Source organism: Monodelphis domestica, chromosome 7 (genome assembly GCF_027887165.1).
Source record: "Monodelphis domestica isolate mMonDom1 chromosome 7, mMonDom1.pri, whole genome shotgun sequence".
Taxonomy (NCBI): Eukaryota; Metazoa; Chordata; class Mammalia; order Didelphimorphia; family Didelphidae; genus Monodelphis; species Monodelphis domestica.
Genome location: NC_077233.1, coordinates 145686312 through 145830085, shown reverse-complemented (window position 1 = coordinate 145830085; position 143774 = coordinate 145686312). Strand labels below are relative to the sequence as shown.

At 43.5% G+C, this 143774-nt stretch overlaps 3 protein-coding genes across 8 annotated transcripts; 1 reads left to right on the top strand and 2 right to left on the bottom strand.

Annotated features, from left to right (window-relative positions):
* Positions 1 to 40661: 40661 nt before the first annotated feature.
* POLR3K (RNA polymerase III subunit K) lies at positions 40662 to 54427 on the bottom strand. The gene is made up of 3 exons (XM_001364687.4): positions 54142 to 54427; positions 49506 to 49593; positions 40662 to 40910 (listed from the first exon to the last, which is right to left on the bottom strand). Exons 1-3 carry the CDS (start codon positions 54250 to 54252, stop codon positions 40783 to 40785), a joined length of 327 nt encoding a protein of 108 aa, XP_001364724.1. The 5' UTR covers positions 54253 to 54427; the 3' UTR covers positions 40662 to 40782.
* Positions 54428 to 54496: 69 nt separating this feature from the next.
* Positions 54497 to 61906, top strand: SNRNP25 (small nuclear ribonucleoprotein U11/U12 subunit 25). 4 transcript variants are annotated; one of them, XR_470305.3, is made up of 7 exons: positions 54497 to 54821; positions 55661 to 55751; positions 56094 to 56199; positions 56765 to 56839; positions 58319 to 58377; positions 58654 to 58710; positions 60807 to 61906. XR_470305.3 is itself a non-coding variant. In XM_007499167.3 (6 exons), exons 1-5 carry the CDS (start codon positions 54624 to 54626, stop codon positions 58374 to 58376), a joined length of 528 nt encoding a protein of 175 aa, XP_007499229.1. In that variant the 5' UTR covers positions 54497 to 54623; the 3' UTR covers position 58377; positions 60807 to 61906. The 4 variants fall into 4 exon arrangements, 2 of the variants coding, with proteins under 2 accessions (XP_007499229.1, XP_001371960.1); XR_470304.3 differs by lacking the exon at positions 60807 to 61906 and adding an exon at positions 59798 to 60291; XM_007499167.3 differs by lacking the exon at positions 58654 to 58710.
* On the bottom strand, positions 60642 to 107841 carry RHBDF1 (rhomboid 5 homolog 1). 3 transcript variants are annotated; one of them, XM_056805771.1, is made up of 19 exons: positions 107827 to 107841; positions 77455 to 77600; positions 77122 to 77252; positions 75612 to 75719; positions 74340 to 74553; positions 72210 to 72416; positions 71915 to 72037; positions 70538 to 70698; positions 69580 to 69837; positions 68568 to 68679; positions 67130 to 67204; positions 66692 to 66853; positions 65286 to 65386; positions 64955 to 65018; positions 63964 to 64058; positions 63642 to 63717; positions 63375 to 63475; positions 62917 to 63070; positions 60642 to 61422 (listed from the first exon to the last, which is right to left on the bottom strand). In XM_056805771.1, exons 2-19 carry the CDS (start codon positions 77572 to 77574, stop codon positions 61003 to 61005), a joined length of 2682 nt encoding a protein of 893 aa, XP_056661749.1. In that variant the 5' UTR covers positions 77575 to 77600; positions 107827 to 107841; the 3' UTR covers positions 60642 to 61002. The 3 variants fall into 3 exon arrangements, with proteins under 3 accessions (XP_056661749.1, XP_056661748.1, XP_001364793.2); XM_056805770.1 differs by lacking the exon at positions 107827 to 107841 and adding an exon at positions 107124 to 107262; XM_001364756.5 differs by lacking the exons at positions 75612 to 75719; positions 107827 to 107841 and adding an exon at positions 107124 to 107262.
* Positions 107842 to 143774: the final 35933 nt, after the last annotated feature.

Here is a 143774-nt window from a genome sequence, read left to right as displayed (position 1 = left end):
AGTCGCCCCCACCCCCACCCCACTTTCCAAAAACTCCGCAGTGCCAGAGAGGAGCCTGGGATTGAAGAGACTGCAAGTAAGCAAGGATCTGAGCAGGAAAAATGCCAGTCCGGGCAGGTGCACTGAGTGAATCCTAGAATCCTGGGGCTAGAAGGACCCAGAAGAGGGCACCTCTTCCATCCATGGAACCTCAGGTAAGGCCTGGTTTCCCCCTTTCCTTAAGAATCTGTAGAAAGGAGGCTCCAAAGCCTCCCTTGATAATGTAATTGTAAGAAGTTTTGATTTTCCAGTGTCTTTCCTATTGCCATTCAAACTAATTCCCTCTTGTCTGATCCTCCACAGACATGGAGAAGAGCGGCTAGTGCTCATCTAGCTGGGTCCCCTCCATAAAGGAAGAACCCTAGAATAGGGCCATGTTCCCTTATGCTACTGACAAGTGTCAGATATAAAATTATATCTAATAATAAAAATATTTTATGAGGCTTATTAAGGATCATTAGGAACCTTTGACTTCTTTTATACACAAGTTATTCATCACTTTCGCTCTCTCTGTTCACCCAGGACAAAGAACTGTATCCTGCTCTAGACTAAATGAACCCAAGTCCTTTAACCTGTCTTTTCCTCTAAAGCCTTCCCCATATCAGATCTGTAGGCTGATTCTGAACAGAGATCCCAGACTTGCTCCTAACTCTAGGTCTTTCTTTGCAAAACTGAAGCTGGACAGGCTGAAGCAACTGGGGGACAAGAAAACTCCTGCCTCCCTAAATTCGAACACAATATATTAAGGCTAAGAGGCTGTAGCATGGAGGCTCCCTCAAGGCAGTGGGTACATGCCCAGCTTCCTTGGATCTCAGCTACCCACTGAGATGCCAAACACATCAATATTTTATTTTATTTTTCTTTCTTTCTTTCTTCTTGAGCCTGGATCTTCTCATCCTAGCCAAGCTGGAAATTCAATGGTCACTTCTTGCCTATCCCCAATGCAGATAATTACCATAGTTTCCCCTGCTCCATTCTTCCATGCTGGGCTGGTTCCTATTTACTCAGACCACCTGGCCCTTCACTCCCAGGGATTTAGCTTTTTAAGAGCATTCTTAGTGGGACACCCAATCAGCTTTAAAACTATTCTCAGGACCCTGAAACACAAGAGGTCCACCAGCCTCAGCTTTCCCTGGTAATAGAGATAACAGGAATACACTGCCATGCTCATCAACCATCACATCCCTTTTACTGAAGAGTAGGAAGGTTTCCTGCCTAAAATACTCAATACACTTCCTCCCATCCTTGTGATCCTGAGGTAAGATAGTACTCACTGTGATGCCTGGGCAGGTACGTGAGGTCCTTCGGATATGTCAGTTCTACTCCAGATACATTGCCATGGCCATTGATGGTGAACTCATCAAATACTGTCAGCACTTTGTCTGGTGGGAGTTCTATCGTGCAGGTATCCATCTGAAGGATACAGTTGTATTTCTCACTTGAGTCCACCTTACTATAAAGTATAAGCATGGAGTGAGTAGACTAGTCAGATGTAAGAGGGTTACTTCCTTACCTACATACAGATACCCCTGGATTCTCTATCCTTCATGTTGGGACCAAGGACTCTTACACTCCCTCCTCTACACCTCCACCAAGCCTATGGGTCCTCAAGATCCACCTCTTCCAGGAAGTGTTCCTGGCTATTCCAGCCTACTCCATTTCATATTCTAGCCTATTCCATCTCTTCTCTGACCTTCAATTGAAAGGGGAATAAAAAACAAATGAAAGAGCAGCTAAATGACTCAGTGGATAGAGAGTCCGACCTAAAGATGAGGGTGTTGGGTTCAAATGTGACCTCAGGCACTTCCTAGTTGTGTGACACTGGGTAAGTCACTTAACCTCACTTGCCTAGTCTTTACCACTCTTCTGCCTTGCAACCAGTACTTAGTGTTGATTTTTAGATGGAAGACAAGGAGTTTTGTTTTTTTTTAATGAGACATGGGGGGCATCTAGGTGGTTCAGTGGATTGAGACCAGGTTGAGAGAGAGAGAGAGAAGAGAGAAGAGAGGAGAGAGAGAGAGGAGAGAGGAGAGAGGAGAGAGGAGAGAGGAGAGAGGAGAGAGGAGAGAGGAGAGAGGAGAGAGGAGAGAGGAGAGAGGAGAGAGGAGAGAGGAGAGAGAGAGAGAGAGAGAGAGAGAGAGAGAGAGAGAGAGAGAGAGAGAGAGAGAGAGAGAGAGAGAGAGAGAGAGAGAGAGAGAGAGAGAGAGAGAGAGAGAGAGAGAGAGAGAGAGAGAGAGAGAGAGAGAGAGAGAGAGAGAGAGAGATACACTCCTACACATTTCTCTTTCCCAGAAATCCTGGCCTAGGGCTAAGCATAAAGTGGGTGCTCAGTAAAGAATTGCTGATTGCTTGATTGGTAGCACTCACTAATCAATCACTCCTAGGGGCTCCAGATTAGGAGCTGTCCTTACTGGCCCTAGGTCTATCCTAGGGTGCTAGGGTCCTTCCATACCCTCCCTAAAACTGATGCCCAGGGTCAGCTAGGTGGCTTAGGGAATAGAGTACCAAGCCAGAAGTTGGAAGGACCTACTTTCAAATCTGACCTCAGGCACTTCCAAGCTGTATGACCCAGGCTCACTTAACTTCGATTGCCTAGCTCTTGCCACTCTTGTGTCTTAGAGTTGTTACTAGGACAGAAGGTAAGGGTTAAAAAAAAAAAAACTGGTGCCCAAGCCAAGAAGTCAGTATGCCCAAAAGTCACGGCCAGGACCCTCCCTCTCCTGTATGCCTGGCTTAGGCCTTACCTGGTGAAGAGGAGCTGATGGACTCTGTCTTGTCTTGACAGGGTGGTATTCCAATTACAATGGATCCTGTTTATGTAATTATTGAGGCAGATCAAGGTTCCAAGTTGCTGAGCTGCAGTAGGGAGGGATCAGGGAGGGTGTTTGGTTTTTGCCTGGTGCCTTACCCCCTCTGGCATTCCTTCATTGGCCTCCTAGGGTAGGAGAAGGTTCTGCCTGGGATTTGCCTATGAGATAGGGGCCCTGGGGAGATGCATGGTGGGAAGCAATTCCTCCCTTCACCCTCAAATCCTGAAGACTACCCAGGCCACAAAGGGCCCAATCCATTTAGAGCCAGTCCATGAAGGAAAGATTCCAGAAGATGCCACAGTTTTCCTATGGAATGGGGGATGGGATAGAAAAGGAAAATAGACTTTAAGGGGTGACCTTTAGCTTCCTAAGGCAGCAGCATAAGATGCAAATTGGATCATTCCCCTCATCCCACCCTCTCTCTCCTCACCTCCTTTTTGCCCTCCACTAAAGGACACCATACAGAACCAGATGAAAAGCTGCACAGAGAAGATTCTCTTCCCAGAGATGCGCATAGTAGGTGGCTCTGAAACACAAAGACAACTGTTTCATTCAACTCAATGAACAAGTTATCTAGAGCTTCCTAAATGCAAGGTACTGTCCCAGGTTTTCTGAGGAATATAAAGATGAATATAAAGAAACAGCCACTGTCCCCAGAAGCTTACAATCTAATAGGAGGAGTAAACATGGGGAAGGATAACAAAAGATAAAATGTGATGGAACAAAGGACATCACTAGACAAACTGACCTAGGAAAATGTGAGGAAGAGACACTTTCAGCAAGGGAGATTAAGGAAGACTTCAAGGAGAAGTTGGCATAGCACTCAGTGGGGGCGGGGGGGGATAGGGATGGGACCCTGCACTCTGTCTCTAAAAGGCTCACCATCACTGGCCTAGTGGTAGGCAAGAAGAGGTAAAAGATGACCTAGAGAAGGGAGAGATTAGAGACAGGTAGATAATTTAGGAAGTGATTATATAATCCAGAAAAGAGATGATGAAAACTGAGATTAGTGTGGTAGCATTGTGAGGGGAGGTGAGCACACAGATGCAAGGAGGTAGAATGAGGAGAACTATTAGGTTGTATGTTGGGAATTTGGGGGGAGGCGGGCATAAGAGAGAGAGAAGTATCATAAATGCTTGAGATTTTGGCCCTAGGTAACTAGAAGGGTGGAGGTATTATCAACATGAAGAGGAAAGTTAGAGGAGACTACCAGTCCATCTTTCCCACACCTGCCCCAGTAGTCTTCCTAATGTCCAACTCTAACCATGTCTCAGGCCTATGCTCAAAAATCTTCATTGGCTCCCTATTGCCTCAAGTTTTTAAATCATTTTCAGTCATGTTCAACACTTCATGACCCTGTTTGAGTTTTTCATGGCAAAGATACTAGAGTAGTTTGCCATTTCCTTTTCTAATTCATTTGAGAGATGAAAAACCTGAGGCAAATGGGGTCAAGTGATTTGCTTGGGTCACATGATTAATAAGTGTCTGAGGCCACATTTGAACTCAAGTCTTCCCGACTGACTCTAGGTTTGGTGCTCCATCCACTGCACCACCTATCTCTTGGGTCAAATGCAAACTCTTCATTCAACTTGGCATTCAAGTCCCCTCATCACCTGGCCTCAATTTTCCACTCCAGCCTCTCTTCACATCACTCCCTTTCATGTTCTCCAGGTTCTAGTCAAATTAGATTGCTAGGCAACCAACCCATGAGTACTTCCAAATGGTTCCCAGCTGTGCCACAGAGAACAACAGAGAGGCACTATGGTGCAATAGGAAGCACACCAGAAAAAGCAGCAGGAGTCCAGGCATGGAGTTCAAATTTTGCTGCTTGACTCACTGTGTGGCGAGGGACCTACTACTTCATCTCTCTAAACTTCAATTTCCTCAACTACAAAATATAAATAATAAACTCTACTCTCTCTATTTCACAGGGCTGTCGTGTGAATTAGATGAGATAATGAACGTAAAGATGCTTTGTAAGCTCCAAAACACCTGATCTATGTGAGCTACCATCATTACTGTGGTTAGATTTCTGAAAGACGGAGAGATAACCAACCAGAACCCACTGAAATTCATCAGCAAATTCTCTTCCTCCAACTCCTCCCCAATGAGTGAGAAGGTGGCTACTTTCCCTCACCACCTAACTCTCATTCAATCAAGCAATGAAACTAAACATGAGCTGTGCTGAGTTCTAGGACTACAAAGTCAAAAGTGTAATCATTCTTCCTGGTCTCCAAGAGATCCTACAAGAAGAGATTTTACATCCTACAGGAAGAGATTTTAGGGATTATCTATTTCAATCCCATCATTTTGCATGTAGAGGAAACTGAGACCCATGAAAAGGAAGCAGCTGGCCAAGTTGATAAAAGAACCAAGACTAGAACCCAATCTACTGATTCTCAAGCTACAGCACTTTCCACTACAGTGCACTGCATCCCCAACCCATTCATTCCTGCAAGGTGGAGACTCCCTGTTCTGAAGGAGCTGCAGAAAAATTCCCTTCACCAGCATGTACACACACACACACACACACACACACACACACACACACATACACACACACACCCTACACACTTCCACATCAACCATGATTATGTGTCTAGAGATGCTGGAGTCACAGCGCATAGTTTATCAGTCTGTAGGGCATAGATTATAGAGGCCAGATTATAGAAGCAAAGGAATAGTTGACTTTCCAAAGAGAAGAAAAGGATGTTAGAAACTGTCTCATTCACATGTTAAACCCAGTGGAATTGTGCATCAGGTATGGGAAGGCGGGGAGGGGAGGGGAGGGAAAGAACATGAGTCTTGTAACCATGGAAAATATTCTAAATCATCTAATTAAAATTTTTTTAAAAATTAAAAAAAGAAACTGTCTCATCCAACACTCTTATTTGATGGAAGAAGAAAGGGAAGTTTAGCTTCCTGTCCTCTCATGCGAGGTGTTATACATTAATCATCATCAAAGCCAAGATAAGCTGAGTGGGCAGCTGGATGGCTCAGGGGATTGAGAGCCAGACCTACAGATGGGAGATCCCAGGTTCAAATCTGGCCTCAGACACTTCCTAGCTGTGTGACCTTAGGCAAGTCACTTAACCCCCATTGCCTAGCCCTTACTGCTCTTCTGCCTTGGAACTGATACACAGTATTGATTCTAAGATGGAAGGAAGGGGTTTTAAATAAAAATTTTAAAAAAGAAAAGTTTCTTGTCAGGATGATTGAACTATCCTATGTTTCAGTGTAAATTCAGGGGCTTCTGGGGTGCCAGGAACCCTGGTTAATCCCTCAACATGCCTCCAGCTTAGGGGTACAGGTGGGGCCCCTCACAAAGGTTATCTGAGGACGGGGACTAGTTCAGGAAGTCCTGAAGGGGTGAGGGTTAGTGGGGGTGAGGATCCGCCGGCTGCTATCAAGGCATCAGACTGTTGGAGATGTTACTGTGATAGCCCTAGAATGCTACTGTAGCTGCTTGACTGTTATATAAGTTTGATGCTGCTCCATGATAAGGTAACAGAGAAGCAAACACACAAAGAGGCGGACTCAGAGCCCTGGCATGAGGACCTGTGATACAGTCCAGGAAGCTCTACAGTTTTGTTTCTGTCCTTACAAACAGAGTAACCTTGAGGGAGTCCTTTTGCCTCTTTCTCAGTTTCCTTCTTTGTAGAACAAGGATTGGGAGAAAATGATCCCTGACATTCCTCCCTGTTCTGACATTCAATGTTCAGGAGTTTCCTCCCAGTTGTAGGGATGTTGCTGATTTGTTTCAGTAGCATTCAATTCCCGTTTAGAGTTTTCTTTTTTTTACACCCTCACCTTCCATCTTAGAATCCATACTATGTATGGACTCCAAAGCAGAAGAGTGGTAAGGGCCAGACAATGAGGGTTAAGTGACTTGCCCAGGGTCACACAGCTGGGAAATAGCTGAGGTTCTATTTGAACTCAAGACCTTCCATCTCTAGGCTTGACTCTCAATCCACTGAGCCACCCAGTCACATCCTTGGGTTTTCTGGAGAAAGACACTGAAGTAGTTTTCCATTTCCTTCTCCATTTCATTTGACAAATAGGAAACTAAGAAAAACGGGATTGACTTACCCAGGGTCACACAACTAATAGGTATCTGAAGCCAATTTTGAACTTGGATTCATTGAACTTCCTGATTCCAAGCCCAGAGCTCTATCCACTGAGACACTTCGCTGCAGGGACATTGCAATTAATAGATAATCTTAGTCTAAAGACAGCATGCCCATTGATCAATCAATCAAATACGCTTTTATTAAAGTCCTGCCATGGGTGAGCACTATGCCAAACATTGGGGATACAAAAGCAAAAATGAAATAACCTCTCCCTTCAAGGATCTTACACTCTACTGGGGAAAACAAGACTTACACAGATCATTAAATACATAATATAGACAAGATGAAAACAAAATTATTTCAGAGGAAAATTAAGAAAATCCTTTTGCATAAGGTACCCCTGAGACAGAGCCTTGAAGGGAGCTAGAGATTCCAGGAGGTGGAGATAAGGAGTTCATTCTGGGCATGAGGCACAGCTTATATAAAGGTATAGAGGTGGGAGATGAAATATAAAGCGTAAGAAATAAGAATATTTGGATGGAACATAGGGTAATTGGAAAGAATATTGTGAAATCACATTACTGGAAACATGGAATCAAATCAGTAAATATTTATTAAGCACCTAATAGGCAGCTGAGTTGCATAGTGGTTAGTGCCAGACCTGCAGTCAGGAAAATGCCTCTTCAGGAGTTCAAATCAAGCCTCAGATAATTTACCAGCTGAATCACCCTGGACAATTCATTTAACCCTGTTTGTCTCAGTTTCCTCATCTGTAAAAGAAGCCAGAGAAGGAAATGGCAAGCCCCTCCAGTATCTTTGCCAAGAAAACTCAAATGGAGTCATGAAGAGTCAAACATGACTGAAAAATGTCTAAACAATCCCCAAAAAGCACCTATTATGTGCAGCTGGATTGTGAAGAGCATTAAATAAGAAACACATGAGTTTGTATTTTATCCTGGAAGCAAGAGTGAGCACTAAAATATTTGGAGCAGGAGAGACATAGGCAGAACAACAGTTTGTGAGGAAGATGGATTAGAGAGGTTGCAGGGATTGAGAGCCAGGCTTAGATACAGGAGGTCCTGCATTCAAATCAGACCCCAGACAGACCCCCCCCCAACTGTGTGACCCTGGGCAAGTCACTTAACCCCCATGGTCTAGCCCTTACTGTTCTTCTGTCTTAGAACCAGTAGTTAGTATTGACTCTAAGATGGAAGTTCGGGTTAAAAAAAAAAGAGGAAGCTATTGTGGAAGTCCAGGTGAGAGATGATGAGAGTATGAGCTGGGGGAACTGGGGTGCGTTGGTTATGTAGCAGGTAGAAGAGGTTGGTTTCTGAGGAAGTAGGAGGGCTGGGTCACTGTGATGGTGGGTGAGCAAGAGATTTAGCTTAAAGAGGGCATGGGGAGGGAAAGTAACCCTCTATGACACTGGAAAAAAGGGAGGTGAGGGCCAGTCAATGAATAGCTAGTAGAATATGGAGAAACAGCAATCACTGTGCTAACTGAGTGGGGACCAAGAGAAAAAAGGAGGGAAGATTGACAGCTTCTGAAAACTCTCTGCAAAACTGCATTATACCCAGAGCAGCCAAGTCTCTCAGGGTATTGAGAACCAGACCCTGAGATGGGAAGTCCTGGGTTCAAATTTGACCTCAGACACTTCCTAGCTGTGTGACCCTGGGCAAGTCACTTAACCCCCATTGCCTTAACCCTTACCACTCTTTTGCCTTGAAACCAATACCCAGTACTGATTCTAAGATGGAAGGTGAGGGGTTCTTTTTTAGACCTAAGACTGGGATGCTGACTAATTGTAATGATTAATCAGTTCCTCTAAAAAGGAAATGAAGTACCTCCTTTTCAGTAGAAAAGTGGGGGCATTATGGGCCTAGAATATTATTGCACTGTCAGATGAGGTCAGGGGGTTTTGCAGAACTCTTTTCCTTTGGTCCAAGAGAGGAATCATTTGTTGCTTTGTTCTGAGTTTTGCTTTGTTTGGGGATGGGGCACATCCAGAAATGACTGTGAGAGAAACAAAAAACTTTATCAAGCTCAGAAAAAAACCCTTAAAAATAGATTATAACAGGCGTCCAGCAGCTGTTATAAAAAGAATTTTCCTTTGTGGGTTTGGGCTCGAGAAGGAGCAAAAAGTCTGAGAAAATGGGTGAAGAACGAAGGAACACAGACAAGTCAGTATTATTGTCAAGGGAAGGTGTGAATCCCTATGACATTCTCCTTGGAAAGATAATTAAAGGAAAATGTGAGAGCTAATGGAACATGTGGAAACAAGAGTTCCTAGATAGAAAATAGGATAAGAGTATCAAGTGTGAGAATGCAAAGTCCAAGAGAGAAGATCACAGGACTGACCCCCTCCCAAATTTATTTCAGTGTGGCTTGGGAGGTGCTCAATGAATACGTAACAAAGCATAGTTAATTCACATTGGATGGGATGGCAATGATGATACCTTTTGGGCCTGTTGACTTCAACCTGTGCTTTTACAAAGGAATTTGACTCTGTGCAAAATGTTAATGAGTTTGCCGTGAACAAAGGCAGCATGGCCAGTCAATGGTCCAAGAGTCCGCCCACCAATATCAGAATTTAACCCTGTGTCTGAAGACACAATATCCATACATCATTTATAGTTCTTAGATGTGAAGATGCTTGGAATGCTACATAGATCATAACAAAAGAGGAAGGGGTTTGCTTAGCATCTTCCCAAGTTTTCTTTCTTTAATCATCTGCTTGAGAAACATCAACAAGCAAGACCATTTCCCTAGACAAAGAAAAACAGAAAGAAGATGGCAGGAGGAAGTTCAGAAAGGAATACAGACAAGCACAACAGTATTGGGACTATGAGGTGAGAATTGATGCATACTTGAAAAAGAAATAGCCAAAGTCTAACAGAGTTTCGTGCTTTCCATAAAATTTTATTTATTAAAAGAAAAGATGCTGTGTAAGCCCTAAAGTATTGGGGGGGGGGGAGAGGTCAAGCAAACCATTGCTCTGACGGAAAGTGTCCAGCATGAGTGACCAGGAGATCTCATTAGAGTCCCTTCCCTACAGTTCTGTAAGTCCAGGCTATGTATAGATTTTTTTACTTGGTTTCACTGTGGTCCTGCCTGGAAGTAGAGGAAGGAAATAGAAAGTTAGTCGAGGTCCCTTCAGGCTCCTGTGCCCATGTCCTCTCAGGACACAACCATGACATGAGTGTTTAGAGAATGGCAACCAGGGTGGCCAAGAGATGCCAGTGGTGAGTAGTCCAAATACACCTTTAAAATGACCAATAACAGAGGCAGCTGGGTGGCTCAAAGGATTGAGAGCCTGACCTGGAGATGAGAGGTCCTGGGTTCAGATCTGACATCAGACGTTTCCTGCCAAGTTCCTTAATCCCCATTGCCCAACCTTTACCACTCTTCTACCTTGGAACCCATACATACTATTGATTCTAAGATGAAAAGTAAAGAGTTAAAAAAAAAAAAGAATTACTGTGGGGGCAGCTGGGTAGCTCAGTGGACAGAGAGCCAGACCTAGAGACAGGAGGTCCTAGGTTCAAACCTGGCCTCAGATACTTCCTAGCTGTGTGTCCCTGGGCAAGTCACTTAACCCCCATTGCCTACCTTTACCACTCTTCTGCCTTGGAACCACACAGTATTGATTCCAAGATGGAAGGTGAGGGTTTAAAAAAAATAATTACCAATAATAATAGGTCACATTTCTATCACATCTTTTGCTTTCCAAAGCAATTTCCTGTGGTGGGTGAAAAATGAAATGACTGAGGAAACAAAGGTTTGAGCTTCTGAGCAGATTGATTTATTAAGCAATGCATGCCAACTGCATGACAAATCAGGACCAGGTCTTCTCAGCTTTGGCACTGGACCCTGAATACAAGGGGAAATAAAGTTTTATGCATTAAAAACAACTAATCAAATAAGACAACTTAATTAAAAGAAAATAATGAACCAGATCACAAAATTGGGTAATTTGATTTCTAATTAGAAGAAAGATTAGGGACTTTCCAAGTGGGAGAGGAAGAATGGAGAGGTGCAATTTACTGAAATCAGAACAAGAGGTGCCCCACGCCCCAAAAGCATCAGTATGCAATCAAAGGAACTCAGAAACAAAAATCAATTGACCAGTACAGAGCCAGTTTTCAGATAAGACTCATAAATTGCTTAAGATGTACAATTACGAGAAAAACTCCTTGTATCAATCTTTGGAACTGAATGGGTTTCTGGTCAGTAGAACCTGAATCCATATCTGGGGATCTCTAAGCAGCAGGTAAAGGGGGTCCAGCTTCCCAGCCATGCAGGAAACAAAGCAACAAGGTTTTTTCACAATTGAATATTTGTTCTCACAATTGAATTTCTCACAAGACAAAAATTGGACTAGTCCAATAATTGAATTAAAAAGGAAATGAGCCAGCTCCATAATTGAGTCACAAGATGGAATCAGTATGATTTACTCAATTCCCACAGAATTCTGCCCAAAAGTGACTAAACTACATACACTTTGGCCCAGCGACCTAACTATTGGGTCTAATCCCTAAAGAGATCAAAGAAAGAAGAAAAGGTCCTAAGTGTACAAAAATACTTAAATTCTTTTTTTCTATAGTGGCAAAAAAAAACACAACCCTGGAAATAAAGAAGGTACCATCAAGTTAGAAACAGTTGAACAAACTATGGCATAAGTATAGAATGGAATACTAGTGTGCCATCAGAAAATGGTAAACGGGATGGATTCAGAGAAACATGAAAAGAATTATAATTAATAAAAGCTGAGTGAAGTGTGTAGAACCAGGAGAATGATTTATACAATACAGTAATACAATAACATTTCAAAGACAAACAACTTCAAAACTTAAGAACTTCGATCAACACAATGGCCAACCACAATTCCATTGGACCAGTGATAAAGTATGTTTGTTTTTGTTTTTGGCTTGGAATCAATACTGTGTATTGGTTCTAAGGCAGAAGAGTGGTAAGGGCTAGGCATTGGGGGTCAAGTGACTTGCCCAGGTCACACAGCTGGGAAGTATCTGAGGCCACATTTGAACCCAGGACCTCCCATCTCTAGACCTGACTCTCAATCCACTGAGCCACCCAGTTGCCACACCAGTGATAAAGTATGCTTCCCACCTGATAACGAATTTGAGTTGCAGAATAAGACATACTTATTTTTAGTTATGGCCAATAGGGAGATTTGTTTTGTCTATACATATTTGTGATGAGTTTTGTTTTTCTTTTCTTTTTTTCCAATGGGAAGAGGAATAGAAGGGAGAGAAAATAAATGCTAGTTTATTTTTTTTTTATTTTTCCCATTTAAAATTTTTTCCAGTTACATGAAGAAATCATTTCTGACAATTGTTCTTTGACATTTTAAAATTTAGACTTTCTTCCTGCCTCCCTGAGGTGGTGAATAGTCTAGTGGAAGATGACATGCTTTGATCTGCACTCAGACTCCAATATTTCCTTCTTTGGCTGTAGATAACATTTTTATCATGACTCCCTTGTGGTTATCTTGGAGACTTGCTTTGCTGATAATGGTTTAGTCCTTCACAATTGATCACTGTCAAATATTTCTGATACTGTATGCATTTTTCTCTTGGTTCTGCTCACTTCATTTTATATCAGTTCATATAAGTCTCTCCAGATTGTTCTGAACTCATCCTCTTCATCATTCCTTGTGGCACAGGAGTACTTCATTGCAACCATGTACCACAATTTGTTCAGCCATTCTCCACCTGAGGGACAGCCCCTCAATTTCCAATTCTTTGCCACCACAAAAAGAGCTCCTAAGAATATTTAGGTACAGGAAGGTCCTTTTCCCTTATCTCTGACCTCTTTGGGATACAGATCCAGTAGGGGTATCGCTGGGTCAAATTGTTAATTTTTTTTTAAAGGAAAAAAAGAAGAGGGAGTATTGACCAAAGCTGATTCCAATCTTCCTTCTTCCCCCAATCTGGTCCTGCTTTGAGGAGCTGTGCTTGGATACTGGTTAGCTGACAGGATATACCAAAACTCGATTCCCTTAGTCCTATACGGGACACTTTCCTTGGTTCTGATGTGTTGACTCAGTCCCACTATTGGGCTTAATAAGCCATGATCATTGTCCTGTTGTTCAGCCATTTTCCAGGCATACCTGTATCTTTGTAATCCCACATGGGATTTTTTGGTAAAGATGCTAGAGTAGTTTGCCATTTCCTCCTCCAGCTCATTTTACAAATGAGGATATTGAGGCCAACAGGGTTAAGTGACTTGCTCAGAGTCCCACAGTTAGTAAGTGTCTGAGACCGGATTTGAACTCTGGAGTCTTTCTGACTCCCAAACCAGCCCTCTATCCACTCCTCCACCTTGACCACTAATTGCTCCTTGAAACCAGGCCAGTGTTTCTTTGCCAGGAAATGCCTCGTTGGTGTCTCCATCCTCTTTTCTCTAGCAATGGCACCCCAGTCCAAGGACGCCAGAAGCTACAGAGACTAGAAAGAAATTCGCGCTGCATGGGCTGTGCTGGAGATGAGGAGCTGCAGACTCTGCCCCAGACACAGCTATGCTAAGTGGCTCCTTCCCCTTTGAGGGGCCTCCAGCTATGCACCAAGTGCCTGCAAGGAGGAGGAGTAGGGAAAGGCTTTCAGTTCCGTGCCCAGAATTCCAGGTGGCTGTCTTTGCCCAGGAAGCTAAGACATGGCCTCTGCCAGAGAGTTTCCCACACGGCAAGCTACAGCAAGGATGAGGCTGAAGGCTGCACAAGACAGCCCCTCAGCCCCTCAGTCCAGGCTACTCCCTGTGCTATTTTGGTACCCAGGACATGCCGGGGACCTCATGTGCAGGGCTGACTTCTCTGGGACTGTGTTGTCACTGCTGCTTGGGGACCCAGCAGCCTTGAGGATGGCTTTTTTTAGCTCTCCTATTTTTGTTATGAACATCAATCACCATCATAACTTTTCTGAATATAAGAGAGGTGTTGTGGTTATAAAGTACTTTACAATCATTTGATCGTCAAGCAACCTGTCACGGGGGTAGACAGGCTAGGTAGCTAGTAAATGAGACTTAGCAAAGATCAAGGCACTAGAGGAGGAGATTTTGTGAGTTTTTTTAAAGAAATACATTTTTATTGATAACTTCTATTTTTACATGACCCCTTTTTCCTAGTGTACCCCTTCCCTGTCCCCTAGAGCCTTCCTTTATAATAAAGAATTAAACCATATAAGAGGGGGCAGCTGGGTGGCACAGTGGACTGAGAGCCAGGTCTAGAAACAGGAGGTCCTGGGTTAAAATTTGGCCTCAGATACTTCCTAGCTGTGTGACTCTGGGCAAGTCATTTAACCCCCATTACCTAGCCCTTAATGCTCTTCTGCCTAGGAACTGATACACAGTACTTATTCAAAGATGGAAGGAAAGAGTTTGAAATAAACTAAAGAATTAAAAAGAAGAAAAGGACACGTTAGCAAAATTAACATATTGAAAAACTTTTAGATCCTACCCAATATTCCTCACCCCTTAAAAGAAGCAAGGGGAAATGCCTTCTCCTGTCTCTTCTTTGAGGTCAAGCTTCGTTTTATAATTTTACAGCATTTTCTTTTGTTGTGAGAATGTTTTACAAAATTTGGTTGGAAAACCTGAAATGTTAAAATACATCATTTTGGGGTGAATAAATTTTGGGGTGAATAAATTGGTTTTCCCAAACATGGCTCCAGGGAATAGATGAGGAAATGTTCCTCCTTCCTTTTGCTGGAGAGGGTGTAGACTATGGGTGTAGAACAAGATAGACAAGCTTTGTTTCTAGGCATCAACTAGCTGATTTAATGTTTTTTCTTAGTTATGAAGGAAGGCTCATGGAGAGAAAAGAGAGATGAAGAGACTATCTGGAAATGACTAGGACATAAAAAACACAAGGTATTATGGACACTTTTTCAAATGTTTTAGTTATAGAAGCAACATGCCTGGGATGGCCCCGATAACCTTTTCAACCACCGAGGGGAAGGAAGGGGAATTGATAATCCTCCTCCTTTAGCTTCACAGAAGGCAGTGACCTTGGACACTTAAGGGTCTGGGCACTCCCCAGAGACTAGACACTGGAGGGTTTCAGTCCTGGGCTGTAGAAAAGGAAAAAGTCAGAAAAAGAGGATTCCAAACAAGAGTTTAAACAGGGCAAGGAGAGCAGAGGGAGAGGGAGAATGAAATATTTGAGATCAGAAATATCACCAGTGGTCCATTAAATGATGCTCAGAAAATGGTGGCTGGAACTTCTTCCCTTTCCTCACCCCCACTCTCCTTCAGACCAGCAGTTGTGCCCACTCTCAATTCCCCAAAGGTAATTGGGGATCCCAAGGGACCTATGGAAAGCTAATTTCCTATGGAAATTTCCTTTACCTAGAGAGGCTAATTTCCCTCGGCTTCATCTTATATCCATTAGGGGCTGCCTGTCAAGTCCTGCCTTCACAGGCCTTCCTGCCCCCACAACCCTGAAAGATGATCTGAGTCATAATGGAAGAAGCTGCTACCTGATTATTAATACAGTCTGTCGCACTCTTGAATTTCTTTCCCAGCTTGCTTTCTAATAGCTAGTATATTTGGTGACTTAGTGCCCCAAGCCTACCACGGGGAAATTTTTCTTAGCAATATTGGAAATTTCGCAGTCATAAATCAAGGGTTTTCTCTCCTGTGTATATACTGTTGGGTTTTTTTTTTAAACCTTACCTTCTGTCTTTGAATTGATATTAGGTATCTGTTCTAAAACAGAAGAGTGGTGAGGGCTAGGCAGTGGGGGTTAGTTAGGTGACTTGCCTAGAATCACACAGATAAGAAATGTCTTTGGATAGATTTCAATATACATACTAGGTTTGGTTTGGTTTTTACTTTTTTCTTTCAGTTACATGTAGAAACAATTTTTTAAACCCTTATCTTCCATCTTACAATCAATATTGGCTCCAAGGCAGAAGAGCAATAAGGAGTAGGCAATGGGGGTTAAGTGACTTGCCCAGGGTCACACAGCTAACAAATGTCTGAGGATAGATTTCTCTGTATATACTAGGTTTAGTTTGGTTTGTTTTTTTCTTTCAGTTAAATGTAGAAACAATTTTTTTGACCCTTAAATTCCATCTTAGAATCAGTACTGTGTATTGGCTCCAAGGCAGAAGAGCAATAGCAATAAGGGGTAGGCCATGGGGGTTAAGTGACTTGCCCAGGGTCACACAGCTAAGAAATGTCTGAGGTCCGATTTGAACCCAGAACCTCCCCTCTCTAGGCCTGATGCTCAATCTACTGAGCCACCCAGCTGCCCCCTTAGAAACAATCTTTTACAGTTGTTTTCTGACATTGTCGGTTTCAGATTTTTGCCCTCCCTCCTTCCCATCCTCTATCCTCTCCGGGCGGGCAATAAATAGCCTGATAAAGACTATCCCAGTCCATGGATCTACTGTTAGCGCCTTCCCTCTGAGATCCTCCTATGGCTCCCGTGCATCCTTGGCATGGACGTCATCGGGTCCATGTCCATTGCGGCCCGTCGTTAGCAGGCGTGGCTGTGGACAGTGAGAGCCCCCTCTGCACTGGAGAACGTCTCTAGGACGGCAGCCCCTCAAGAGCTGGGCCTGGTTTTGTGCCCCCCTTTGCATGCCTAGCACTGCGCCCAGCCCCTAGTAGACGCTCAGTAAAGACGGTGGCCGGGAGGAATCTCGGCTCGCTGTCCCTCTTCACAATGGGGGACATCTATTTGTCTTTCCTCCAGTCCAAGGAGGACTTGGAGCTCTTGGAGAGTTGGAGGAGGGTCTGAGGCTGGCTGGGGGCCCTTTCAAAGACCAGCATCCTCTTCTGAGCCACTGGAACGGCCAGGCTCCCCCCGGAACTTGGGGGTGGGGGCAGACCTGGCTCCGGGCCAAGTGCTTTCTCCCAAGGTCAGCCGGGATGCGCTAGGAATGGCTTCCAGAAAAGAGACTCACCCATCCAGAGGGAACTGCCTGGGCCCATCTCCTCGACTCCCAGCCCTGGGAGCAGATGAGGGCTGTTCCTCCCAAGCAGGGGCTGCCTTATCATTAAACTTATTAAAGCAGCACAGCTCCCCTCTCTCGTTTCAAAGATAATTCCTGGGGCCAATGACACGGGCTGAGCACAACCCACGGCAAGGGGGCCGCCCACATCTGCAACCACAAGAAACTCTGGCTGTGTGTTCGCGAGTGTGGCTCGAGCAAGAACCAAGGGATTCAAAAGCTCATTGCAGACCGGGTGACGGCTGTTTCGCACCTCTCTGAGAATGAGTGAGCTCTATGCGTGGCCAACCGGATGGGACCCAACGGGGCAGAGCGCTAAGAAAGTTGACTGCGGAGCATGGGGGAGGCATAAGTAAATAGAAACCTTTAGAAGGGGGGAATTATAGAAAGTTTTTGAGATCTGGAGGGAGTGTTGGGGATCATTGTTTCACAAAGACTGAGAACTGGTAAAGGGACCTTGGACAGCTGGGTGGTTCAGTGGATAGAACTGCTGGGCCTGGATTGAGGAAGGCTCTTCCTGAGTTCAAATCCAGCCTCAGATACTTACCAGTTCGAGTCATTTATCCCTGTTTGCCTCAGTTTCCTCTTCTGTAAAATGAGCCAGAGAAGGAAATGGCAAACCACTCCAGGATCTTTGCCAAGAAAACCTCAAAAGAGGGGGCAACTGGATGGCTCAGTGGATGGAGAGCCAGGCCTAGAGATGGGAGGCCCTGGGTTCAAATCTGACCCCAGACACTTTCCAGCTGGGTGACCCTGGACAAGTCATTTAATCCCCATTGCCTAGCCCTTACCACTCTTCTGCCTTGGAACCAATACACAGTACTGATTCCAAGATGGAAGCTAAGGGTTTTAATAAAAAAAAAAATTTAAGTTTAAAAAAAAATTTTTAAAAAGAAAACCCCAAAAGAGGTCACAAAGAGACAAAACACTAAAAGAGACATTAAATGAAGGGTTCTTAATCTGGGGACCATGAATTGTTGTTGGTTTGTTTTTTAATGTTATAAACTTATATTTAAAATTACATTCAAGTGGCTGATCACCCAATTGCCAAGTGCCCCACATCTTTTTTTCACATTTTATTTTTTAGCAATATTTTACTCCTTATTTCCAACTAGTATATGTCAGAGAACTAAACTTGGAGTCATGGGATCTGAGCTAGAATTCTAACTAAGCCACACTCAATTCCAATGTGACCTTAAGTAAGTCACTTCCCCTCTGTATGCTCTGCCTGAAAAATGAGGGTCTAGATAATATCTAAGGACTCTTGTAGTTCTAGAACTATGATCTATTATTGCTCTAACAATGGCCATTTCCCCACCTACGTTAAGTCTGAGCTACTATATTTCCAGACAGGAATAGAGAGAAATCAATACCTGAAAATGACCATTCTCCCTTAGTTTTATTAATGACTGAATCCTTGAGAGGGGAAGTAGTCACTTGCTCGTGGCCACTTGGGCAATAAATAGCAGAACAAGGATTCTGAACCAAGCCTTCTGATTCTAATCCCCTCCTTTTTCCCAGAAAAGCACGACCATCCACCCCCTCACTTTACAGATGAGGAAAATTATTTCCTATTGCCTCTAGGAGAGAATACAAACTCCTCCACTTGGCATTTGGAAAGTCTTTCACAGTCTGGCTCCAGACTTCCTTTCTGAGCTTCTCCCACTTTTCTCCCCCTTTACACACAATATATTCCAACCAAACTAAGGTACTTGTTGGTTGCCATTCTGATAGCCTAGTTCTCATCGTCCTGATTTTGCATAGGCAGAATACCAGCCCTAGAATATTCTCCCCATTCACCTCCATCTCTTAGAATCCTTGTGTATGTCCAGTTGTTTTCAATTATGTCCAACTCATGACCCCATTTTGAATTTTCTTGACAAATATCCTGGAGTGATTTGCATTTCCTTCTCCAGCTCATTTTATAGAAGAAGAAACTGAGGCAACTAGAGTTAAGTCACTTGCCCAAGAGCCACATAGCTAGTAAATGTCTGAGGCTGAATTTGAACTCAGGAAACTGAGTCTTCCTGACTCTGAGCCCAGTGCTCTATCCATTTTATCACCTAGCTACCTCTCTAGAATCTTTACCTTCCCTCAAGACTCAGCCCTAAGTGCTACCCCCAAATTATGCATTTCCTCCCATTCTTCCCATTACTTTGTTTTGATTTCTATATGCACCTATCATTTTTCATGGAGAAAATGTAAACTCCTTGGAGTATTTATCTTTATCTTGGTGTACTGGGCAGCTCACCCAGTATCCAGCATATAGTAATCATTTAATAAATTAATGCATGGATGAAAGAATGAATGAATGCTTGAATGGACACAAGGAGAATGCACCCAGGTGGTGCAGTGGATAGAGTGCAATACTTGAAGTCAGAAAGACTCATCATCTTCCTGAGTTCCAATCGGACCTCAAACATTTACTAGTTATGTGTTCCTAGGCAAGTCACTTAACCCTGTTTGCCTCAGTTTCTTCATTTTTCAAATGAGCTGGAGAAGGAAATGACAAATGAATTCAGTGTCTTTATCAAGAAAACTCTAGGGGCAAGGGGCAGATGAGTAGCTCAGTGGATTGAGAGCCAGGCCTAGAGATGAGAGGTGCTAGGTTCAAATCTGGCCTCAGACACTTCCCAGCTGGGTGACGCAAGTCACTTAACCCCTGTTGCCTAGCCCTTACCACTCTTCTGCCTTGGAACCAATACACAGTATTGATTCCAAGATGGAAGGTAAGGGTTTAAAAAAAAAAAAAGAAAACTCTAGGGACATGAATAGGCAATTTTCAGATAAAGAAATCAAAACTACTAATAAGCACATGAAAAAGTGTTCTAAATCTCTTATAATCAGAGAAATGCAAATCAAAACAACTCTGAGGTACTACCTCACACCTAGCAGATTGGCAATGGAAAGTAATGAATGCTGGAGGGGATGTGGCAAAATTGAAACATTAATGCATTGCTGCTGGAGTTGTGAATTGATCCAACCATTCTGGAGGGCAATTTGGAACTATGTCCAAAGGGCACTTAGAGTCTGTCTGCCCTTTGATCCAGCCAAAGCACTGCTGGGTTTGTACCCCAAAGAGATAATAAGGAAAAAGACGTGTACAAGAATATTCATAGCTGTGCTCTTTGTGGTGGCCAAAAATTGGAAAATGAGGGGATGCCCTTCAATTGGGGAATGGCTGAACAAATTGTGGTATATGATGGTGCTGGAAATACTATTGTGCTCAAAGGAATAATGAAGTGGAGGAATTCCATGAGAACTGGAACAACCTCCAGGAATTGATGCAGAGTGAGAGGAGCAGAACCAGGAGAACATTGTACATAGAGACTGATACACTGTGGCACAATTGAATATAATAGACTTGTCTACTAGCAGCAATGCTAGGACATTTCTGAGGGACTTATGAGAAAGAACACTATTCATAGTGTAACAATTAAAATTTAGGGGAAGCTGAGGCAAGTAGAAATTAGTTTCTCTCTGTAAGGAGTATTATTTTTTTAGAGGTTTATTAAAGGTTGAGGATTAAAGAAATTACAGAATAAGAAAACACGTGTCTAGGCCCACAGAGAGGCCTAGACACAACCTCACCTACATTATCAAAAGAGCCACCTCTGCTTGCAAGCAGAAAACAGGGATAAAAAGAGCCCCAAAAGCCTTTGCAATCAGGTTAAATACCCCATCTGTTCTCGGCCCAGGTGAGGTTTTCAGTGAGATTACAAAGCATTCTGGGGAAGTGGAGCAAGGGCTTCTGGGGATTGAAGTCCTGGATTCAAGTCTATTTTACAATAGCCAAAGGAAGAACTGTGGGAGTAGAAACAGAGAAGAAAAACAACTGCTTGATCACATGGGCCAATGGGGATATGATTGGGGATGTAGACTCTAAATGATCACCCCAGTGCAAATATCAAAAATATGGAAATAGAGGTTCAAATCTGGCCTCACACACTTCCCAGCTGTGTGACCCTGGGAAAGTCACTTAACCCCCATTGCCTAGCCCTTACCACTCTTCTGCCTTGGAGCCAATACACAGTAAGGGTTTTTAAAAAAAATTTAAAAAGATGGAAATAGGTCTTGATCAATGACACATGTAAAACCCAGTGGAATTGTGCATCAGTTACAGAAGGGGGAAGGGAGAGGGGAGGGAAAGAAGATGATTTTTGTAACCTTGAGAAAATATTCTAAATTAATTAATTAATTAAAAATTCCCCCAAAAAAAATCTAAAAAGAAAAAAAAATAAATGAGTGAAAAGAAAATTGGAATGAGGAAAAGAAAAAAGAAAACTCTAAATGGTGTCATGAAGAATTAGATCCAATTGAACACCACCACCAAATGCTTCTTGCTTTATATTCCTATTGTTTAGCCCAGTGTCTTTTTTAGTATCAGAATCTTTAAACTAGAGACCGTAGAGTTTATTTAGTCCAACTCCTCATTTTGCAGATGAGGAACTCAGAGCTAGAGACATTAAATGACTGACCCCAATCATAGAGGTAGCTTAGAGCCCTTAGTCAACTGTGGAGAATTTGTATCAGCAATACTGGAAATTCTACAGAATTTTGTTGTAGCTTCCCTCTGAGATGACCTCCCATTGACACTGTATATATTTATTAAGTGGAGCATGTGGGTGTTCAGAGAGAGCTAGCACCTCTGGTGTGAGGACTTGCTGAGCCCTTTTCGGGGCTGCTCATCCACGTTTGGGGCCCACCTGCCACCCAGCTCCCACCCATCCAAACAGTGGCCACATCCCAGTAAGCCATCTTGGCATTTGGATTATTGACTACAAACCCTTTGATAATTACCCCAAGCACGTGAAGACTTCCCAAATGGAAGGGGAGGATGAGAACATTTGTTCCAATGGCCATGAAATCAATAGAAGCAGGTGCTGTGGAGTGCTCAGTGCATGGTCAGACGTCCAATAAACCAAGGCCATCTCCTGCATCTCAAGCCCTCACCAGTCATCTGGGCTTTTGTCTTGCCCCTGGATTTCAATGACTCTGGGAGAGCGAGGGAAGCCTATCGTGGTATGCAACTCTGCCTCACTTAAAAGCAACTTATGGATTGGCCATCCCTGGTGATGTTATTGGTCCTCTTGAAAATGAAAGACCAACCACATTTTGTTATGTACATGGCAGAAGAGTCAGGATTTCAGAGTTGGCCAATTTTAGGTGCTTCATTAATGTTTTCTACGTTGGAATGAAAGCAAATTGCCCCCAGATCAAAAAACTGGTTGACTAGAACCAGAAACTCAGGTCTCCGGACTCCTCATCTGGTGTCCTTTTTGCCATATGCCATTAGGTGGTACAGTGGAATAAAGTGCCAGGCCCATGAGACATTCATAAATGTGTGACCCTGGTCAAGTCACTTAACCCTGTTTACCTCACTTCTTCATCAGTGAGATGAGATGAAGAAGCAAATAGAGAACGATTCTAATATCTTTGCCAAGAAAACCCCAAATGGGATCAGGAAGAGTTGGGTATGATTAAACAACAACAAAATCTAGCTGAGGAGAAGCAGGAACTCAGGTCTCCTGATTCCTAGTGCAGTGCCCTTTCCCACTAAACGACAGCCCACCCCTTAATCCCTTGGGAAACTTTGGTCTCTCCCAAGCTCAGAATGCTACAAAGAAGAATGTCTTCACTTAGCCTTCACTGAAGAGCTTATAGCAATTTCCTCATTAATTAATATAATTATAAGCTTCAGATGCTTAGCCTCTTAATCCTGTGGGGAAGGGGGAGTCGAAACATATTTTAAAACCTCATTAATTTGGATCCCAAGGTGAATTTTCTAACAATTTGAATAAATCAGACATAGGCTGGATTTGGAATTAGTTTGGGTATTGTTTACAGGGAAGAAAGAGACTCCTGGAGAAACGAGTAAAACATTTATCCATTTCCATCTGGAGGAAAATTCAAATTAATATTAAACTGCGATTGCTATGATTATTAAACCATGATTACTTTCAGTAGAAAAAGCTTTTCCAGATTCCCCTTTCAATATTTAAATCTGATTCTGTTTTAAAGAGTCAACTTCAGTCTTTAGAGGAAAGTTCATTCAGTCTTTTGTTTTTGTTTATTTATTTAATTAATTTTGAATATTGTTCCACGGTTACATGATTCATGTTCTTTCCCTCCCCTCCTCCCTTCCTCCTCCCATAGCCAACAAGCAGTTCCACTGGGTTTTTTACATGTATCATTGATCAAGACCTGTTTCCAAGCTGTTGATGTTTGCACCAGGGTGATCATTTAGAGTCTACATCCCCAATCATATCCCTCTCAACCCATGTGATCAAGCATCATTCAGTCTTTAGAGCTGGGATTGTAGAGATCATCTATCCCAGTTCCCTCATTTTGCTGATGAAGAGCCTAAAGTCTAGAACACTTAAATGACTTGCCCAAGGTCATACAGCCAGTTCAACTATGAACAAAATCTAGGTCTTCAGATTTCTGGTCCGTTTCTCTTTCCATTATACCATGTTCACTCTCACTTCAACTTTCAGCCATTTATATGGCTGCTTTGTATGATGAGGTTTATGTTATTTAATAAAAGGTTATTTCCAAGCACTGTCAGAACTATTTTAGCAACATATTTATATGTCAACAATAATATGTTAACAATACATGATTCTTATCTATTCCTTGAAACAGACCCGATAAAAATCTCTATTTTATGAAGTAAGCCAAACCAGAAAAACAATACACACAAATACACAATGGCTACAGCCATGTAAATGGAAAGAAAAAAATTGAAATGATCATTATGTAGTGATAATGGCTAAGTATCTTCCTGAAGACATACTTAAAGTACATCTCCCTCCGTTCTTTTTTTTGTAATCCTTTCCTCCCATCTTAAAATAATTATTGAATATCGGTTCCAAGGCAGAAGGGTGGTGAGGAATAGGCATTTGGAGTTCAGTGACTTACCCTGGATCACACAGCTGGGAAGTGTCTGAGGGCAGATCTGAGGGCAGTCCCATCTCCAGGACTGACTCTCTATCCACTGAGTCACCCAGCTGCCTCACCTCCCTCCATTCTTTGCAGAAATAAGGAACAATTTAAGTATGAAATTATATGTAGAACCCCTTCAGGTGCTCAACTTGGTTTGAATCTCAAGAAAGTTGACTGCATGTCCAGGCTAGTTCAAAGAGGACCTATGGGTATCCTACACACACACATATATACCATGTGTTTCCCAATTATAGGCAACCAGTGACTGGCTGTGATAATACAAATGCCTCAAAGCAAAGGCATTTACTGGACAGCTAGGTAGTGCAGTGGATAGAGTGCCAGGTTTGGAGTCAGGAAGACATGAATTCAAATTCTGATTCAGACACTTGCTAGCTGTGTGATCCTGAGCAAGTCACCTAACCCTGTTTGCCTTTGTTCCTCATCGATCAAATGAGCTAAAGATGGAAATGGCAAAGCATCTTTGTCAAGAAAATGTCAAATGGGGGGCAGCTGGATAGCTCAGTGGATTGAGAGCCAGACCTAGAGAAGAGAGGTCCTGGGTTCAAATCTGGCCTCAGACACTTCCCAGCTGTGTGACCTTGGGCAAGTCACTTAACTCCTATTGCCTAGCCCTTACCACTCTTCTGCCTTAGAACCAATACCCAGAATTGATTCCAAGACAGAAGGGTTTAAAAAAAATGTCAAATGAAAAATGGGACACTAATGCATTGCTGGTGGAATTGTGAATTGATCCAACCATTCTGGAAGGCAATTTAGAACTGTGCGCAAAGGGCTTTAAAAGACTGCCTGCCCTTTGATCCAGCCATACCACTGCTGGGTTTGTATCCCAAAGAGATAATAGGGAAAAATATATGTACAAAAATATTCATAGCTGCACTGTTTGTGGTGGCAAAAAAATTGCAAAATATGGGGATGTCCTTTGACTGGGGAATGGCTGAACAAATTGTGGTATATGTTGGTGATGGAATACTATTGTGCTCAAAGGAATAATGAACTGGAGGAATTCCATGTGAACTGGAACGACCTCCAGGAATTGCTACAGAGTGAAAAGAGCAGAACCAGGAGAACATTGTACACAGAGACTGATACACTGTGGCATAATAGAATGTAATGGACTTCTCTACAAGTAGCAATGCAATGACCCAGGACAATGCAGAGGAACTTCTGAGAAAGAACACTATCCACATCCAGAGGAAGAAGTGTGGGAGTAGAAATGCAGAAGAAAAACAACTGCTTGATCACATGTTTCAATGGGGATTTGATTCAGGATGTTGACTTTGCAAATGAAATAGGTTTTGAACAATGATACATGTAAAACCAAAAAATAAAAATTAAAATGTCACATGGGGTCAGGAAGAGCGGTCATGACTTAACGACAAACAACAAAGGCATTTACTAAGATGGCGATTTTTCAAAATGGACCTTCCAAGATTTGCCCCATAAACCTGAAGCACACTTTCCCACAGATACATACAGCACCAGGGGGAAGAGTAGACTCCAACTCTAAATTCCTTCCCTCCCCAAACTACCTTGTATTCATTTCACATACATCATGAATATATTCATACCTGTACATGTCATCTCTTCTATTAGAATGTAAGTTCCTTAAGAGCAAGAAATACTTCACTGTGTCTTTATGTCCCCAAGGCTTAGGACAATGCCTGGCACATGGGAAAGACTTTATAAATGTTTGCTGATTGGTTTATTTAGAGATTCAGAGAGGGAAGGATCACCTCTGAGAGTTTCATCAAAAGCTACATGGAATAGGTAGCATTTAGGCTGAGACCTAAAGGAAAGGAAGAATTTAAACATTAGGAGGAATCCAATCCAGACTTAGAGGATGCCACGAGATAATAATTTTTATAAAGTATTTTAAGATTTACATAATGCTTTATATAAGTTACATCATTTGATCCTCACCACAACCTTGGGGTTAGATGCTATTATTATCTCTATTTTACAGATAAAGAAACTGAGGCTAGCATAAATTGAGTCAAACTTAATTTCAGGATCACATACCTAATAAATGTCTGAGGCAGAATTTGAACTCAGGTTGTCTTAACTCCAAGTCTAATCCTCTATCTCCTGTGCCACATAGCTGTATGAATGTATTATGTAATAAATAGAATTAATCTATGAGTATAATATGAATATATCAAATGTATTATGTGATATTATTATAGTATAATTAATATCAATATAATATATAAGAATATTGATAAAATTATAAAATCAAAGATGTGTAATTATATTAATATAATTCATATAATAATACTGAACTGTCAGAAATTAGGAAAAAGAACAGTTTCAAAGAGGAAGACTTGGATGGACTAATGGAAATGAAAAGAATTATTTGAACCAATGCAGAAAAAAAGTGAACAAAACTAGAATGATTTATAATATCAATTGTATAAAAATGAACAATTTTGAAAGACTTCAGACCTCTGATCAACCCTGATATCAGAGTCTAATAAAAAAAGACCTAGAGCCACCTTATGACAGGAAAAATGATGGTCTAATATGCAAAATAAGAAATTATTTTTTGAATAGGACTAAGGTAGGAATGTTATTCCTGACTGGGCTTATATGATATGGGAACTTGCTATTTCTTTCTTTTTGGAGGGTGTAAGGAGGAGGGAGGAAGAAAAAATGAGAGAACTGAAAGAGAATTGAAGAACTGAAGAGTGATGAGAATTTAAAAAAAAATTTTAAAGTACAAATATTTGTGCTAGAGCAAGTGATTGCTGCAATGCATCCATAAAGTCAATATTGTAGTTGCTATATCCCCCCTTTTTATTTTAAACCTTTACCTTCCATGTTAGAATCAATACTATGTATCAGTTCCAAGGCAGAAGAGCAGGAAGGGCTAGGCAATGGGGGTTAAGTGACTTGCCCAGGGTCACACAGCTAGGAAGTTTCTGCGGCAAAATTTAAATAAGGCCTCTTATCCCCAGGCCTGGCTCTCAATCCACTGAGCTACCCAGCTTCCCCTGAGCTATAATCCTTTGCATAACATACAGAAGAATGTTAGGATTTCATAATTGTCATTGCCTGCTAAAGAACCTATCAAGGGAAAGCTACAAACTCTTTGAGTCAAATCCCATCATCTTTTCACCGAAGACCATTTCTCAAGGTGATTTCTTTGGGCAATGGTCAAATTATTTAGAGAAAGAGAACTTCATTAGGATTCTTCCCTTTATATTATTTTCCTGCTTGCCTAAGCAATGTATTGCTTGTTCCTGGCAGCTAGGTTGCATAGTGGAGAAAGCTCCAGCCCTGGAGCCAGGAAGACTCATCTTCCTGAGTTCAAATCTGACCTCAGACACTTTCTAGCTGTGTAATCCTGGGCAAGTCATTTATCACTGTTTGCCTTGGTTTCCTCATTTGTCAAATGAGCTAGAGACAGAAATGGCAAAGCATTCCAGTGTCTTTGCTGAGAAAACCCCAAATGGAGTCATGAAGAGTTGGACACAACTGAAGAACAATAAAATATTATTTTTCATCCCTTATAACTTCGGGGAAGATGTTTCTCCTATTGCTTCTTTTATGTAATTAATTTAGCACTCATCAGCAAACATGAACAAAGAGGAAGCTACTTTAATAGTTCCTGTGAGAGATAATGAGAGCCTGATTGAGGTCAGGACTCTCTCAGTGAGGAAGAGGGGGCAGATAGAGACACTGCAGACAATGAAATGGCAAGATCTGGCCCTTGATTAGATAGATGGTATGAATAAGAGTAATGGGTTGAGGATGAAAGTGACAGACAACAAACATGATCATTTCCGGACACAAAGGACAGGGAGGATAAAAGCTATAGCTTGGGTTTTTTAAGTCTATAACAAAATGAACCCAATAGGTCTAATACTGTCCTGCTTATTTTGGGCTCTCTCTGAACTTCTTTGGGCTCTCTTCTGAGCTTTTTATAATTATTTCATTGACTTTCTTTACTTTTCTTTCTTTTTTTTTGGCATTATGATTACTACCTTCTGTTCATCCCATAACTCTCCCTCCCAAAGAAGAACCCCATCATTTTTTTTATAAAACAAATAGGGTTGGGGTAGTTCAGTGGCTCATTGGATAGAGAGCCAAGCCTAGAGGTGGAGGAGCCTGGGTTCAAATCTGAGCTCAGACAATTCTTAGCTGTGTGGCCCTGAGTAAATAATTTAACCCTAATTGCCCAGTCATTATCTCTCTTCTGCCTTGGAACCAATACTTAGTATTGCTTCTAAGACAGAAGGGAAGGGTTTTGTAAGATTAAAATTAATATCCAATAACTCCAAGTATTATATTTTATGTTTTAGTAATAATCATTCGAAGTAAAGGAAAAGTATAGCCTGAGTAAAGAGCAGTTTCCTGGACCTCAAAAGCTGGAAAAGAGAGAGAGGGGCAGGGTTACAGAACCCTTATCTCCAAAACATAAGAAGGTAACATAAGGGGGACAGCTGGGTAGCTCAGTGGATTGAGAGCCAGGCTTAGAGACGGGAGGTCCTGGGTTCAAATCTGACCTCAGACACTTCCCAGCTGTGTGACCCTGGGCAAGTTTCTTAACCCCCACTGCCTAGCCCTTACCACTCTTCTGCCTTGGAACCAATACACAGTAGTGATTCCAAAATGGAAGGTAAAGGTTAAAAAAAAAAAGAACATAACATAAGGATGAAAGTGGGATGCTGGAAAACGAAGTCCTGGGGTACAAAATTCTAATTACACAATTTAAAAAAATAAGTATGGTAAGACAAAATAGATCCACACTGGTCATGTCAAAAACATGGGTTCATTTACCTCTCTGCCAAAAGGTAGGAAATACTGGTCATCATCAGTCTACTAGACTCTTGATTATTCATTATATTTAATCACAGTTGTTAAAACTTTTTCAGAACCAATGGTGTGCTAGAGTTTAACAATCAGCTCTCTAAAAACACACACACACACACACACAGGATATACTTTTAAATTTAATTGGTATTATTAACATTTTCTCCATTACTTTCTTAAGTCTAGATAAACAACAAAACAATCATCCAAATCTTGATTTGGAGTTTGCCAATTTATAGAATGTAAATGTTCACACTGAAAATTTAACAATGTATAAGTAAGTTTCAGCACTGTATTTAAAAAAAATCCCTGTATCAAAGCTATTTTCTTTCATAATAATATAGTCATTGTATTTTTGTTTTTCTTATATCCCTAGCACTTAACAAAATGCTTGGCATATAGTAAGCCCTTAAATGTTTGTTGATTGAATGGTTAATTCCTGATTCTATTTACTTCACTCTGCATCAGTTCTATTTACTTTACTCTGCATCATATAAGACTTCCCAGATATAACATGCTAGGACTGATTCAGAACAATCTGGTAATTCAAGCTTGAAACTGGAACTACTATTATGTCATAAACAAGAAAAACAATCAAAACAGAAAGCATATTCAGCAAGGACACAGAATTGGTTAAATTGGATACAATCTCCCTGCCCCTGTAGGTTGCCTAAGAGAATCTAATTTCAGAAGCTTGAGAGAGAAGAAACAAAAAAAAACATTCCCTGGCATTTGTACTAAGAGCATCAAGAAGCTACATCATTAGCTTAAACCTTTCGTCTTCTGAGTCAATTAAATCTTTGAAGAAGAACTATCCTTAGCCAGAGTGGGACAAGGCCTTGGGATATTGTTCCAACCACATCAGATTTCCATTGTTTCTTACTGTGAAATAATATTGCATTTCCCTCATATGGCATAATTTGCTTAGCTATTCCCCCGATGATGGACATTCTCTTTGTTTCTAGCTCTTTGCTCCAATAAAAAGTTCTGTCACAAATATATTTGTTTATGTGGGTCCTTTCTGTCTCTCTGATCTTTGGGGGATGCAAAACTAGTAATAATCTAACTAGGTCAAAGACTGTGAAGAATTTAGTGACTTTGGGGGTATCGTTTCAAATCATCTCTTCCCATAGCTTTTCCTACAATGGTCAGTTTCCATTTTGTCATCTGTGCATGCGGGGAAAATTCCAAATTGCTTTAATTTTGATTTCTCTTACTAATAAAGAAGTTTTTTCATAAAGCTCTTGATAGCTTGCATTTCTTCTTTTGAGAACTGCCTACTATGTTTTGCATGACAATAAAATTTAAAAATTTTTAAATAAAAATAAATAAATTCTAGGTCCCCCAAAGCCAGGATATTTGAATCCTATAATGGAACAGTAATAAAAGAAAACTTTAACTGAAAAAAAAAACAATAACTGCTTGTTCATGTCCTTTGACTATGTATTTGGAATTGCTCTTGGCATCATATATTTGAATCAATTTTCGATGTATCCATATATTATATGTGTCTGTTACATATGTATATACCCACATATATGCATATACATTCAGGAAAGTTTGCTGCAAAGATATTTTCCCCACAGTTAACTATTTCCTTTCTAATTTCCACAGGATCACAGGAATAGAGCTGAAAGGGTTATTGTTTGTAAAGGTTTTCAATTTAATGCAATTATAATTATCTATTTTGTCTCCTGCAATTGTTCCTATACATTATTTAAGCAAAAACTCTTATCTATTATGTTCCTTCTATGCTCCTCCAATTTATTTATATGATCTTTTGTCTCTTTGATTTGAAATCTTTTTTTCTTTTAAACCATTACCTTCTGTCCTAGTATCAACTGTAGAACAGAAGGGCAAAGGTTAGGTAAATGAGGTTAGGTGACTTGCCCAGGGTCACACATAGGTAGGTTGTTTTTATCTTATTTACCTAATTTGTTCTACTCGCTAATTTAAACATTTTTATGAAACAGTTTTGATTTTTTCCTACCTTATAACATCATTTTATATCTAGTACTGCTTGGCTCCCTTCCTCTACTCTTATCTTTTTTTTTCATTATTTCCTTCGAGAGTCAACATTGTTATTTCTGGAATACATTTTTAAAATTACTTTTTCCAAGTTTTATAAAGTAATCATTTGAAAGTTTGATTGATGTGGTAAATTAATTTGTGTATTATCATGTTTATTATATAGGCATGGCCCAACCATGAGCAATTAATATCCTTACAAATATTTAGCTATCTTTATTTCTATAAAGTGTTTTATAGTTGTATTTATATAATTCCTGTGTGCATCTTGGTAGACAGACTCCCAAATATCTCATTTTTCTATAGTCTCTTCCCACTGGGTTGTTTTTGGTAATATATAGAAAAAGAAAAAAAGCCTGGCCATTTATGTAGATTTATTTTTATCTTCTACTATTTTGCTAGTTATTATTACAATCATTTTGGGGGTTCTCTAATGAGATCATTGAATCATTTCTAAAACTACAATTGATTCCTCGATGTCTATACTTATTCTCTTAATTTTTTTTTGTATTGCTGCTAGTCTAGAAAGATATCAAACAATAGTGGTGACAACAGATATTCTTGCTTTAATATTGATCTTTTGGGAAAGCTCTATCATTTCTCAATAATGTTGGCTCTAGATTTGGGCTAAATACTATTTACCATATAATGAAACTATCCATTTATTCCTACTCTTTAAAAAAAAAAACACCTTACTTTCTGTCTAAGTATCAATTCGAAGATAGAGGAGAGGTTAAGTGATTTGCTCAGGGTCACACAGCTAGAAAGAATCTGAGGTCATATCTGAACTCTGGTCCTCCTGGCTCCAGGCCTGGCATTCTATCATCTGTGCTATCTAGCTGCTCCTATTCCTATTTTTTTTTTTAAGTCTTAACTTCTGTCTTGGAATCAATACTGTATATTGGTTCCAAGGCAGAAGAGTGGTAAGAGCTAGGCAATGGGGGTTAAGTGACTTGCCCAGGGTCACACAGCTGGGAAGTATCTGAGGCCAGATTTGAACCTAGGACCTCCCATCTCTAGGCCTGGCTCTCCATCCTCTGAGCCACCCAGTTGTCACCTCCCATTCCTATTTTTAAAAAAATATTTTTAGTATGTTATATTTTGTTCAAAGCTTTTATTGCATCTTTGGCATAATTATGTGTTTTTGAAATTTTTGTTGCTAATATGTAATGTGTTTATAGTTTTTATAATATTGAAACAAACTTGTATTCCTGGTTTAAGTCCAACCTTATTATAGTGTATGATATTTTTAATATGCTTCTGCAGACTCTTTCCTAAAACTTTATTCAGTATGTCTGCATTGATATTCACCAGAGATGTTGGTGTATAATTATCTTCCTCTCTCCCTCTGACTTAGCTATCATGAATATATCACAAAGAGGCAATTTGGTAGGATGCTTGGGTTCTACTATTTTTACAAAGAATTTATGTTATATTGAAATTATTCTTATTATTTTAAAAATATTATTGATGCATTTTTGTTTGGGCACCAATCACTTCCCAATAAACGCACAAAGAAATCTCAATACAAAGCAGATTCCTGAAAGAATATCCCTTTAACAGTGAGGTACTAAAACTGATGACTGAAATTATCAAGGGTTTCATTGCCTCTCCATATTGATTTTCTTCCTATTTCTATTTTCTTCATTCTGTATCAGTTCATGTATTTTCCCATGGTTTGTTGTTGTTTTTTTACTTTTCATGTAGCAAGTATGCTCTAACTCACTCTTCCCCTGCCAGCCTAGTTACATCTTGGGGAATAGATATCAGACTGTGGGACTTGTAGCCACAATGGTCCCAAGTGCAGCCAAGCCAGATAAAAATGAAATTGGGAAATAGTGAACAAAATAAATAGAAACAGGACAAAACATAGATAATATGAATACGTGGTTTTCTAAGTCAATATGGCCTGCAGGAATACTTTGTACAAGTGGCCCCTGTTTCTGTTTGAGTTTGACACCACTGTTCTAGGGTACCCTAAGGGTTTGGAGTATCTCTCTTCTCTATTGCCATGGGCTCCGATCCTACCAGCTGTGATCCTTCCAACTTTTAGGGGACAGTGAATGGAATCCTGTTCCATTCATCCACTTGATATCAATCAGCTTTGGCAAAAGGATATTTACTTCAAACCTATAGCAAGAACAAATTTACATTTCCCCTAGTACCTTAGGGTCTCCTATACCACCTCAGCTTGGTTCCTACAGAGCACTAATCGCAACAAAGTCATGCCCAAATTCCTGTCCACTCCATCCCAGTTACTGCTGGGACTGAGTCCAGAAGGTCACTCCCAAAGGTTGCTGCTTGCTCTCCTAGATATTAATGGTGAGATAGCTACACAATCCAGCCTGAAGTCTCATTCTCAGAATCTCAAATTCTAAGACTCCTGGGAGCTCCATCTCCTGATCTTCTGAAGCTCAAGGTTAGATCCTTCAGATTAATCTCCACCTAACACAAAGAACAAACAGCAAGGCAAACAGACCCCCCATTTTCATAGAACCACATGTCAGCCTTAGATAGGAGAAAGTCATCTTAGATACCACTGAGGAGTTAAATCACCAGAAAGAGATCCTTTGACTGATAGCAGTCAAAGAAAAAGGCCAAAAGGGGCAATTAGTTATTCTTTGAATATTTATTAAGATCCACTTACAAAATCATCTAGTTCATGATTATTTTTTCTTCCAAATCAACATTCCCTCTATTTTTTGATCACTTATAAACTCTTTATTGCTTTATGAGTTTTTAAAATTATTGATATTTGCAATTTAGTTTCTCTCTGCCTCATATTTTTTACAAATAGCAAAATGTTTCCTATTTTCTGTTTCCACTTCTCAGCATCAGTCCTTTCTAAGACCTAATTAACATTTTTTCTCCCACATAGGTATCATTCCTCCCTCATAATTCTTCCTCACTTAATTTATTGACCTATTCTCTTTCTGTATATGTATGTGTTGATGAAAGTGTTCAGAAATACAAATTTTCCCCTAAGTAGTGCTTTGCCTACACCTCAAAAGTTTTGACATTTTGTCTCATTGTCATTTTCTTTAAGAAAGTTATCTATTGTTTCTATAATTTGGTCTATAACTCATCATTTCTTTAATATTAAATTATTTAATTAATTATTAGCATAAGTATTAAGTATTTAAATTTGACTTCCTTCAAATTCTTTTACAATTTTTTTATTGTCAACAAAGAATATGACTTAATATTTCTGCTTTTCTGCCTTTTATGAAGATTTTTATGCCCTAGAACATGATCAATTTTAGTAAAGGCATCATACACAGTTGAGAAATATGCATATTCCTTTCTCTGTATATTGCTTGCCATTCCATAATCATCAAAATCCTATTCAATTTAATATTTTAAAAATTATAATAAAAAATATTATCCACCTTCAGAGAAAAGACTGAATCTTAATGTGGATTGAAACATATTTTTAAACTTTATTTTTCCCAGGTTTCTCCCATTTTGGGGGGGGGGGTCTGTGTTCTCCTTTGCAATATGGCTAGTATGGATATATGGTTTTAATGACTGTGTGTAAAGTCTATATCAAAGTGCTTGCCTTTTCAAGAAAGGGAGAAGGGAGGGAGAGAGGGAATTTGGAACTCAAAAATTAAAAAAAGAACGTTAAAAATTGTTGTTAGGAGCAGTTAGAAAGTACCAAGCCTAGAGTCGTAACTGGGTTCAAATGTGACCTCAGATACTTCCTACCCATGTAACTCTGGGCAAGTTATTTAACCCCAATTATCTCTCTTCTGTCTTAAAATCAGTATTAAGAGAGAAGGTAAGGGTTTAATTTTTTTTTTTACCTGAATCATAAAAAATTCTGTTCCCACTCCTGATTTTAACTATCTATGAATCTTTATATTTCAAGTGAGTTCTTGTAAATAATTAATTGTTGTATTTTGCATCCTACTACTCTCTTCCATTTTATGGGTGGGTTTATCACATTCATATTCATTATCTTTTATTCCCTTGTATTCTCTGGTATATTTTCTTTTTTCCCTCTGCTTTCCTAATTTTTGCAAAGAAAGAGATGCATGGGGTGGGGGGAAAGACTGTTATCAGTACTAGTATTCTATAATTGAAATAATCTCTTCCTACTCTTCTTTCCCTTCTGTCTTGCCAGGCTTAGACCCTGGTCTCTACATTTTCTATCTCTCTTTTGGATCTCTCCTAAATGATATACCCTCTAAAGCAGTGGCTTTCTGGTGGCTTTTTGTTTGGCTTGTGATTGTTCTTCTTCTCTAGTCTGCCCTCTCTCTTTCAGTCCCTTCCCTCCTTTCCCTGTTCCTCATTGTTTCCTTATTGAGTTTAATGTAGATCTACACCAAATTCTGTGTATGTATGAATGTGTTTGTTCAACCCTCCTGGGTGTGACTGAGATGAGTGAGGATCATGAGATGCCTGCTCTCCTACTACTTCCTTCATGTTTTCATACTCTTTTCATTCACCCCAATTATGGTAAATACTAAGTTCCTCCACCTTCTTCCTCAATTATTAATGATTATAATAGCTAACACTCATATAGTGCTTTAAGATTTGCAAAACATTTTATACATATTATCCCATTTGATACAATAATCCTGTGAGGTATTATTCTTCTCATTTTACAAATGAGGAAACTAAGACTGAGAAAAGTTAAGTGACCCTGGTCATACAGCTATAATAAGTGAGATGGGATTCAAATTCATGTCCTCTTGACATTTTTTCTTCTATAGATTAATACACAATTTTTCTGGGTAAGTTATTTTCATTTATTTATTTATTTTTAAACCCTTACCTTCTATCTTGGAAGCAATACTGTGTATTGCTTCTAAGGCAGAAGAGTGGTAAGGGCTAGGCAATGGGGGTTAAATGACTTCCCCAGGGTTACACAGTTGGGAAGTGTTTGAGGCCAGATTTGAACCCAGGACCTCCCATCTCTGGGCCTAACTCTCAATCCATTGAGCCACCCAGTTACCCCCTGGGTAAGTTATTTTTAATTATAAAACTTTTTTCTTTTCCGATTATATATTCCAAGATTTCTTTCCTTCCTATAATTTCAGCATAGTTTTATGTAATCTCAGTTGTGACTCTTGGTATTTTAATTCTTTCTTTCTGACTTCTTAAAGCATTTTTTATCCCCCAAACCTGAAAACTCTCAAATTTGGGTATATTCTTGAGTGTCTTCATTTTGGGGTTTCTTTCAAGTGGTGATCATTCTTTCTTATTTTGATCTCTTGTCCCAGTAAAGCTAGGTGGTTTAAAAAAATGATTTATGATTTTCAAGGAGTCTAATGACTCAGATTATCTCACCTCATATGTTTTACAGGTCATTTGTTTGTGATACTAGATATACTTTATTTTCTTCTTTTTTTAATCTTTGGACTTTGTTCTAATATTTCTTGTTGTCTCCTAAGTCACTGAGTTCTGATTGTTCCATTCTTTTTTCAGAGCTATAAAGGATAATTTTAGCGTTGTGTTTTAAAAAATCTAAATTAATTTGGTCACCAGGGAAAATCCCAAATAATAAAATACCCATCAGCTGGAAATTATGGTGATTTTAATTAATATATAGAGAAGGAATTAAGGAGAAGAGAGAGGGAGAGGAAAGAGTTAATTTAAACTGCTCCAGCTCAGGCTGAGCCAGGCAGTAGTTAAAGGCCATGGCCAAAGTGGCCTCCCTGAGCCCAAGGGAAAGGAAGTCAGTCTTACCCAAGTTACCACGAGACTGTCTCAAGGAAGCTGTTTGAGGGAGATCCTCCAGGCTGAGTTCCACACTTGAACTGAACTGACTGTATGTCTGAATCTCCGAATCTCAACTTCTCATCCTCTTTTATAGACCTCTTGTGTCTCCTCCTCTAAATTTTCACATCTACTAATCACAGCAGACACTTTTCTCCAGGATTGCCCATTTTTAGTTCTCACCTTCTCTGGTTAGATTATATCTTTTGAGCTACTTCACACTTCTTTGTTAAGTTCACCTTTTGTTAGTTACTTGACCTTTTTGTGATTAATTTAACCTTTACAGGTACTTAACATCTTTTTGTATTAGATCTAAAAATAGACTTAGCTTAACAGTTCTAGCTTTACTATAAGGTAAGAACTAAGTAACTTCATTGTTTAATCAGGAGATTACAACTTTATCTTCCCCTAAAGTAGGGTCTAAGTAGGGTGGAGTAATTTAAAGTTTACAGAGTCCATTACTTGGATAAAATTTTCTACCTTCTCTTAAGTTATTTATTTTCTCTCTTCAAAATTTTTTACAGTAAATTTCTCTGATAAAGTTCTCATTTGTCAAATATATAAGGAATTGAGCCAGATTTGGAAAAATTAAAGGCAATCTCCAATTGATAAAAAGTCAAGGGTTACTAACAGTTTTCAGAGAAAGAGATCAAAGATAGTTATATGAAAGGATACTTTAAATCACTAACAATTAAGGAAATGAATATTTAAACAATTCTGAGGCACCACTCATCAGAATGGCTAAGATGACAGAAAAGGAAAATGACAAAGTCTGAAGGGCATGTGGGAAAATAAATTCACTAACACACCATTGGTGAAGCTGTGAATGTATCCAACAATTGTGGATAAAAATTTGAAACCATGCCTAAAGGACTTTAAAACTATGCATACTCTGAAACAATAATTACTACCATTGACCCAAGAAGGTCACAGAAATTGGAAAAGGACCCGTATGTACAAAAATGTTCATAGAAGCTTTTTTTGTGGTGGCAAAGAATTGAAAATTGAGGAGATGCCACAGCAAGTTAGGGGATTTGGGGAAGCATCAGTATGTATATTGAAGACTAATATATCTAAGCAGGAGTTGGGAAAGACTGAGCTAGATACTGAACTCATTGAGGAAGAAAAGAGAATGGTTTGGCTGTTGATAGGCAACAGAATACCACTCTAGCTGATACTGATCTCTCAACTGTTATCATTCACTCACCATCCAAGATGTGCTAGGAGGGTTTGTCCAAAGGGTCAGCTACAAATGGCTTTTAATCTGGCTGTAAATCATATTCCAGACCTCTCGCTTGTCAGCCAGAATCTAAATTTAGCTCCCTAACTTCACCTCATCCTTTTTCATTCCTCATGTTTGGTGCAACATGAAACATTTTAAATATCACAAAAGATTTAGCCCTACAACTAAGTTCATGGCAATGTGCCTGAGGTGCATTTAAGAAACTGTAAAATGACTAGAAATGCAATGAGTCAATACCTGTTTTTCAATGTGTTAACATGTAATGATATAATAAATACAGATAATAAAACAGTATCTAACTCTTAAAAAAAAGGCAAAGAGCAGCTAGGTGACTCAATGGACTGAGAACCAGGGTTAGAAATAGGAGGTCCTGGGTTCAAATTTGGCCACAGATACATCCTACCTGTGTGACCCTGGGCAAATCACTTAACCCCCATTGCCTAGCCCTTACCACTTTTCTGCCTTAAAATAAATATACAGAATTGATTCTAAGATAAAAGGTAAGGGTTTAATATAAATATGCATATTTTAAAAGGCAGGGGACAGCTATGTGGCTTAGTGGACTGAGAGTCAGGGCTAGAGACAGGAGATCCTGGGTTCAAATCTGGTCTCAGACACTTCCTAGCTGTGTGACTGGACAAGTCACTTAATCTCATTTGCCTAGCCTTTACTTCTCTTCTGCCTTGGAACCAATACACAGTATTGATTCTAAGGTGGAAGGTGAGTGTTTTAAAAAAAAAAAAAGGCAAATGGGGACAGATAGATAGCATAGTGGATATAATACCAGGCCTCAAATCAGAAGGACCTGGATTCAAATCTGACCTCACATACTTCCTAGCAAGTCACTCAACTCCAACTGCCTAGCCCTTACTGCTCTCCTGTCTTAAAACAGATATTTAGTAAAGTAAGGGTTTCTTAAAAGGAGGGGGCCAATGGTAAATACATTGTAAAAAATATAGCAAATGTTTTATAAAAGAGAGTCAAATTCAGATAATACATAATAGCTAGAAGTATAGAGTGCTTTAAAATTTACAAAGAGCTTTACAAATATCCTCTCACTTTATTCTCACAATAATCTGGGTGGAGGATGCCATTATTTTCACCTCCATGTTACAGAAGAGAACACTAAGGCAAATAGAGGTCATTGATTTGCCTGGGATCTTTCAGTAAGTATCTGAGGCAAAGGATATAAATTTAGGTCTCCCCGACTCTATCCACTGCCCCACCTAGTGGTCAGCATATATTACTGCATGGCATCCTTAACATGCTGACCATATCCGCCTATTCTTCAACCATCCCCTTCCTTAGTTTCAGGGAACAGGAAAATAATGGCTCACATTTCTAGTGACCACAGTCAGGCAGTAGAAGTGTAAATCAGGCAGAATTTAAGACTCGAATCCAGATCTCCAGCCTTCAAGTAGTTGTTTTTTGTCTTTTGTTTCATGCTGTCATGTCCATTCTTTTCACACGAAATAGGAAATAGCGTGTTTACCTAATGCCTGAATCCCAACAACCCTGCGAGGGAGGTGGTAAAAGTGTCACTATCCTCATTTTAGATCTAGGTTAGCTTCAGGATTTCGTCTTTCTTGCTTTCTCCCTTCTGGAGAAGGGGAAAGAATGCAGAACGTCATGAATATAAGTAAGCCTGAATTTTAAATTTCAAAATACATCCTCATTTCAATCAGTCTCAGAGAGAGGAGGTGAATTGCCCACGGACATAAGCTAGTAGCTAGCAAAACTAGTACTTGCACTTGGGCCTTCTGACTATTTCCAGGGATCCATTTACTAAGTGGTGGAGTCAGAGCTCCAGCTAAGCTCTTTTGACCCTGAGGCCCAGTGGCCAATATCCTGCCTCCCTTCCCTATAGGTTAAAATGGAAGGTAAGGGTTGTTTTTGTTTAAAAAAAAAAAACTTTTAAAATTCATGTTGATTAGCTTAATACCGATTACAGGTATCAGCTGAATTGTAGATTTCAAATTCCAAGGAAGATAAGAAGAAAAAAAATTGATGCTGGTTTACTAAATACTTAAGTTTTATAAAAGAGGTTGAGCCTTCTGACAACCCTGCAGGGTGAATATTACAGGTAGTATTATCCTCATTTTACAGATGAGGAAACTGAGGCTCTGAGAAGTCCATCACTCAGGTAATGGGCATCAGAAACAGGATTCAAACACAGGTCCTAGTCCAGCATGCTAACTTTATAGCATACCATTTTACCCTCATGAAACCTCTTATCATTATTATGTTTTGTCCTCCAACAGAATGTCAGGCTCTTGAGAGAAAGTATCATTTGAATTTCTCCCTAGTACAAAGATATTGCTTCATATATAGCATGCACTTATTCTTTGTTGGATTGAGGGCTATTTCAAAATAATGTTAATCAATTCTCTCTCCAACACAATCAAGTAAAACTCAGAGGGGACAAAAGAAATCCTTCCACTCCCACTTTCAGACTGGCAGAAAGCCTTTAACACTCAGACTATTGGCTAAATAGTTGCTAGATCCACCACACTGTAGGCAAAATCAGGTGCCTGCCTATAGATGGAAATAGGCAGGATAATCTGGGCCTCGACCTGCTCCTATGGAGCCTTCCTGTCTTCTCCAAGTACTGCACTGCCTGAGAGGTAAGTGTGGAGCCACTCTGCCTGCCTTGGCCTTACTCACCTGAATCTCTCAGGTAAAGAAGTTGTAGAGAAAGGAAAACCAGTAATAACACAGCAAGGTTTATATAGTTCAAGTCTTTAAAAAATGTTAAGCTTTCATATTCTTAATTTCGTCTGCCTAGGAACGTATCCCACAAATTGTAACTGTTCCTCTGCCTCCTACATTTTACCTAATGTACTGTTTTCAAGAAACCAATAAACAACTCCATTAAATGAGTCTATTTCTAGATTCCAAATTAGCAGGGCCAATTCTGTCCAGTACATTAGGCTGCTAATTGTTTCCTTTGTCTTAGATCGCAGGTCCCAGGAGAAAATTAGCTTGCTGCCACACAAAAGATTTCCACCATTTATTTCCACAACCCATATGTTACATAATATACAACAGCATCAGGAGGATATTGGGCACAGCACATATCCATCCAGCTGGTCAGCCAACAGGACCAGGTTTCTGGACTAGTCCCGCCATCGATGCCCACACTGAGCATTGCAGCACTTGTAGAAAGTAGTCATAGGCTCGTCGGCAGATCGAGTCTGAAGCTGCATGAAGTAGGCTCGAGGATGTTCACATTTGGGGCAAGGTTCTGCAGAGAAAAGAAAAATGAGCCAATTTAAATTTCTGTTATTCTTTCTATTAGAAAAAATGCTACTGACCCATTGTTAAACAAGTGCCTTTGAGGAATTTTTTCTGTTATCACTCTGCAATCTGGAGAAAAGGTCTACAGGGGGCTTGGCTCAACTGCTGACACTGCCTGGGTATGACTCCATTCTATGCCCAAACTAGAAACTAACTGGCTCTCAGTGAAAGGCTCCACATAACCATGGGGTAAAGATGGGCAGCCTCTGGGGTTAGAGACTTTGCTAGAGATCTGAATCCCACCCAAGAACCACCCTTCTTCCTCAGCCTCATATAAATAAAAGCACCAAGGAAAATCAAGGGAATACAACTGGCTTTTCTCCCATCATTTGCTGAAAAGAAACCTAGAAAAAAGACTGTATGAAAAGCCAAATGAAAGCCTCATAGAACTCAAATACAACTGAAGAACAAAGAAAACAAGCACCTCAATTCCGGAGCATCGCTCCAAGTTCCTACTCAGGCTGTCATGGAGATGATATCCTAGAGGGCCCATGGCTTCAATACAAAGCAAGGATTGGGTAGAAGCTACATACAGGGTGTCCCAAAAGCCTTAATGCAGGTTAAAGTATTGAACAGCACATTGCAATTCTCCTAAAAGTGCTATGTGACAGGTATTTTTATAAGTAGTGTGATTCAAAATTCATTTGTTTTGAGAATTTTTTCAATATCCCTTTAAGAAGAGAGGTCTCCAGAAATATCTGTGCTTTCAAAATTTAGGTAGGCATTAAAGTTTTCTAAACAAATTCTAGCAATGTTATTTCCTTCCCCCCCCCCAATCTAAAGAGGTATTTTTAAAAAAAGAGACATATTAGTAAATGAGATTGTGCTTGGCCTCCCGGGTCTGATATATAGTGAGATTATCATTCTCTCTCTTCTTCCTCTTCCATCTCCCTTCTGATCTGATTTCTTTCTCTTATGTGATAGTTAATACACTAGAGATGTTGCTTCTGGCAGACAAGATGGAGGAGTAAGGAACACTCTGACCTCACCCAAACTCACCTCCAAACAACCACAAAAGGAAAAAATGCCTCAAAACAAATTTTGGAGTTACAGAATCAATAGAAGACAAAGTGAAGCAGGATTTCAGCCAGAGAAAATGCAAAGGGGAAGCAGAAAGGACCTGTCTCACTGAGGTTAAGAGATGAGAGCAGTAGAATCAGCAGCAGGAAGAGTAGCCAGTGCAAGCACATGCTGAGGAACTTGAGGAGAGATCACAATGCAAGCATACCTAGGAGAACCCTCAGCAGTAGAAACTCTGCTCAAGACACCTGGGGAAGCTGGCAGCTAAGAAGAAGAATCCAGCTAAATCTGGTACATGGTACCCAGGGGAATAGTACTCCCTCTCTACCTTAGAAGTAGGGCTGAGTCTCAATATACAGGCAAGATCATGAAAAAAGCCCCACAAAATGAGTAAAAGAAAAAGCCTAAGTCTGAAAAGCTATTTCAGTAATAGGGTAGACTAAAATGTAAGCTCAGAAAAAAACAGCATGCCAAAACAAATGTGTGAATCCTTGAAGGCAGATGTGAAAGGATGTCAGGTCCCAAATGAACTCCTGGAAGAGTTCCAAAAGAGGATCAAAAAACAAACAATAAGAGACTTAGATGAAAATTTAGAAAAGAAAATGATAAGAAAAACACAATAGTTTGGAGCAAAAACTCACTGAAAAAAAATCCCAAAAAAGGAAATACAAAACCTCAAACAGGAAAATAACTCTCTGAAAATCAGCCTCAAAAATTAGATTTGGATGAATGGAAACTAATGACTCCATAAGACAGCAGGAAATAATAAAACAATTTGAAAAAATAGAAGAAAATCTGAAATATCTCACTGAAAAAAAAATTTACGTGAAAAATAGATCCAGGCGAGAGAACCTAAGAATCATTGGACTGCCTGAAAGCCATGATTAAAAAAACCCTGGACATCATATTGGAAGAAATTATCTGGAAGAACTGCTCTGATGTTCTTGAACAAGAAGGGAAAGTAGAAATTGAAAGAATTCACTAAATCATCTCCTGAAAGAGATCCCAAATTTAACAATCCCAGGACTATTATAGCCAAATTTTAGAACTCCCAGGCCAAGGAGAAAATACTGTAAACAGCTGGGGGAAAAAAACAAATCTAATTCAAATATCACTGAGCAACAGTCAGGATTACACAAGACATAGCAGCTTCTATATTAAAGGACCAAAAGGCATAGAATATTGTATTCCACAGGGAAACAGATCTAGGACAGTGTTGGCAAACCTTTTTGAGATCTCATGCCCAAACTGCACCTTCAAGTTGCCTGTGGGCCCCTACCTCCCCAAATTACTCTAGATAGTGGAAGGAGGAAGTACTCAAATTGAGTGGCTAGATAGGGGGGGCAAGGCATGCAAAAATATCTTTGGGCTCTGTGGAGAGGGGGAACGAAACAGCCCCTCTGGGCCACTGGGGCACATATACCACACCTTCACCAACACAGATCAAGGACAACTGAGAATCACCTACCCAACAAAACTGAGTGTAATACTCCAGAGGAAGAAATACACATTTAATGAAATAGAGGAGTTCCAGGCATTCCTGACAAAAACCAGGGCTGAAAAGAAAATTTGATGAACAAATTCAACACTCAAGAGAAGCACAAATATCTATGATATTTAAGAGATACCTAAGATATTTAAGATGCTTAAGTATTTAAGGGAAACAATTGGGTTAAACTGATTGCATTATTACATAAGATGATAATTAAGATACCTAAAAAATCTCTGATACAAGAGATACTTATGGTAATCAAGGGAAACAAAAGGATTAAACTAATTCTATTATTATATAAGGTGATAACTAAAATATCTGTGATCCAAGAGATATTTAAGATTGTCAAAGGGAAAATGGGATTAAACGTATTGAGTTATTATATAAGGTGATAATTAAGATACTTAAGATAGCAATGATATTTGAAGTACTTATTGGTACCTAAATTATTTAGTATCCTTAAGGCATGGAAGACACTTAAGAACTTTATCACTATTAGGACAGTGAATGGGAGCATAAATAGACATAAAGAATAAATTGAATAAGTTGGGATGATAGCCAAAAAAAAGACAAGGCAAAACAAAAAGGCATATACTTGGAAAAGAGAAAAGGAGAGAAAATTGGAGGTAAATTATTTCACATGAGGAGGCAAGTAAGAATCAACAAGTGGAGGGGTAGCTGGGTAGCTCAGTGGATTGAGAGCCAGGCCTAGAGATGGGAGGTCCTAGATTCAAATCTGGCCTCAGACACTTCCCAGCTGTGTGACCTTGGGCAAATCACTTGACCACCATTGCCTAGGCCTTACCACTCTTCTGCCTTGGAGCCAATATACAGTATTGACTCCAAGCTGGAAGGTAAGGGTTTTATTAAAAAAAAAAAAAAGAATCACTACATGGAGAGGGAAATGGCGAAAACAGGGGCAATGGGCAATGCTTGAACCTTACTCTCATAAGAATTGAAGAAAAGTGGGAATAACATGTGCACACAGTTAGCTAAAGAAACCCATTTTACCCTATAAGAAAGTAAGAGGAGGAGGGGAAATGAGAAAAGAGAGGGACAGAAAAAAAAGGAGGGTAAAGTCAGGGAGATGGAAGACAGAAGCAGAAATATTTGTGAACAGGGAAAGGCTGAAATGAGATGAAGAGAAAGTTGGGGAAAAATCAAATAGAGGGGAAAACATAGTAATCCTAACTGTGAATGTGAACTGGGATGAACTAAACACCCATAAAAATATAAGAGGAGAAGAAAATGGATTAAAAGCCAGAATTCCCACGCTATGTTTTCTACAAGAAACACATTTAAAGCAAGGAGACACACAGAATAAAAGCAAAGGGCTGGAACAGAATCTACTATGCTTCAATCAAAGTTAAAAAAGTAGTGATAGCAGTTAAGATCTTAGACAAAGCAAAAACAAAAACTGATTTAATTGAAAGAGATAAAGAAGGAAATTACATCTTGATAAAAAGAAACTATATAAACAATGAAGTAATATCAATATTAAGCATGCATGTGCCAAATGGCATGGCATCCAAATTCCTAAAGGAGAAGTTATATGTATCACAAGAGGAAAAAGACAATAAAACTATATTAGTTGGAGATATTAATCTTCACCTCTCAGAATTAGATACATCAAACCAAAAAATAAACAAGAAAGAAATTAAAGAAGCAAATAAAACTTTAGAAAAATTAGATTTGATAGACTTTGAGAAAACTGAATGGTAATAGGAAGGAATATACCTTTTTCTCAGCAATACATGGCACCTTTACAAAAATTGATCATAAAATAAAGCATAAAAGCTTTATAACCAAATGCAAAAATATTAAATACATACTTTTCAAACCATAATGCTATAAAAATTACACTGAACAAGTAACTAAAGGAAAAAAAGGGTTGAATTTAATTGGAAACTAAAAACCTCACCCTAAAGAATGAGTGGGTCAAAGAACAAATCATAGGAAATAATCAGTAATTTCCTTAAAGAGAATGACAAGAAGAAAACATAACAAAATTTGAAGATGCAGCCAAAGCATTAGGGGAAATTTTATATCTCTAAATGCTTACATCAATAAAAGAGAGAAAAAAACAGATCAATGAATCAGATGAGCAACTAAAAAAAACTAGAAAAGGAACAAATTTTAAATCCCCAATTAAATACCAAATTGGAAATCCTAGAAATCAAAGGAGAAATTAATAAAATTAAAAGAAAATCATTGAACTAATAAATTAGGCAAAGAGTTGGTTTTATGGGGGGCAGGTAGGTAGAAAAACCATAGGTTAATTTGATCCAAAAAAACCCAAATTACTAATACCAAAAATGAAAAGGACAAATTCACAACCAATAAAAAGGAAATTAAAGCAATTTATTAGGAATGACTTTGTCCAATAATATGCCAATAAATCTGACAATCTAAATAGATTAATATTTTTTTAAATGTAAATTGACCAGATTAACAGAAAAGGAAATGGAATAAGCATCTCATCTCAGAAAAAGAAACTGAACAAGCCATAAATGGATTCTCTTAAGAAAAAAAGCCCCAGGACCAGATGGATTCACATGTGAATTCTACCAAACAATTAAAGAACAATTAATTTCAATACTATATACATTATTTGGAAAAATAACTGAGGAAAGAACTCTATTAAATTCCTTTTATTACACAAATATGGTTGTGATACCTAAATCAGGAAGAGAAAAAATAAAGAAAACTAGACAAATCTCCCTAATGAATATTGATGCAAATTTTTTAAATAAAAATTTTTTAATAAATACAAATTTTAAATAAAAATACTAGCAAAGAAATTACAGCAATACATCACAAAGATCATCCACAATAACCAGGTGGGTTTTACCAAGAATGATGGAATAGAGGGCAGCTGGGTAGCTCAGTGGATTGAGAGCCAGGCCAAGAGATGGGAGATCCTAGTTTCAAATCTGGCCTCAGACACTTCCCAGCTATGTGACCTTGGGCAAGTCATTTAACCCCCTTTGCCTAGCCCTTACCACTCTTCTGCCTTGGAACCAATACACAGTATTGATTCCAAGATGGAAGGTAAGGGTTCAAAAACAAAAAAAGAATGCAGGAATGGTTCAACATTATGAAAACCATCAGCATAACTGACCATATCTAATAAACTGACAGAAACCAAATGATTATCTCAATAGATGCTGAAAAAGTTTTTGACAAAATTCAATACCTATTCCTATCAAAAACATTAAACTAAATTGAATGTTCCTCAAAATGATAAATATAACACCTATCTAAAACCCATTAGCAAACATTATCTGAAATGGGGATAAAGTAAAAACCTTCCCAATTAGATCAGGGATGAAGCAAGGATGCCCATTATTGTTCCTACTCAATATTATAGTTAGAAACGCTAGCTATAGCAATAAAAGAAGAAATTGAAGGAATTAGAATAAGCAGTAAGGAAATAAAGCTATCACTTCACAGATGATAGGATGGTATAGTTAGAGCATCAAAGAGAATCAATCAAAAAGCTTATAGAAACAATATTAAATTTAGCAAAGTTTTAGGATATAAAATAAACCCATATAAATCATCATCATTCCTCTATACCAATAAAGTCCATATTTATATATATATATATATATATGTAATTAATATTTGTTTGTTTACTGCAGCTTGTAATATGTTTACCACTTGAAGAAGAACCGAAGCTACTACCTGTCAAACTTGATAAGTTCTGGACACTGTTCAGTGAGCAGACCAGGATTAACAATGCCAAAAACAAGGATGGACTTGCCCCCACCATTGATGCTATACATTCAGATTACTACAAAGTCTTAGGAAAAGGGAAATTCCCCAAGTAGTCAGTCATAGTGAAGACAAAATTCTTTAGCAAAAGAGAAGAGTTAAAAATTAAGGGTGTTGGATGGAGCCTGTGTCCTTGTGGCATAAAAATCCAAATGTTATCCCCCAAAAAAAACATCCTTATTAAACAACTTGGGTTATTTCACCATCAGATTAAATTTGAATGTTTATGGCTTGAGAAACTGTCAAACATTTCTGTTGGTCTTGATTGCTCATTAACAGTTAAAAGATGACTACAAAATTTCCAGAGTCTCATGGGTTCTCAATAAAAGAGGTAGATTTCTAGTTAGTCTTATGTAAATGTCAAAGTTTTGATCAGTTTGATCGGCTTCTTTCTGTTGTCTTACTGAGTAAAAAAAAACAAAAAACAATAAGATTTTAGGATTAAAAAAAAAATTGGAGGAGGCTGTTAGGTGTCTCAGTGGACTGAGAGTCAGGTCTAGAGACATGCAAATTTTAAAACTACTCCACCCTACTCAGACCATACCTTAGAAGATTTGATTTAGCTATTTCCTGATTTGTAACAATGGAGATACTTGGTCTAACAGAATCAGGTCTTGGGAACTCTACATTGCTCCACCCTACTTAAGTTTAACAAGGTCAGGAATGTCTGCACCCATATTCAAGGATTAAGTATCTAAGAAGATGGCCTTCAACAAATATGTGCAGAAATAGCGGACAGACCCCTGGACTGTCCTAAGTCAAGCTAAGCTAACATTGGTACAGATGAGACTCAGGAAAGTGACTAAAACTGTCTATATAGGGCACGTCACTTCCTCTCTTTGCTCTCTTTCCCCTGAGAGGTGGCTCTGGCTGGCAGTGTGCTAAGCATTCAGACATCTTGGCGTGGTGGCAGCTATTTGTCTGGGTTTTGGCAGTGAGTTTGCTCTTGAGCTAATTCAGGTTCAGGCATCTTGGCTGAGCCCTCTTGGAGTTCAGGCTGATTCCTTCCTCCTTTACCCTCCAAAACCTTACCTTCCTAGATCATCTAATCACCCCCTGGCACAAGCCAGACAGAAGAAATCCTACACCCTTTCCTTCTCCCTTCTTAATTTCTTTCCACTATATTAATTAAATCACCATAAATTTCCAGCTAACTTGGGTATTTTTTTATTTGGGATATCCATGGCAACCAAATAATTAATATAGATTAGGTCACAATGCTAAAATTATCCTTTACAGACAGGAGGTCCCAGATTCAAATCTGGCCTCACACACTTCCTAGCTGTGTGACCCTAGGCAAGTCACTTAAGCCCAATTGTCTAGCCCTTACCTCTCCTCTGCTTTTAACCAAAACACAGTATTGATTCTAAGATGGAATAGAAGGGTTTAAGCAAAAAACTATTTAATTTTAAAATATAAGGAGTAAAAATTCAAGTGAACTCAGGCACAACTAAGAACTACCTGTGATTACCTGGCTAAGAAAAACCCAGGAACTATAAGAACACAACTACAAAAACACTTTTCACAGATAGTTAACATATTATACAAGATTACTTGTAGGAGAAGAAAATGGAAGAAATTTAGATTGCAAATTATCAGTAAACAAATGTTTAAAACTGTTTCTATGTATAATTGGGAAAAAACACAATAAAATATTACTGAGAAAAAAGTGATAGTTAATATATAATTAAAGACTATTTTTCATTTGTTGTATTTATTAAAGTAAATTCTATATTCCCTAACTTGAGTATCTAATGGAAAATTGGATGGTACAATCTCCTAGAGTCAGGAAAATTCATCTTCATGAGTTCAAATGCAGGCTTAGAACCTGGGCAAGTCACTTAACCCTATTTCCTTATCTATAAAATGAGCTAGAGAAGGAAATAGCAAAATACTCCAGTATCTTTGCCAAGAAAAGCCAAATGGGGTCACAAACAGATGGAACTAAAACAAATGAACAACAATGTTAAATCTTAATTTAAAAAGTGGATAAGAGGAACATTTTCATTGAGATAATATTAAAAAAAAACAGAAATGATGTGAGTAAAGTGCTTTGTAAACTCTAGAATATTATAGAAATAGCTCTTACAAAAAAAAAATTAAGCATTACATTAAAAGTCTTTCATGCTTGTTATACAGGGAACTATTTTGAGTGTATGATGTGAAGGGAAGTGGTCAGCAGTCTCATGTCACTGGTACAACTGCTTTTCATACCCTTGGCAGGGTCTAGAGAAATGGGGCCCTGATTCTTACCTGCAGTAGAGTCAACATTCTCCCAAGCAGCAGCTCCACCAAGCACATCATCCACTTCCTTCAGCTTTGGATACTTCCGATTCGTTACCTAGCAAACCGCAATACCACATCAAAACCCCAGAAAACAGAATGGCATCCATCTCACCCATCCAGGTTCCAATAAGATCATTTAACTCTACACAGGGTTCAAATACTATTAACAAGGGGGCAGTGGGTGGCTCAGTGGAATCAGGACCAGGCTTAGAGATGGGAGGTCCTAGGTTCAAATCTGGCTTCAGAAACTTCCCAGCTCTATAACCCTGGACAAGTCACTTAGCCCCCACTGCCTAGTCCTTACCACTCTTCTGCCTTGGAACCAATATACAGTATTGATTCTAAGATGGAAGGTAGGGGTTTAAAAAAAAACAAAAACTATTGACCAATGACCGAATAAATGGAAATTTATCAACCAAAGCAGATATCTGAGGAGAGACCAAAGAATGGGAGAAAAGTAATTTAGGTGTCAATAAGGGTACTCTAAGGAAATTAGCTAGGAAGATTAAATAAAGATAATCAAAACCAAGAAGCAAATGGTATATAACAGAAAAAAGAGCAAACTGAAAATCAGAACACCAGGATCTAAATCAAGGTCCCACAATTAGATGTGTAATCTTGAGGAAGTCATTTTTTCTTTTGCTATCAGCTTATACATCTGTAAAATTATGAGACAAGACTAGGTAACTTATAAGGTCCCTCTTGGCTCTAATAGTCTATGAGATAAATAAATAAACAACAATAGTGTAAAGACAACTGTGAACAACTTAAGAACACTGATCAACACCTTAAGAACACTGATCAACACCTTAATCAACCATAATTCCAAAGGATTTGTGTTAAAACGGGTTATCCACCTCCAGATAGAGAGGCATGTATTTTTTGGACATGGCTAATGAAGTAATAATCTGTTTTTCTTGACTATACACGTCTATAACAGGGTTCACCTCCTCCTTGCTTTCTCAATGGGGAAGGAGAAAATGCTAAGCTGAAAATAAATTGAATTTTTTTTAAAGCATGGACAGTATTGAGAAATGGAGAGTCTTGTGCACTGAACACCAAGAAGGCCAATAGCACTGAACCAAAGTATATTGTGGAGGAAGGAAAGAAATAATGTAAAGCTATAATCCATAAAATCTTGGCAACAGATTGAACATGGGTTAAGAGTCAGGTAAGGATGACCTAGATTATAAGCCTGGGTGACTTGAAGGATAGTGGTATCTTCAGCAGTAAAAGAGAAATTAGGAAGGGAGTGTTGGAAAATGGATGATGCAGAAAACTGATTCGTAATTAGACATGTTGAGTTTAAGATGTTTATAAGATATTCCGTTTGAAATGTACAAAAGGCAATTGAAGATACAAAACTGAAAATTAGTAATGTTAGGATTGTATAAGTAGATCTGAGAATCATCTGCATAGAGATGATAACTGAATCAATGGAAGCTAACAAGATCACTAAGAGGAAATAGTATAATAAAGAGTAAAGGGCCTGTACAGAGCTGTAAAGAAGCCCATGATTAGCAAGCACTGCCTAGATAAAGATGCAAAAAATGAGATTGGGGAGTGGTTCGATAGTAGAAGAACCACAAGAGGGCAGTGTCACAAAAATCTTTTGAGAATGAGTACCAAGAAGAAAAGGGTAATTAAAAAATATCAAAGACTGCAGAAGTCAGAAAAGATGAGAATTGAGAAAAGGCCATTAGATTTGGCAAATAAAAGATCACTGAAAACTTTGGAGATAGCAACTTTGGTTGAAAGATGAGATCAGAAGTGTGAAATTTAGATTACTCCACCCTTCTTAGATCTTACTTTATGGAGAAGATGAAGTTGTAATCTCCTGATTGAACAATGAAAGTACTTAGTTCTTACTTTATAGTAAAGCTAAAACTTTAAGTCTATTTTAAGATCTTAATACAAAAAGGTGTTAAGTAACTATAAATGGTAAATTAATCACAAAAAGGTTAAGTAACTAACAAAAGGTGAACTTAACAAAGAAGTGTTAACTCAAAAGATATAATCTAATCAAAGAAGATGAGAACTACAGAATGGACAGTCCTGGAGAAAAGCCTCTAATGTGACTGGTAGATGTGAAAATTTAGAGGAGGGGACACAAGAGTAAAAGGTCTATATATTTGGCATCACTTCCTCTATCTGGTCCCTTTGGCCACGGAGAGGTGGCTGGTGGCAGCGTGCTGGGCCTTTCAGCATCTTGGAGTGGCTACAGCTTTTGTCCGGTTCGGTGGTGAGTTTCTGGTTGAGTTTTTCCTCCTTTACTTTCCAAACTTTATCCTCTTAGAAGCCTCTAGTCTCCTTCATAGACCTAGTGTGGGAGATCTTGAACTCCCCTTGGCACAGGCCAGGCGGGAGAAATCCTATATCCTCTTCACTCTTCCTCCTTAAAATCCTTCCCTCTATATTAATTAAAATTACCATAAATTTCCAGGCTGACTTGGGTATTTTATTTGGCATTTTTCCCCTAGTGACCAATTAATTCAGATTTTTAAGTCACAACCCTAAAATTATCTCCACAGAAGTAAAACTCTAGAGAGTTAAGAGTGTCAGGAGAAGTATAGGCATATATGGTTGAGAGTCTTCAAAGAGTTTAGTCATAAAAGAGGAAATAGTTAGGAGGGATGGAAGGATCAAGGAAGAGTTTTTTAGGAAGGGGGAGGCATGGGCATACTTGTAGGCAGGAGAAAAACTGCCAGCTAAGACACAGAGATTGAAGATTAGTGTCAAGAGTCAGGATGACAGAAGAAAATAATCTTGGAAAAGATGAGACTGACTTGGTGAGAAAGCCACCTCTTCTCACGAGACAGGAGTGAAGGAGTAGTGGCAAAAAAAACATCTAGGCCTCAATTTTTTTCAATGAAAGATGAAGCAAGGTTCTCAGCTGAGCAAGTGGAGGAAGGGGGAGAAATGATTGTTTTGAAGAGGGATGAACAAGTTAAGAAAAGCTACTGTGGAACTGAGAGAAAGAATTGTGGGACTAGAAATGCAGAAGAAAAATGTAGGATTTATCATTTGTTTATATGAGTATAGGATTTGGAATTTTGGTTTTTAAAAGATTACTCTCTTACAAAAATGAATAATATGGAAATAGGTATTGAATGATAATACATATATAATCCAGTGGAATTGCTTGTTGGCTCCAGGAGGCAAGGAAGGAAAAGGGAAGGGAAAGAACATGAACCATGGAACCATGGAAAAATACTTAAAAAACAAATAATTTTTTTAAAATGCTACTGTGGAGAATGAATTAATTAAGGAGATATAAAAGGACTAATTGACTTCAGTGAGGACCCAATTAAGATTAGGAAACAAATTTCTAATAGACCTAGTCAGCACAGTTTTGTGATTTTATACAGCTTTGTTCAGGAGTATATGAAGAGAAGCAAAGGTAGTTTGGGTGGTAGGGGTAATCTAAGGCTTGACAGGTCAATGAGAAAAGAGAATAATGCAGAGTTGAACTGGTTTGCTGGTCAAAATTCATATGGCAAGGGGGCAGCTAGGTAGCTCAGTGGATTGAGAGCCAGGCCCAGAGACAGGAGGTCCTGGGTTCACATCTGGCCTCAGATACTTCCTAGCTGTGTGACCCTGGGCAAGTCACTTAACCCCTATTGCCTAGCCCTTACCATTCTTCTGCCTTAGAATCAATATACAGTATTTTATATATATATATATATATATATGATTCTAAGACAGAAGGTAAGGGTTTAAAAAATTTTTTTTCAGAAGGCAAGAGAGTATAACTAATGCATGAGTGATAGGTGGGAAAGAAATGCAAAGTGGAGGGCTTGGAAGTCAGGGTAAGTTTGAAAAACAGAATATCAGGAGTTATAAAATGGACAAATCTATAATCTATGAGTTTCTCTTCTCTAGCACTTTACCCCATTTAATAGATTTTTTTATCTTTAACAGCAATGCAAGGAAAATTTGAAAATAGTGTCCCCTTAAAATCAATAAGTTTCACTCTAACACAAGTGATTTTCAAACTAAGGAGAGCAGAATTTTCTGTCATTAAAAATATGTAAATTTTAATAGTCATTAAAAGGTATGTTATTCCAGCACTTAGCACAATGCCCGACACATAACAGGCAGCATAATAAATTTTTATTGATGGATCGGTCACCCTAACTTGTATAGCTTTACTTCCAGCTCTACTTATGACAGTCTATTTTCCTCGTACGACTTCACAACTCCCACTCCTTATATCACACACTACTCTTTATACCTTCCACTTGGTCTCTCAGGTTTCCTTCTCCCCTCTCAGCCATCTCCTTTACTCCACAGATGATTTTCCTCTTTCATTTAGGCTCAAAGGGCCATAGACTGAGAACTGAAAGGGACCATCTAACCCAATTCCCTCCTTTTACAAATAGAAACATTTAGATTCAAAGAAATTGAGTGATTTTTTCGGAGTCGCACAACTAGTCGAGGTCTTTTGGGCTCCCAAGTCCAGTGTTCTATATACCTCCTAGACCACGCTTTTCCTACAAACGCAAGCGTGCATCCACACGCACCACTACACCTATTCGTGTCCTTTCATAACAGATAACGCCCCCCTCTTCCCTTCCCCCCCCCCCAACAGACCAGCCCACACCTTCCGGGTGATGTTGTGCACGTAAGGGCACGTGTTGCAAGCGAAGCGGTGGCAGCGTTGTCCCTCCTCCACGATCAACCCATTCCCGCAGCCTGGACAGAAAAGTAGCATCTTTACTGCGACCCACTAACTTCCACCAGCAGGCGACAATTCGACCTCACTAGATCGCGACAACCCAAGCTCCGCCCCTCACTCCCACCAATGGCTATTCCCCATTGTCTCTGTCGGCAAACCTCTCCACTAGTTGACCCGGCTTCTCCTCTCACTTACAGCCATCTCCTATGAAGCCCCGCCTCTCCCTTTCCACCAATAGCCGTTCCCCGTCTGCCTTCTGGCCCTAGTCAGCCGCCATCAAAGCCCCGCCCCTCTCTTTTGACCAATAGCCGTTTCCCAGCGGCCCCTGCGGCAGTCCTCTTTTCTCCTATTTCCCAGAGGCCGCTTTGAGAACGCGAACGCTTACTCGGAAGTTTCCTGCTGAAGGCATGGAGGAAGAGGACTGGGATATAGGGGAGAAGCTACAGGTCGTTAAGGAAGAGGTCGAAGCAGAGAGCAGCGGCGGCGGTGGAGAGGATGAGGATGACGAAGAGGAGGCGCTGCCTCACGCCGAGGTGGTGGACGTATTTCAAGAGGGACTCGCCATGATTGTTCAGGATCCACTGCTCTGTGACCTGCCTATCCAAGTACGGAAAGGAAAGGGTCGCTGGGACCCAGGCCCAAGCTCCCGCAGCTTTCTGTCCTGGCCTCGTATAGTAATATGTGAAAACCAGCGGTCACGAATTAAAATGAATGTTAACGTTTACTAAATGCCTGCTACATGCCAGGCGTTGTGCTAAACCATCAGGATACAAAACTGAAGCTTACAGTCTAATCCGGGGGAGTTGGGAGAGGAGGGAGGTTCCGGATGGTGAAGCCAAGAGTCTAAAAATGAGTGCAACCAAGTAGAAATTAGAATCTGGTCCTTCCAAGCTCGTGAGGTCTGTGTAATTGAGGAAATAGGAGGGGAATGGGCATTAGCATTGTGTGGATCAGACTAGGCAGTAGCTACCAATGGCTTCTACTCAACTTATTCCCCTTTTGGCAGACAAGCACAGTGAAGTAAAAAACCTGTTACTGGGGCAACGAGGTAGGTTTGGTGTATTGAGAGCCAAGCTTAGAGATTGGAGGTCCTGGGTTCACACTTCCTAGGCAAATCATGACCCCTGTTGCCTAGCCCATTCTGCCCTTCAGACTTGGAACCAGTATAAGTAAAAGTCTTTTCAAAACAAAACTTGTTACCATCTTGGTCCTAGACACTAAAACAAGTTCTGTAAAATATAATACTCTTAACCTTTCTGAACTTCAGATTCCTCTGAAATGAAGATAATGTATATTAAGCTGTCTACCTATAGGCTTGCTGGGAAGAAGGCCCTTTGTAAACCTTAAAGAGAAAGGGCATCACTTTCCAGATAGTCTTACAGAACCTTTTCTAGGTCTAAGTCTAATAGTCTTTTTTCTCTAAGTAATTAGTATTGTGTTCCAGGTCACGTTGGAGGAGATAAATTCTCAGATAGCCCTGGAATATGGCCAAGCCATGACTGTCAGAGTGTGCAAAGTGGATGGAGAAGTGATGCGTAAGAACTTTTTAGTCATCTTTTTTCCTCATTTTGACTGCCCTGGAGATAGTTAACATTCATATTTGGCTACTGTAACCATTTGGGAGACTTGCTACTAGGGGTGGTAAAACCTAGTCAGGATTAGCTGACAGTGGAGAGGGGAAGGAGCTTGCCCCAAAGTTAAATCAGGTCCAAATCCTAAGATTTCTGCCCACTTCCTCCTACCAGTCTCTTGAGTTACAATTCCCTTCCTTTTTGAAGAGCCCCACCCCATTGTAGGCAGTTAGGTTAAAGCTAGGATGGGTGGACAGAGCAGGTTGCCCATTAGGAACTTTTATATGCTTTGTACCTACATTTCAGCTGTTGTCGTGGTGCAAAATGCTACAACCCTGGACCTGAAGAAGGCTATCCAGAGATATGTGCAACTCAAACAGGAGAGAGAGGGAGGCATACAGCATATCAGCTGGTGAGTTGTTAAAAGATTTATCATCTCTTCTCTGTCCCTTAGCTTGAATAGAAGTCTTGACAAGGAAATAAATATCAGACCTCTAGCTCTAGGATCTCTAGGGAAAGCTAATGGTTATTCATTTATTCAGGATCTCTTTTCCCTTTGACAGATTTTGTTTAGTTGCTTTTCAGTTGTTTCTGACTTTTTGTGACCCCTTTTGGGATTTTCTTGGCAAAGACACTGGAATGGTTTTTTATTTATTTAGTTCATTTTATAGATGAGGAACTGAAGCAAACAGGGTTAAGTGATAGGGTCATAAAGCTGTGAAGTGTCTAAGGTCAGATTTGAAGTCTGGAAGATGGGTTTTCCTGACTACATACACACTCAGCACTTTCATCACTGTGCCACTTTGTTGACACATAGGAATACTTGAATAGCCTTACTCCTCAGAAGGAAACTAGTCTACCGAATAATCTTAGAGAGCACTTGGGATCTAGCTTTGATAATAGGCATTGTTTACCTTTGCATTGAGTTCTAATGTTTTATTTCACTATTTCTTTTAAATTCTTGGCGAGATCTTCAGGTCATATATATGGAGAACATATCATCTCACTTTTGCTGGAGAGAAGCTAACTGAAGATGGAAAGAAGCTCCGAGAGTAAGTGGCCCATTTCATTTATGCTGCAGGAAGTTCTAGAGATCAGTTCATGTAGACCAGCATTGCCTAAATGATTGCAGACATTCAAGGTGCCCATTTAATTCATAAAGGACTGAGAACATGTTCTCCCCACTCAACATTCCCAGAATAGTATTCTGAACATAGGTATGAGGGGACGTGTACAACAACACAGGGATCTCCATGTGTCTGATAAATTTTGAATTGATGAATGGCTTCTTTTTTGGAAAGTTTGGCTGTTAGCAGCTTTCCTAAAATGTTAGCTTGACCCCAGTTTTGATATCAAATAGGAAGAGAAGAAGAGAACAGGTAGACAAAGGTAAAAATGGAACGAGTGTAGCATCCCAAGAATATTCACATCTATGAATCATAAATATATGGCTACTGTGTCTCCAAGCACAAGGTTTTACCAATAAGGTTTGTGAATGTAACCTTGAAATGGCCATGTGGCCCTTGCCTAGGGCAGACTCATTAACATGATCGGAGCCACAATTGCCCAGGAAAGTGGTCTTACCTCACCATCCAATCCATATGGTCCATGCTTTGTAAAGTGGTTACTACGTGCTTGGGAATACTTCCCTAAACAGACTAAGGCAATAAATATAGAGGTGGCGACTATGAATCTTTCTCTTGGATCTTCAATCTGCTCTAGCAATCTCCATCTCTCCCTCTCTAAAGCCTCTCCCTGGGCTATGGCTTACATTCTCCACCTTAATCTTCTCCTTTACCTCGTGTTCCATTGATCCCCATATTTTCCTCCCAAGGGGAAAATCATAGGGGTTGCCTGCCCTATTTAAACACTGACTTGTCCGTGTCTGTCATTCTTCACCCTGGTTTGCCAATTCCCTACTTCTCCTCGGGTCCCTATCACAAAGGACAACCCCTTCCTTGTAGACCCGCTTATCGGGCTCTACAACGAGGTTTAAAGGCCTTGTTATTCCGTTGTCTGACTCTTCATGACCCTATGAACCATACATACCTTTTATGAGGTTTTCTTGGCAAGGATACAGGATACTGGATTGGTTTGCCATATGACTATTATAAGGAAAACACACATTAAAAATGTGATCCTTGTTAGTCCAAAGTTAGCCTTTAACCAATCATGGAAATAACTGGACCAAAAGGAATTGAGCTGAAGGAAGGTAATAACATCATCTTAAGTTAAAGAGATGGACTTTGATACTTTGTATCATCTTTCTCCCTCATGTTAGTGAGCTAAATGTAGAAAGAGCCTGAATCCAACACATCTTAAGTTATTTTTTAGCCCAGGGTTCAAGATCTCCCACTAAGCAATAAGGTTAGGATTTTTACTGCTTATCTGAGCATCAGTTCCCCAGCCTCAGTCCACTGTTCTAGCTTTGTCCTTTGTGACAGAGCAAGACCCTATACAAAACCCCAAGCCAGCCTAAAGGAATCACTGTGGTGTATGATTCCAGACTAGTAACCAGTATTCCCTTTCAGGTACGGCATCCGAAACAGAGATGAGGTCTCCTTTATCAAGAAGCTGAGGAACAAATGAGGTAATGCTTAAGAAAAGACTTGGTGAGCCTTTTTATCCTAAGGATCAGGATAGGTTTGCACTTATAGCATTTACTTCAGTCCATTTAGGCTCATGCCAGTGTTAGACTTTTTCCTAACTGCCACAATGATCTGCCTCTCTGTATACTAGCTCATAATGTCCCCTAATTTGGGACTCACGAGTTTGTAGTTATTCCAATAGCTGGTTGGGCCAGGGGATTAGGTCTGGGCAGTGGCCTTGGTCTGTGCGACAGTCATCCTTTTTGTGCTATTTCTAGCCTTCTGAAGAAAGAAGGATGCAGGAGGCTGCCAGGATAGATCATCTTCTCATTCAGGTGATTTGTGGCATGGGTAGAGGGTGGCAAAAAAGCATTCAACTTAGAGATTTTAAGACCTTTTTTTTTTTCCTTTTAGCTAGTAGGGAACTTGGGGATCATTTAGCCTAACTTCTTCATTTTACAGGTGAGGAGACTAGGCAGAAGAGAGATTGAGACTTGGCTTGGGGTCAGACAGCTAGTTATTACAAGAGCTGGGTTTTGAACCCGGGTCTCTAGTCCCTTCCTTTTTCTGCCACAGCATGAGACCTGGGTGTTGGCTTAGCATTTATCACCACACATATGTTAAAATCCTAACACTAGGTGTCCCATTTTTGTTTTCTGCACTAAGCCTTATAACTGTGTAACTCTGAATGCGTAGATTCTTCATCTGTTAGATTGAGATAATTAACTATAAAACAACCCAAAGTCATTGTAAAGAACATACTTTGTAAATTATAAAGTCCTCTAGAAATATAGGTATAATTATGAAGTCGATGGCATTGATTGCTATTCACAAGGCCCATGTAGCATCATATTGTTCCCTGGCCACAGATTTTGCTTCTAACTGTAGCCCGCTTCTACATGTATGCTGTTTGTTATCAAAGGTGAGGAGAGGAGAGGAAAAAGCATGGCTCACCCAGTGCAGGTCATCTCCACTGCTGGAGATGACAGCTGGTCAATGACACAACATATAAAGTGACATTGTTAGCACTCAGGAAGCCTATAAACTTCCTTTGGAGCTTTTCTTCAAAGGACCTTAAAAACCTCCAGGTAAACCCAGTCTGACTAACATTGCACATTTATACACTCTCACACTTTTACTTCCCACACTAGTGAGTTTAGGTCTTTGAGGGCAGGTTCTTCAGCTACCCCCCTTCCTCTAGTAATGATCAGACCATTGTTTTCAAACTTTGTTTTCAAAAAGGTAGAAGACCTATTAAGACCTATGCCCAGCTCTCTTCCTAATCCAGTCCAGTCTAAAGGGAGCGGGTCCTTGTGTCAAATACTGTCACTTTCCTCTGGAGATGGGTCCCACTTTTTGGCAACATAATCAAATATTTTACCAATTCAGAATTGCCTGATTGAAAGGTTCCTTGTTTTATAGGGATCCGCAGTACAAATCCAGGAGTGAGATCTTTTTATCCAGCCCTGAGCATGACTGGAAAGGAAAGGGATAACAACATTGGGCTATCCCAAGGAGCAGAAGACTTGAAACTTGGTGCTTTGGGTATGACCTACCTACTGGGCCCAGCACCCTCTGAATGTTTTCATTGTATTTGCCCCCTATCTCTCCTCTATATGTATTTTTTTTTTTTACAAACCCTTATCTGCTGTCTTAGTTAACCAGCTCTATATGACAGTAGCAAGGGCTAGGCAATCAAGGTTAAGTAACTTGCCTAAGAATTAGGAACTGTCTGAGGTTAAATTTGAATTCAACTCCTCCCAACTTCAGGCCTGGCACTACCCACTGTACTACCCAGTTGCCCCTCTTCTATTCTTGTTGTTACATTCAAACTCTATGGATCTTTATTTTGAGTAAAAAGGAAGGGAAGTGGGGCTACAATTTCTATAAAACATTGTTTCTGCTGATGAAAGGCACTTGAGTCCTTTTGTTGTCTTGTATTCAGAAGCATCTTTTCTCATACTAGTGACTGGGACCACTTTTTTCCTGACCTGGCAAAGCTTCCCCTTGCCTACTCCCACCATATTCCTATCTTCCTACCTTCCTTTAAAATTCTTCAACTCTTAAAAATAATAATTTTGCCTCTCCCCCACCCTAGTCTGATTGATTTCTTGAAAAGTTCATCTGAACCTTCCATAATTTCGTGGCTCCATATTATCATAATGTCCCTGGTACCTATGGCTACTGTTTTCCGGTTGCCTTTGAAGGTTCTCCCTTACCCCACTGAGGTTGACGGCCTAGAAAGGAGAAAGAGACAGGAACAAGCTGAGTTAATGGCAGCTAAAACGCTCCCGTTCCATTTATTGGCCACGTGTGGTGGTCGTCAGCTGGGCTAGTTAAAAAGGTAGTTATGGACACTAGTGTAATAAAAACCTGGAAGCATAAAAGGGGTTCAACAAAACTGAACAAGGCACAATCATTCTGTTTTCAGGAAACATGTGAGTCACGGTGAGATGAGGCAGGGCCAGGCTGGACTGCCGAGAGCAGAAGTCTGGGAGGTGGGCAAGATTGGCCAGTGGGATGGGACTGGGTCTGTCCCCACCTGGGGGAAAGGGAGACACAGCTCCTAGCTCCAGTCCAGCACCACTGTCCCCTCCCTTCCAAGTTCCACCTCCCATGGCCCTGGATCAGTGGAGCTGAGCATCCAATTCATATTTCTCACAAAACTTGTCTGTGAAGGGGATGCATGTGAGGAACTCGCACCACTCACAGCGGATCGGGTAGAAGTAGAAGAGGATCACCAGACCAGAGAGGAGCCCCAGGAAAATGATCTGGAAGACGATGATCTGGCACCGCTTGCGATACAGGTCAAACTTGCCGAAGCTGATGTAGGGCAAGAAGGCAAAGGAAAGAAAGAAGCCACTGATGAACCCAGAGATGTGGGCAAAATTGTCGATCCAGGGCAGGAGGCCAAAGGTGAAGAGGAACAGCACCACAGCCAGAAGCTTGAAGAAGGCTCGCCAAGGCTGAGCCAGGATCTGCCAGCTCTGGAACAGCTCCACAAACAGGCAGGCAAGGATGCCAAACTGGGAACCAGCGGGGCCAACCTGCAAGAAGGGAAATGATGAGAAGGGGGAGCTGCTGGGGTAGCCCACTAGGGGAAGAGATGGGGCCAAGACTAAAAATGAAAAGATGGGGTAAGGGAGAGGGACTGGAACAGATTGGGCTCAGAAGTGCCCTAGCAAACAGGCTTGTTAAAGGCCTGTTTCTTTCTAGAGTACCTTTAGACTCAAACTCCCAGTCTGCTCACTGTCCCATCACCTCTTACAAGAAGTCTTTCCTCTGTGAATTGTTTCCTATTCGTCCTAGATAGTTTGTTTATACATAGTAGCCTACATATTGCATCCCCAATTAGACCAGGAATTCTGCCTTAACTTAATGCTAAGCATAGTGCCTGGAACACAGTAAACCCTTTATTTACAGACTGACTAACCACAATTTTCAAAGGAACCAAGAATTTGATTGGTTCAAGTTTCTTGATTGGACGGTTCTAGATTATCTTGAATAAACCTGAAATGTTCCACTTTAAAAGATTAATTTGTAGTGCAATTTGTAAAATCATTGTAACAAGAACCTTTTCTAGTCAGCCTTTTGTATCTCTTACAATCTTGAATAAGCTTGTAAATCCAATCTTATAGAAAAGGAATGAGTTAGTGGTGGGGCCAGGACTGGAACCCCACAAATCTTGTCTTTTTTTTAAGTTGTGGGAATAAGTTTATTGAAATGATTTTTGTTTTTATATTAGTCCTTTCTGGATATCATTCCCACCTACCCTCTTCTCTCATATACACATACACACCACTTAATCCATGAGCCTTTCCCTTGTAACTAAGAAAAGCATTTAAGGAAATAATGAAGTATTCCCATCTAATAACGTGCACCATTTCATTCCCATAGTCCCCAACTAGCCAAAAGCAAGAAGGGACATTTTGTAAAACTCTTTCCTGAGGCCAAGATTTCCATCATACACTTAAGAGTTTACAAGTTCCATGAGGGTAGTGATTTCATTAAGCGCTTTTTTGGAATTCTCCCCTACTGTGTCTGATCCCATACTAGGGACAAAGTGGTTCAATATTTCTCATTTGCAAAAAATTCTCTTTAGGTACATTTTCAGCAATGTGCCAGAGAAAATGAGGGTCAGTGACATAATGCTGCCTCTAACCTTCAAAGGAGTCTTCATGTATCCAGAATGTGTCACTTAAGCTCTGGGGGATATGAAGAAAAGGAGATAGGCCCAGCACTCGACTACCTTACATTCATGTTAGGAAAATAAGATTCAAAACAATACAAGAAAACGCTGGTTTCAAGGACCACAGTGAAAGAACTCTCAGGATGTTGAACTGTGGTCTATCAGGACTCAAAGGAAATCCCACTGATTTAGTATAGTCCCCTCCCTCTAAAGATGAGAAAATGACAACCAGAAAGGCAAAGCATTCCTCAGTGAGCCAAACTGAAGGAAGGTCTGTGAAAACAGATAGATCCTAATAGCACCCAGACTGACTGACATGTATGTGCCCCATGGGAACGCCTTAGAGCCTTACCTCAGCCCGGTAAGGCAAGAAGATAGCACTAGCCAGGTTGCCTGTGATACCACTCAGAAGGTAGATGATAGAGATACGGTGCCACCCAGCTAGCTTCTCCAGGTCCCTAAGGATCGTCATTTGGAAGCAGACAGATACCAGGCAGTGCAAGATCCTGTTAAGGAAAGGGGAGCAGAATACTTAGAACTATATACACCTATTTTCTCTTACAAACCCTAGGGTTCACCCCACCTAGATCACTAAAGTCCATATGTTATCCTCTCTGTTAGAAGGCATTTTTCTATTTATAAATGGGGCACTTTGCGCACAGTAGTCATTTAATTAATGCTTTTAATTTTCCCCACCTCTATGCCTAACCCCAATTCCTGCCAAAACTGGACAGTGAGGATAAGGAAACACAGGAGGCAAATAGGCCCAGCAAGCCTGGTCATCCCCACCCCAGGAGGGCAGTCACTTACCCAGCATGTAGGAAAAGAGAGAGCCAGAGGCGATAGAACTGGTCAGGAACCTCAGGGTTTAGGAAAGGCAGAAGGCCACAGACGTCATCCATGCAGTGCACCTGCATGGACAGTGGCCCATCAGTATCCCCAGGGAAAAGACCTCAAATCCTTTTGCCATCAGCCTCCTGGTGCTCCCCTCCCCAAACACACTGTTCAGACATTTGGCCTTTTTATTATTATTCCTAAAGGAGCCTGAAAAGGTTTTCCCTGCGCCCACCCCCATACCTGGGAGCACAAGGTGGCCTCCTCGTGGAAATAGCCCCTCATGAAGTCACAGTATTCCCGAGAAGTGATTTCACACCTTAAGAGGGAGGAAAGTTCAGACAGGGTAGTAGCTGGCTTTGAGTCACCCCAATGGTCCTCTATAATCTGGTCTCCTCCTCCCAGCCTGTTACTCTCTCAGGACATCAAAACTTAGTGCGGCAATCTAGTTAAGTCTCCATTATCCAGCCAGTGGATGATTCAGGCCTTTCCCATATGTCCCAGCACCCACCGCACCAGTCCCTGAGAAGCCTGGTTGGGGAGGCAGGGGCTAGTCCTCTCTCACCTTCCTTTGGTACCAATGCAGCAAGGCCTCCCGGTGATGGCACAGTCCATGTGGGGGTGGTTGGTGCGGTTCCCAGCGCTGTTTTTGGTGCAGATCTGGGTTAGACAGGTTAGGAGAGAAAGGAAAGTCATTCCCTCCCCATATGGATGAGGAAGGGCAAGACTGGTTCAGTAAGGCACCCCTTGGCTTGCCCCTTCCTACTGCCCACAGTGCCCAGGGCACTGAGTATCACCAAAAGAAGCCCAAGCTCTCAGGCCAGAGGCCTAGGTTCTCATTCTATGTCCATTCTTGCTACTCCTTACAGCCATCTCTTTCCCCCTGAGTCTCAGTGTCCTCGGTAAAATGGGGACCGTAAACCTTGACCCAGGCTTTGGTGATAGTATGGCTTTAGGAGAGCTTTTTAGATGACTATAAGGGTGCGTGTTAAGGGTTGGGAGCTGGAGTCAGAAGCCTTGGGCTTAAAATCCCAGCCGTGCTATTTACTGCCTTGGTGGCTTTAGGCAAGTCACTCTTTGGACTTTTCTCTATATGTAAATTGAGAGTTTTGGATGACAGCTTCTCCAAGATTCTCTCCACCTTATGATCCTTCGCAATGTGTTTTCTAACTGGTATTCCTAAAGTGAGCTCTGTCCCAGGTTTTGCCAGGCACAAACTGTGAAGCTGGGCTGAGAGAGGGCCTAAAAAGGACAGGAATATATAAATTCCAAGGACTGATGTTCTATGTGATGTCTTTATAAAGTAGGGTTTGAGCCATTCCCATCGTCCCTTGGGGATGGAGAACTGCCTGGAGGTCCCTGGGCACCTGCCTGGCTTTTTCTTCCACTAGGCAGCCCCACATCCACAGATTCAGGAAGAATAAGGACACTTGGCCTAGGTCTGGTTGTCCCTGAGAGCTGCAATATCACAGGATCCCGGGGTTAGGGGACAGTTGCGTCTCCAGAGTTGAAGGTGCCCATTACTTCCCTCCCATCGATGAAGGTATCCTGCTTACCGGCCACTTAGTGATGTCATCCGGCCATTCATGTGGGCCCTCAGAGGATGGCTCATCACAGACCCTGCAATGCCATAGCTGGTCAGACCCTCTGCCATTGGCCCTCACCTTCCCGGGCCTCCCCACACCAACCCAAATATTTGTAGCCCCAAGTTGGAACAATCTAAATTCCCCCCAAACTGATCCTACATGCTCATCCCCTTCCACCCATTCCACCCTTCAACAGAAGTAGGCCATTCGCATCAAAGCTCTCAAATCTATCATGCTACGGGTCTCTAGTCCAGGGCAAGGGATTGGGAACGGCAGGGCGGGCCCCACCATGGTGACCTACCTGGGGTCCTGGTGGCAGACAGACCCAAACTGCCTCTTGTTCCCAGCCAGCTCTGGAGTGCTGGAGTGAATAGGCCACTTCACCCACACGGCCAACGTGGACTGGAGAGAAAGAGCGTGGGTAGGGTCAGCCTCACTAGAAGGTTCTGGGTAATGGGCAGGGATTGGGGGTTCAAAAAAGAAGGGCTGGCCTAATCCCTGGGGGAAAGTGTTTTCTGAAGTAAGACTTTCATAAGAAATAACAAATACAAAGACTTCAAAGAAATGAGAAGCCATAAGAAATGATGCAGAGTAAAAAGAGCTACATCATGCAGGCTACTATACAGATAAGGACAACACCGGAATAGTCAAAAAAGAATCATAAAAACAAGAAGGGTGATGTGGATACTACTACCAGCAAGTTCTAATGGAAAGGAGCAGGACTTGGAATCAAGAGACCTGGGTTCAAATCCCATCTCAGACACTTACTAGTTGTATGATCATGGGCAAGTCACAACCTCTCAGAGCCTCAGTTTCCCCATCTGTAAAGTGGGGATAATAATACTTGCACTACCTACCCCACAGGGCTGGGGTGAAGAGAGCAACTGGCAAAGTTCTATGGAAACATGGAAATCATCAGCACACACTTTGGGGGCTGGGGTTAAATCACTAACACACTCACGGACATGGATGATAAAGGGAAACAAACACCATGACTTTAGTGCAAGTGTGGTGGAAAGTCTCTGGGCTCTCGCAGCCTACCTCTTCCATCTGTCTACGCCCCCCCCAATGTCAGGGCTAGGGGTGGTGTTGGGGCCCAGAGCAGGTGTGGGGGCAATGTCATGGGGAGGCAGAAACACATTAAAATGTCACCATCTTCTCCAGGGTGACGAGTCAGAGGGGAACTCAGAAGGGAAGAAAGGTGATGACGGAGGGCTACGGGGCTGTCTCATCACAGCTAGGCAGGGCAGCACAAATGAGGAAAATGGGGCTCGGGAGTTAGGTGACTTGCCAGGACTATTGACTCCAGATCCATGTTCTCTCTACTCCAGTGGAGCTTCTCATAGAGCATCCTACCCAGAAGGGCCCTGAGAGAGCATCACTCCTTCACTAAATACGAGCCCCAAGGTGAGAAGGGGAATTTCCAGCAGCCCCTTGGGAGCTGGGGGTAAGCCTGGGGCTTGAGTGAGAGCTGAGCTCGTCTCAATGACATGCAAACCCCAACCCAAGCTCCACAACTGCACCCCCAAGGAGGGAAGCAAGACTTGGATCAAGTAGGTAGGAGCCTTCCTAAGACCCTTCCCTTCTGGTTCCCTCATCCGTATGATGAAGCAGGGGATGAAATGACCTCTGAGGTCCCTGGTGTTCCCGGAGTCACTAGGATCTGGGCCGAAGAGGGGGCGCCCAGGGAAGGAGGCAGGTACTCACGGAGCACTCCTCCTCAGAAGTCTGCACACAGCCCGATCGGTCATTCCGCACACAGCAGGCCGAGTGCTTCTCTCGCTCGCGAGTGGCCTGGATGAAATTGTGCACCTGCTGGTCCTGCCGCATGCATGGGGAGAACTTGGCCCCAAGGTGGATGAGTGCCTCCTGTGTGAGAGAGTCACACTTTAGAATGGGGAGTCACCATCAGGTGTGGACAGACCCCTTTCCTAGCTCCAAGCCCTCCCTGGATCACAGAATTTGTAGGCAGAAGGGACCTTAGAGGATCATAAAATCTTTCATTTGATGTGAGAAGAAACAGAGGCCCAGGGAAAGGCTTATTCAGGTCACCTAAAGGATAGAAGCAGCAGAGATGGGGCCTCCAACCCTTGTCCTCTGATTCCCCATCAAGTGCCCCTTCCACACTATACCATAAAAACGTACTGAACTTGGGCCGATCCAGAAGTTCTCCTGCTGCACATACTTAACATTCTCATAAACTCCTCTGTTCCGCAAGACCTGTAGGGCAAGTGCAAATGGTGAAGGGAACAGGCCCGAAGGGAGACTGGGGGGGCCTAGGCCAGGGCCAGCTGGGGGGGGGGGGCCAACAGAGGAGGGGAGGGGGCAGACCCCAGAGAGACCCAGCAGGGAGTCAGAACAAGGGGCCATGGGACCATTTCTGGAGCCATGGCTCGGAGCTTGGAGGGAGCCCAGGGAGCCCCTGGCCTTGGCCCCCATCCTTTTACAGAGAAGGGAGCCAAAGGCCAGGAGACAAAATGTCAGGTCACATGGATGCTATGTGGCAGAGAGTGTGAGATTGGAGCCTGGCTCATCCTCTGCACTATACTCTGGCCAGTGCGGGTGGGAGTGGGAGGAGAGGATTTCAGGGCCGTGGAATCTTTACTCTCTGGGACCTTCTCCCCTCCCTGCCTGATCCAGCACAGCCACAGGCTTTTGCCCAAGGAATAAAGGTAGGGATGACATTGGGGGAAGAGAGAATTCTCCAGGTATCTGGGCACAAAGGCCAAATGCTCTGCTAGAGATCTGAAGCCCCAGGAGGGAAGGAACTGAGTCCAAGGGGAGGTCCAAAGACCAGCCAGGGTCCTGACCAGAAACAAATGGTGTTATCCCAACTCCCACCTTGCCCTTCTAAAATTCACAGCCCCCCAATCATCATCAGGGGGGATTGTGAATTTTAGATTTTCTCCATTTTGCTTAGTCCAGCACCCAGGAATGTATATACCCACACCACACTGGCATGTGCTAGCAAGTGACAAATCAGAAACAACTGACTGTCCCCTAGGCTGTCCTAAGCCAAGCTTGAGCCACCATTGGCACATGTGAGACACGAGAAGTGATGTAGAGAACTGCCTTTGTATTTTGCGTCACTTCCTGTGGGGAGAGCTGGGAGCCAGTTGACTCTGGAACTCGAGCCTGGAGGAGCCCCTCAGACGGCTTCCTTGAGACGGTCATGAGGTGAGTGATAAGACTGACTCCCCTTTCCCTTGGCTTTCTGGGGAAGCCCCTTTGGCCAAGGCCTTTGAACTCCTGCCTGGCTCAGCCTGAGCTGGAGCAGTTTAAATTCTTTTTCCTTTCTCTCTCTCATTCTTAATTTCTTCCTCCTATTGTAAATAAACCACCACAAAATTCTATTCTGACTTGAGTGCTTCACTGGGATTTAGAAATTAAATCCATGGTAACCAACTAAATTTATATTCAGTCTCAACCCTAAATTTACCCTTAATACCCTGGGATGACTAAAGTGACCCTGGGTGGAAGCTGGAGATGCCAGGAGAGCTGGGGAAAGGGAATGCCTGGCATGGAGCTCTCAGCCAAGGCCCACATCTATGGCTATGCCACCCCGGCTCCCTGGGGTACTCACCGAGTCCACTGTCTCGTGTTGAGAAAAGCCAACGGGGGCAATGCCGTAGATACACACGGCCAGGATGGTGATGAGAGAGTGCACGAAGGTCAGCCAGTAGGTAAAGAAGGGCCTGGAGATGAACAAAGGGCTCAGTACTGTGCCAGGCCACCCTGAGGAGACAGTGGCTGAACACCATACACAGAGGGGCCTTCCCTGTGCAATCAGACCCCCCAAGCCTAGGGACATCCAATTGGATGATGGACAGAAACTAAAATGGGAGCACGGGTCAGAGGACAAAGTTCAAGCCTCGACTCTGATTCAGTAGCCAGCTTTCCAAGCAATGTTTCCACAACTGCAAAATGAAGTTGCTTATAGCATTTAGAGCTGGAAAGGACTTCTTCTAGTACATCCCCTTCATGTAACAGTTAAGAGAGGGAAAGTGCTTTGCCCAAGGTCCTGCAGGGCCAGAATTCACACCCACATCCTAACTCCAAACCCAAAGCCCTGTTACATTGCAATGCCTACGCAATGATCTCTTTAGAATCTCATCCGGCTCTCAAGCCAAGGGGTCCATGAATGAGCCCCACGGGAAAGCTATCGGCTATCTAAAATCTGGTATAATGGATAGGGTGATGGACCTGAAATCAGGTGAGGGGTTCAAATCCTGCCTCTGTCACTAGCTGTGTGATCACGGGCAAGTCACTTTCCCTCTGTGGGTCTGTTTCCTCATCTGTAAAATGGGGATAAGTAATGCCTAAAAAACACCCACCTCAACAGATTAGAATGAATTTCAAGTAAGATACTGGATATAAAGCACTTTTCAAACCTTCAAACTTCAAAACCTCCATAAAGATCATTATTGCTATTTAAGAAGCTTTTCAGTACCAAACCGACCTTTCCCGTAAATCTGGAAGTTCCTATCATGCTTAGAGCCCTTAGCCCCCCAATCCCCCTAACCTTTCAACCCTCGGCGCCCGAGACTCCCTTCCTGGTCGCTTCGTATGCCCCCGTTCCTCTGGCCACTCCCCACCTGTGGTCATCCATGTCCTCAATCTGCCGCTTAACGTAGCTGTCTATGCGCTTCCGATAGGTGCGATTGGTGAGCCGACCCACCATGCCCAGTCCGTAGGGTCTCTTCTCCTTGGCAAACAGCTTCCTGACCGGCACAGCGATGCGCTGACCTCGCCGTGGCCCCGCCACACTCACCACCTCCTGCCGCAGCCGCACCTTGGGCTGGGAAGCCACGGCCGCCCCCTCCTTCTGCTTCCGCCACCCCCGCTCCAGAGGCCTGCAAAGACACGGCCAGGCTCAGGCAGGGCCCACCCGAGCTGCCCAAAGTCTCGGGCACCTTCTAGGGCCCACCTCCACCAGCAGATGCAGCCTGGGACATGCCAATGACGGGGAATGGCCAAAGAAGCTCCCCAGAAAGCTCATCGGGGAATAACACCCATTCAAGGGGAAATCTCAATCAACAAACATTCATTAAGCGCCTCCTCTGTGCGAGGCGAACTCACAGATCACAGAACCTAAAAGGAATGAGCAGACTCCCCCAGCCTCAAGGCCCCGACAGGTCCTTGCCCTGCCCTGTGACCCGTCCAAAGGGGCCATTCTGCCAGAATTCGCCGCCGCCGCCCCTCCCCTTCTAAAAGCCCATTTTGGGGCAGCTCTTTTGAATTCCTTTTATCAAGCCTACACATGCCCTCCGCATGACTCGATAAGCTACCTCTTCGCTTGTGTAATAAGGACAGGAGGACAATGAGGGCGAGAGATGGGAGATGGTTGGCTCAAGGCCCCGCAGGGAAAGGCAGAGCTAGGGTTTGAACTGGGGGGTTCTGACTCCCCCTCCAGGATCCTTTGTACTCTCCCCTGCTGGGCTCCCCACTGGAGGAGCGGCTCCAGAGCTTCAGAGAGTCTGGGGGGGAGGCCGGCCTTTTCTCTAAGATTCCCCCTCACCCCAAACTCAGGGCCCCCCCAGGGGAGAGGCTCACAGCATCAAGTGGCTCCTTTCCAGCTCGCTCCTGTCCAGAGCGCCCCCCGTGAGGTCCGCCTGCTCCGGAGGCTTCTCTTCCCACTCTTTGAGGGCGGCTTCTGAAGGGGATTCGAACACCTCGTCCGGATAGGTGGACAGCTCCTCGTGGAGGACTCCTTCCTGAGCAAATGGGGCGGTGGGGAGGGTGTTCATGGCAGGGGCAGAGAGGGAGGGCCAGGGGAAGAAGACATGAGGGACAAAGCTCGGGAGGTGCTGGAGGAGGGCCCCACGATGAAGGGGAGATGAAGCAGGAGAAACAAACGGCAGAGGCCGGGAGAGAGGCCGGGAGAGAGGCCGGGAGAGAGGCCGGGAGAGAGGCCGGGAGAGAGGCTGGGAGAGAGGCCAGGGGAAGAAGACATGAGGGACAAAGCTCGGGAGGTGCTGGAGGAGGGCCCCACGATGAAGGGGAGATGAAGCAGGAGAAACAAACAGCAGAGGCCAGGAGAGAGGCTGGGAGAGAGGCTGGGAGAGAGGCCGGGAGAGAGGTTGGGAGAGAGGCCGGGAGAGAGGCCAGGGGAAGAAAACATGAGGGACAAAGCTCGGGAGGTGCTGGAGGAGGGCCCCACGATGAAGGGGAGATGAAGCAGGAGAAACAAACGGCAGAGGCCGGGAGAGAGGCCGGGAGAGAGGTTGGGAGAGAGGCCAGGGGAAGAAGACATGAGGGACAAAGCTCGGGAGGTGCTGGAGGAGGGCCCCACGATGAAGGGGAGATGAAGCAGGAGAAACAAACGGCAGAGGTCAGGAGAGAGGCTGGGAGAGAGGCTGGGAGAGAGGCTGGGAGAGAGGCTGGGAGAGAGGCCAGGAGAGAGGCCAGGAGAGAGGCTGGGAGAGAGGCCAGGGGAAGAAGACATGAGGGACAAAGCTCGGGAGGTGCTGGAGGAGGGCCCCACAATGAAGGGGAGATGAAGCAGGAGAAACAAACGGCAGAGGCCGGGAGAGAGGCTGGGAGAGAGGCCGGGAGAGAGGCCGGGAGAGAGGCCGGGAGAGAGGCCGGGAGAGAGGCTGGGAGAGAGGCTGGGAGAGAGGCCGGGAGAGAGGCCAGGAGAGAGGCTGGGAGAGAGGCCGGGAGAGAGGCCAGGGGAAGAAGACATGAGGGACAAAGCTCGGGAGGTGCTGGAGGAGGGCCCCACGATGAAGGGGAGATGAAGCAGGAGAAACAAATGGCAGAGGTCAGGAGAGAGGCCGGGAGAGAGGCCAGGAAAGAGGCCGGGAGAGAGGCTGGGAGAGAGGCCGGGAGACAGCCACGTGAGAGATTCCCGGAAAGATGGGGCAGATGGGCAGAGGGAAGCCATGCTCAGGGCCCCAGCCTTTGGGGCAAAGGTGGCTTTTCACTTACCCGAGCAAAGAAGGATGTGTCCAGCTCCTCGGGGAAGTCCACGGTGTCTTCCTCCAGGAAGCTGGCGGGTGTGAAGCTTCGGCGCTGGGCCCTGCGCAGGGTGCTCTCCCTCACAGAGCGGCCCTGCAGGGGGGAGAGCGACGGTGGGCTGGGCCGAGACTCCAACCCCGCCGGCCCTCGTGTCTTCTCGAGAGCTCCCCCACGCCCCCTCGCAGGCACACACAGGCACATGCGCACCCCTCAGCCAAGGACCGGCAGACCAGGCGCTCCCCACGGGGGTCCCGGCCCCCCTCACCTTCACGAGGGCCGCCGCTGCCCGGAAGCTCATCTTGGCCACGGATTCCCTCTTGCGCCTCCTGGGCAGGCGATTGAAGCCAGAGCGGGAGCTGGTGAAGGAGCAGAGGGAGGTGGCCCCGGGCGTGATAGGCGTGTGGGGGATGCTGTAGCCATCCGTGTCATCTGCCACGCGGAACGCCCGGCCTCGGGCCAGAGGGTCGATGATCTGCAACCGGAGACAGGGCCTGATGGGATGTGGGAGAGCACAGGGGAGGGAGGGGCGGAGCACCCCGGGGCCTGGCCCTGGGGACACACAGGAGGCTAAGCCGCGGTCTCCACACTGCCTCCAAGGCCTTGCTGGAGGCCGTCGGCCTTGGAGCACCCCAAAGGGCCGGTGGTGGTGAGGGACAGGCTGAGACGAAGGCCTGTAGGAGAAGCCGGCATGGACCTCGAAGGCCATTTTGTCCAACTCCCTGACCCAAATTAACCCCCCACAAAACCGCCGGCAAGGAGTCTTCGAAGCTCTGCTAAAGCACCTTCAATGAAAGGAAAAACAGACACGCGGCCCCCAAAACACTCTACTTCCCGATAACTCTAACCGTAAGGAGGTTGTTTTGTTAGACTGAGCCAAACATCTCCCTCCTCCTTCAAATTCCAGCCCCTCTTACTGGGTGTCTCCAGCAATGAGCTCCCTATCTAACGGAGGTGGCTCTGTTGAACTAATCTTTTTTTTTAAGCCCTTCCATCTTGGAGTCAATACTGTGTATGGGCTCCGAGGCAGAAGAGCGGTAAGGGCTAGGCCATGGGGGTCAAGTGACTGGCCCAGGGTCACACAGCTGGGAAGTGTCTGAGGCCAGATCTGAAGCCCAGATCTCCCGTCTCCAGGCCTGCTGCTCTATCCACTGAGCCACCCGGCTGCCTCTGTTTAGACTATGATGATGCTACTCATTCTTGGGCTACACACACATCAGTATTCTGTTTATAGATTAGGCTCTCTAGTTTTACAGATGCACGCATGTCTGAGCTCACCCACCATGGTGAGTTCTGAGTGAAGAGGATGCCTTGGTCCAGTCCCTTCCTCTTCCCCATTCGCAGGCCCACCGCCAGGCTCTGCCCAGAGGCGAGTCTATCTTTCTATTGTGGTGACGGACTGACAGATTGACGGTGGCGTGGAACAGAGGGGGGCCAGTGTGAGCCAGATGCCAGCGGAGACCTCCTGAGCCATTCTGGGATGGATCGTGAATGGAGCTGGAGGGGACCCCAGGCCCCAGCTCTGCCGTGTGTGTGTGTGTGTGTGTGTGTGTGTGTGTGTGTGTGTGCGCACGGACCTGTCTCATGCTTACACGGGCGATACGTATATACACGTGTCATCGCTAAACTCCTTTTCACAGAGAGGGTTCTGAATTCTCCCTCCGCCCCGGGGCTCGGGAGGCAGGCGTGAGGAAGGACCAGACAGGAAGAGAAGGCGCCTTTTTAAACGCATGGGTTTGGGGCGGCGAGGTGGACCGAGCACGAGGCCTGGAGTCAAGAGAGCCTGGGTTTAGACCTGCCCTGGGACCCCGGCGAGTCACTTAACCCCAACTGCCCGGCCTTTATGGCTCGACACTTTGCAGCAATTCTAAGACAGAAGGTAAGGGGTTAAAAAAAAAAAGGATGGGTTTCAAGAGAGCTAGGCAGCCCCATCACGATAGCACCAGGCCTAGTTCGCGTCAAGGACCCACATTCAAATCTGGCCTCCGACATTTCCTAGGCGACGTGGCCTTGGGTAAGTCCCCTGACCCCGATGCCCAGCCCTTAGCACGCTGCTGTCTTAGAATGGATACTAGTACAGAAAGTAGGAACCTTTTAAAAATATAAACATGTGGGTTTCAAAAAGGAAGAACTCCTAGGAGAGGGCCCAACCCGGTGTAAGCAGAAGGGAAGCTGTTGGTTGATGTAATATTTCTCTGATAAAAATATCTTAATAACATCCTCATGAACAGTAAAACAAAAGTGGGCCAAAGGTCAACAACAGTCAGGATGGCTCTCTCCACAAGTCCCCAAATTATTCGTCTTTCCATCTTGCAGAAAAGGAGACACCAGGCCCAGGCCTGGGAAGCCAGGCGTCACTCCCAGGACGCCGCCCTCGCCCGGGCCCTCCCCCGCTCACCTTCTGCATGCCCAGCTGGCAGGGCCCCACGTAGAGGGGGGGAGGCGTCTCGGTGCTGGTGAGAGAGATGTTGTCCTGGCTCGGGAGGTCCATCTCGCGGATCACTTGGGGCTTCAGCTTCCCGTAGCGCTGGCTGCAGTGGCGGATGCTCTTGCGTTGCCATTTCTGGTTGGTGTCGCTGTCCTTGCTCACCCCAAACCAGTCGGCTGTGCCCCTGTGAGACGGGTGAGAGGGGAAGCGAGCCTCAGGAGGGGAGAGCGGGAGAGAGGGCTTATCCAAGGGAAGAGAGGCCCCGCGCCCCATCCACAAAGTGGGAGCCTTCCCCTGTGGGGTCATGTGGGGGGTCCTCTTGGACACGGCCCCTCTTCTCTCTTCTCCTCCCTACCCCTTGGCCCAGGCCCCCCTCCCTCCGTGCTTTGGTGTCTCCCCCATACATAAGCCGTACCTCGCACCTTCCTTGCCCCACGGCTCCAAGTTTTCCCCAGGTTTCTTAGCCCAACCCCAACCTGTGCCCTTCTCCTTCCTATTTTCTTGGTCGTGGCCTTCTCTGTATCCAGTAAGAGTCAGCTGGAGTTCTTTCTCCCAGCCTTGCTCGGCTCAGGGTGGCCCAAAGTGCACCCTGTCTGACTGTCCATTTCCTGCCCCATCCCCCACCACCCAGGCCAGGACGAAGCCCGCACTCCTCCTCCGCTGCCTGGGATTTGGGAAGGAAACAGGAACTTCCCAGGCTTTTACCTTTCTCTCCAATCGCTCCTGGTCCGGGGAGGGGAAAGCCAGGGGTGCGCCCCGGCTCCCCGCCTGCCCCGGGACAAGCTTCCCCCACCGGCCCACCGTCACTGGGGCAGAAGGCTAGGAATCCTCGGCGCTTCCCCACCCGTTTTAGAAGTCTCTGCCTTCCACTGGATGCCCCTCAGCACCGTCCCGAGGTAGGGGGGCGAAGGGTCATTATACCCATTGGGCGCAGTGACAGAAAGAGCCAGGATCAGAACTGGGGCGCTGACATCCAGGCCAGGGAGAGCACTCTCGACCGCTGGAAGCCCTTGGAATGGAGGCCCATGGCAAGAGAAGAACAGGGCAGTGCACTCGGGCATTCACTGGGCCATCTGCAAATGGTCTGAAAGCGGCATGCAAAGTAGTGGCCATCCCGGGCGGGCGGGCGGTCACCCTACGCACCGCAGTCTCCACAGCACACACGTGCAAGGGCCAGGACGGCCCAGGGAGTGCAGAGATCACACGCACACACATGCGCCCAGCTGCCCTCCCGCCAGATACCTGAACAGGGAGCGAGAGAGCCACTGGCGCTTTCGCAGGGGCCGGCGGGAGGCCTGGTGGCCCAGGATGGGCAGGGTGTGGATTCGTTCAAAGTGAACTTGTCGGCTGCTGCGTGGGAGGGGCGGGGAGGAGGGAGGAGGAGAAAGGTGAGGAAGGGCCCAGAAGAAGGCGGGGAGAGAGGGGGAGAGGGGAAGAGAAGAGAACAGAGAGGGAGAGGAAGAGCAGCGTGAACTGGAGAAGAGGCTCCGAGATCCAGAGAGCCGGGGCTTGGGGGAAAGAAAGGGCCAGACAGCTGGGAAGGCAAGCGCGGCAGAGACAAAAGTCCCAGAGCTGGAGAAGGGCAAAAGAGAGAAGCAGAGAAGTGGCAAACGAGGGAGAAGGAAAGGAAGGCAGAGAATAGAAACTGGGGGGAATGCGGAGACTCAGAGGGAGGAAGGGAGCAGACAGCCCTAGAGATGTGGCACAGGGTCCAAGGGATGTCCCTAGGTGGAGGAGGAATAGGCTGGAAGGGCGCCCCCCACACCCGACTCCTCGCGTCTACTTTGCAGTCTGGGGTAAAGAGGAGCCCCTGAACAGCCCCCTGGGAATGTGGGGCTCTGAGATCTGGAGCCAACAAGGACACTTCACAAGGCTGATGGGTTCACAAATTCTAAAGCCCTGAGATCCGGGTGGATGCATGAACAGAACAAGATGGCAGACTAGGAATTGCCGCCAATGGTGAGGTCAGAAAGACTGGCTTCATTTCACTATCTCTTAGGGCAGTTCTAAACTTTTTTGTATGTAAATGGTCCTTTGGAGAATCTGAGAGACTCCTAAGAATATTGTTTTTAAAGGCACAAATTATATTGAAAGTTATCAATAGTCAATAAAAATTCAAGCCTACGAACCCTGACTCGACCACTGTAAAAAGCAGACACCAGGCTGCCTGTCTCTCGCCCTTCTCCTGAGAGCCTGACAACTCCTCCTGGTGTCCAGCAGACACAGAAAGATCCTGACTCCAGGCCCCTTGCTTCCCTCAGCCCCCATTCACCTTCCTCACTCTCCCAAGACAGCAGGGGAGGCCAGGGGGCTCTCACTGACCTCTTTGTCTCTCCCAGGGACGGCTCCTCGGCCCTGGGTCTTCTAGCGGATGCCCTGTCCTGTCCCATCCACCCTACCCAGGCTTTCTGAATCCAAATATGGTGCCCAGGGCCCTTGGCCAGGTCCCAGCTGGGATTCCAAAGACCTGTGAAGCTGTAAGGAAGTTTCCCATTCCTGGAAGAGCAGCTGGAGGTACCCAAGCGTTAAGTTCCCTTCTCTTGGGGGGACCAGAGGATCTCCAAGGCCCCTGTCTAACTCGATGGCGTCCAGTTCAGCAGGACTAGCATCAGAACCCAGAACCCAGTTCTCCATCTCCAAATCCAGTTCTTTCCAAAGTGCCATGCAGCCTCTCTAGGCAGGAAGGCCAAAGGACTGTGTTTGGGGATCCCAGCCACGGTACTCAGGGGCCCCGGGGACAAGAGACCGTTACCTGCGGATGGTCTGGGTGATGGACGTCTGTCTCTGCAAGGCTGGCCGCCGGGTTGGCTCGTGGGGAGATGGCACTCGGGCACTCTCGGCCGGCATGCTGACGCTCCGAAGAAAGGCTTGGCGCTTCAGAGGCTTGGAAGGAAGGCGGGTGAGGGAGTTACTGGCATTTCTAAGCTTCCTCTTACCCGTGATTCCTGGAAGGCTCCGGGGAGCCCAGGAGAGAGGAGCACTCCCCCGAGATCCCCCTGCTGGTGCCTAGGACGGGAGGGCCTTGGTTGGGCGGGCGAGCGGGTCCCTGTTTATTAGGGTTAGAGCCCCGGACCAGGGTTCTTACCGGCACAAAGACGGGCTCCTCAGGGGCCGGGGCCGGGCTCAAAGCTGGGATGTCCAGTTTTAGCCATGGTGGCTTCTTTCGTTGTAAGCTGCTGGAGCTGTCCCTCCGAGCCTCAGTCATTGTCCCAGCTCAGGCGGCAGGCGGGCCTAGGCACAGGCATAGGGAATGGAGACAGAAACCTGGCTTAAGGGCTGGGCAGGAGGCAGGCGAGTCTCATGTGAGCAGAGGGGCAGACCAGGCTCCAGTGGATGCTCCAGTGGCTGGGATTCCCAACAGCCCCAGACACGCCTGGAAAGCCTTAGGAAGCATTTCCCCAGATACTACCACATACACAGCTATTTGAAGGAAAACAGAGGCACAAAAGGAACCAATCCTATCTGCCCCGTCTCAATTATCCAGCAAAATGTCCGGGCATTCCCCCTGGCCCAGGGGCCACTTCAACTTAGCTCCATGTTTCCTAGACGCCGCCAGAGGGAGCCATATCCCAAAGAATTGTGCAGGAGTCGGCCTCTAGGAAACTGCCTCTCCAGGGCTACAATTCCCAAAGTTGGCTTGAGGCTACTCCAACCCCCGGTAACCTACCGACCATTACAATATCTAAGGAGCCTTGGAACATAGGACATAGACTCTTAAACCTGGAAGACCTTGGAATGCAGAACATTAAGTTAGAGCACAGAACATCAGAGCTAAAGGGGTCCTTAAGCAAAGAACACAGAATGGGAGAGCTGGAAGGGATCTTTGAGAACATTTACTCCCAATCCTTTTGTTTACATTTGGGGAAACTGAGGAAGAGATCGAGGCAGTAATATGCCAAAGGCAGTGACAGAAGCAGGGCCAGAACCCAAGGCATCTGGATTCCCCTGCGTACAACTTAGAAAAGCACAGGACTGGCACAGTGTTTGATTGTCCAACTTCTGGTGGCATTAAAGATGTATGTCTGCCCTGTGGCATGAGACCTGGTTCCACTCACCTCTTTAGAAAGAAGTCTCTCCAGCTGAACCTCCCAGCCAAGCTTCTCATTCATCAGCATTCCCCACCCTGCCTCAAGCTCAGATGCCAACACAGACTCCAAAGCCCAGAGCAAGGGCCCCTCCATGTCTATTGGCTCTGGAAATTCAGCCGGGGCAGGAAGGCTTTGCAGCTTTGGAAGGAGAGGGGTCAGAAGCATGAAGGGCTCAGCCATGGGACAAAGAGCCCTTTGACAATCAATGGAAGGAGGATACTAAGCAGGGGGAGAGACAGACTGGAAAGATGAATATGGGGGATGCTCAACTCATCCAGGGTCCCTGACCCCATTGGGGATGAAGCCAAGAAACAACAGGATCTTAAAGCTGGAAGGCACCACAAAAACCATCTACCCCCATCCCTCCTTATTCTTACAGAAAAGAAAGCCAAGATCCAAAGAGGGTAAAATATTTCTTATCCAGTCACACAGTCAGAATGTTGGAGAACCAGGACCAGAACCCAAGTAAAGTTTCAGCACATCTTTCAGTGTGGGTACAAAAGAACTGATCTTGGCCTGGGTCTAGAGACTGTCTCAGTTTTTTGGGGTCTCCGATTCCTGCCCTCCACAAAGCCAAGAATAATTTTGGAATTACCAGACAGATGCTAGTAGCCCATTCTATAAAGGCCTGGAGAATACAGGCAGACACCATTGCCTTGGTTTTCCCATCCAAACCCTAAAGCACAATAGGTCCTCAGAGCAGGAAGCAAGGCAACTTCAGAATAAAGCACCGCTCTCCAGGCTGACTGAGCACCTAGAAGTATCCGAGAGGGCCACAGTCCAGGACTATAAAGAGGTTCCATAAAAGTTTACATAAACAAATACCTGGATGACAAATCCCAAGCAGATTAGAAGGATCCATAATCCTCAATATTCCACCATTCTCTGAGAAATGTACTAATTACTCCCCTTCTCCCACTTCATGCCGAGGTGACCATGAGTTCCAATTCCACCTGACACTGACTACACACGTGTGACCATAGACAAGGCACTTAACCTAAGTCTCAGTTTCCTTCACTATAAAATGAGGATAATATTTATAGTGTCTAAAACCGTTATGAAGATCAAAGGAGATCATGTATGTAAAGTGTTTTGCAAATATTAAGATGGTATATAAATGCCCATTCTTATTACCATTATTCTATTCCCAAACAATCACCTCCTCCAAATTAATCTTGGCTCTTGAATATCTACAAAATGGACAGGGTGGATCTCCCAACTCTGATGTGCTCTGTGGTAAAGGCCCTTTGAGCTCTGTCATGCTATGATCCCACAGTTGATTCCTCAACCTATATTTCTTACAACTTTGAAAGACATAAGAATATTCTTTAATTCAATGACCAACCACAGATCCAGAACACTTGAGATGAAAGATGTCACCTCACAGAGAGGTGACAGACTCAGGGTTTAGACTGAGACATATTTTTAGACATGACCAATGTGGGAAATTGTTTTGCTTGTCTATGCATATTTGTTCCAAGAGTTGTTGTTGTTTTCTTTTTCTATAATGGAGGGAAATTAAGTGGGAAGGAAAGAAGTTATATTTTAATTAATTGAAAAAATTAAATTTAAAAAAGTCATAACTTCACTAAAAGAACCTATTTCCATATTATTCATATTTGTAATACAGTAATCTTTTAAAACCAAAACCACCAATCATATACACATAGAACCATGAATTATTCATTGATCTTGAGAGCACACCCCAAACTTCTCAGATAAGTCTGGACTCTCCCCTAAACCATATCTCAATGTCCTTCTGTTAGAACAAGGGGGAATCAGGGGACCAAGATCACAGAAATGTAACCTAAATAAGAGTTCAAATATAAGAATGGCTGAGTGAAGCTCCATCCTCTACCTCTCTTCTCTTGGAGCTTCATCCCCAGGTCACCAAAAAGCCAAGAGGCAGGAGACCAGAAAAGATACTGACCATAGGTAGCCCTCAGGCACAGAACTGAGGACACTTTAGGGAGCTGCAAATCAGGCAAGGATTCCCTTTCATTAACACCTCATAGTGATACATATGGTTTCCTTTTAAGGGGAGGGAGGGAGGGAGGGAGGAAGGGAGAAAGAAGGAAGGAAGGGAGAAAGAAAGAAGGAAGGAAGGAATGAAAGAAGGAAGGCATGAAAGAAGGAAGGAAGGAAGGAAGGAAGGAAGGAAGGAAGGAAGGAAGGAAGGAAGGAAGGGAGGAAGGGAGGAAGGAAGGGGGAGGGAAGGAGGGAGGGAGGAAGGAAGGGAGGAAGGGAGGAAAGGAGGAAGGGAGGAAGGAAGGGAGGAAAGGAGGAAGGGAGGAAGGGAGGAAGGAAGGGAGGAAGGGAGGAAAGGAGGAAGGGAGGAAGGGAGGAAGGAAGGAAGGAAGGAAGGAAGGAAGGAAGGAAGGAAGGAAGGAAGGAAGGAAGGAAGGAAGGAAGGAAGGAAGGAAGGAAGGAAGGAAGGAAGGAAGGAAGGAAGGAAGGAAGGAATCATAGGTTGGAGTTGGTAGGAGCCTTACCACTCAAGTAGTCCAATTGTTTTTCAGATGAGAAAACCGAGGGGTTCCCCAACCTGAGCGCTTCCTACCTGACCCCATGAAAACCTGCTAACAGGGAAGCAAGTGAGAGTGGATCCAACTCCACTGGACATCCCCAAGAGTCTTCATTCCCTGTTCTGGGAAGCTGTTAGACCTTCCCTGGAAATCAAAATCGTCCATTATTCAGAAGAAACTCATCTGGTATCAATGCTTCTGACTCTAGTGTTGGGGTCTATTCCCAAAGCTCTCACTAAGGAGCTGTGTCTCCTTAGGCAAATCTTACCCTCTCAAGGTCTGTTTCCTCCTCTGATGAAAATTAGTTTAGCCTAGATCTCAAAAGCTCTCATCCAACTCTTATAATCCCAAACCCAAAATGGCTATTTTACTTTTATATTCCCCACCCCCTTCCCTGAAAGACTCTTAGACCTCCCTGGTTCACAAGGCTATTGAGGCTGAGACGGAGAAGCTACAAGGGAGGAGTCCTGGGTTCAGGTTCTGGCTGGGAATCTCAGAATGCATGCAAGATGAAGGCAGTGGTCTAACATAACAATGTGTGGATTAATTTCCTGGGCTGAAAGGGGAAAGTGGGGGAGGGACTCACATTCCCCTCCTTCCATTCCCCCAGATCTCAAACAAGCCAAGAATGAGGCTGGCCCTTAGTGAGTGAGTAACCTGGGTGTGGGAGGTCACTCAGGGAGAGCAGCTCAGATGACCAAACGTTGCCTGTCAGTCTGCCGAGGCCTGCCCAGGACTGCATCTCTGCAAAAAGGAATGGGGAAAGATCTCTGTTACACCTCATTGGTGTCTGGCCTCTCCACTCAGCCCCCAGAGCAGGGAGGGGTCCATGATCTGATGGCCCTTGTCCCCAGTCCCCTCCCCCTTTTTTCTGTGAGTTCTGGGAACCAGGGAACATCTATCTACTCCCCTACCCAAGCCCATTCCCAGAGCAGAGCAGAGCTCATATTTGGGGGAAGAGGAGCCGCCTCTCAGGAGGAGACATCAAGATCCTCCACGCCCACAAGGCCAACTAGGCCAGGGGCCTAGGGAATCCAGGCACACCCTACCCTGCACATACATGGCTGCCCCCAATTAACTTCTTTTTGTAATAGCCAAGTTAGGGATAGGAGCAAGAATGGAGGAAAGAGGTAGGAAGGAGAGGGAGAGAGGAAAGAATAAGGGAGAGAGGGAAAGAGGAAAGGGGTTGAGAGGAAGAGAGGGAGAGGAGAGAGAAGGGGAAGAGAGAAGGAGGGGAAGAGAGGGAAGGGGAGAGGGAAGAAGGAGAGAGAACGGAGAGAGAGGAGAGAGAAAGGGAAAGGAGGGGGAGAGGAAAAGGGAGAGGTAAAGGAGGGAAGGGGAGAAGGAGGGGGAGAGCAGATGGAAGGAGAAAGTTAGGAAGAGGAGAGGGGAAGAGGAAAGGGAAAGAAACAGGGAAAAGAGAAGGAAATGGAGAAAGAGGGGTTGGTGAAAGGAGAGGGAGAAGGGGAAAAAAAAGAAAAAGAGGAGAGGGAGGATAGGAAGAGGAGAGAGAGGGAGAAGGGGAAGGGCAGGAAGAGAAGGAGAAGGAAGAGGGAGAGGGAGAAGGCAAGGGAGAGGGGAAAGGAGGAAAGTGGAAAGAAGAGGGACTGACATGCAATCTCACTGGTGCAGGGAAATAACTCCAAGGCTGGCACCTTCTCTGCAACTTCAAGGCAGACTTAGGTGCCAAAACAGTGAGAAGAGTTTGTCCAAGATCAGTCACACAGTTAGTACATGTCAGAAGCAGGAGGTCTTCCGTTCTCTAGGGTTGCTCTTTATCCACTTTTAGCTCAGCAGCATTGTTCCTTCAGTCCCTCTCTTGAGTAATCCTTCTCATGACAAATGCATTCATGAAACAGTTTGTGGAGTTGAAGGGTTAGCCTGGGTCTGGGTTTCCACACTGGTCTAGTCCCCATCTTGGGTCTCTCCAGTTCTACATCAGTCCCTTACAAGTACGAATTAAACTGAAGTGTTTTGGTTGGGTTTTTTTGTTTGTTTTGTTTTTTAAGAAAAGCTTTGATACAAAATTAGCACAAGGAGGATATGAAGGGAAGTGGTCAATTAGGGGGAAACCTTTACATCAAAAATCTCTGCAGGGCAGCTGGGTGGCTCTGTGGATTGAGAGACAGGCTTAGAGATGGGAGGTCCTAGATTCAAGCCAGAACTCAGACATTTCCTGGCTGTGAGACCTAGGCAAGTCACTTAACCCCAGTTGACCAGCCCTTATCACTTCTGCCTTGGAATCAAAAGATAAGGGTTGTTTGGGTTTTTTTTTTTAAGGTATAGAAGGAATTAATAAAACCAAAACTATTCCCTAATAGTTTTCAAAGGCCAAAGAATATGAACAATTTTTTTTGAAAAATTGTAATCTATTACTAACAACCACATAAAAGACTCCTCTAAATCAATAACAAAAGAAATGCTAATCAAAACATTTCTGAAGTCTCAGCTCAAATTCAACAAACAGGCAAAAAGGGCATAGTCAGGGGTGGAGGAGTTGTGGAAAGATAAGCATGCTGCTAGAGCTATAAATTGCTCCAACCATTCTGGAAAGCAACTTGGAATTTTGCTAAGAAGGTGACTCAATCATGAACTGATCCAACCATTTATTCTGGAGGGCAATTTGGAACTATGCCCAAAGGTCATAAAATTGGGCAAACCCTTTGATCCTTTAATACCACTACTGGGTCAGTATCCCAAAGAGATCATAAAAATGGGGAAAGGACCTACTTGTACAAAAATATTTATAGGAGCTCTTTTTGTAGTGGCAAAGAATTGGAAATTATGGGGCTATCCATCAATTGGGGAATGGTTGAACAAATTGTGATAAGTGTTGGTGATGGAATATTATTGTAGTATAAGAAAAAATAAGCAAGATGATTTCAGAAAAAGCTGGAAAGATCTGCAGGAACTGATGCAGAACTGAGAGAACATTGTACTCAGCAATATCATATGATGATCAACTGTGAAAGACTTGCCTGCTCTTGGCAATGCAATGATCTGGGACAAGTCTGAAAGACTTATGACAAGGAACTGTTGGAGTCAGATGCAGATCAAAGCATAGTATCTTTCACTTCAGTTAATTTACAATTTTATTTTGGGGTTTTGATTTCATATGAGTACTCTTACAACAATGACCAAATTGGAAGTGTGTTTTGCATGATACTATGTGTATGGCCCAGACCAAATAACTTATCATTCCAAGAGAGGGAGAAGGGAATAAAGGAAGAGAAATGGTTTGGATCTTACAATTTTAGAAAATGTATGATGAAAATCATTATTACTTGTAATTGTGAAAATAAAATATCTTTAAATTTTTAAAAAAGTGGCTCAAATGCCCATACTATTTTGACCTAGAAATTCCCTTGCTAAGCATACAGGAGATCAGTGACAAAAAGAAAAATCCCATCTACACCTAAATGTTCACAGCAGTACCTTCTGCATAACAGAGATAAGGCGCAAAGACAGACCCAGAAGAACAATAAACACAATGTCCACAACAATCTAATGAAAAAAGCAAGAACAACAATCTGAATTCAGTGGACATTTATGCCAATCTTGGCCCCTCGAAAAAGAGATGAGAATGAACCTTCTTTGCAGGAGTGAAGGGCTATGAGTGCAAAACACCGCATATCATGTCATATTGGGTTGATGTGATGATTAGTTATACTTTCTTTTTCATACATTTTTTCAAAGGATAGTTTGGTGAGAGGGAAAGAAAGGAAAATTATGTTAGGGCATGAAGTGATATCAAAAAATAAAGATGTTAATTTAAAATTTTAACCAAAAAAAATCTAATTTAACATTATTATAAATGAGGAAAAGCTTATAAGATGAAATGAGTTGGCCAAACTCGAACAGCTAGTCAAGTATCTCACTGAAGGTGAACACAGGTCACCCTGGCTCCCTCCCAGTATGGCAATCTTATATCATTTATATCAGATTCTATTCCTATTTATCAACCTATCCAACAGTGGGAGACTCAGGATAAGAACTCAGTTCAAGCCCTCAGGCTTTTGCTTGTAACAACCAACCAAGAGCAACAACAAAAAACCAGTTAAACAAAGGCAGTCAGCACAATGTCTTGGTGTGACAATGCCATGTAAAATTCTCCTTCTGTGGGCTCACCCCCACTTCTTTGCTCCAATGGCATGGGTCCAGATTACAAATGTCGGGGGAATTAGGGACTTAATTCCTGGAACCCTGATTTGTGAATCCCCAGACTCCCAGAAAAGAACTAGAGGGTTTGATACCTGGGAGGCACCTGGGGAACCTGGATTATTATTATTATTATTATTATTATTATTACTATTATTATAATCCAGGCTTTACTTAACTGTTTTTCTTTCATCACAAGGAATGTATCATGGGTGGTTGTAGGGGGAGGAGCAGCAATCCTGAAATGAGTCCTGATGTAAAAATAAAAGGCATCTCTCAGACTTTTTTTAGGATGCTTCCGGTCTACCCAGGGTGTACCCAGGATGTTTAGCTGTTAGGGAGGCAGGAAGAAAATAATAATAGCTCAAAATTCCATAGTGCTTTCCTCAAAGTATTATTAACTCTCTCTTACAGATGAGTTGACTGAAACAAGGAGAGATGCAGGGACTTGCCTGTGGCAAATAAAGGTCAGGACTGGGATATAAAGGTCTCCTGGACCGTGGGTCACCCAGGGTCCAAATCCACTGCCCTTTCCTTTAGGGTTTGTCCCTTTGCATACATTGTAGACTTGAATGTGTCCCACATATCCCATCGGCTATCAAACTGCCATTTCTGTCTCCCATATTCTTCTACAGAGTCTCTCCAGGAATATGGCAATAACCTTCCCTCCCTCCAAACCCTTCTGCATCCAGCTGCCTAAGGGATTCCTCAAGTTCTCTGCCCCTTCTTGTGTCCTCTGGGAGCCACTGTGCTCAGCTATCAAGGCCTTGCCAAGCTCAGTATCAGTCTATTCTCCTGCCATCATTCCAGAGTACTCTTCTTTGTCCTCTAAGTCCAGCCACGTGGTCTTATCTTCAGTTTTGGGGCCCTTTCACCCGCTCTCCCTGCCAGTATCTAGACCCAGGCTAATCCCCATTGCTTTCCCATTGCTACCCATGAAGTCTGCCTAGATTGGGAAAGCCCCTGTATCCCCACACCCAAGAAGGCAGGCAAGAAAATGAAAGAAGTGCCCCCCCAACCCTCTTCTTGGCACAGACTCTTCTTTTCATTAAAAAAAAAAAATCCCCAGGGTTTCCCCTCACTGAGGGAGGATCCAGAGAAAGCACTGATTTTTGAATCTTTGGTAGGCCACTTACTGATGGAAATGTCACTTACCCTCTCTGGCCTCAGTTTCTCCATCCATAAAATGAGAATAATAATACTATTACTGATATAACTAAAAATGTCCTATAAACCATGAAACAATATGCCCTTAAGCAATTAACAAAACTTATTATTTTTGCTATAGTTTCAACATCCATCTCCTTTCTCTTTCTACTACGTATTAGCACTTTTGTGGATGACTAGAAGGTAATAGATAAAATACCGGATTTGGAGCCAGGAAAACCTGAGTTCAAATCCTGCTGCAGGCATTTAATGGATCTGTGGCCCTGGATAAATGTCTCTGAGCCTCACTTTTCTTATCTGTTAAAAAAGTGGGGATGATAATAGCTCCTACCTCCCAATATTGTTATGAAAATCCAATGAGAGAATGTATATAGAGCAGTAATAGAGTAGTAGCAGTAATAGCAGCAGCAGCAGCAGTGGTAGTTGAAGCCCTTATTACCAACCACCTGTAATAATGTAATGCCTCCTAACAGGTCTTTCCACTTCTACTCTTTACTTTGCATATTTCTAATCGTGTCACAGCTCTGATCAAAAATCTTCCCCGTCAATGACACATGTAAAACCCAGAGGAATTTCTCGTCGGCTCCAGGAGGGGGGGTGGGAGGAGGGGAGGGAAAGAACATGGATCATGTAACCATGGGAAAATATTCTAAATTAATTAAATAAATAAGTTTTTTTTAAGTCTTTCCCCTATTCAAACGACTGCAGTGGTGCCCTATTACCTCCATGACCAAATGGGGCTTTTAAAGCCCTGTATAACACGGTCCCCTCCTCCCTCTCCAGTCTTCTTTCACCCCATTCTGTAAAAAATAGACTCGAATACAGGACTACAATCCCCACGAGCCTTTGCTCCACTTCCCCAGAATGCCTTGTAATCTCACCTGGGCCGAGATCGAGAAGGTATTTAAGCTGATTCAAAGGCTTTTGAGGGGCTCTCTCTTGGCTCTTTTTGGACTTCCATTTTGGAGCAGGCTCATCTCTTGCGTGATGTGAGGTTATTTTGTCTAGGCCTCTGGCCTAGGCACATGTTTCTTACTTGTATATTCTTTCATCTTTAACCTTTAATAAACCTCTAAAAAATATAATACTTCTTGCAGAGAGAAACTAATTTCAGATGCCTCAGTCTCCCCATCTCCCCTAAATTTTAACTGTTACAGTTTTTGGCGACCACTAGATTGGATGAGAACTTCTCAAAAATTTTTTTAGCCTAGAGAATTTTTTTAAAAGCCACGATTCTCCAAGATACTCTTTAGAAAATCATCTTGATCAGCCTGTTTCTGTGGCGGTCTGTCTCTCACCCATCTGGCCTCCAACCCAGATGGCTCATCACCCCAGCCCCAGACCCATGAGCATGACCCCAGCCGGCTCATCACCCAGATCCTTGGAGCAGATCACTCAGGACTCATTGCGACCAGCTGGTAACAGTATTGGCCACATGGTCGGAGGGGAGAGACAAGAGGAAAAGGAGAAAGGGTAATTTTCCCTTAGGCTAAGCCTCCACGTGGATGGGGGTATTGACCACAGGGGGTTCATAGCAGAGGAGAGAGAAAGGGAGAGGAGAAGAAACAGATTTTTCAAACAGAAACTTAAAAAGCAATAGGCTGTTTAAAAGGATTTTTGACTCTTCTGGTAATTTCATTGATTTTAACCTGCCTGTCAGGGAGCAGACTTAGCCCAAAGATTCAACTTTAACTTTGGGGAGGAAAATGGGTGGCTCATCGACCTGATAGCCACACATAAAGACATTCGGTCCTGGGTTAAAATCTGGCCTCAGATACTTCCCAGCTGTGGGGCCCTGGACGGGTCCCTTGAAACCCATTGCCTAGCCCTTACTACTCTGCCTTCGGACAATAGACATTTAAATGGATAAGAACCCAAGGAACTTTGAAGAGACTAAAGGCTATATTCTAAGACATTTCAGACTCCAATGGTTTATAAAAATCTCTGTATTCTATTGCATTTTTTGTTTAAGGTTTAACTTTGTGATTTTAAGTTCATATATTACTGGATTCAATATTATTCTGCTTGAACTGAAGGTTGATTGAATTTATTTTGAATGTACTGAGTTTTGAAATTCTGTTGTTTTTCCCCTGTAACTATTGAACAAATATTATTGTGAATGAGCCCATATATGAAAAAACAGCTTTTTTTCTATTTTGCTGAGGATAGATGGACTTCAGAACTGGTTATAATTGTATTAACAACCTTTGGAATTTTAATGTGCTAAATACCTCAAATGATTTGATTTTAAGGGTTTTTTAAATATGATTTTTGGAATTTTTTTTTAACAATCTGGTTGTTTTTGCCTGCCCCTACCATGAGGTAAGGCCCATTAGCTGAAGTGAAATACATTTTATAAACCCCCAACCTTCCCACATGTGAATGGAAGTTGGGCAGTTAATCTCAGGGCATTTGTACCCTTAAAAAGCCTCCAAAAGGAGCAACCCTTTACTTATACTCTTCAGCTCACTACTTTACTTGCACCAGAATGATATCTAGATTTCTTGATTATGTTCTTAACCCTAGATGAGTTTTACTTTGTTAAAAAAAATATGTTTATTACCAAGGTTGAAAGATTGCCATGTTTGTAAAAATTGTGACAAATGTCCATCAATTCATAGGTTTTAAAAATGTCATACAGCAACTTATGTGAAATATGAAAGTGTGTTTGTTTGCTATTGTAATTAATTGGGCTATTGAGAATTTGGGGGATTTTGATATCTACATAGGCTTTCCTTGTGTCCACACTCACTCTGAAGATACTCACAGACAAGTATCCCCAAAACCTTGGCTCCTACTTGGCTTCTATAATCTGGTCCCTTTCTTTTCTGCCTCTCATAGTGTGGTACCTTTCTGTAGTCCTGGCACTGACTGGGTAAATGCATCATTACTTAGATCATTTTGATTGGGCCCTGATTGAAGGACCTGTTATAGATTTATTTTTCTTCTACTTGGAATTTTTACACATAAGACTTTGATAGTCTATATTTTCATCCAGAAATTTTTCTTTTCTTTTGGATTTTCTGATGTCTTTTTAATATCTCTTGCCAATTGATTCATATACCTCATACCTCAGCCATGCATCCCTAACTGATTCTGAATCTTTCAATCACCCACAACATGGGGAAATGTAAAAAAAAAATCATTATTTAAATTGCAAAGTTTAAATTCCTTTTGAGAAGAATTTTAGGTAAAGAAGATGCTACCTCTCTGAATCCAGAACTGAACTGTTGGAGAAGCCACCATGAAGAAGCCTCCAGACCACAAGTTGCACAAATTTAACTTTGGGTGTGGTTGATTGAACATTCATTTGTATGTATACTTTTATGCCACAGGGGACTGCCCCCCTAACGGCTTTTTGTCAATGTGTTCAGCAATTATTGGTTTTATTCTTTTTTCTCTTATCCTCACACTATTGTAATCTTTTAAGTTTATTATGTTTTTATAATCCTTTTGGGGAAAAATTAATTTTTCCAAAAATGATCACACAGGGATTGTAAAAAATAGACTCGAATACAGGACTACAATCCCCACGAGCCTTTGCTCCACTTCCCCAGAATGCCTTGTAATCTCACCTGGGCCGAGATCGAGAAGGTATTTAAGCTGATTCAAAGGCTTTTGAGGGGCTCTTGGCTCTTTTTGGACTTCCGTTTTGGAGCAGGCTCGTCTCTTGCGTGATGTGAGGTTATTTTGTCTAGGCCTCTGGCCTAGGCACATGTTTCTTACTTGTATATTCTTTCATCTTTAACCTTTAATAAACCCCTAAAAAATATAATACTTCTTGCAGAGAGAAACTAATTTCAGATGCCTCAGTCTCCCCGTCTCCCCTAAATTTTAACTGTTACAATTCCCACCTCCTCCTCTTCCTCTGTGCTGTTATAATGGCCCTTTGCTGTTCCTCCCAAGCTATTTCCCTGGCTGCCCCCTCCTCCAGACCTGGAATTCTCTCCCTCCTTCCCTTCAAATCCCAGCTAAAATCCCACTTTCTAAATCCTTCCCAGTCGTCCTTAGTCTTCCTGCCTTCCCTCTGAGATTATCTCTAGTTTATCCTGTCTCTATCTCATTTGTAACGATTTGTTTGCATGTTGTCTCCCCCATTAGAGCAAGGAATGTTTGGTGCCTTCCTTAGTAACCCCTGGGGCTTAGATCAGGGCTGGAAACACAGTAGGTGCTTTATGAAAGCTAACATCTAGGACCATCCTATCTTTCCAGCCTTTTCTAATAGCAATCCCCATCCTCCCACCCACTCTGTGTTCTGGCCCAGTCAGATGGTTACTCACACACACACACACACACACACACACATACACACACACGGCCTACCTTTTCCCACCTCTGAATCCTATGCCTACATTCTCCCTCCACCCCATCCACCCCACCTACTGAATTCCTATTCATCCTATAAAAGTCTGTGTTAGCCATTCTTCTTAATACAGATGCCAGCTCCAGGGAGCCTTCCCTGATCTCTTCTGTGGGTTAAGGACCTCCCCCCAATTGGAACTTCACCTACCACTTTATTTGCACCTCATGTCACATCACGGTCACAGCCATCTTTGTCTTACCAAAGCCCCTCCTCTTGTATCCTGGGATCTGCTCCCTCAAAGGACACTCGAGGCCTTCCTCACTCCCAGCTCTGGCCCTTGTCCTGCTTCAATCTTCCTCAGCCTTCAGGGCTCCCTGACCAAAATGCCTTCTCTAACCATCCCAGTGGAGCCAGGTTTCCCCATCCTCTAAATTCCTTAGAGCACCTGCAGAACAAGCTCCTTCCACTCCAAGCCCATGCCTCCTCCTCTTCTTCCTCCTCCTCCTCTCAATCACTTCTCCCCTCCCAACACCCCCTCCACAGACACAGATGCAGAAGCATCTCTCTCTCTCTCCTCCTTCCATCGGTCTGTCTGTCCGTCTGTCTGTCTTTCTCCCTCTGTCTCTTCTCTCTGACTGCCCGGGTCTCTGTCTCTCACACACACGTATCTTGATGCAGGGCAGGCAGGGCACGGCATAGTCCTGAGCCTGACATCAATCCTGGGTGGGAGCTGCAGCCTCTGGAGCCAGACCCAGGCCCCACCCGCCTCCCACCCACAGGAACAAAACAGGGACTGGCTACGCGGCCTCGTCTCCTTTTACTCAGATCAGTCTTTCTGGGCTTGGGTTTCTCCCTCTAGGCTCTTTCTGGATCCTCTGGGGATACGAAGGAAGGCTCTTCAGTTTCTTCTCTCCCTCCAGAGAAATCTTTCCTCCATGTGCCCAGGACTTCCCACCTTCTCTTCTCCAGGAAAAAAATGCCACCAATTCCTCAGGCCTTGAATTGTGACTCTTCTCTGAACCCTTCCCAAGAAGCAAGACTCTTCCATGGAAATCAGTCCCAACCAGTCCTCTTATCTCTCCTACATCGTCTCCACAAGAGGATGCTCTCAGGCAGACAGAGGGGGTGGATAAAAACAATAACACCAACAACAACTAGCACAGCTTCGATTGCATTTTCCTATAAAAGGGTGCGGACCCTTTGACCCAGCCATACCACTACTAGGTCTGTCTCCCAAAGAGATCAACGAAAGGGAAAAAGATCTATTTGTACAAAAATATTTATAGCTGCTCTTTTTTTGTGGTGACAAAGAATTGGAAACTGAGGCAATGGCCACCCATCAGGGACCGTCTGAACAAGTTGTATATGATTGTAATGGAATACTCTTGTGCCTTAAGAAATGATGAATAAAAAGGTTTCAGAAAAACCTAGAAAGATTTATATGGAACCGATGCAAAGTGAAGTGAGCAGAACCAGGAGAACACCGTACACAGTAACAGCAATATTGTAATGACCATCAACTGGGAAAGACTTAACTATTATCAGCAACGCAAGGATCCAAGACAGCTCCAAGGGGCTCATTACGAAAAAGGCTATCCGCCACCGGAGAGGGAACGAACAAAATACAGATGAAAGCATGCCAGTTCTTACTTGACTTCCTTCATGTGTTTTTTCTTGTATATGCAATATGTCTTCCACAGCATGATGACTATGGGAACATGTATTGCATGATAACATACCTATAATCTGTATCAGAGTGCTTGCCATCTCCAGGAGGATGGGGAAGAATGAGGAAGGGAGAAAATCTGGATCACAAATTGTCAGAAATGAATGTTTAAAACTGTTTATACATGTAATTGGGGGAAAATAAAATATGACTGCAGGGGGTGGGGGACAGGCTTACACAGTACCTACTATGTGCCAGGTACTGTGCCAAGTGCTTTACAAATATTATCTCATTTGATCCTCCTAAGCGTGGGAGGTAGGTGCTACTAGTATTCCCCTGGATGTGACCTGGGTATGACTAAAGTTATTAGATCTTTTTCCCCAAACTTAGCAAGAACAAAGGAACAGGGAAACAGTGTTCTGGGCAACACAGTGGATCCCTTCTGCCCTTCCTTCTTCCAATAGTCTGATTTGGTACCTGCAGAAGACCTGGGTTAAATCCTAACTCCATCCACTTGCTAACAGTGTGGCCCTTTGGTAGGTGCCACATAATTAGAGGCCACAATCAGAGAAGGAACTTCCATGGCTATCTACCCTAGAAAAGGAATCCCTCCCACTGAAAAATAAGTCAGTGTCTGCTTGACCAACTCCAAAAAGAAGAGGCTGTCCCTCTGCCGAGCAGCCACTCATTTCTGGACTGCTTTTCTTCACAGTGAGTCTAAACCGGTCTCTTTGGGTTAACTTGGGTCCTAGCTTACAGGAACACAGATTTAGAGATGAAAAGGCAAGAATCTGAACTTGAGTCTTCTTCCAAGTTCAGCCCTCTATCCACTCTGCCATCTAGCTGCCCCTGACTATTTTTTCACTTTGTTGGGCTCTTACTTGTACCACCAACAGGAATGAGCACCAGAGTGGGAGTTTGACATCTGCAGCAAACGTTCTAAAGTGAGTTCAGAAACCTCTTGTGGAACAGAAGGTCAAAAGCTCATTTGGTGACCCCATTTAGGGTTTCCTTGGCAAAGATACTGCAGTGGTTTGCCATTTCCTTCTCCAAACCCATTTGACAGATGAAGACATTGAGGACAATATGGTTAAGTGACTTACCCAGAGGGATACCCTGGTACGTGTCTAAGGCCAGACTTGAACTCAGGAAGATGAGTCTTCCTAATTGCAGGCCCAGTACTCTACCCACTGTACCACCCAGCTGCCCAGGATCTAAAATGCCCCAGGATATTATCTAACATGACCACGTCACTGATTGGAGTTCCTCTTCTTTGCAAGTGGACTAACTCCTGGGTGAGAGGCCACCTTCTTATCAACTTGGTGACCTGAGGGACAGCTGGGTGGCTCAGTGAATAGAGAGCTAGGCCTGGACATGGGAGGTCCTGGGTTCAAATAGGGCTTTGGACACTTCCTCACTGTGTGGCCCTGGGCAAGTCACTTAACCCCAGTTTCCTAGTGCTTGACACTATCCTGCCTTGAAACTGGTATCAATTCTAAGACTAAAGGTAAGGGTTTAAAAAAAAAAAACAACTAAAACTGGGGACCTGGAATGCCAGTCTGATCCCTTCCAACTGCATCCCTCCAGCCACAGCTTATGGGTCCCAAGCATACACTCCTAGGATGATGGGAGCATTCAGGACCACACATGAAGGCATGTTATCTGGGTCATCTAGTTCAACAATTGAGACATCTTCCCTTTGCTAAAGTGAAAAGAATGTCCATTTTAAAACTGGAAGACTTTGACATCAAGTCCCAAATCTGACAATTATAAGCCAACCAGCACCACCCTTACCTCAGGGGTAAAAAGAGACATTCCTTACACAATCTACCTCCCGGGTCTGTTGTCAGGAACATCTTAGAGGGATTCCCCAATCACCCTGCACGGCTTCTTCCTTGGGGGATAAACATTCATTTCTCCAAAGGAGGAGAACTTGAGGGGGAACAGGAGCCAGGCTGGGCCTCAGGGTATCGGTCCTGTGGACCTCACCAAAAATTGGCCTTGGGGGTCTGCTGGGGAGGAAGTAGGTCAGTTTCTGGAATTCTGCAGCTGATGTCAATGACTTCCTTTTTTTCCATAGATGAGAAGTAAAACTGACCCACAGAATGAATCAGAGGGCAGCTGGGTGGCTCAATGGATAGAGAGCCAGACCTGTCCCAAGTCTAGTCTCAGATACTTTCTACCTACATAACCCTAAACAAGTCACTTAACCCCCATTGCCTGGCCCTTACTGTTCTTCTGCCTTAAAACCAATACAAGCTATTGGTTCTAATATGGAAGGTAAAGGTTTTTTCATTTCTGTTTTTTTTTTAACCCTTACCTTCCATCTTGGAATCAATACTGTGTATTGATTCCAGAAGAGTGGTAAGAGCTAGGCAATGGGGGTTAAGTGACTCGCCCAAGGTCACACAGCTGGGCAGTATCTGAGGCCAGATTTGAACCTAGGATCTCCCATCTCCAGGCCTGACTCTCAATCCACTGAGCTACCAGCTGCCCCCCTGAGGTTTTTTAAATAAATGATGAATTGTACACAGAAAGTAAAACACTGTGGAATAATCCAATGGAATGGACTTTGCTACTAGTAGCAATGCAACAAGCCAGGGCACTCCTGAAGGACTTATGGGAAAGGATGCTATCCACATTGAGAGAAAGAACCTTGGGAGCAGAAATGCAAAAGAACATATAACATCACTTATCACATGTATATGGGTATGTGATTTGGGGTTTAGGCCTTTAAAAAATCACTCTATAGCAAAAATGAATAATAAGGAAATGGGTATCAAGTGATAATATTTGTACAATCCAGTGGAATTGCTTGTCGGCTCTGAGAAGGGAAGGGAAGAGGAGAAGGAGAGAACATGAATCATGGAAACATGGGAAAATATTCTAAAAAATAAATAAATAAAACATTTTAAAAATAAATGATGAGTCTCAGAGAGATTTCAAGGATCTCAGGAGGTAACAGAGGTTCGGAAACTGAACAGTGTTTCACAAAGTCATATAACCTTTAACCTAATAATAATAGTAATAATTATATAATGCTTACTATGTTCCAGGAATTATGCTAGTTCTTTACAATTATTATCTCATTTGATCCTTATAAATAACCTGGGACGTAGATGCTATTATTCTACCCATTCTACAGATGAGGAAACAGAGGCAAACAGCGGTTAAGTGGCTTGCCTGGAATCACAGAACTATTAGTGTCTAAGGCCAGATTTGATCTTAGGTCTTGCAGACCTGAGGCCTGGTGTTCCGTCCACTTGCTATTTGACCAGCCCCATAAATATGGGGCACACACTGTGAATATTATCCCTATGAATAGACTATCTTAAAATAAAGTCCGCTCCCTCCCTTGAGTTCAAGGGGTGCCCAGGCAGCATCATGGACTCCACAGATGGCCAGAATTGACCCCTAAATAGATGTGAAGAAAACAATTTGTATGCATAAACCAGGCCTGACCAAACTGTCTTTCTTGCTCTTAGTCACACATGATACTCATCTCTCCTCTCCATGCCTTTGCACTAGCTTTTCCTAATGCCCAGAATGTTCCCCTTCCTTACCTCCCTGTCAGAGAATTCCATAGGTCCTTCAAGACTCTAGTACCTACCGCCTCCTACATGAAATCTTTCCTGATTCCCCCTAAACTGTAAGAGTCCCCAGCCTCCTTCAAAACTACCCAGTCTTTATTTTACATTCTCTATTCCCTTAAATATGTAGATGTAGTTTCTCCCAATATAACATAAGCTATGCAAAAATAAGGTCTATGCCCAGTGCCTAGCCCAGTGCCAGAAACAGAGCTAATTTGGCCAATCAATAAAAAGGGACTTTGCAGGTTGGCCTAACTAAATCTGCCTCCTCCCATTTTACAGATGGAAAACTGAGACTCCCAAGTAGAAATGACCTTCCCAATGTCCTAGGGAAGGGCCACCCAAATGTCTGTTCCTAGCCCGGCTGAAGGGCCACAGCTTTGACTTCTTCCCCTTCCAGGGCCAACTATCCTACCCATGGAGCTCGGATCCAAGGGAGGTAGCCACCCCTCGTTTCCTCTTCTGATAAATTAGTTCTCCTTTTCTAGGCAAGGGGAGAGACTCTTCAGAGTCCACTCAATCACGGGGTCCTGGCGCCAACAGCTGGAATTCAGGTCCCAGGAATGACGCCCTTCCATGGGGCCTCCAAGGGCTGTGACATCCCAAAGGACGCTGAGAGATCCACCCCTCCCCTAGGGCTGCGGCGCGAGGGAAGGCGCCCCAGCATCCCCACACCAAAAGGGCAATCCCAGGACCCAGCATGTCAGAACCAAGACAGAATCTTCTCTCCGCCGCCTCCTTGGACAGAGGAAAAGAGGCATCTGGGGGTTGCGGAGGAAGGACCCCTAAAAGGGTTTGCTCCTGGAGCAGCTTTCTCCTCACTGCCCCATGAGAGTGAACCAGGGCAGGACGTGCCGCTTCCCCTGGCCTGGCCAGCCCTGTGCCTGCGCCCAGAATTCCTCCTGGCCAGGACTGCCTCCTCCCAGAGACATGCCAAGACGTGTTCCCGGGTCACCTGAACAGGGATTCCCCACGGGGCAGCAGCCGCCCCGGGCAGGGCGCTCGGAGGTCCGTCTCTCTCATTCCGAGGCCAATGGGGAGAGATTGAGGAGCCCAGACACACCTCTGACCCGTCAGCCGAGTGGGCCCCGGGATATTCCTGCCTCTGGGCAGCACAGGAGAGATGGGATCCAGGAGGCGTTCTAGGAGGATGTGGCCACCCCTCTGAGGGATGGAGAGGACGTCCAAGGGAAGCCTGGTGGCATGAGCCCCAGCCATTCCCTGACAGGCCCAGGATGAGCCAAGAGAACAATCATCAGGGCTGTACCCCTCCTCCTCCTCAGACACCACCGAGGTCATTTCCGGGATCTCAGGGGCGGCAGAGGCCAAAGGGCTTTGGAAGCGGGACGGCATTTTGCAATGTGGGGTGGACATTAACAATGGTGGTCACGACCGTGATGATGTGCCTCTGTAATATATACCATAATATGACGATTATTTCTTTCTGAGGAATACCGGGGTGTCCACAGACTGTCAACAGGGGTTCATCTTCCACGACACCCGACAGGCTAAGAATCTCTGGCCTGGAGGTGCCTGAGGCTTGCTCCACTACAGTCAGAGGTCCAACCGCCCTGGACTACCTCCGTCTCTCCAGACAGCCTCTGAGGTGTCCAGAACCCACTTGTTGCTCGTATGGCAACTGTATGGTTTCATTCCTTGAACCAGGCCAAAGCAGGGACCTTGGATGATGATGAAGCGCAAACCTTTTCGTATTAGCATGTCCCTATCGTTATATTGGTTTAGTCTGAGGTTCTGCTCCTTGAAGCCTCCGAGCTCCCTGGGCCCACCCCTACGGAATCCGTGACAAGGAGAGTATGCAGGGACTCTGACCACATATTTCCTACCCAAGCATATGGGCATACAGCACCCCATTGAGATCAGACAATAATTTACCCCAAGGGCAGATAATTAACTCAGAATCACAGAATTTAAGCGTTGGAAGAGACTTCAACGGCTATTCAGGCCAACTCACTACCCAATGAAGGGTAGGTTCCCTGCCCATCCCAAAAAATTCTCCTGCCTTCATGGATGGATCAAAAGCCTCCTCCTCCAAGAAGCGTTCCCTGACTGGGTCAAAAGGGACCCTTGGATTTCTGGTCAGGCCCCCGATGGGCCAGTGTTCCTTTCCTCCAGTGGATTATACACATGATCTAGCAGGGCACAATTGTTCTGTTGGGAGCTGCTGCTGCTGCTGTGTTTGAGACAAAACACATAAATAATAAATGACAGCATTCTCTCCTTCAGGCATAAGATTACAGTGGCCAATGCCAGTCCTTAGAGACAAAAGACACCCAGAAATTCAAGACAGTATACAGAAGAACCCTTCTGTTATCAGAGAAAGGCACTAGGGGATCAAATACAACCCTGAGGACAGAAGATCCAACGGGAGAACTAACACCGCCGAGGAGAGGAGGCAGAAAGAACAGCAGTCTGGGGAGTCAGACTTGGGCTCTGCTTCAGGAAGCCCATTCACTCCCTGGGTGGCCCTGACCAAGTCCCTGCTTTGGGTCTGTTTCTCCAAATGTCCTTCTGGCCCTCACATCCGATGTTCTGAGATGCCTTTTAGCTCGGACAATTCCATGGTCTGAGGGCTGCTCCAGCACTGACCTATCTTCTAAGGAACTATCACCTCTGGCATTCTAGGAATTAAGGGACCCACAGGGTATTTGTGAAGATCCCTTCCAACTCTGACAATCTGTTTTCAGTTCCCTTTCTCCTCAAGGCTCAATGTTCTAAGACATGCTACTTATAAGGACCTAAATGAACAATTTAAGAGGAAAACAGGGAAACCCTGGTGGCGATCTGATCTACAAATTTATCTAATCTAATCTAATCTAAATCTGGGCCCTCACTGCAGCTACTCCTCTCTTACTGACTCCCTATCCCACTAACCACAGTAGCTTTTCTGGACATTCTATCTCTTAAAACAGTAAGGTGGGGGCAGTTGAGAGTCAGGCCTAGAGACGGGAGGTCCTATATTCAAATCTGCCTTCAGACACTTCCCAGCTGTGTGACCCTGGGCAAGTCACTTGACCCCCATTGCCTAGCCCTTATCACTCTTCTGCCTTAGAACCAATACCCAGTATTGATTCCAAGATAGAAGGTGAGAGTTTAAAAAAAAAAAGAAAAGTAAGGCCATCCCCTCAGTCTTCTGCTATCAGCCCCCACAATCTCCTCCTTCAATCTAGTCTCTGATGAGGCCAATTTTATATACTTATTTCCTCCCCACCTTCTCCAGCTGATTGTCCCTACCTTCATTCCTGCTCTCTTAATCTTTAATCTCTCTCTGACTATTGGATCCTTCCCTTCTAGACCCTAGTCTTTCCCATCCTTAAAAAATCCCCACTAGATCCTACTGATGAGAAAAAAATTATGTAGAGATAAAATTTATATTTCTATATTATATAAATTATTTGGAGAAGACACCATGAAGATGCCTCCAGATCACAAACTGCAGGAGAAGATCAAGAATGAACTTTGGGTGCGGTTGATTGAACATTTATTTGTATCTATACTTTCATGCCAAAGGGGGCTGCCCCCTAACTGGCTTTTTGTCAATGCGTCCAGCAATTACTGGTTTTGTTCTTTTTTCCTCTTATCCTCAAATTATTATAATCTTTAAGTTGATTATGTTTTCATGATCCTTTTGGGGGAAATCTTTTCCCAACAGGATCAAACAGGGAAATGTAAAAATGGAGATTTGAACCCCAGACTTCAATTCCCAGAAGTCCTTGGCCACTTCCCAGAATTCTTTGTAACCTCACCTGAAAGTCTCACCTAGGCCGAGGACAAAATGGTATTTAAGCTGACTCTCCACCTACTTCGGGTCTCTCAGATTCCACTTCTAGGGACACACAATTGAATGGGCCTTTCGGCCCTCCTAGTCACGTGCTTTCTATATTCGTATTTTCTTTATTTCTTAATCTTTAATAAACCTTATAAAAATATAATACCTTTAGCAGAGAGACTAAATTTTAATCTTAACAAAACTATACAATATTATACTGAGTTTCAAGCACAAGTTTGCCAGAAACAATTTATTTAACTGAACATTCATGTAAAATCCAAAATTTCTATCTTGGAGAGAGAAATGTCTAAATTGGCATAGTCCCTTGCATTGTTCCTTGGCCTTGGACATGTCTCTCCTTCAAGATGCCTTAAGGTAATATTTATTAGAATGTTGATCAAGAAAAAGATCATTAAGTTAAAATACAGTCTGAGGTTAACATATCAGAAGAGATGACTATCAATGGTCACTATCCCATTCCTTCTAGATCACTCCCAGACACAGACACATCTCCCACCTCCCAGCCTTTGCATTGGCTTTCCCATATATCTGGAATACTCTCCCTCTTAACCTACACCTAGGAGAATTTCTTATGACTCATTCAAATGCTTCAGCCTTCAGTAGGAGGCCTACATTCCTATTCCCCACCCCCATTCCTAATCATGCATAAGAACCATCCAGGTACTCTATCTATCTGATATGTAGGTCACCTCTCCTTTCAGAATGCAAGCTCCATGAGGCCAGGGATTGATTTTGCTCTTTCTTTGCATCCTCCATACTTCACACAATACCTGGCAGAGAAGGAGCTTAATAAATCCAGGATGCAAATTTGGCCTCAGACATTTCCTGGATTGTGGGACTTTGATGAAGTCCCTTAACCCCCATTGCCTAGCCCTCACCACTCTTCTGCCTTGGAACCAATACCCAGTATTGATTCCAAGATGGAAGGTGAGAGTTTAAAAAATAATAAATACTTGATGACTTACCAATCTTTATTTATCTCCCTCACCAACAGACAGGCATTCTTTGAGAGCAGAGACACTTTGTTTTTGCTTTTGTACCCTCAGGGCCTAGCACAGTATCTTATATACAGAACATAATAAATGTGTTCAATTGTGTTGCAGTCTATGGAGAGAAATGGGGATATAATGGAAAAAACACTCATTTGGAGTTAGAAGATTTGGACTTGAATCCTAGTCCCAATCTTTACTAATTGTATGACCAAAGACAAGTTATTTAATCTTTCTGAATATCAGTTTCCTCATTTATAAAAATAAAATCAAAGAATCATAGATTTAGAGATGGAAGAAACCTTGGAGGGTAATAATGAAAAAGAGAGAAAGAATATTTATAAAATTCTATCCAGGAGCCAGGCCTAGAGACAGGAGGTCCTAGGTTCAAATCTGACCTCAGACACTTTCCAGCTGTGTGACCCTGGGTAAGTCACTTAACCCCTATTGCCTAGCCCTTACCACTCTTCTACCTTGGAGCCAATACACAGTATTGACTCCAAGACAGAAGGTAAGGGTTAAAAAAAAAATTCCTATCCACTTCTAACACAATATACACATATACATATATTTATATATTTCAGTTATGAAAAAGCACTTAAATTTTAAAACACCACAGAATTATAAGCGATTCCTTTCAGTGATGAGATTCTGTTATTCCATAATTTAAAAGATTATAAATTCCTTGAGGACAAGGGCTGTCTTTTGTATTTCCAGCTGCCTAGTACAAACTAGACAAATAATAAGAACTTGTCTGGGAATGGATGGATGGCCAATACCTCTTACTGGCGAAGAGGATAAGATGCTGGCCTAAGCAAAGTCACCTGGAGGTATTAAAAAAAGGTTCCCCATCTTGTTAGCCAAGAAACTGCCCTATGGTGAAATAAAAAAGCCAATTACTAATGATCTATCGGGCAAGGCAACAGCACGAAGAAGGAGAATAGTAGTTGGATAATGGAAATCTATGGAGAAACCAAAACATTCATTTGGCCCAATCAAAGGCTTTGATCTTTTCCCAGGAGTCAAAAAGGATGAACTCAAATAAGCCTCTGCCTCTGCCCTCACCCTCCCACTATATGGAGATGGAGAGGAGAACAAATTCCAGCACCTAAAAGGAAAAAAGTAGTCCTTCTTAGGGGCTGACTAATCTACACTTTGGATCATGAATTAAGACTCATGGAGGGGCAGGTAGGTAACTAGTCGATAGACAGTCAGGCCTGGAGATGGAAGTCCTGGGTTCAAATTTGGCCTCAGACACTTACTTAAATGCTGTATGACCACGGGCAAGTCACTTAACCCCCACTGCGGAGCCCTTGCCCCTCTTCTGGCATGACAGAAGGTAAGGTTTAAAAAAATAAACTAAGATATGAGGAAACAGAGACTGACTTAAGTTAATGCATCACAGTTTAGTGATCGTCCCAATGTTACCTATACTTAATCTGAGCTTGAGAGGGATAGGTCCTGGCAGTCTTACAGGGCTCAAAAGTGATGCACAGCTAGGCTGGATGGCCTTACCATCCACAGTGCCACCCAGGGAATATCATGGAACTTGAGCCACCAAGCTGCCTCAGGAAGTGCCAACAACCTCCCCAGGTCAGACGTGGGGCAGCTTCCCTGCCAATTAACGAGGGGAGTCTGCTGTGAGTGACCACTGCGCTTCCAGTTGAGGAAAGATAGGGAGATCTAGTCTGAAAACAAATAAAGCCAGAAGCTCCTAGAGAAAACGCAGCAAGTGGACAGGGAGAAAGAGGAGAGTGCCTGAGAGTGACCACAGGGACAGAAGGCTTTCCAAATTTATTATATTGATTATCATATTAATCTAAACAGAGGCCATCTCCTGCTCACTATGAAGCCCCCCAAAAAATACAATATAATAAGTAAATGACAAAAATAACACTGATAGCAGGCCTTACTCAGATTTTATATGGGCTCAGTTCATGAGGAAGTCCTATATAAAGGACAATGCGATAGAAGGGAGGAGGAGGCTACGTGACTCAATGGATAGAGTGTCCTGGACCAGAAATCAGCAAGATCTGAGTTCAAATCAGATCTCAGACACTTACTTAAGGGCTATGTGTCTCTGGGCAAGTCACTTAACCTCAGTTTGCCTTCCCTGGAGAAAGGCATGGCAAACCACTCCAGTATATATGCCAAGAAAACTCCCTGCACAGAATGGTCCACAGGGTCATGACTGAACAACAATAATGATACAGAGAAGTTGCTTTACCCAGACACAAAGCTGAAAGTTGGCCCAATAACCCCCAACAAAGTAAGTAGCTGCAGGCAAAGGCCCTCCTTGCTCTCCCAGGGCCTCTCCTTCCTCATCTGTGGAATGGGGAGGGTTGCAAGCTGGAACACGAAAACCAGAGAGACATGTACACACACCCCTCATACACACACACAAAATAAAACCTGACACACAAACAAAAAGCCACCACGCAGGTATCCACATCTGGGCTCCACCAGAGAATAATATGGCATTCTAAACTCAGCTTTAGACTCACAGGGTTCTGGTCCAGTCCCTGCAGAGCCAGTCACCAAGCAAGCAAGCAAGTGTCCCTGGACACATCTGGGAGGCAGACAGAGAGTAGGGACTGCAGCCAGGGAAGGCTGGAGGGATAGGAGGAGCAGAAGGACTGGGGGGAGGTTCAGTCCTGAGAAATAGGACAAGGGACACCCCTTCTCATAGGAATACCGGGGCTAGAGCCATGGCTTTGCCCCTGATCATAGAAATGAGGAGCAGAAAGGGCAGGCCCTGGGAGAAGACCTGGCCCTAGGAAGGAAATGGCAAGGGAAGGGGAGTCAAAGAGAATTCACCTCTGCTCGGCCCCCAGGAGCTCCCAGGCTGCTGTAAGGCTGTCCCGTCCCAGGCTCCAGCTGGGCCCCAAACCTGAAAAGCCAGTTTCATCCTTGAATCCTCTCCCTGCTCCAAGAGAGTGTGAGCAAAGAAGGCTGAAGGGAGGGAAGGGAGGAGGGGGTTCCCAGCACATGGGTGTGGTGCCACCTCCCCTCCACTTCCTAATTGTCCCCCTTCCCCAATATATGAGCCAGGTAGATCTCAGGTGCCCCTCTCCTCTGAAGTTTACACAGAAAAAAAAGGAACTGCACCTGCCCGAGACAAACCATTCCTGGGGCCAAAGACATCTAACTTAAGTAAAAAATGGGGGGTGTCCACACCCTCCCAACATAAAACCCTACAGAAAGATTCAAGGTTCCAGGGATTCCATCCACAGGCCCTGAAGGACCAGAGCATCAATGCATCCAACACAGATTTCCTGTATTTGTCTCCTTTACATTTCCATAATCAGCTATAACCATTCTTCCAGAACTCTCTCCCACACACATACACACACAAACCAGAGCTGAAAGAACCCCCTGTTTCATTGCCCCCCAAGTCTCTGTCCTTGCTTCCCATGCCCTAGTCTTCCCAGGAGGAAGCTCTTGGACTTCTCTGGACAATGACCACATGCCTCTGGTACAACAGGGGATGTGCTCAGTCACAGAACTTAGAAATCTGACTTCCCTGTGACTAAATCACCCTGTGACCCAAGTAAGCCAGGGCAACCCTCTCTGGGTCTCCCTTCCTTCATTTGTAAGATGATGGGGTGCCCTAGTTGGCTTTGAGGATCCTTCCAGCTCTAAATTCGTCCAGGGATTCTTACTCTGGATTCTGGCCTTTTTGATAACTGTACTTCAATTTAATTGGCTTCCTTAGCAATCCTATGCATTTTATACATAGTAAAACATCATGCCAAAGTGCCAAAGCACTTCATGACACAAAAAATATTTAAGAATCCCTGATCTAATCCAATACCATCATTTTACAGGATAGGAAACTGAGGTCCAAAGAGGTAAAGTCCTTTGAACAAAATCATACATTTATAAATGACAGAGGCAGCAGTTGAACCCAGGACCTCTGACTTTCCACTGGGCCACAATGCCTCTGGGCCCTCCCACCACTCCCATCATAAAGCCCTCTTCTGAGTTCTGATGTTTCCTTGATTCTTATTCCACTCCTACTCTTCCCCCAAGAGAGGGTGGGGGAAAAAGACCCCTGAGAGTTTGGCCAGAGAACCAAGGACATCCCAGACCACAAGGGGGTGCCCATGGCAGAAGAGAAAGCCTGCCAGAGGCACTGATATGAATCAGGTATGGGGCAGTATGGATGAGTGTCAGGCCCTAAGTGTGTGTTTACATGTTTACATTTACTCTAAAAATGACTAGCTGCATACAAGGGTATTGTGGGTAGGAAGAAGGAAGATGGCCAGTATGAACTGAGAGAAGATTACCACATGTAGGGATAAGAGCATGTCAGTGTCCCCAAACTAGTTATTCCTGTGAAAGGGGGGAGGGGATGGAGAGGGAGGGTCAGTTCTTAATCCCAGCTTCCTCCTGAGTCACTGGGCAATTTTCCCTCTCCCTGCCAGTTTCAATGAGTAGAATAAGCCCTGTTGTGTGCTGGAATGAGAAGAGAGGTGTTAGAGATGGGTAAAAAGGCCAAGGAAGAAATCCTCAACTCCAATTCTAACTGCTTTGGTTTTCGGAAAGTGACCAAGTGAGAATTAATTTATTGGTAAGAACTTGAATTTATTTCATTCCATTTATTTATTCATTTAATATAATTAATTTATTGGCAAGTAATTATTGGGAAGAACTTGAATTTATTTCATTTTCTATTTATTTATTCATTTAATATAATTAATTTATTGGCAAGTAATTATCAAGAAGAACTTGAATTTATTTCATTACATTTATTTATTCATTTCGTATAATTAATTTCTTGGTCAGTAATAGTACAGACTCTAGGCTTGTAGTCAGTTGCCCCCCCCCCCATATTCTAAGTCCCTTTTTACTGTCCACAGAGACTGTCCTGCTCCAGGTAACTAACAGAAAAGTGACAAGGATGGAAAAGGGAAGCAGGCCCACTAGCTGATCTATTTCCACTCCAGAGCACATAGGCACACAGAGAAGCAAGCCTTCCAAGTCTTTCCCTACTGTCCACCCAGAAGCTCCTGGCTGGTCATTCAGCTGTTCCAGGGGATGGCTAGAGCTGGAGTCTCCATGTCCGGCCTGTTAGTGACTCCAGCCCCACAGTCTGGCCCCGGGCCAGCTCAGGGGGATGTGCTAATCCTGCCTGGGGCTATTTTTACAAAACTCCCGTCCCCAGGAGGAATTCAGAGGAGAAAGAAACTTGCTTTTCTGGACCCCTGGCTCCAGTCTCTTCAGCTGCCCCTTCCCCAATGACCAGCCACTGAAACTTGCTTCTCAGGACCCCTGGCTCCAGTTTCCCAAGCTGCTTCCCCTCCAATGACCGGAGCCATTCCAAGCTTCTTGGCATCAGCCATCACACAGGCCACACATTCTCTGCTGCAGCTACCCCTCCCTACCTCCCCATCCCTGCACCAATCTGCATCCCTAGGACAAGCCCTAGTCACTCCGGCAACACTCCTCCCCACCCCCACCAGGGCCCGGGGCCAGGGTCCCAAGGGCGAGTGGCTAGGGGTATCTTAAACTTGGATTCATCTACTAAGGCGGTTCTCCCTTCTCTACTGGCTCCTAAAGATTGAGATGGAAACTAAACTCCGACTCTCAAGCCCACTGCTTTTCTGTGTGCTTGTCAGTGTCTGAGTTTGTCTCCGCCCGAGTGTGTGTCCCGAGTGTGTTTAAACAAAAGGTCTACTTGGTGATTAGCCGGGGAGGGGCAGAAGGCGGCTGGCCTGGACCCTCTCCCCACCGTCCCTCTTATCCCGACTTTCCCCGTGGCTACAGACCTGCGAGGATTTTCCAGCAGATGAGTGCCCAGGAGGGTTTTCCGGCATAAGTCTCCCTGCCCCCTGTCCGCCCCATAGAGAGCCCTCTCAAGACACCCCAAACCCCTTATCTATCGAGAGGGTCTGATGACTGCGCTTGTTCTTCCACTTCCAAGGCTATTCACTCCAGAACAGTATGAAAGTGTCACTCCCAACGCCACCCACCCAGCTGGACCCACGTGCTACCTAAAGTGGGGGCTAGAGGAGGACAGAGCAGAGGTGAGGGGTGCTGCAGGTGGCAGGAGCCTGCGCGACCCAAGGCGCCCGCCTCTCCCATCATCCTCCAGGAGTCAGAGGGTGCGCTGCTCCCCAAGGGACCTCCGAGGAGCCGACCGGTAGGGAGCCAAACGGCTCCCAGATGGGTCCCGCTCGGCTCCGAGGATGGAACCGTAGCAGCCCCGCGACCTGCAGATTGTGGACGACTGACCCACCCAGGAAGGAGGGAGCGGGGAGGAGTTGGATAGAGAAGGCAACTAACTCCAGGAAAACCGGCTGGTTCTGATCCGGCCGAGCCCAGTGACAGCAACCGGGCTCTCAGCCCGCCCTATGCCAGGCTCTGGTCCGAAGCTCCCAGGGCCCGGCTGGACCGCGGCTCCCTGCACCAGCGCGTCCCTCCCTCCCTCACCTCGCTGGATCCCTCGTCCACTCACCAGCCCGCAGCCACCGCGGCTGCCACCGCCTCCAGCAGTCCGGTCCCGGGGGCGGGCAGAGCCGAGCGGACAGTGCGCAAGGGGACCGCCTGGACTCGGAGTAATAGCCCGGGCCCCACACTCGGGCCGGCGGGCAGGGCAGAGAGGGGCAGGGCAGACCGCCAGAGCCGGCGCGGGGCTGCGGCCGGGGAAGGTGTGTCCCGCTCCAAGTTTGCCAGAGTCCCGGCGCCTGCCTGCTTCCCTCTCTCCGCCTCTCCTCGCCACTTCTCCAATTCTCCACTTCCCCGCCTCTCCTCCCGTCTGCTCTCCTCTCCGCCCGCCCGCCTGGCCGAGAATGCCATGGAGCGAGGGGCACGTAAATGAGAGGAGGGATCATGGGACAGAGGGAGGGAGCAAGACGGGAGGGGGCCCGAGCGGGGGCCGGGGGCCGGGCTGCGCGCCCGCCCGCCCGCTAGGAGAGCGCGCTGCGCGCGGCCATATGGGCTCAGTCATTCACGGCGCGCTCTGAGTCAGGGCTCTGGAATGCACTCGGGGCGAGCTCATCTGCCACCCGGAGCCGAGCGGAAGCTGTTCCCTCCCACCAGTTGCAGCCCAGACCAGCTCCAGGCCGGCTTCCCCGCTCCCCGACCCCAGGCCTTCACCTCGGCCTTAGGCTACTGCCCCCCACACCCCCCCCCCGCAAGGCTGGACCCCGGTACTCTACCTCTCAACTCCGGGGGAAAACCCCAAGGCCGTGTCCCACCCCTGGAGGGAGGTGACCCCCCCTCCAATAAAAAGGTCTCACAGCTGGAGGCGGGATTTCGAAGAGGTCCAGTCCAACCCCCCGGGCCAAATTGGCGGACCTGCTCTGGGGCCGCCACCACACCCCAGCCACAACTCTGCTCTACGGGTCTTGACCTCATCTTTTTCCCCGAGCTGCCCCAGGGGGTGGGCCTCTCTGGGAAGTCACGGACTTTGCTTAGGTACCAAAGGAGCTGGCAACGGAACGAAGGAATTGAAGTCAGGAAGCTCAGACTCCACACCCTGCCTCTGATCCCGCACTTAGCAACATGATTCCAGGCAGATCACTTAACCTCAGCTTTTCCACCTGAAAAATGGGGATAAGAACTCATAGTATTTTACTCAAATGAGATGATGTTAAGTAAAACATTTGAATTGCCGATTACCAATCACTGAGATGCCAGTTGTGGTTAGATGGGGGGGGGGGGAGGGCAGGGAGGGTCAGCAATTTACTGACAGTCTCAGGACCAGCTTTAATCCCATTCTAGACTATTTAGCTTGACTCAAAAAGTTTCCTCATCCCCCAGGGTCCAGACTGTCTCCTGACCCAAATTCCAGATTGATCCCTAATCTTGACTTCAAACTGAACCCCTAGTGCAAGCCCCAGACTTACTCCTAACTTTGGCTACCCTCCCCTAGGATCCATCCTTACCCAGAGATGAGGGTGACTGCATCCTGACAAAGAAAACATCTGACTACTTGGTGGCAGTGCATTCATGTGGCATGTTAAGGTTTACAAAACATTTTCCTTTCATCCATCTCTCTCTAAGGCCTTCCCCTCCTCTGGTCTGCCCCATAGAGGGGGTCCCAAGTTTGGAATTTTGGAGGCCTGCAAGCTTTACCAAAGCTGCGGGTTTTGAAAACCAAGCACAGATCAAGATTCAGTCCATTTAACCACCCAGGGGCACAGGTGGCTCGCTGAACTGGTCCAGACTTGAGAATGACTGGTTGGATTCAGTGAAGTTAAGATTCCTTACTGGGACAGGAACCCTAGGCTCAGAGAATGGTGTGGCAAAGGCTGAGAGCCTGCAGAAGAGCAAGGCCATTCTGGGCGGCTCTAGGCCCTGTTTGCCAGCCTTGGCAGGCCACTTCTGGGTGACTTCCATCCATCCTTCTAGGATGCAACGGGCAAGCATAAAGCTGCAGAGGGGAAGGCTTCCTTGATCTCCTTTAACCAAAGCCGCATGAGTGGCCTTGGAAGAGGCCACCCCTTTTCTCAACTCCCTTGGGCCATCCGTTGTTCCCTGCCAGCGCCAGGAGCAGCCTGTCCCAGACATAGGTCTCAGACAGATAACACGACCAGAAGGCAGACCTCACTTTATACAGAGATTTGATCTGAACAATTACACAGAAAATAGAATCATATTTTATGTGCACCAGAGGGATAACACACAGGATCATGGAAAGAGCCCTGAATTTGAAGTCCTTTGATGAAATCTTAGCTCTGAATACTGTGCTTATTCACTGAGATCTTGGGTAGGTTATCCCTCGGAGCTGTTGTTTCCTGCTTCTGGACCACCTTTGGGAGTGGGCTATTAAAAGGGAAGAGCTTAGTTAAGCTAGACTGAATATAAATAGGAGTTGTTCATATAGAGAAGAACTAATCTGGAATCCTTCCTTTAAGTGAATTGACCTCCTAACTTATTCTTTTATTTATCCATAGGTTTCCTTCCATAGGGATGGCTCAAAGTGAATATATGTCCTGGCTAGGCCTCAGCATCTGAGCCTGGGATAGTCCTGGCTACCACCCACACAAAACTGTGGTGTCCCACCCCCCAAAGGCCAGAAAGACTGTCTGTCTGTCCAAGGCCACAGAGACAGTATATCTGCTCCTAAGGGAGAATATCTCCATATGCCACAGAGAAATCTCTAGGCACCTCAAAGACATTTTCACAAGCCAGGTTCTACAGAGATAGTGTTTCTATGCATTATAGAAATATTATATAAATCAGAGCAATGAGCCCCAGAATTCAGGCTCTAGATCTCTCACTGACTTCTTTTTTTTTTTAGGCCCTTACCTTCTGCCTTAGAACCAAGACTGTGTATTGGTTCTAAGGCAGAAGAGAGGTAAGGGCTAGGCAATTGGGGTTAAATGACTTGCCCAGGGTCACAGGGGTAAGGAACATCTGAAGCCATATTTGAACCCAGGACCTTCCACCTCCAGCCCTGGTTCTCTATCCACTGAGCCACCCAGCTGCCCTGGCAAATGGACTCCCTCACTGACTTTTTAAATCAGTTATTTGGAGGTAGACCAAAGTTCCAAATCACCCTCAGTAAATTCCTTAGGAATGCTGGGTTGACAGAGGCAGAGGTATGGACAGTCATCTGGTCCTCCTGCCAGGACAGGCCCTGGTCCTCTCTAAAGCTGCCAGCTTAATTAACTCCGTCTCTAAAATTGCAGAAGCTTAGCCCTTTATTACTGCCCCCACGTAGACCCCTGGCCTTGAGAGCTGGGGTGTTGGAGCCCCCACAGCCACTTCATTCGCTTCTCTTGAGGGTTTCTTCATCTCTTGGTTCTACCTTAATGACCATGGGGGAACGTGATCTGAGCAAGACAGGGTGTGGGGCCTGGGAAGTCATCAAGCCTCTCAGGAGAAAATTAGCTCATCTCTACCCCACCCAGCCTGGCTGGGCCCAATTCACATTAAAGTGCCATTCAACGGTGGTGACCACTGAAGCTCTGAACCCACTGAGACAGGAGGGATAGAGGGTAGGCTTGTCCTGGGTTTCGTTTTCTGGAAGGAGGGAGGAGTCCTCCCTCCATCCCAGAATCACAGAACCTAGAGCTAGCAGAGATGCTGAAAGAGAGAATGTCAGCCAGCACTAGAAGGAAACGAACTGGAATAATGAGAGGCAAAACTAATAAAGAACGCTGTGGTTTGCAGAATGTTTTACACGCACTTTATGGCAAAAGGAACTAGATTTGGAGTCTGGCTTTGAATCTGATCTTATCCATGACCACTTTTTTTATCTGAGAAGTAAGTGCCTCATCCTCTCTGGGATTCTGAAGTTAGAGGAAAGGATCTCTAAGGCCCCCTTTCTAGGTCTATGCCTTATGATCTCCTTTGATCCTCTTAACAACTCTGGGAGAAGCAGCACAAGGATTATTATCTCCATTTTAAGAATGACGAATAGAAATGATAAAACCGCTCAGAATACAGAATGCTCTGAGGCAGTGATGGCAAAGCCTGGCGAGAGTGAACCCTGCCTCAGATGTCATTGGGAAATGTTTAACAAATAAATAAAAATATCATACAATGTAGGTAGCATGTGGTTTTCTAAGTCAGTAGGCAGCCTGCAGGGGTCTGTGTCCTGAGACTGGCACCCCTGCTGGAAGGGACCTTAGAACAGAGCAAATCAGAGAGGGAAGGAACATGGAACATGTTATATGAACGTGGAGTCTTAGAACACAGGCCACATGAATGATTGGCCCAAATTCACATAATAGGTTAGTGACAAAGCTGGTACCAGAGTCCAGGCCTCTTGACTCTCAGTTCAGTCCTCTTAATCCAGGCTGTACCCCCTTGGCACTAGATTCCAAACCTCTTTTTCTTCAAAGTTTTATTAATACTTTTTTTTTAATTCCTATATTCTCTCTTAGAATCAATACCAAGTATCATTTTCAAGGCAGACGAGCAGCAAAGACTAGTGTTAAGATTAACATTTTCTTGAGAGACTGATTTTGGGATAAGAATACAAGTTTATTGATTATATCAGGTTTATTGGTTAGGCCAGCAACATAAATCATGATAAAGTGATATGATCAGGGAAGACCTGAACTGGATCAGGAAGCTTAATGAATAAATTCTGGGGAGCTCATTGTTCATCCCTTCCCTTGAACATCCCAAGACATCTTTATTTGGTGATGACTAATTAAGAGGTGCTCCATAACCTATTCACCCCTCCCCATTCCCATAGGTGGGCAAGTCTCAGCCATAGGAAAAGGATCCCTGTCCTCTTCATTTATTAACCAAATGCTATTTTTAAAGGAAAATATTACTTGGGATTCCCAAGGATGGATAAAATGCAAAAAGCAGCTGACTAGATGGAATCCCTGATCCAACAACAGGAATACACAGTAATTCTCCCTAATGCACAGGAATTAATACACAATGTGAAAAATAAATTCTCACCCTGGGCAATTAGGGTTATATTACTTGCTGGGAATCACATAGCTAGGAAATGTCTGTGATCAAATTTGAACCCAGGACCTCCCATCTCTTCATCTGGTTCTCTCCACACTGAGCCACCTTACAGACCCTGATCTCTATTGTTTTTTAGGTTATAGTCATTACTGAATAAACCCCTAACCCTCTCACCTACAGGACCAAAGAAAGAAAGAACAATTCAGTAAAACCAGTCTGCAGCATTCCCTATCCAGTCACCTACCTCTCCCACAATCAAGCAAAAAGCATTCATTAAGCCCCTATTCCATGCCAGGCACTGGAGATAGAAAGACAAAAAAGAAACAATCCTTGCTTTCTGGGAGCTTGTGTTCTTTAAGGGAAGAAGAAGTATTTCCTCAGCTCTTCTCCCAGCTTAGCCTTGAACCTATATTATTCTTAAGTATCTTTTTTTTTTTAAACTCTTGTTGTCTGTTAGAATTGATATTAAGTATTAGTTCCAAGACAGAAAAGTGATAAGAACTAGGGAGTTGGGGTTAAGTGACTTGCCCAAGGTCACATAGCTAGGAAGTATCTGAGGCCACATTTGAATCCAGGATCTTTCCCATCTCCAGGCCTGACTCTATTCACTGAGCCACTTAGCTGACCCTCAAATATCTTTTTTAGACTTATTCCCCACCACCCCTCCCCAGGCCAAGGAGAATCTAAGGCTGCATGTTCTCTCTCCAACTTAAAATATAAGCAAAGTAGCGTGGCTCAATGGTATTAAATTCCTGGGAGAAATCCCAGCCTCGGTTTCCTTCACTAAAATGAAGGAGATGGGCTAAATGAACTCGAAAATTCCTTGACAGCTATATGGTTCTATAAACCTGCAAGACAGCATTATGCTTCTTCCCTCTAGCACCTGTTCCAGGGTCTGCTAAGAATCCCCTCTGCTGAGTTCCTCTTCTGATCTAAGTCTAATCCCTCTTATAGCCATTCAAACATTTTTATTCTATTCTTCTTTCTTTCTTTTTTTTTAAAAGCCATTACCTCCTACCCTGGAATCCAGGCTGTTAATGCTGAAAAATGGTAAGGTCTAGGCAATAGGAGTTAAGTGACTTGCCCAGGGTCACACAGCTAGGAAGCATCTGAGGACTTCCCATCTGTAGGCCTGGCTCTCACAATGACTCTATTCTTAATAAAAGAAAAGCCAATTCACTCTGTCAGAAAGGCCTTTTGGTCCCATTCCTTTCATTTTTCCTTAGCCATTCAACTTTTTCTTTTTTAAACTGAGAGGCAACAGCAAGATATGGTAGTAAGTCAGCATTGAAACCAGAAAGACCCAACCAAGGGCAAGTTCTGCCTCTGTGTGACCCTGGGCAAGTCATACTAAAAGCAGTTTACTAAGCCTATAGTTTGCAGAAAAACTGATGACCTTCATTAGTAAAAAGAATTTCTTCATTACAGACTTCTTTAAACCAAGGAAATCAGAGGCTCAGTCCCTATCCTTATTCAGCTTTCATTAGCCTCTCTCTTACTTGTCCTATGGATGCTGTGGCCAGATCCAGGCCAGAAGACCAAAGCCCAGCTATGTGAAGATCTCTCCTAGCCCTACCCACTCTGGGCCTCCCCAAAGGCACTGGAGGCATCTGCTTTAGAGAACACCCACACAAATCATTCCCTACTCCTCTCCCCCACTGCCTTTGCCCTTGCCCTTTCCTAGAGGGACAAAATGAATTGTCCCTACCCAGAGGCTGGTGATTTGTTCTCCCCAGAAGGGAATTTCCCAGACTTCCTTTCTCCTGACGCCCAGTGAGTACTCCAGGAGTCAGCAGCACTGACCGGCCCCAAGAAAGTCCCTTCCAGCTGGAGGACCTACCCTTTAAGTAACTCTTGGGCTCCAGTTCCATGGGGTGGGGGAGAAGGGGAAAAGAAGGTGAAGAAGGGGAGAAAACTGGAACAAATTTTGGGTTCATTTTGTGCTCTCTCTCACAGTCTCTCTGTCTCTCTCTGTCCCTCTCTCTCTTGTCTATCTGTCTCTTGTCTCTTTCTCGGTCCCTGTCTCTTTTTCTCTCTCTTATCTATCTGTCTCTCTGTCTCCCTCTCTTTTCTCTCTTGTCTCTGTCTCTCTGTCTCTCTGTGTCCCTGTCTGTCTGTCTGTCTCTTTCTCTCTCTCTCTCCCTCTCTCTGTCTCTCTCTTATCTGTCTGTTTCTGTCTTCCTCTCTCTGTCTCAGTTGGTCTCTCGGTCTCTCCACCCCCTCTTCTGTTTGTAGGTCTGTATTTGGAGGTAGGGGCAAAGGGAGATAGAGAGAAGGAAGAAGGGAGGGAAGAAGACTGCTTCTTTTAGGGGGAAGGAGTAGAGTGGAGAGAGAAGCCCCCAGTTTAGTGAGTCAAGCTCTTCCGCTCCCCTGCCCTCCCCCCTTGCGACAAGGTTCCCCACCCTGGGTGAGCTCTTGCTACCACTTCCCTTATGGGAAGCCAGCAGGATTTGAATGTTTTAGAGGGTTGGGTGAGTCTCCTCCCCATCCTGCCCCATTCTATACCCCTGGGGGGAAAAAATCTCTCCATAGCTTCCTAGCTGGACCATGATGCTTGAAATTCCATAAAGGGCAATTCATTCTTCTGGATTAAGACTCCTTATTCCCCCTATCATATAAACTTCAGTCCCTCCCCCAACTCATTTCCCCCAGAATCCTTCAGGAAAAGTAGGGGAGAGACTGGGGGTGTGATTGAGGATCTTTCATTTTTCCATGAGAGATTGGGGGAGGCACCTCTGAAAACCCGGTAAATATGGGGGAGGGGTAACAGATAAAGTTCTTATCAGTCTTTAACACCTCCAGGAAGGGAGTTTCTCGGGCTCTAGCTAGCTAAGAGCCCCTGGGGAGGGGAGGGAAGGGTGTGACAGAGCTCTAGGGGGGTTTAAACCCAAAGGAGAGTCCTGGAAACAAAGGAAATACTTGGTCCCCTCTCCTACATCCAGACTCTATGAGCATCTCCAGCTGGAGGAAGGACACCTACCTTTTCCCTGAGGGAGTGAATCATCCAGTTCCATTTTCCCTGCTGGCTGCAAAGAGCAGCAGAGGGAGATGGGACTATAGAGGTCCTGAGCCAGAATTGCAGCTCATTTATTTCCTTCCACCCACTCTCCCCTGGACCTGTGGGAAATGGAGGGAGAGGAGCTGAGGGCTCTTCCCTCCAACAGAAATCCACCCACTGTCTCCAGTCAGCTTTCTCCTTTATCCTTAGACCAAAAAGTCAAAAGATTCCCAGAAGTTACACCTCTGAGTATCTTTCCCTTGCCTCCCCCAACAACTTCCATGTTCATCTCCAAAAAAATCATTTGTGCCCCTTTCCCAGAGAGGTAAACTGAAACCAGAGAGGCACTGTGCTAGGACTGAGGGGAGCAAATGAACCTCACCTTCCACTCGACAACACCCAGAGGAAAGAGAAAGAGAGGACAGGGAGAAAGACTCTGGAACTAGATACATTAGTTGTACGACTCTGGATAAGTCATCTTACCCCTTGAGTCCTCAGTTTCCTTCTTTGCAAGATAAAGTTAAGACTATATGATCTCTCAAGTCCCTCTGAGCTCTGACTCTTTGTCCTAAGATACCCTCTAGTCCTAATGTTCTATGAGTCTATGAATTAGAGAACAATACCAGACAACTTTATATATAATTAAGAACTGTGCTAAATAAAATATAGGGTTCAGAAATAAGTCCTTTGGGCTAGTAGAGAAGGGAGCAGTGTGGCTTGTAGTATCCTATGATCAAAGAATATTAAAGCTGAAAGGGACCTTAGAGAAACTCTAGTATAATAAAGCCAGAGGAGAAAATTGAGGGCCAAGAAAGGGAAGTGATTTGCCCAAGGTAAGCCAGGGAGTTAGAGGCAGAGCTGGGACTTGGTGTTTCTCTGTTATACCCTACTAAATCTTAGCAAAGGCTCTCTGGAGGAGGTAGGATAGGACCTTTAGCCTTGAAGAATTATTGGACTTAAACAGTCAGAAATAGTAGAGGCAGAAGAGAAAGGCAGTTCAACTAGGGTGGAAGACAGCATAAACAAAAACACAGAGGTGAGGATGAATTTGGTGTGTCTATAAGACACCAGCCTGGTGGGAGTGGAGGGCTGGGGTATGGGAAAAAGGGGAGAGATAATGTCCCCAGATGCCCTCCAGGTCCCTGCCAGAGGGCTCCTTCTCCCATCTCATAGCATTGCCAGCTTGGTCATTCTGAGCTCCCAGGGGAGACACCCATGTTTGATGCCTCAAATTCTTGGTCCCCTTCCAATGTCCTCATCATCCAGTCAGAGCTAAAACAGGGCTCTGGACCAGCCTGGAGGGGTGGCACTTAGACAGGCTGGCAGCTGGTGGGCTGGCATTGCTGTCCCCCTGGGTAGTCTGGATGGGGATGGGCAGAGGCGTCTGTCTGGGCAGGCTGACCCTCCTGGCCAGCCAGCTATATAGATACATAGTAAAGCTAGTACTTGAACCCCTGCCTTTTGTCTCTAGAGCCAGTGCTCTTTCCATTGTGCCATCCTATCTCTGATGCTCCCCCAGCTCGTGCCCTTCCATTTACATATCTCTGGTGTTTTATCAGACTCTCCTGTCACCCTCTCGCCCTGATGTTACCTAGCCTCAATGGCATAAAGTTCCTCCTGTCCACCCCAGCCCCCTCATAGCACAAGGAAGGAAAGAGCCCTGGCTCAATGAGAAGACCTAGATTCGAGTCCTGGTTTTGCATTAACGTGCATTCCCTCAACGCCGTTTTCTTCTTCTGTCAAATGAAGGGCTGTCTAAGTTCCCTTCCAACTGTGGCAGCATATGTTTAAAGTCTGTTCCAACGCTACCATTCTGGGCTCTAAGGCCGCACCAGATTACAGATTCTGTGTTCTGTGGGTCTAGGATGCTCTTTTGTGGGCAGCTCTCCAAAGGTGTCTGGGGCCTTAAGGGAGCCAGACATCTCCTTTGGAAACAAAGTGAATTCTCCTTCTTTCTGCCTTTCCTCGAAGACTCTGTCCAGATGGTCCCGAGCCTTTAGCTCCATCGAAGCCCCCTCAACAAATGACACGTGTAAGCATGGATGGACGTTGAGAGCCTGAACCACATGCATGTGCACGCACACAGGTGCTCACTATATTCCTTTGGCCGATCCCGCAACTTGAGCTTTCTGGTTCTACTTTCTCACCCAAGAGACTCTCCCTTTCCCTCACCAGAAACCCTCAGGAGAACTGAAGCCGGAGCCTCCACTCCGTTCTCTGTGCAGACCATACGTGCATTCTCTCTACAACATACATGGCTCCCGGAATATAAGAGGACTCAAGCAGGCCCTGAGAACAAGGGACATACTTCCATAGTCAAAGGTGAGGCTTTTTTCTACCTGCCTCTCAATGAGACCAAGCGATTTCATCCAATAAACATTTATTAGGCACCTTATTATGGATACCATTTTATATTTGGCATGAGGGAGATAAAGACCAAAAATGGCAAGTCTTACCCTCAAAGAAATGTACAACCTACTAAGGGAAATACGACCATGCTCTCCCCCTTCCAGATCTCCCAGCTTCTGTGGAGGGCACCACCTCCTCCCAGTCCCCTGGAAACCCTTCTTTATTCTTCCTTTTCCCTTAAACCCCATCTCCAATTGGTGTTTTCCAGGCTTGCTCATTTTACTTCTGTAATATCTATCAAATCCTCCTTTTTCTTTTTAACCCTTACCTTCTATCGTAGAACCAATACTGCTATCCGTTCTAAGGCAGAAGAGCAGTAAGGCCTAAGGAAGTGGGGTTGTGACCTTCAAGGAGTCACAAGCTAGGACTTCCCCTTCTTTCCCCCCATGTAGCTATTACCCTAGATCAGGCTCCTGTGACCTCTCATTTGGACTACTTCAAGATCACAGGGTAATAAGGTCCTCTTCTTTCTCCTGCTGAGCATTCAGACATTTCCTTCCTTTATTCAGTGGATGAAGTAGCAGCCCTGAGCCAGTTTTTGGATATATAGGATTTAGTGCTCAGAGAGCTCCCTGACTAAGAGCTGAGCTGAAAGAGCTAATGACCCCTACACAAGGTGCAATGATTTCCAGGAAAAGGCTGTTTCCAGCAGTGGGCTTTCTTGGAGTGCTCCAGTTGATAAGATATAATCACAGCAAAGGATAGAGAAGAATGACTTTCTCTACTCTAATGATATTGGCACCAGCCACTGGTGCCTTTGTGGAATAGACTCAACTACCTGGACTTTTACCAATGCCCTGGGTACATTTACTTCTCGTATGTTTTTCTTCCTTTACCATCAACCTGGTGACTATTAAAAGGTCTGGAGAAAGTCCAACAATGGTATCTCCCTTTAGTAAGGGATATCTCCTACAGTGGCAGCAGTTGGGGATAATTCAGCCACCACCAAAAAAGAGGCTCAAGGTTGAGTATTTGATAGTTAAAAGGTAAAATGGGAAATACTAAATGTAGCAGGATTATCAAACTATGTTATGCTTTGATGAAGCAAGGCAATCTTTTTTTTTTTTTAACCCTTACTGTGAAAGAGAATTCTTTACTCTATTGTCTATCCTGAGTTAACTCTAATTTAAGATTGTGAAGACAGTATTAACTCTCCTTTGTCTACCTTTTGATTGAATCAACACAAGCTTGAACTAGGTGGAAAAGCTCACAAACCACAATTAGTGAATTCACACCCTACTTAGTGCTAGGTGAAAAGCCAGCAAGATACTTGGGAGAGCTCCACCCTTTTTTTTTTAATATATTTTATTTGATCATTTCCAAGCATTATTCATTAAAGACATAGATCATTTTCTTTTCCTCCCCCCCCAACCCCCCATAGCCGATGCGTAAATCCACTGGGCATTACATGTTTTCTTGATTTGAACCCATTGCTTTGTTGATAGTATTTGCATTAGAGTGTTCATTTAGAGTGAGAGCTCCACCCTTTTTTAAAACTCAGTCAGAAACTTGTGAATTCTTTTAAGAGTTCATACCCTCAGAAACTATTCTTCTAAGAGTTCATACCATCAGAAATTGTTTAATCAGGTAACTGTGAACCTTTTTGATGAGAAATTGACCTTCAGAAGGTGAGAAGTCAATCCCACAGACATTGTCCCCTGGGCAGTGCCTGGCAATTTGGAAACTGTGATTGGCCCCTGTGAAGAGGGGAGGTAATAAGAAGTCTCCATAAAAGCAAGCCCAAACTCCCTCAGAGCAGATGGTCATTGAAAAGATAATCTGAAGAGATTGTCTGCTGGAGATAGTCTTCTGACTTGGAAGAGTCTCCCAGGGATCTTCACTGGAGACTACGGTTTGGATCATGGACTTGGAGCTCAGCTTCAACTTAGACTCTGACTCCTGGACTACTTTGTTGGGTGAGTGAAAGACTGACTCCCTTCCTAGGTTTCCTAAGAGACTAACTTCCAATCTTGGAAGAAGCCTCATGGTTACTCACTACAAGCCTTCCTGGTTGAGATAGGATAGATAACTTCTCTATCCCCCTCACATTTCTCTTATTTATTGTTTCCTCTCTATAAATACTTGTAAATAAATTCCTGACTCGAGATATAAATATTGACAACCACATAATTTCATGAAATTACTGTCCAACCATTAATTTTCACCTTTACATTACCTTCTGCCTTAGAAGCAATCAAGGTAAAAGAGAGGTAAGGATTAGGCAATGGGGGTTAAGTGACTTGCCCAGAATCATCCAGCTAGGAAGTGTCTGAGGCTAGATTTGAATCTAGGACCTCCCATCTCTAGACCTGGCTCTCAATCCACTGCAAGGCAATCTTTTTAATACTTCCCTTTGATTTACAAAGCCACTCATCACTGTAGTTTTTCTAAAACTTTCCATCCTTCCTTAGATTTCCCATTGCTTCCCCCTCTTTTACTCTGATAGCTGAGAACCTTGTCTCATATTTCACTGAAATATCCCAATAACTTCTTTTCCCCTTCTTTTCATCTCATATTACTTAGATTTCTTTTGCCCACTTTCTTCATCTTCAACCCCTATCACATGAAGGAATGGCCCTCCTTCTTGCCAAGGCTAACTCTTCTCTATTCACAATCATCTTCTCCAGAGGACTGACTCTTCTTTCATTCCTGGTCTCTTACTAGTTTTCTGTCTACTTGCTTTCTTACTTCCCACAAATTAACCAACATCTTCCCCATTCTCAGAAACCATCACTTGATCCGAACATTCCCATCAGCTAATATACTATATTTCTCTTTCCTCTCACGGCTAAACTTCTTGCTTCTTTCTCTTTAATCTCTTCTTAATGCTTCCTAGAGATCTCTTCCAGCCTCATCACTGGACTAGAACAGCTCTCTCTAAAGTTACTGATGATCTTTGCATCTCCAAATCTAATGGTCTCTCTTCATTCCTTATTCCTCTTGACCTCTCTGCATCCTTTGATGTAGTTAGTTACCTTCTTTGCTACTCTCTTCTCTATGTTTTTGTGACACTCTTGGTCCTCTTTTTACCTATCCTGTCCACTCCTTGGTCTCTTTTGTTGAATCTTCATCCAGGTCATACTGACCATAACTGTCCCACCAGGTTCTCTCCAGGGCCTTCTTCTCTTCTCCTTCTACCCTGCTTCATTTGGTAATTTATTTCACTTGGTGATCTCATTAGCTCTGAGATGGATTATCTCTATGCAGGTGATTCTCAGACATACTATGCAGACCTGGCCTCTGGTCTCACATCTAAAACTGCCCATTGAACACCTCCAATTAGATGTCCCATAGACATCTTAAAAAAAAAAAAAGCCAAAAAACCCTTACCTTCTATCTTAGAATTAGTTTTAAGTATCAATTCTGAAAGAGAAAAGCAGTAAGGGCTAGGTAATGGAGGTTAAGTGATTTGTCCACCATCACACATCAAGGAAGTCTGAGGCCAAATTTGATCCCAGGTCTTCCTGACTCCAGGTCTGGTGCCCTACTCACTGGGCTACCTAGCTGCTCCTCCCATAGACACCTTAAACTCAAATTGTCTAAAAATGAACCCATTATCCTTTCCCCCTAAGCCCTCCCCTCTTCTGATATTTCCTCCAACTCACCAAAACTTTTGACCTCTCTCTCATTCTCTCCTCCCCCATCCAACCAGCTGGCAAGTCTTCTCATGTCCACTTTTGTAGCATCTCTAGTATTTGCCCCTTCTCTCCTCTGGTGCTGCCCTCACCTTGATGCCCTCCTTCATCACTTAAATGCACTTCTGGCTAATCTCCCTGGCTCAGATCTTTCCTTACTCCAATCCACTCTCCATTTAGCTATCCAATTGATTTTCCTCAAGCATAGGTCTGCCCATGTCCTACCATCCCACCCTTCTATTTAATAAATTTGGGTGGTTCCCTATTACTTCTGGGATACTCTTTGAAGATTTCAGTCTCCTTAAACAAGTCTTTAAAATGTCCATAGAATTTTCCACCTCTCCCAGAAAGCCCTTAATTTTCAAGCCCTTAATGAGTCTGGCCCATTCTGAGCTTTCCAGTCTTCTCACCTCTTATTCCCTTCAAAGCAGTGACACAGGCCTCTTTGCTGCTCCTTGCACAAGATACTATCTCCTAACTGCACCTTCTCTCAGACTACTCATCTCTGCCTCCAGATTTCCCTGGTTTCCTTCAAGTCCCAGCTAAAAGCCCACCTTTTATAAGAAACTTCCCCTCATTCTCCTCACTGCTAGTGCTTTCTCCCTCAATTAATCTACAGTCTGTCCTATTTAGATTGTTTGTACATAGTTTTTTGCAAGTTGTCTTCCCTTTTAGAACATGAGTTCATCAAGAGCAGAGACTGGTTTGTGTTTTTCTTAGTATCCCCAGACATTATCCCAGTGACTGCCATATAGAAATCATTTAATAAATGCTTAATGACATGATGAGCTCGACGTTCTGGCCAAACTGTACTCCTAGATGATCCCAGACTCAACATGTCATCTTCTACCTCCCTCCTTTCAGTCATACCAGGTGCCCACCTTCTTCCCCCTTAATCCATGACTGGAAGGAGTTCCCTCCTTATCATGGTGTCCTCTGAGAAGTCTCCTCATCTTCCTTCCTTCATGTGTCAGCTCCCATGCCACTTCCTTCAGGAAGCCCTCTTTGATGTCTCCATTTGCTAGTGCTTTCTTATTCCTCCTCAAATTATGTCTGTTTGTTTTTTAATAAATCCTTACCTTTTGTCTTAGGACTGATACAAAATATTGGTTCCAAGGCAGAAGAGCAGTGAGGGCTAAGCAATTTGGGTTAAGTGACTTGCCCAGGGTCACACAGGTAGGAAGTATCTGAGGTTGAATTTGAACCCAGGACCTCCTGTCTCCAGGCCTGGCTCTCTATCTACTGTACCATCTGGCTCCTCAAATTATCTTATATTTATCTGTATAAAAGCCTTATCTCCTCTTCATCTATGGAGAATTGGTAAGGCCATTCTTTCCATAGATGCAGATGGATAATTCCTCTACAATTTGTCTTAAAACATGACACAGAGTGTTAAACCTGGTTACTGCAGTGGTTGGTTTTGTGACCACTTTCTTTGTTACAAGGAAGGGTTCCAGGGAGTGAAAAAAGAATGTTTGAGGGGAAATGGCTGTGTTGTGTGTTTTTTAAAGCAGTAACAAAACCAAACCAAACCCCACAGTCTTAGAGTGATTGGAGACCCCAGCAGGCTCGCTGATTTGCTTGTGGTCACCAAGCTAATCATGTGTTAGAGCAGCCTTCAATCCATTACTCCAGGCTGGGTTTTTTCTGCTTTGTTCCTAGTAGGGGCTTCATAAATGTCTGTTGATTTCAGCTGAACTGACCCAGCTCTGCTCTTCTCCCTACTTCAAAGACCAGGGTAAATCCTAAAGTCTTCCCCAAGAGAGTCATTCTCTCTCACAGAAGCTTCCGTCACCAACTCTACCCACAGAAACATTTTAGGTCTTTTCTCCTCTACTTTGATTTGTCCTAAACAAGGAAAAAAAAACAAAAAATTGGAGGACCAAGAGTGACATCATCACCTTTTACAATAGGATGGAAGGATGGCACCTAGACAAAAACCCATCCTCCTGGGCCATACCAGCCAACCGTTTTTTTAAAAACCCTTACCTTCCACCCTAGAATCACTACCATGTATTGGTTCCAAGGCAAAGGAGCAATAAGGGCTAGGCAATGGGGGCTAAGTGACTTGTCCAGGGTCACACAGCTGGAAAGTGTCTGAGGCCAGATTAGAATCTAGGACCTCCTGGATCTAGAGTTGGCTCTGAATCCACTGACCCATCCAGCTGCTCCCTGCTGGCTAACCATTTTGAAAGAAGTTCCAGTCACTGGAAAGGAAAGGGGAGTTCTCTCTTTAAGTGTTCTTTTAAGAAAGGGAAAGATACTAGCTCAGAGCTATTGAGGGAAAGCTCCCTGGGCCAAATCCCTTTATAGATACCAATAAGTAAGCTAGAAGACAGAATGGGATAGAATCAAGCTGAAATCTGAAGTGCTTTGGAGAAATTTGAGGAGAAAGAAAACAATTGATTCCCATCAAGAATTCAACTCTTATTCATTCAGTGATTTCCATGTGAATTTAGAAGAGGTCCTAAAGGTTACCTACACCAACCTTCTCATCTGCCAGATTAGAACTTGAAGCCAGAGGAGGGGAAATGACTTGTCCAAGGTCACATGCCTCAAAGTCTTATTCTATAACTACAAGGAACAGGACTCCTATATCATGTTGTGGAAGAGAATGGGAAAGTCAAGTCAATAAGTTTTTATTAAATACTGAGTCACTTCATTAAATTATGAAATTTGTTAAATGTATACCGAGCAATGTGCAAAAAAAAATAGTAAAGAAGTGGAAAAAACAGCTGAACCCTCCGAAAAGCAAGGAGTTCTGTCTGGTTGGGATACTAATCTCAGTCAGAAGAAACCATCAATATCAAAACAGATGATACAAACTATACTTGATCAGGGAAAGAAGAGAAGATAACTCCTAACTCCCCTTTCTATAGCACTGTATGATTTACTTAACTCACAACTGCCCAGTGAAATAAAAAGACAACTATTATTTCCATTTTCCAGCTGAGGAAACTAAGGCTCAGTACATTACAAAGTCATATATCCAGTAAGTGTCAGAGCCAGTATACAAACCTAGACTTCAGGTGCCGAGTCCTGGGCACTTTCTATGGTCCCATACCAGTTTTCATTTATACCCCACTGCTATAGCTTGGTTATTAGTGGCTATAGTCAAGGAAAACTTCCTGGAAGAGGTGGGCCTTGAGCTGGAAATTCCTAAAAGAGACCTTAGGACAAGGAGATCACTGACCCAGGCCACTGGGATGGGCCCAGGACCATCCCAAATTCTAGACATAACTGTGGCTATTTGAGGAGTCCAGGGGTTGGAGCCCTGAGCTCATGTTGCTATTTGAGGATGCTATTTGCTCCCAGTGGCTCCAGACCCCATGGGATGCAGAGTTGTTTCTCTAATAGCATCTGGAGAGATTGTGATTCCAGAACCTGGGAGATCTCTCTTCCCCAGAACCCTTCTTTCCCCATCCCCCAAGGCTAGACTTGGGAAGTGTTGGAGACTATAGGGGTAAGGGAAAGTGAAGAGATCAGAGAGATGAGAGGAAAAAAAGGATGGAGAGAGTGGAGGAAAGGAGAGAAAAGTGGAAAACAGTAAGAAAAGGAGAGGGAATGAGTAAAGAGGATGGAAGGATGGACTCCAGAAACCCTGGATTTGCCACTTACTAAGTGCATGACTTTGATCAAGCTATTGCTCCCTTTCTCCATTTCCTCATCTGAAATGAGAGGGTTGGGCTAGATGATTTCTATATCTTCAGGATCTGATATTCTAGGAGGGGGAAAAGAAAGGGGGGAAGGGAAGGGGAAAAGGAGGAAAGTTGGAAAAATGAGTATGGAGAACCAATTTTTAAACTCTTACCTTCTGTTTTTGAATCAATGTTAAGTATTGGTTCCAAGGCAGAAGATTGATAAGAGCTAGGCAATCAGGGTTAAGTGACTTGTCCAAGGTCACATAGCTAGGAAGTGTCTGAAGTCAGATTTGAACCCCAAAATTCCTGTCTTCAGGCCTGCTTCTTTATCCACTGAGTCACCTAGCTGCCCCCATTAATTTTTTAGTTGACTCTTTAGGGTTCTAGATGGACTATCATATCACCTAAAAAATACATAGTTCTATCTCCTCTTTACCTATATTTAGACTCAATTACTTTTTTCTAGTCTCCTTACTAATAGAGATTTGCAGTTTCATGTACAATCTTCTTTTGCTATTCAAGTTTGTACATAGGAATTCCCATTTTATTGATGCTAGTTAAGCTCAATAATTATTTTCTATTTTTAATTTTTGTAACAGAGTAATCGTTTAAAACCCAAATCCCAAATTATATACCCATATAAACAAATGGTAAATCATATGTTTTCTTCTGCATTTCTATTCCCACAGTTCTTTCTCTGGATCAATAATTATTTTTAAAAGGGAGGGTACAAGAGAGGGGAGATGAGGAAGATGAAGAGAGGATGGAGGCGCAGTTGGGAAGGGTGAAGAAGAGGAAGATGCGCTGCCACAAAGTTTCAAAAACAGACATGGGTCAGGCGACTATTTGCAGCATCTCCTTCAGTGCTTGGTCCATTATTGGTGCTCACTACATAACCTGTTAGCGGAGGCAATACAGAAAGCAAGCCAGAGACCTGGGAGAAATAGCAAGTGAGTCACAAACTTTGTGGAAGGTAGGTAAAATCAGTGCTGTGGCCGGGCAGCTAAGTGGCTTAGTAGATAGAGAGCCAGTGCAGGAGAGGGTCTGGCCCGCCTACTGATTACGACTTCTCTGGTCGAGAGCACAATCAGGGGAGAGGCCAGGTAGAGATCGCTAGTCTTTTTGGAGAAACAGGCTGGCTGAAGCTTCCCTTAACCTTTTTTCAACTTCAGTTTCTTCATCTGCAAAATGGGGATCCTAATGGCTGGGAAGGATTGGGGGTACGGGTGGGTAGAAACCTCTTAGGGAGGAAAATGAGGCCCAGAGAGATGATGTTAGAAGCTCCAGGACACACAGCACAGAAGGACTCCAAAACAAAAGAACCCTCGGTAAGCTTGCAGCCTCTCCTCTCTCATTCCAAGAAAGTGTTCTTTTTATTCATGCCCAGGAAAGCTGAGGTCTGCCCCCTAAAATGCACCCTTCCCCTTCCGCAATTCTGCTTCCAAGGCCGCAGGATCCGGCAAGGCCACCACTGGACAACTGAGCTGGGTGCCTGGAGCATCCGGCCCGGGGCTGCTTTGATTCGTCCGGCCCTGCTGCCCCACCTGCCCCATGGATCTGGACAAGGGGCAGGGCTGTGTGAGCAGGATGACAGGTCAGGACACTGAGACATGGGCCACCTTGGAATCCAAGGGAAAGGAAGGCCAGGAACTGAGGCCCTTGGGCCAGGGAGGGTAAGGCGGAGAGCTTGGGAAGGTCTGGGGCAGGAAGGGGAGGGAGATAGAGGTAGAACAGGGAGAAGAATAAGTCTGACAGGAGAAAAGGCAAGGAGGGGTTGTTCTGGGTGGGGGGATAGTTTGCATGGAGGAGGGAAGAGAAGTGAGTCAGAATTAGAGGAAGAGGTGCTCTGGCTAGGAAGGGAGCTGCGGATTAAGGCTGGAAGAGAAGTAAACCTGGGCTAGGGGAGAGATGTCTAGGGAAGACATGAGCAGGGCCTGATCGGGGTAGGGAGTAAAGGAGTCTTGGGAAGGGCTAGAGTGAGTCAGATTTAGAAATCAGTGTGGGAATCTAGTGGAAGAAAGGGAATGTGCTGGGAAGGAACATAAAGGTATCTGGGGCCTGTTAAGCGTCTAAGTAGGGACTCTTCACCTTTTGGGGGATCCTGGTCTTCTTTAGCAGCCTGGGGAAGCTTAGAGACCTCTTCTCAGAAAGTTGTTTTAAAATAGAAGAAATAGATAGGATTACAAAAGAGACCAATCCTACTGAAATATAATTAACAAAATGTCTTTTTAAAAACAAGTTCACAAGCCCCAGGTAAAGAACCCCTGATAGGAAAAGTTAGGGGAGACTGATCAGAGTTGAAGAAGGAAAGCAAAGGAGTCTGGGTAAGAGAGGATCACTGGTGAGAGGGAAAAGGGTCCTGGGGGAAACATTGGGCAGGGCATAAGTCACTCTGGGCAGTTTGCACCAAAAACAGCTTTTTCTGTTTGCCAATGTGTAGGAAGGAAGAGGCTGTGAATGCCTCTTTGTGATGGCTCTGGCACCAACAGAGGCCCTGTGAGGGCAATGAGAATGTGCCCATTGAGAGGGAAGCTGCCCGCTAGGCAGGGGGCTACAGTCCCTTCCTGTGGGCCCTTCATTCTCCCTGGAGACAGGGACCCAATCTCAACAGCCCCTTTCTTCTTACCACTACTCCTCCCTCTGGGGCCCAAGCACCCAAAGGGGATAGTCCATACTGCTAAGCCGGAGGGGCCATCCCACAGACTTTCCTGGGCTCTCTAAGATCAGGGAGGTGGGCAGGAGAGGAGAGGGTCTATGGTTTTTTAACAAGCTCCTGAGTCCCAGACCAGATTGTTAGCTTTTTGAAGGCAGGGAACTTACCCTCTCCTCTTCTGTTGCCCACATCTTAGTTTAGACCCAAAGCAGTGAGTTATGAACACAATAGGTCCTTAGTAAAGGCCAAATGAAACAATAATAAGTCACATTTTTTATAGCATTTTGTTAAATGCTTTCCACGTAGCAATCATAAAAAGTAAGTAGTACAAATATTATTATGTGAGGCAGGGTAGTAAATGGAGAGCTGAATTTAGAGACAGGAGAAAGCTAGATTAGAATCCCCTTCTAAGGCCTAGTCACTCCCCACTGACCTTAGCTTTCTAAGCTTCCTCTGCAAAACCAAATGAACATCCACCTGCTATTTGCACTACCTGCCTAAAAGGGCTGCTGTGAGGAAAGTGCTTTGTAAAGATTCAAACATGACAAATGTGAGTTCATGCTAGACCCATTTTACAAAGGAGGAAACAAGAGGATCAAAGAGGAAGTGACCTGCAGGGACATCACCTAATAAGGGAAATACCCAGAATAATAAAAATCACTCACATTTCTATAGAAAGAAATTTTCTTGCAACAGCACTAGAAAATAGGATTGAGGGTCCCAAAATTAGAAAATCGCAGAGCTAAGGCTCCCACCCATGTGTCTTCAACATCAAGCTAGGATAATTTCTAGAAGATTCTTTGCTCTCAGACTCCATATTCCAACGCACCTCCCCAAAGCCCAAAGTTTCTTGGTCTCAACTGAAACCTTGGGCTCTTATCTCTTCCTTTTCTTTTTTCCTAACTTCCTAAGAACCCTTATTATCTTGTTCTCTTGATCATTTCTTGTCCTACTTAAATAGGGAGCTGGGAGCACCCCCAGAGAGAGGAGGGCCCAGGGTTTCATTGGCTGCTCCTCTTCCTCATCTTGTAGCTTCAACAGCAGTTGGAGACTAGGGCCATATTGCTGTGAACTCACTGACTGGCGAGGTTTTTCTGTCCACTTTAGAGAGGTCTTTCTTCTCTTCTCCTGGGATTTATGTCAGCCATGTCCCCCTCCCTCCCTTTCCTAATCACCAAATCTCTACAGTGGCCTCAAAACTTCCAGATCCAGCTCAGCATCTCAAAGGAGTTTCATGGTAAATATTTTCTCTTGGGTTCCTTGAGATGCTCAGGTCTTATTCTCAATGAGATCTGGACCTAGTTACATCCTCCAGAACCTATCTATCCCTGGTTCTTTACTATTTCCCTCTCCTTGAAGGTCCAATTCCTCTATCACAAAGCAGGAGCTAGGATATACTGAAGGCATGGCAATATGACTTGGTGGGGCAGTGAGGTGGAACAGTGGCCAGAGCACTAGGCCTGGAGACAGGAGGTCCTGGGTTCAAATATGACCTCAGATACAATTTAGCTGTGTGACTGGGTAAATCATTTAACCGTAATTGCCTGGATTATACCATTCTTGTCTCAGAATTGATACTTAGTATTTATTCTAAGACCAAATGTAAGGGCTGTTGTTGTTTTTTTTTTTAAGTATGATTTCAGTTAGGCTTCTCAAGTATTATTTGCTTGGGTGGGGAAGCTTATAGCTGAGGACTTTGGAAATATAGAGTTTTAAAGTTAGAAAGGACTTTAGGACTTACAACATAGAATGATTGTCTTCGATCATCTAATCTAATCCTCTTTTACAGAGGGGAAACTGAGATCCAAAGACTAATCATTACAAGGCTATTTTTGGGCCAAGAAATCATGATTCCTTGAGTTTGCAGTGATCCTGATCCTGACTTTGACTCTCACTTTTGAACTGAATCCTACCCTAATCCAGCCCTCGGCCTAGACCTGACTGGTCCTGATACTGATCCTGACACTGGCTTTCTTTCTAATCTAAATCTTCGTTTAACTTTGACCCTGACCCTTCTGCCTTGAATCTGTTTCTGAACTAACTTCAGTCTTGAGCTTGATGCTGACTTTGACCCTGAATCTGAAGCTGACTCTAATTTGAACTTTTTAACTCTTCTCCTGACTCTGGAGGTCTAAGGAGCTCAGTCTTCTTGGGTTTTCCAGCAAGACCAACCATCCCCCATTTATTGTCATATGTCTCTGGCTGCTTCTATGTCCCCTGGGCTCTGCCTCCAGCATCCTTCCCCTCAGCTGTCCTGAACTGAAGCTGCTTACATAGAGAAGCAGGCAATGTTTGATCATTCCCTGAATCCTTTGTCCTCAGGGAATTCCTTTTTAAATTCCCCATTCAGAAACCTTTTCTCCACCAACATCTATCTACCTCCTCCTTTGTCTTGTTTACCAGAATATTTCCTCCCTGCCCTTTTCTAGAGTCCACTCTCCTTGTCTTCTTCTGCACCTTCCTCTCTCCTCCTTAGTTCCTTGGGGCTCTAGCTGGTCCTCTTCTCCCCAGAGTCTTCTGGGCAGAGGGCTCCCTCCTCAGTTTGCAGACTGGACACCAGAAAAGGGCCTAAACTAGTTTCCTCCCTCTCCCAGGAGAACAGTGGGAATATCTAATCTATCCAGCCAGGGCTCAGGCTCCAAACCACAGACCAGGAAACGGGATGGTGGAGGATTGGGGGGAGGGGAGGGGAGGAGAGGGGAGAGAGGGAAGCACAAGCCAGATGTTGTGCAAGTCCCTGTAAATCACCCCTGGCAGAAAACATCTGGAGAAGTAGGTCAGTCTAAAGCCATACACAGAAGCATTTGGGCCAGTTTCCTGACATTAGAATCACCAACCCCACCCTGTCCCCCCTCCGTACAGACATACCCCCAAAACACATATGCATATACTTTTGCTTTATAAACTGAGAGCAGAACAGCTGGATTACCTCACTGGACACCCTCACAGCATCCATGTGCTGTAGCCCAAAAAGGTCAGAAGATTTGGGTCAGGATGCTAGCTGTGTGACCCTAGGCAAGTTACTTAAATTCTAAGGCTGTTCTTTCTTAGTAAGGGAGAACAATATGGTACTACCTACTTCACAGGGTCACTAAGGAAAATGTTTCGTCAACCAAAGTATATTACAAAAGGGAGCCGCTATCATTATTATTGCTTCCTTGGATATTACTTCGTAATGCTGATTTGGGGGGAAGGAGTGGGAGCAGAATTTCCTCTCTTCTTTCTTTCTAAACCTGGCCTAATTCTCTGGGTCCTTCACCCTGGATATGGATACTCTCTTAGTGTATGCAAATAATAAATCCAGCTATTTGGGCAATTGTTGATTCTTCTGGTTCCTTCTCTTCTAGGCCCTTCATTCCTTCCTCTCAGTTTCTTTTCTCCTTACCAAAACCACTGCTTTGTCTGGGAAAAAGACCCACCATTGCCCTATTCCTCCTGCCTGAGGGTCATAGAATGGTGCCCTGAAGGAACTTGGACCAGAACCTTGGAATATAGTGAAATCTGAAAGGAAAGACTTGAGGTAGGGAGGAAGCAGTCCTACTGCTGCCCATTTAGGGCAGAGAGAGGGAGCAGTTGTATTGTGAGACCCTGGACACTGACTTTGGGGATACTGGGCTTGCTCTGGGTATGGGAGATGGGGGTGGTAAGAAGTAGGGTTTCATCATAATTGGGACCTAAAGAAATGTTGAATAACCCCAAACCCAGACTAGGAGTGCCTGTCCCTTTGGTGATTACAACTTTAGGACAAAGTGAACCACATCCCACACTTTCTAAACCTCTAGAAAAAGGAATTAGGGATGTTTAGCCTGGAGAAGAGAAGACTTAGGGGTAACATGAAAGAAGGATTAGACACGTTCTACTTCATTAGAAAAAGGTGGAAATAGGACCACTGAACAGTTTTGAATCAACATAAGGAAAAATGTCCTAACAATTAGAGCTAGCAAACAATGAAATGGGATTCATTAGGAAATAGTGAGTTCCTCATTAGAGGAGGTATTCAAGTACAGATTGGATAAGTGATTAGATGGAGGAAATTTACAATTAAAGTGGGAATTGAACTAGATGATCTCTGAAGATCCTTCCAACTCTGAACCTGCATGGTTAAGGACAATGCCCAGACCATCTATCGGATTTCCCAGCCCTTTAACAGTCCCAAGAGCATCCCTATTCTCCAGCTAAAAAAAGCATGATCTGGGTGAGAGAGGAATTCACAGAGGGATGGGCATAAAGCCACAAGATTAGGCAGTCTCAGTTCATGGGGATGTAGGGTGGGGTAGGGAGATGGAGAGCTCCCTAGAAGAAGAAAGGACAACTGGTCTTCATTCGGTCATTTCCTAGAACCCCTGGGGAAAATCAAGAATCTGGACTATGGCTCTCCTCCTCACCCAAACTGGTCCTATAAACCCTGGGCTCCTTGCCAGAGCCTGATCTTAAAGAGGTCAAAGGTCTTGCTTTTCACATTATTTTAGCTTCCTGTGGTAGCGACAAACAATTTCTTCTCAGGAAGCTTTTTATAGTTCGTTTCTAATAAGCAGCCCTAATTTTACAGGAACTTTAAACATTTACAATTGCATAGAAAATCTCAAAAAACAAAAACAAAAACCAAAAAAACTTGCCAGTCTAAACTACTTAGTATCATATTCATGCCTTCTGTGATTGCCACCCTATCTCTCCAGCCCTATCTCTCGCTATTCTCCAAAGTCTCTGCTCCAGACAACAGGGCTCCTTGTCAATCCTCCTACATAGCCCATGCCTTCCTGGTTCTGGAACTTTGTACCTAATTTCCCTTAAGAGTGTGGTATTAGGAAAAGAGCAGTGGAGGTAGAGAACCTGGGTTTGAATTCCAGTTATACCACATACAACCTGAATGACTACAGGCAAATCCGTCATGTTAGATGGCACAGTTAAGATCTAGAAAAATCCTGAGAGACTTGAACAATGGGCCACATGGAATCAAATTACATTTAGTAGCTACAGCAACATGTCAAAAAAATTATACACAGATGAAAGAGAACATATGAGCCAAAATATTTTGGCTTTTCATAATAGTAAAGAATTGAAAACTAAGTAGAAGCCTGCTGATTGAGGCTGGTTAAACAAAATATGGCACATGAATATAATATGCTGTAAGAAATGATTAATGGAATGAATACAGAGAAACACTGAAGGATTCACATCTCAGACATTTCCTACCTATTAGCACTCATTTTAGATTTCACTGGCTTCTCCACCATGCCCTTGGTAAACTTACCACTGGGAATGTCTTTATGACAAAGTTGGAGAGACTGTGGAAAGAAGAGACATTAATTCATTGTAGTGTAGCTAAAAATTGGTCCAGCCATTCTGGGAAACAATTGAGAACTATGACCATAAAATCATTAAATGGAATACATACCCTTTGATCCAGAGATACCACTATCTACTGGGTTTTTACCTCAAAGAGATCAAAGAAAGAAGAAAAGGATCTATATGTACAAAAATATTTTTTGCGGGGTTTTTTGGGGGGCTTTGTGGTGGCAATCCATCAATTGGTCAAACTATTGTATTATAAGAAATAATGAAGAGATGTTTTTCAGAGAAACCCAGGAAGACTTATATGAATTGATCCAGAATGAAGTGAACAGAAAGAGATTAATTTTTATAATATAATCAAAAAACAAATTCTGAAACACTTAAGAACTTTAATCAATGCAATGACCACCCATGATTCCAGAATACTGTTCATGAAGCAGGATTTCCATCCCCTGAAGAGAGGCCAAAATGCACAATGAAGCAATGGTCTATGTGGGAATTTGTTTTGCTTAACTATACATATTTATTATGAGTTTTGTTTTTCTTATTCTTTTCAATGAGGTAGAGGAGCAGGTGGGAGGAAGGAAAGGGTAAGGATAGGATTTTCTCCCCAAAATGAAAAGAGAACAGAAGGAAGGCCAAAAGGAAAAACAGACAAGGACAATTTTCAAAGTCACATGTTGAATTTATTATATACTTAAAAAAAAACTTCATAAAAGAAATGTGTAGTTTCATGTACATGCTCTTCTTGTTCAACAGTGTATATAGAAATGTTCATTTTATTTTATATTTATCAAATTTTTTTTAACGTTTTTAAGATTATATTGAGTAAGGATAAAACTCTCCACTTGGGATAAAAAAAAATCAATTTCCTAATTACAAGCCTGAGGAATTAGCTAAAAAAGCTAAGGAGATGATAGGCCATAAAAGGAGGTAGAGTATCTAAACATGAGAAGTAGGGCCGTAGGGTGCCCCTACAACATATGAAGTATTACATTTGATTCCCAGAGTCACATTTTAGAAAGGGCATTGAGAAGAGAAAGATTTTCCACAGAAAGATTACTAGGGACAATACTATGTCCCACTGATCAGTTGAAAGAAAAGGGAATGTTTAGAGTGTAAAAGAAAATGCTTAGAGGAGGCATGATGTCTATCTTCAAGTATTTAAAGGGATGCTTTGTGAAAGAGGAATTAGGCTTGTTCTGCTTGGCCTCTAGGCAGAAATAGGAGCAATGAATGGGTGGAAATGGTAAAAAGGCATATTTAGACTTAGTACATGGAAAAATTTCTAACAATTAGTTATTAAGAAATAGAATATTCCTTCCCTTCTCACTATTGCACTCAACTAGTCTAAAAAAAAGAAAAAAGAGAATAGATTTCCTCTGAAGGTAACTGGTTCTCTTTTATATAATGGGATAATCAGGCGAGCTCCCCCAATCTTCTAAACTGGGATATTTCCCATGAAATTGGGCCTGCACCCTACCCTGTTTTGGCAGAGTCCATGCTCATGGGCATGCATGTCCAGTGGCTTCTGGTTGGTCTCCATCATCCCCATCACTTGAGGTTGTATCAAAAATGATTGGCAAAAATTGGAACTTGTGACAGAGGCTGGCTCGAGAGAAAAAATGCCAGACTGAAGAGTATGTGAAATTGATCACCTTGATGGGGGGACCAACTCTTAGAAGCAGTAAAATTGCCAAAGGCAAGGCTCACTCCTCTGGCAAGGACGAGGTATCCCTACTTTCATAGGGATCACAGGGCAGATGTAACAGCAAGATTCGAGGCCAGATTTGGTCCTATCCATGTTCTGAATTTTTCTCTGGTAGATAAACACGATCTCAAACAAGCATACTGGCAAGAGGAGATTCAGTCATGGCAAGAACATCTAGGAGCAAGATTAGTCAAAGGAATCTGGTTATCACAAGGAGGAAAGCCCATCTTGCCCAAAAGGCTGTACTAACATCTATGCAATGTGATTCACTCCAGAGGTCATTACAGAGTGCAATCCATGCTGAATGAGGTCTGCTGGTTTTGGGAAGCTCCAGGGATATCAACTGCTATAAGAGTGTGTCAGACATGTGACATCTGTAGAAAGTTTAATCAAGGTCATTTCAAATACAAGGTATTGGGAGGGCGACCCCTAGCTTTTACGCCTTTTCAGTGTCTACAGATTAATTTTATTAACATGCCTGAGAACTGAGGTTATAAATATGTTTTAGTCATAGTAGACAGACTTGATGGACAGAAGCATATCCATCAAAGAAAAACAACACTGGCATGGTAGTGAAAACATTGCTTAAAGAAATAGTTCCTAGATAGGGCATTCCAGGTGCCATAGACTCAGACAGGGGAAGTCACTTTATATCTAGCATTTTACAAGTGTATAAGTCTCTGGGAATAAAGGGTAATTTCCATAATGCATATAGACCAGAAAGTTGAGGACAGGTGGAAAGAATGAATAAGGAGTTAAAAACCATGATAGCTAAACTCTGTGCCCAAAATCATCTTAAATGGAAAGAGGTTCTTCAGCTTGTGCTGTTCTATCTGAGTTCAAAACCCAGGGGAGACTTACATATTTCCCCATATGAGATATTATATGGACAGCCAGTATGGATAGGAAGGACCGCTAAACCATCTTATCTTTCCATGCTGGGAGGGGAATTCCAGTTACACACCTATCTGACACAGATACAAAAGAGGCTGGAAGAACTGAGAAGACTGGGACTACTAGAGGCAAAGGGTCTCACTAGATTTCTCATTACATAACATGAGACCAGGGGACAAAGTATATGTAAAAAATTTTGCCAAAGACAAACCCACAGAGCCCAAATGGATTGGTCCATACGATGTAGCTCTCACCACTCCTACGTCTATCAAAGTAGTAGGAAAAGATTCTTGGCTTCACGCATCTCACGTTAAACATCACTATGCCCGTGATAACACACCAAAAGACAACTTAATGGATGCCCAAGAATCTGTTCAAACAGAAACACCCCAAGAACAACCTTTGATAAATTAACATAGAGCCCATGAATCCAACAAAATCACACAAGAAGAAATAGAGATACTGAACAGAGACAGTGAAACCAAAATAGAATAATGCCCAAGACAGATAGTATAAATTTGGGTTAGTTAGATCAGGGAGGATTAGTGTAGCCTGTGAAACACAGGAGAAGCAGTTCTTTGCAGAACCTGGGAGTTTATTTGGGTGGATTTGGAATCCCTTAGAAGTATTAAACCTATATACGAATTTCAATCTCAATCCTAGACTAAAATATCATTAACTTCTACAATCAACCACATTGGGATAGAATAATCACCTTACAATCACACATTAAGAAAGATGCCTACATTCATTACATTAAAAAAAATCTCACTTGCACACATGAGGATGGCACAAACATCCTATATAAAGTTTCACTCACATGCATCAAAATATTCACTCTTACATGCACGCACACATTAATCTTACACACACGCATGATCCTGTAGTTCCGGATACCTGAGATAATCTTTCAAGGTGAAACAACAGGCAAGTATGTGTCCTGTAAAGGAGAAGGCACCCCCGACCTGTGACAAACTTCAAGCAATACCAAAGGATGGAAGATACACGGACAACTGGAAAGAACTTTGAATCAAAGACATTATGGGGGAATGAACTTCAGGAAAATGGGTCACATAAGATTAATCGCCGACCACATTAACTTCACATAGGGAAGTACATTCACATGCACGTTGGAATAAATATGCATCCACCATGACATCTATAATACAAACAAATTTTACACTGACATTAGGGGCTGTGTTGTAAATAATGACAGCCCATAAATTGTATATATAAATAATATCTACTACCAGAGGATACATATGTATTTAAATAACATGTGACATATGTAAATGTTTGTAAATAGCAGACATGTGTATATATATGCATGTATATAGATATATAGCATAATAATGATCTAATCCAGTAATATAGATAGAAAGGAGAGTTAAAATACTAACCATTAATAGACAGGGACAGAGTAGTTTAGGGTGGAAAGGGGAATATTGTAACTAGAGAGGTAACATAAGGACAGAATAAATCAGATTTCATTAGATACAAGTTAATATCTATCTATCTATCTGTAAATGTTATGGATTGTTACATTGGAATTAGTATTGCATAATGTATAGGATAGTTCAATTTTACTTAAGTTAAATTTTATATTGATTACAATAGGAGTGACTTTTGTATTAAGAAATTGTTATATTGTAAAAATTTTGTTGGCACATAATCCTAACCCTCTTCCCACAACTCAGTCTTAGCATAAAATAGGAACTTAGATTAGCAAATAGACAGATTAGGATAAGATTTATTATTTTGGGAGGGGGGAGGTTAGATGGGAACAATAAGTAGCATTGATAGATTAGAATAGACATAGAAGATAAGTAACTGGTATGGGCCAGGGTGGCACCACACGAACAACAGGAAATGGAGGATTTGTGACTGAGGCTGGCACTAGAGAAAAAGTGCCAGACTGAATAGTATGTGAAATTGATCACCTTGATGGGGGAGGGGTCCCAGGAGGGAATCCTGAGGAGGAGAGACTCTGGCTTGGAGAACAGTGAGAGTCTCTCGGTCTTGAGAAGCTGAAGAGAGAAGATGGGAAAAAGATTTTCTCCTGAGGGTTACCCACTTTTCCTGCTGGTGACTGGAAATCTCCCCTCCCCCCCTACTTCCCAATTGAAGGGACTTCTGAAGAGAAACCTGAGCAGGCTTTACCTCAGCTCCTGTTGCCCAGGGGTGAGTCAACCTGACTTTCTCTCAGGGGGCTCAGGCTGCCAAGGCCTGAGTTCCTCCCAAATTCAAGGAGGGAGGGGAAAGGGTTTAGATAGAGATAGGGACCCCCTTTCCCCACTTTACTTTTCTCATTCTTCCCTGCCCATTATTCCTTTGTATTACCTGTTATCTGTTGGGGAGAGCAACTTTAGCTAAGGAGGAAAGGCAGAAAGGGAAATATCTTCAAACACTCTCTCCTCTCTCTGAGCCAACCTGTTACATCTACTGTCTCCTCCAAACCCCGCTTTGAGAAGGGGGTTCTCTCTTTCCCCCTCTCCATACTGAAAGTCCAAACTTCCCTAGGGGTAAAAACTTCCCTCTTTTGTCTTTTTTTTTTAATACAGACTAATACACTGCTGGTGGAGTTGTGAATTGGTACAACCATTCTGGAGGGCAATTTGGAACTATGTGCAAAGGGTTTTAAATGAATGTCTACCCTTTGACCAAGCCATACCCCTGCTGGGTTTGTACCCCAAAGAAATAAATAAGGGAAAAGATTTGTACAAAAATATTTATAGCTGCGCTCTTTGTGGTGGCAAAAAAATTGGAAAATGAGGGAATGCCCTTCGATTGGGGAATGGCTGAACAAATTGTGGTATCTGTTGGTGATGGAATATTATTGTGCTGAAAGGAATAAATGTAGGAATTCCATGTGAATTGGAACAACCTTCAGGAATTGATGCAGAGTGAAAGGAGCAGAACCAGAAGAACCTCATACACAACGATGGATACACTGTAGCACGATTGAATGTAATATACTTTTCTACCAACAGCAAAGCAATAATCCAGGACAATCCAGAGGAAATTGTGAGAAAGAACACTATCCACATCCAGAGAAAGAACTGAGGAACTAGAAATGCATTAGAAAAATACGTAATTGATCACATAGGGATCTGATTAGGGTTTTGATGTTAAAGGATCATTCTACTGAAAATATGAATAATATGTTTTGAACAACAATACATGAATAACCCAGTGGAACTGCTTGTTGGCTTTGGGAGGGGGGAGGATAAAGTGGGGAAGGGAGGGGTTTTGAATCATGTTACCATGGAAAAATATTCTAAATAAAAATTTAAAAATAAAAAAAATGTTGGTGATTGAGCAAGAAGTTATCCACTCAGTAAGGTTTTTTTTTTTTAAACCCTTACCTTCTGTCTTGGAATCAATACTGTGTATTGGTTCTAAGGTAGAAGAATGGTAAGAGCTAGGCAATGGGGGTCAAGGGACTTGCCCGGGGTCACACAGCTGGGAAGTATCTGAGGTCAAATTTGAACCTAGGACCTCCCATCTCCAGGTCTGGCTCTCAATCCCTCTCAGTTAAGTTCTTAAGGTGAAATAAATTCTACTCTGGGCCTCCATCTTGTCTTTTGAGGCATCTTGCTTGTTGAGACATAGCCCATTCTAGACCTCTCTTAGACTTCTAATGATGAGGAGAGGGACTCTCCTTTGCCTTCTCTGACCCTCCCTGGCTCCCTAGCAGCTCTGATGCCTACACACAAATGCGGAAATGGATATTTATAGTCTTGGTGGTTACCTCATGAGTTCAAGAGCCCAGGAGGAGTTTCAGGGTGCTGATGGCAGCAGGAGGTGTGTGCCATCTGCAACTACACTCTTCTCAGTGAACATATTAGTCAGGAGGATGTGCTCTGCCCATCTGGCTGGCCAGAAGATTCAGACTTTGAGTTGCTGCTCAGGCAGTGCAGACAGGGGGAAGTGAAATCTGTTCAGCAATCCCACAAGTCTTTTGGGAGTCCTTATCTCCCAAGAGACTAAAAAAAGACGTGATAGGTAACATGATTTCTGTACCTGTTTATGGGTTTCTGTGAATCTTTGCATCTTTAAGTCTCCCAGAAGTCATTCCTATATACTAAGAGAAAATATATTAAGAATGATGGGCTTCATCTTTTAACTATTGGTCAGTCTGTTCCCATTTGTGGTAGAGGAAATAAATAGCTATCCTAAACATGATATATCATTGTACAGTGAGTAACTTTTTAAAGAGGGACCCAAATCCCTTTTGGTGGCATCTTAAATGTGAGCCTTATCTAAGCTTTATTGAAGAAATTTTCCTTAGTTATTATACTCTGGGGTGGGGACATGAGTTGAAGGCTGAAAAAGGATGAGCCTGAATCACTCTCTTTGGACCAGGCTTCCCTAGGACTGATTTCAAGCTCCAAAGGAGTTCAGAAGTCAGGGCTTTTATGGGGGTAGGTGGGCTAAAAGGTATTCTTACTAAAAGTCTACAAATAAGGGCTATAATATCACTTACTGGGGATACTGTACAGTGAATGCTTGATTAGGACCTGGTTGGTTGGTTGGACTAATCCTTTTTTTTCTTTAAGAAGATTGAGCTCAATCCTTTATATGAATCCTTTCCTGGTAATTCCTTGGTTGGATGTTGATTGTTATCCTCAGTATTTAAAGAGGACCAAAATGACATCATTGGACAATATTTTTTGACACACATAAATTGGATTTAACCGAGGCAGAGTTGTGCAAAGTCATTGGCCTCACTGTCTTCCAGAATCATCAAAGTCTAGTGTCAGACAAAAGTCAAGATGACTGGTGATGGCCCAGGGTGCAGTGGTTGACCTTTGCTTCTTTAATGTCTGATCAAGCTCTGAGTGTTCCATAGCACCTTCTTCCACTTTCTTCCTGGCCATTGGAACAAATTGTTCTCATCTACCCTTTCCCTTGGGGAAGGCTTCACATGTCTGGGATAGGCTCTCCCCTAATTCACCAGTGGGTTTGAGAATTGTTGGTTACCCTCAATCTGGTTTAGCCTATTTGCCATGGTGGTTTATCAGCATATAGCCACTAGACATGCTACAGCTTATTGGAGTCACAGGTGAGATCTGGGTGGCAGACAGACACCAAAGAAGAAAAGCACCCATGAAAAAGGCTCAGCAAAACATGATGTCTAAAAATACATCTTATTTGGCAACTCTAATCTTCTCTGTCAAGAGATCAGAAATTTGACTTATCTGTATTCTTTATCATGACTCGTCATTGCATTGATTAAAGGTCATAAGTCTTTCATAGCTGTTTTCCTTAACAATGTTGTAGTCTTTTTGCTTCACTCTGAATCAGTTAATAAAAGTCCTTTCAGGATTCTCTGAATTTAAAAAAAAAAAAAGAAAAAGGCTCAGCAAGCCCTCACACCAAAGGTACAAGTCTTCCCTGAACACCATGTACCACCCTTTATTTTTTTTTAGCATGTCAATACAATTTTTAATATTTTCTGACATTTTGTAATCCATGTTTTCCCCCTCCTCTCTCTCCTCTCTCCCCAAAAAGGCAGGTACTGAGATGTAAGTTGTACATATATTATCACATAATACATATTTCCATATTACTCATGTTGTGAAACAAGACACATTGCTTACACTAGAGGAAAATTAATGGAGGAAATAAAGTGAAGAAGGGAATGTTTTGATCTGCATTTAGACTCCGAGTCTGTTCCTGCTTTTGTGGTGGATAGCCTTTTTCATTAGCAGCATATTGGAGTTGTCCTAGAGTCTTATCTTGTTGATAATAGTTAAGTCATTTGCAGTTAATCATCACGCATTATTGTTATTACTGTGTACAACATTTTCCTGGTTGTGTGCACTTCATTTTGCATCACTTTATAGGTTTTTCCAAGTTTTTTTTGGTGATAATCTTGCTTTTCACTTCTTATGGCACAGTAGTATTCCATTACAAGCATATACTACAACTTGTTCAGTCATTCCCCAATTGATGGACATCCCTTCAGGTTTTAGTTCTTTGCCACCACCTAAAGAGCTGCTATAAATATTTTTGTACAGATAAGTTATTTTCCCATATCTTTTATCTTTCTGTGATACAGACCTAGTAGTGGTATTGCTGGGTCAAAGCATAGGCACAGTTTTATGGCCCTTTAGACATGCATACTACTCCTTATTGCTAGTACCTTCTTTCCCAAACTATTGTTCTTTGGATTTAACTGTTTTGTATTTATTTTGATTCATTCTGTATAAGCTTATATATGTATTTGTCTTCCTCATTAGAATGTAAGCTCCTTGATAGTGGAGATTATAACATTCTTTGTAGTTATATCCCTAATATTTGGCACATGTTTGGTGCTTCAAAATATTGATTGATTGATTGGGAAATATTATCTAACCTATTCTAGAGAACCAGTTTTCTATTTAAAAAAAAAAAAGATGTTTTAAGCCCTTTCCTTCTGCCTTAGAATTAATACTATGTATTGGTTCCAAGGCAGAAGAGTGGCAAGGGCTAGGCAATGAGGATTAAGTGACTTGCCCAGGGTCACACAGCTAGGAAGTATCTGAGGCCAGATTTGAACCTAGGACCTCCCATCTCTAGACCTGGCTCTCAATCCACTGAGCTACCCAGCTGCCTCAGTATTTTTCTATTTTTTATTTAATTTTCCCCTAATTACATGTAAATAATATTTTGAAAAGAATTTTGAGTCTTGAATTATCCCTTTCTCTTTTCTACTGTCTTTGCTTTGCCCCTATTTTTTTCTTCTTTAACCAATACTACCTAATTTTAATAACTACTGCTAGACTGGATAAGGTAGGATAGGACAGAATAGGATAGACTATATGATATTTAATTATGTGAAAAGCAACATGGAATAGTGACAATGGATAGAGAACTGGCCTCAGAGTAGGTTGTCCTGAGTTCAAGTTCCTTCTCTGATATATAGTAACTCTGGGACCCTAGACAAGTCATTTAACCTCTCAGTGCCCTAGGCAACTCTCTATAAGTTGCAAAATAGTGGCAGATTTTCATTAATTGAGGGAGTTTTCTCTCTAGGAACGCCTTACATTGATGAAATCAAGGTACAGACATCATATAGAAACACACAAGCACACACACACACACACACACACACACACACACACATGCTATAGCCTAGGGGGAAAATCCTCTGGTCTTCATTTCCCACTACTCTTGGATCCTGAGGATTCTGCTCATTAGGAGAAATTCCCAGGAATTTATTTCCCATAAGATTGCATGTCTGAAGTAAGGAAGAGATTATGATTAGTGTCAGATTCTTCTGAGAGGTAGGAGGTTTCAAAAGTTGAGAGACTATCTAGTTTCTACAAATGCAAGAAAAGAGAAGGAAGAAGTCTAAGGTAGAGGAAAATTAATTAATGAGAGAACAGGGCTTTAAGAAGGTGAAATAGAAGAGGAAGGCAAAGCAAAATAAGATCTGGGGAGGGATAGGGTTGGGGTAAAAAGGAATTAGGATTGAGGAATAGCAGAGGAAGGGGATTTTTTGTCTATGGAACTATGATTCCATATCAGAGGGTACAAGAAGACAATATTGGAGTTTGCTAGGTATGAGAGATATAGAATCATTATGGCTCCTAACCAAAAGGGTGTGATCATGGCATAGCATGGCATTAATTGGTTCTCTTTCAAACACAAGTAAAGAAGAGAGATTTGGTCAGTGATCTAGGTATTTTGTAGAATACCCAAATGACTGGATTCCAAGGCCCTGATTAAAACTCAAGTTCAATAATTCAATACCAGTTATTTTATCTCTTCCCAAGATGATGGAAGAGATGATGCAAGTAGAAGCTTTGGAGCTTCTACTCATAAAAGTATTTCAAGGGGCTGCTAGATAAACATTTTACATTTTACCTTGTCTCTATACCTTCTAAACCTGTGATGGTGAACTTATGGCACACATGTCAAAGGTGGCATGTTGAGACCTCTCTGTGGGCACATGCAGGCTCCTGGCTTGGTCAGCTGGGAGCCTGGTCCCACCCCCCAAACACAAGGGGAAGGTGTGGGGCACTGGAGCCTCCCTGTGGACCTCAGCCCCTCCCCTGGTCCAGCCCCCAGAACACAGGGGGTGAGGGTAGAGTGGTAGGCACTGCACTCAGGGGGCAGGGCATACAATGGGGGTGGCCACAGGCATGTAGTCTGGCATGACACAGGGTCCCTAAAAAGTTCAAAAAGGTTCACCATCACTGGACTAAACTATTTTCTCAAGGTACAAGTCTTTTGGCAAGTCAGAAGAATGCTTAAACTTTTCTCTCTTTGGTATCCTCTCTGATGCAGAAACCCTGGCAGTCAACCCCTTAGAATCAGGAAATTTATTTTATTTGTCACTATTTCCTCCCCAGTATTATCTTCTCCCTTAAACCTCATTCAGTCTTTCATTATCTACCTATTGATGTTTAATGTATTTCTCCACTAAACTATGTGCATCACTTTTGTCCATTTCACATTAGAGAAGGGTTCATCCAGTGCCTCCTTCCTCCATGTTGTTGGACT

What these genes read in the sequence shown, in the direction of transcription:
- POLR3K (XM_001364687.4), bottom strand. Translation starts at nt 54,252, where the DNA reads ATGCTACTTTTCTGTCCAGGCTGCGGGAATGGGTTGATCGTGGAGGAG. An exon ending in TGCACAACATCACCCGGAAG is followed by an intron (nt 49,594 to 54,141) that starts GTGTGGGCTGGT and finishes GCGGTTTGCTAG; the next exon opens with GTAACGAATCGGAAGTATCC. An exon ending in GAATGTTGACTCTACTGCAG is followed by an intron (nt 40,911 to 49,505) that starts GTAAGAATCAGG and finishes TTTTCTCTGCAG; the next exon opens with AACCTTGCCCCAAATGTGAA.
- SNRNP25 (XM_007499167.3), top strand. Translation starts at nt 54,624, where the DNA reads ATGGAGGAAGAGGACTGGGATATAGGGGAGAAGCTACAGGTCGTTAAG. An exon ending in TCTGTGACCTGCCTATCCAA is followed by an intron (nt 54,822 to 55,660) that starts GTACGGAAAGGA and finishes ATTGTGTTCCAG; the next exon opens with GTCACGTTGGAGGAGATAAA. An exon ending in AGTGGATGGAGAAGTGATGC is followed by an intron (nt 55,752 to 56,093) that starts GTAAGAACTTTT and finishes CCTACATTTCAG; the next exon opens with CTGTTGTCGTGGTGCAAAAT.
- RHBDF1 (XM_056805771.1), bottom strand. Translation starts at nt 77,574, where the DNA reads ATGACTGAGGCTCGGAGGGACAGCTCCAGCAGCTTACAACGAAAGAAG. An exon ending in CAGCGGCGGCCCTCGTGAAG is followed by an intron (nt 72,038 to 72,209) that starts GTGAGGGGGGCC and finishes TCCCCCCTGCAG; the next exon opens with GGCCGCTCTGTGAGGGAGAG. An exon ending in TCTGGATCGGCCCAAGTTCA is followed by an intron (nt 66,854 to 67,129) that starts GTACGTTTTTAT and finishes TCTCTCACACAG; the next exon opens with GAGGCACTCATCCACCTTGG.